Source organism: Crocuta crocuta, unplaced genomic scaffold, assembly GCF_008692635.1.
Source record: "Crocuta crocuta isolate KB4526 unplaced genomic scaffold, BGI_CrCroc_1.0 scaffold562, whole genome shotgun sequence".
NCBI classification, from domain to species: domain Eukaryota; kingdom Metazoa; phylum Chordata; class Mammalia; order Carnivora; family Hyaenidae; genus Crocuta; species Crocuta crocuta.
This window is the reverse complement of record NW_027531012.1, coordinates 1,151,186-1,266,631: the sequence shown is the minus strand read 5'-3', so window position 1 is coordinate 1,266,631 and position 115,446 is coordinate 1,151,186. Positions and strand designations below refer to the sequence as shown.

At 38.8% G+C, this 115,446-nt stretch overlaps 4 protein-coding genes across 8 annotated transcripts; 3 read left to right on the top strand and 1 right to left on the bottom strand.

Moving 5' to 3' along the window:
- Positions 1–18,718: 18,718 nt before the first annotated feature.
- Positions 18,719–81,387, bottom strand: TRAPPC3L (trafficking protein particle complex subunit 3L). 5 transcript variants are annotated; one of them, XM_077770845.1, is made up of 10 exons: positions 81,280–81,387; positions 76,184–76,656; positions 75,531–75,617; positions 72,740–73,100; positions 71,593–71,729; positions 69,421–69,734; positions 55,536–55,633; positions 52,510–52,609; positions 23,564–23,749; positions 18,719–19,423 (listed from the first exon to the last, which is right to left on the bottom strand). In XM_077770845.1, exons 6-10 carry the CDS (start codon positions 69,448–69,450, stop codon positions 19,304–19,306), a joined length of 534 nt encoding a protein of 177 aa, XP_077626971.1. In that variant the 5' UTR covers positions 69,451–69,734; positions 71,593–71,729; positions 72,740–73,100; positions 75,531–75,617; positions 76,184–76,656; positions 81,280–81,387; the 3' UTR covers positions 18,719–19,303. The 5 variants fall into 5 exon arrangements, with proteins under 5 accessions (XP_077626971.1, XP_077626969.1, XP_077626970.1 ...); XM_077770843.1 differs by lacking the exon at positions 75,531–75,617; XM_077770844.1 differs by lacking the exons at positions 75,531–75,617; positions 76,184–76,656.
- CALHM5 (calcium homeostasis modulator family member 5) lies at positions 26,151–31,219 on the top strand. The gene is made up of 2 exons (XM_077770865.1): positions 26,151–26,690; positions 30,149–31,219. Exons 1-2 carry the CDS (start codon positions 26,151–26,153, stop codon positions 30,536–30,538), a joined length of 930 nt encoding a protein of 309 aa, XP_077626991.1. The 3' UTR covers positions 30,539–31,219.
- Positions 65,788–69,913, top strand: CALHM4 (calcium homeostasis modulator family member 4). The gene is made up of 2 exons (XM_077770842.1): positions 65,788–66,345; positions 69,527–69,913. Exons 1-2 carry the CDS (start codon positions 65,788–65,790, stop codon positions 69,911–69,913), a joined length of 945 nt encoding a protein of 314 aa, XP_077626968.1.
- Positions 81,388–81,610: 223 nt separating the features above from the next.
- RWDD1 (RWD domain containing 1) lies at positions 81,611–108,562 on the top strand. Its single transcript, XM_077770848.1, has 5 exons — positions 81,611–81,905; positions 89,594–89,614; positions 99,018–99,482; positions 100,022–100,084; positions 108,247–108,562. Exons 1-5 carry the CDS (start codon positions 81,833–81,835, stop codon positions 108,366–108,368), a joined length of 744 nt encoding a protein of 247 aa, XP_077626974.1. The 5' UTR covers positions 81,611–81,832; the 3' UTR covers positions 108,369–108,562.
- The last annotated feature ends 6,884 nt before the right edge of the window (positions 108,563–115,446 follow it).

The following is a 115,446-nucleotide window of genomic DNA, read 5'->3' as shown; positions in this document are numbered from 1 at the left end:
GGGGGGGCGGGAAGAAAAAGGAGAACACTCTAAGAGGCATTAGAAATGCAGGAATTCAGAGAGCTGTTGTCCTCACTGAGAAGTAGCCTCAGAGCAGAGACTGGTAGGGGTGAGAAGTTAGCCAGTAGATCATTAAAAGCCTTTGGGCCAGAATAAGGACTTTGGATTTCACTCTAAATGAACTGAATAACCACCGTATACATTCCTTACAAAACCTAAATCAATTGATTACTGAGTTAGACCATTGGATACACTGGGATAATCAATGGAGGGCAAGAACATACTGATTCCAAAAAGAGGAAGTGATACTCTCTTTTAAACTATAGATGGCCTGGAATTAGGGTAATGATCCTAAAACATGATAGAATATGTTACTGTGGAATTAAAGTCAGGTGAAAAGTGTGTGTGTGTGTGTGTACACATGAGTTCTTTTATGGTGTCTTGAGTACATTTTTGATAGTTTTTTTTCTTTTTGCTAGGAGAATATTAATTTAAGAACACTTGGTTTGATAAGATTGTTGATAATGGAGGATAAATGAGCTTGTATATTCAAAAGAAATTGTATAATCACAAATTGCTTTCAAAACTCTGCAGATCACTTTAAAATAATTCTGCTTGTCAAGTTTTGGGCTCCATTAACCAGTGCCCTCATGGTCACCATGAACTTCTTAATATATTCACTTTCAGTCATTCAAGAAACATCCAAATATATATTGAGAATACCTACTGTATGTGGGAGTCATACCATGATTAACAGCTCAGTCACTGGAGATAAAGTACTATAGACTGGGTGGCTTATGAACAATAGAAACATTTCTCACAGTTCTGGAGGCTGGGAAGTCCAAGATTAAGACACCATCAAATTCAGCGTCTCATGGGTGCCCGTTTCCTGTTTCATAGATATGGGTCTTCTCACGTGAGAGAAAGGGCAAGGGAGCCCTCTGGAGTCTCTTTTATAAGGGCACTAATCCCATTAATGAGTGCTTTGCCCTTGTGACCTAATCACCTCCAAAGTCCATCACACTGAGTGGATTATGTTGCTTGAGAGAAGACAGAGCTTGGGGTACCACCATTTTATAGCAAATAGTAATTAAACCTGCTCTCTGTCCAAGAGGGAAATTATTTCATCTCTCAAGGTTGCTGCTGCAAACACACTCTGAGAAATGGCCTGGGTAAAAAGCAATCATAGCCTTGCATTCTTGTCATACTAATGAGACATATAAGAATATGCACATAATTTTCTGTCTTTCAAGCCCCCTTTCTTTTTTTGTTTTTGTTTTTTTTTAATTTATTTATTTTGAGGAGAGAGAGAGAGAGAGAACAGAGTGGGGGCAGAGAGAGAGAGAATCCCAAGCAGGCTCTGCACTGTCAGTCCAGAGCCCAGAGCCTGACATGGGGCTCAAACTCACAAACCATGAGATCATGACCTGAGTTGAAGCCAAGAGTCAGAGGCTTAAACAACTCAGCCACCCAGGGCTCAAACCCTTTCAAATCACACTTTCTATTCAAAGCATTGCCCGATGACATTTGTCCACATACCTTCTTTCCCTGAACTCTTAATGACTTCATCTCTCAAACTCACTGTAACACTTGGTCACATACCTCTTTGTGTCATATGAACTGTGTTTTGTCTCCTCAGCATGATTTTATGATTAATGAAGACTCTAAAAAAAAAAAAAGATCATCTTACAAATGTCACAAAACAGCAACAAAACTGATAAAAACAACTGAGAAAAGATAAAATATTTTTAAAATTTTATTGAGATAAAATATTTTATTTGTTTAATATTTATTTATATATAGAGAGAGAAAGCACAAGCAGGGGAGGGACAGAAAGAGAGTGAGAGAGACAGAATTCCAAGCAGACTCTGCACTGTCAGGGCAGAGCCTGATGCGGGGCTTAATTTCAGGAACCATGAGCTCATAACCTGAGCTGAAATCAAGAGTTGGAAGCTTGACTGACTGAGCTACCCAGGCACTCTAGCACTGCATTTCTTAAAGGCTGTTTTTAGAATAAGAAAAACAATTGTATAAATATATTTAATAATTTACTTACATATAGTAAAGAAACAAAAATTTTTTTTAATGTTTTATTTATTTTTAGGAGAGATAGAGAGAGACAGCGTGAACAGGGGAGGGTCAGAGAGAGAGGGAGACACAGACTCTGAAACAGGCTCCAGGTTCTGAGCTGGCAGTCAGCACAGAGCCCGACGCGGGGCTCGAACCACGAACCGCGAGATCATGACCTAAGCGAAAGTCGGTCGCTCAACCGAGTAAGCCACCCAGGCGCCCCGTAAAGAAACAAAATTTAAAAGACAAAAGGGTTTTTTTTGTTTCCATGGAGTACACATCAACAATTTGGATTTCTGATGTTCCACGGAACACAGTTTGGGAAACATTACCTTGGGTAATGAGAGGCAGATGGAAAATCAACTGTTGTTTGGCTTACTTCATAGTATTCTTAAATCACCTAGTCTATCCAAATATAGCAGCTTGAATAAACTCAAGTCTGAGACATGGTCAAGCTGTGGGACAACTTATTTCAATGGCCAAATAAGTAGATGGATACATTCTGGATTTATTAAATAATACTTTATTTCTCAGAAACCAGATCATCATCTGTCTAGGCATCTTTAAAGGTACTTAGAAACACTTGGAGAGAGGGCAGTGCATAAAATAAAAAACAGATGTTTTTCCTCTCAAAAATCAAAATAATCTTAACCCCTTTCTCAGCTCCCAGCTCTGCTCAAGATTTCTTGATGAGATGATTGTTTCTATTCAATTCATATACAATCTAAGAAGACTAACATTTTTTTAAAATTTTAATGTTTATTTATTTTTGAGAAAGAGAGACAGAGTGTGAGTGGGGGAGGGGCAGAGAGAGAGGGAGACACAGAATCTAAAGCAGGTTTTAGGCTCCGAGCTGTCAGCACAGAGCCCAACGTGGGGCTCAAACTCACAAACTGCAAGATTTTGACCTGAGCTGAAGTAGGATGCTTAACCAACTGAGTCACTCAGGCGCCCCTAAGAAGACTAACTAAATGAGTCCACATTGTTTGACTTTAAATCTATTTGCCACTGTTTATACCAACAGAATCCCACAATTTTCCAGCCTCATAATAAGTACATTTATCCCAGCTAGAAACTGCCTACCTCTCCCTGCAGATAGACAAGGAAGCTCTTCTAGAAAAGTCTTTTATTTTCTTAAAATCTAAACCTTTATTCCAGATCCTCTAGGTTCTCACTCCAACTTGAGATTGAACAATTTACACTTATTAAAAATAACTCTTGGTCAATGTGATTATTGACAGTGAAAGACAACAGAAAGAGGCACTTCTGGTGAAAATTGTTGGTTTGAAAGTACATATCCAACTACAATAAAACAAAAAGACACTTTTTTTTTTTTTTTTTTTTTTACATCAGAAAGCAAATAGAGAACAGGAGTAGGGTCAGTAACATAATGTTTGGAAGTTAGAAAGCAGATGGCAAGTGGTAATTTTCCTAATGGACCTGAAAAATCTAAATCCCAAGCCAGACCTGGAGAAAGATAAGAAATGATATGATTTTTACCATGGAATTTGTCAAAAAAAAAAAAGCTCAGGAATTAGCAGCACCAGTCACCTCTGATAATGGGGCTGGTTGTGGGGGCAAAAACGAGCATTGGTTGAAAGCTTGTTTAAGAATTGGTCCCTCAGATCTCTGTCCCCATTCCAACTGGCTGGACAACTGCTTCTCTGTAACCTAGAAAAAGATGGTGATTTCAATCTCTAGATACAGTTTTTCGAACAGATTTCTTTTTATTTATTTATTAAAATAAATAAATGTTTATTTACCTTTGATAGAGAGAAAGCATGAGTGAGGGAGAGGCAGAGAGAGAGGGAGACAGAGGATCTGTTTTGTTTTCTGTATTGATTTAGAGTATGAAAAACTGTCTTCTAGTTATTGAATAGGTTTTGTGCATTTTAGCCTTTCCTTCTCTTTGCAATGTCACCCAAAAATTTTTGAAGCAGGAGCCAATTCAATTTAATAAAGACTTATCAAGCGTCCATTATTTGATCATAGTCTAGTGAGGGGGGGAACCCCATAATCAAATAACTAGAATGCAATGAAATTTGTGTGAAGATTAATTCATGTTTGAACATTTCAGAGGAATGGTAGAGCGATAATTCACCTGGGAGCGGCCTCAGATATTTATGGAATGAAGCAAGATATAAACTGACTAAAGAGTCGCGAGAGATGATAGAGGAAGGTTTTAGAGAACAAGAGCCCTAAAAGAGGTCTTTGGAAGATGAATTGTTTGCCAGGTGTCAAGCAGGGGAAGAGCACCGCAGGAACAAGGAAGACCATGGGAGAAGGAACAGAGGCACAAAGAGCATTGTGTATTTAGGAACCAGATTACTTTAGCATTGCCCTGAATACAGGCTGGACAGCAAAGCCAACAGCCGGTCACAGACGGCTTCATTTACCATAATAGGGGACTTACACTTAGCTGTGTAGACAATGGAGAGGTAGTAAGGAAACTGGTGATACCATTGGCTATAGATGGATCGTTCTGGTGAAGGATTTTTAAACTAGATATGAAAATTATATAAATTATATAAACACAGAGAAATGTCTTTCTCTGTGGAATGAGTCAGTATAAACATAGATTTCAGAATTGTAAACATTATTTAAAAAGTGTTTATTATGGGAAATTTCAAGAATAAACATAAGTAGAGAAAATAATGTATAAGGAACCCTCTTGGACCTCTAAGTCAGTTTCAACAATTATCAACTTATTAGCAATCTTATCTACTCTCCATCACACTTCCTTCCATTCCTAGATTATTTTGAGTCACATCCCAATGTCATACAATTCCTTCTGTAAATATATAAGTATATATTTTAGAAAAGAATACTTAAAACACTCACAGAATGTACACCACCAAGAGTGAACCATTACGTGAAGTACAGACTCTGGGTGGTTATGATGTGTCAGGATAGCTTTGTGAGTTGTAACAAATATACCACTCTAGTGGAGAATGTTGGTAAGGGGAAAAGCTGTGCATGTGTGGGGCAGGGGGTAAAGGGGAAAGCTCTGTACCTTCCTCCCAATTTTGCTGTGAACCTAAAACTGCTCTAAAAAAAAGTCTTAATTAAAACAATAACCACCCCAACAAGCAAACAAAGTCCACAATATCATTATCACACCTAAAAAACAACAATAATCCCTAATATCATTAAGTATCCAGTCAGTATTTAAGTTCCTACTTGCCTCATAAAGGTGTTACTTGTTTGAACTGGGATTCAGATAAGGTCCATATACTACAAAATTGATGTAGCCATTAAATGTCTTTTTAAAATATAAATTCTCGGGGCACCTGGATGGCTCAGTCAGTTGAGTGTCTGGCTCTTGATTTTGGCTCGGATCATGGTTCATGAGTTCGAGCCCCTAATCAGGCTCTGTGCTGGTGGCATGGAGCCTGCTTGGGATTCTCTCTCCTCTCTTGGTCCTTCCCTCATGTTTTCTCTCCCTTTCTCTCTCTGTCTCTCTCTCTCTCCCTCTCAAAATAAATAAACATTTTTAAAAATCAGTTCTTTATTTTAGTCATTTGATTCATTATTTAGAAAACTTTTAATTGTGGAAAAATATATGCAACATAAAATTTACCATCTTAACCATTACTAAGTGTACAGGTCAGTAGTACTAAGTATTTCTCATTGTTGTGTAACCATCACCACCATCCATCTCCAGAACTTTCTGCATCTTACAAAACTGAAACTCCATACTCATTAAACAATGACTCCCCAAACTCCCATTTCCCCAGCCCCTGGCAATCACAATTGTATTTTCCATTTCTATGCATTTGGCTACTCTAGGTACCTCATGTAATGTTCATTCATATTGTAGCTTCTGTCAGAATTTCCTTCCTTTTTAAGGCTGAATAATATTCCATTATAAGTATATATCACAGTTTGTTTATTCACTTATCCTTTGATGAACATTTGGGCTGTTTCTACTCTTTGGTTATTATGAATAATGCTGCTATGAACATGGGTGTACAGATATATCTTTTTGAGACCCTGCGTTTGATTATTTGGGGGTATAAACCCAGAAATGGAATTCCTGAATTATATCTTTAGTTCAATTTTTAACTTTTTGAAGAATCACCACTGTTTTCCATGGGGTTGCACCATTTCATAGCTGCACTAACAGCACACAAGGATTCCAATTTCTTGATATCCTCAACATACTTATTTTCTGTTTTTTGTTTTTGTTTGTTTGGTAATAACTATACTAATGAGTGTGAGGTGGTTATCTCATTGTGGTTTTAGTCCGCATTCCCCTAATGGTTTGATGTTGAGCATCTTTTCATGTGGCCATTTGTATATCTTTTATGGAAAAATGTTCAAGTTATTTGCCCATTTTTTTCATTGAATTGTTTCTTTTTTGTGGTTGAACTGTAGGAGTTCTTCGTATATTCTGGATGTTAACCCCTTATCAGATATATTATTTGAAAATATTTTGTACCATTCCATAGGGTGCNTTAGGCTCTTTCCATGTTTTACCTATTGTGGAGAGTGCTGCTATGAACATTGGGGTACATGTGCTCCTATGCGTCAGCAACTTTTAAAATATATTTTTAAAGGTTTATTTTCAGAGAGAGTGGGGAGGAACAGAGAGAGAAGGAGAGAGAGAATCCCAGGAAGGCTCCACACTGTTAGCACAGAGCCTGACTTGGGGCTTGAACTTGTGAACTGTGAGATCATGGCTTGAGCCGAAATCAAGAATCAAATGCTTAACCAACTGAGTCCCCTAGGCAACCCTGTTAATTGGGTCCTTCAGTGCACATAATTTTTAATTTTTTTAAATTTTTTTAAGTTTTATTTTATTTTGAGAGAGTGGAGGAGAGGCAAAGAGAAANCCAACTGAGCCACCCAGGTGGCCCCATAATTTTTAATTTTTATGTACTACAATTTATTTTTTGTTGCCTGTGTTTTTGGTATCATATATGGATTTTTTTTAAGATAAAAATATATTGATAGTTTCCTTTTCAAATTCAAATTCTGGACTATAAGACTTTTAAAATATTAAATTTAACTCTATCAAACTGAGCTTTTGTCTCTTTTTCCTCATTTCCAAAATGCCAGGTCCTAATAGCCACATGATTGCTACATTCCTCTCCTCTCCTCTCCTCTTCTCTTTTTTTCTCCTCTCATCTCTCCTTGTCTCCTCCCCTCTCCTCCCCTCCCCTTCCCTTTCATCCCCTCCCCTCCTCTCTTATCCTCTCCTCCCCTGTCCTCTTCTCTCCCCTCTCCTTCTTTCTTTTTTGAGAGAGAGCAGGCACGAGTGGAGAAGGGGCAGAGAGGGGGAGAGAGAGAATCCTAAGCAGGTTCTGCACTGTCAGCTCAGAGCCTGATGTGGGGCTTGAACTCATGAACCGTGAGATCATGACCTGAGCCAAAATCAAGAGTTGGATGCTTAACCAACTGAGCCACCCAGGTGCCACTCCATTTCTTTATACCACAATATATATCCAAAAGAGTCAAAATAATGGTGCCAACATTGCTATAGACAATTTGATTTCTAAGAGAAGTTTAGGATTTTTATTTTTATTGTTTTTCTGCTCCTTTTTGTCCTTAAGGTATATACTTTAAAGTTGTACAATCAAATTACTGTGTTTAAAATTGCCTGAATTAGTTCTCTGTATGCAACTAATTCAATATGTAGTTAGGTTCATTTATTGAATCTTGCTTTTTTGTTAAGAACTGCTTTTAATTTAAAGAGTTTCATTATTATTAAAATGATTACACGTTGACAAAACTAAATCGCCCAAAAAGATATATTTGGAGAAATCTAGCTTTTATCCTTATTGCTTTCATACTCCTCTCTCTGTGGTATTCTTTAAAAAATGCTTTTGATTTAGCCTTCCATTAAAATATATACATATGTGTGTGTGTGTATATATATATATATATACACATACACTTTTTTCTACTTTCCTTATCACTTGACAATATATTCTAGAAGTCATCATGCCATACAATAAATAAGATATTACTCATTTCTTTTTTATAGCAGTATAGTACTCCATTATGTGGAAAATAGTTTATTCAATCAGCCCTCTACAGGTAGGCATATGATAGTTTTTATTTTTTAGTTAATACAAATGAATAGCCTTGTGCAGACACCTGCAATTAGTATTTTGCCATGTTGATTAATATTTTTGTGAATTAAAGAAAAATACAAATATGTTGTCTTTCTCCAAAATTTTTAAACATTTATCTATCAAGAGATGATAATATCCTAAATAACTACAATACTACTCTCCCACATAACATAATGAAAATAGTGGTTGGTTTCCAGGGATAGCAGGACAAGAAAATCATCACTGTGGTGATAAGGATGAAAACAAAGGCAGTGGCTGTGTGTAGGGCAGTGAACTTCATTCAAGAGATATTTAGAAAAGGGGAGGAGGTATTATTTACCAAGACTTGGTAATACAATGAGCACTTTTACTGTGGTTCGTTTAAGATTATTTCAATTTACCTATGAGGGTGAATAAAATCTCTTTTGATAATGTGTGCACATTTATTCTATTATAGCCCCTATGGTTTTTAATTTTAGAGCATATGCTTTGAAGACAATGAAGCCTTGAGGGAGCTAAAGGACAAGTAGAATAAACAACATTTACTCTTTTGTCATGGAGACTCTGACCACACCAGAAAATTAAGGGCAGAGCAAACGTGCAGTGAAGTTACAGTCTCCAGCCTAATCTCCACCTTCTTGAGCAAAGCGAAGTCCATAGTTCCTAGCTTGATGAGTCAAGGCACCCCAGGTATCCTCATGGCCAAAGGAGTCTGTAACACAGACACATTTCATGTGTTTTATACTGATATTTCAGAGAATTTTCCCCAAAAGCTTGACATTAGCAATAGAAGGTCACATGAAGAAGATAAAATGGAGAACAATCTTCTAAAATGGGCCAATAAGACCTATAAATTACCATCTCATTCATTCATTCATTCACTCTGTATATTTGCCACTCAAAAAATATTAGAAAGTATTGATTGTCAGGAACTGTGCCAGGTGTGGGAATATAAACATAAATAAAATGTGCTCTTTTGCCAAAGAAGAACTCATAGGCTAATTGGGAAGAAAGACATGTAGGAAAATATTCAGCATATAGCGTAGAGACATGTAAAAGGTACTAAAGTGACCAGAAATTAGTGGGCAACTCATTCAGTCCAGAGTTGGGGTGGGGAGATAGATAGTCTTCACCAAGTAGAGGAGATTGAACTGGACTTCACTGATGGATAAGGAATATAGTATGTTCTAGAAGCTATATCTTGTAGACAGGAAAACTGAGAAGTTTGCAGTGTGGATGTAATTGTATATTATAGAGATCACTTGATTCCAGAGTGCAGAGTGAAATAGACATGAAAAATCACATCAGGAAGCAACTTAAAGAGAACAGATGAGGTCCTGAACTAAGTTGAAAAGAAAGATCGAAACGAGTTTAGGGTGTACCATTAAAAGAATTTGGTAACAGATTAGATGGAAGACCTAAAAGGGAGGGAGGAGTCAGAAATTAACATGAGGCTTTTAGTTTTAACAATGGGACCATTAACTAGGACTTAGAATGTTCGAGGAAAAAGAAATTTTACAGGGGGTGAGAGGAAATAATGAGCTGGCCTTTTGAATGCACAGAATACATGCTTCCGGGACATGTAGGTGGAGTAGGGAATAGGGGCAGATGGGTGAGAAGGGTGGAGAGGTGACGTTTTCTATGTCAGGTTGTTCTACACAGGGGGAACGTCTGCCTCAAGAGAAGTGCGAATGGAGCCTGCATATATCACAATTTGGGGAAGGAAGAGGAACTGGAGAGGAATGAAAGAGACTTATGATCAATAACCAGCTAAAACACAAGCGAAGAGTCAGAATAGAGAGATGTAAGGTAAGCACTCGGAAGCATTTCAACACAGAATTATACACTTGCAAAGCTGGCTCTCCTTCTTAGGCAATTCGGGCTGCTGGAACAAAAGTCCATAGACTTGGTGGCTTAAACAACAACAAACATTTCTTTCTCACCCTTTTGGAGGCTGGATTTTCAAGATCAAGATACTAGCAAATCCCATGTCGGGCGAGGACCCTCTCTTTGGTTTGTTGACGGCTGCCCTGTTGTATCTTCCCGTGGAGGGGTAGAGGGGGAGGAAAGAGATCTTGAGTCTCTTTCTCCTTTTCTAAGAGCACTAATCCCACCATGAGCGCCTCACCCTCAAGACCTAATCTAACCCCAGTCACATCCCAAAGGTCCCACCTCCAAATCACATCACCCTGGAGATTAGGTCTTCAACATATGAAATTTAGGGGGCGGCAAACATTCAGGCCATAAAACATTTTCCCACTACATCATGCTTTCTTAAAGTTTGCTGGTAGAAGGGAGCAGTGTTAAGAGAATGTTTTTCCTAGGATGGGAGAGTCTTGAATATATTCTTAGACTTATGAGGAGCCACATGGAGGGTGAAGGTGGATAAGTGATGAGAGTAAGGTCCTTGATGAGGCAGTAGGAACTAGAACATGCCTGTGTCTGTATCAGGATAAGCAATTCCATATGCTAGTATTTATGTATTAATTTGCTCTTCCCTAGGGTCTTTTTCATGACATCATTATCAACCTTTCAGGTCTCAGGAAACTTTTTCATGTGAAAAAGTAGTATACTTTAGATATCTCCAAGACCATGTTTGATCCTAAACTTTTAACTTTATAGCTTTTTCTATAAAGTCCATTATCCCAGAACTGAAAATAACTTTCTGAGTTATTGCATGGACTTACCTCCCTGCCTCCAAGCCATATCTGCTGCAAATACTTCTGCCTCTAGAAGGAGCCACAAGACATATCATCGAGACCTAATTCAACTGTGTTCAACTATATTTAACTTTAGATTATGGAGTACAAATCCTTGCCAAGAGACAGCTGGCCCAGTCCATGCACAGAAACATCTTCTTAATCAACTACTGGGCTTGGAGCACTTGAATTCTTGGCAAAGAATAACCCCTTAATCTCTCTAAACTCAAGTAACTAGTTTCGTGGCTCCCGCCTCCATTCATTCATTTAGATTTGAGATACTCTAGAGGGACTCAAACCAGCAGGTGTTCCGAAAGCTTAAAAGGTCTGTGTTTCAACTCAAAAGGGGGTTGAAAAGTCTATTGTTTGGACCTGGAGCTTTTCCTGACCATCTGAAATGCCTTAGGCAGCCATAGGACAGTCACAGGTTACAAATTTTCAGGAACTGCTGATGGTAGGGGAAGGCATTTTCTTCTTCTTGTCAGTTTTAAGTGTCTTTGCAGCAGTAAAAATTACGTCTGTGGACACTTTTCCTTATTAGGCCCAATTTTTGTACTTCTTTCCATGGGCTGTTTTTTCCCCACCAGTGGCATTTGTTAGCTTTTCACAAGATTCTCTATGAACCCTTGGAAAGTCTTCCCCAAAGGGAAACAGTGTCATTTCTTTTACATCTTTGGGAAAATCACCTTTCAAGTCTTGGTTGTTTGGTTTTGGAGCTTTTTGTGGCTTTCCTGGAGGGCCATTTCTGTGTGTCCCATCCGCAGTTGCAGAATGCTGGAGTAGCTGAGGCAACTTTTTAGACACACATCTACTGGCTGCATGGAAGAGCTCTCTAAGAGGGCCTGCAACCAAATGTCTCTCTTTCCTTCCGAAGACCTAGGAAATCTTGTTTATGATCCAGGTGGAGGCTAAGGTAAGTGCGGTCAGGATGTTCTCCCCCTTGTGTGGGTGGGAGGGTAGAGATTCATTCACTAGAGCACAGAAGCCAAGGCTCTCTGTGTTTTCTCCCCTGGCATGTATACGATCATTCAACCTGAAGGTTGGGCTATTTTCTGTTTCTGGGTGTGAATGGGAGAGGATGGTGGCAGAAGATATTCTCATCTGGCTTCCCTCCACCTCCACCTTCACCTCCACCAAGACCCTGAATCTTGCTTCACAGGGAAGATTGAGGCCCCAGCTCATGAGCTTTGTCAAGGCCTTCACTTAACGTGTCCAGTCCCATCCCCAAACATGAGCTCTCTCACTTTCATTGCTCTCTTCTCAGAGGATGGGGTAGTTTTTGTGTAGTTCAGAGGCAAACTGTTTTGATCTGGACCCCAACCGCTTCTGCCTCTTCAGAGCCTTGCTTCCTCAGTCATCCCCTCTCTCCTATAACTTCAAATGCCTGCATTCTTAAAAAAAATAAAAATAGAAGAGCAAACAGCCACCCGCCTTTACACCAAGTATCTTCCATCTCTTTCCATTTACAGTCAAATTCCAAGAATCATCTTGGAATAATCACATAGTGACTCACCTCCTGCTGACTTCTCAATCCACTACAATGAATCTGCTGCCTCCATCTTGCCCTGAAATTGCTCTGAGGCAGACATGTTCTCCTAATCAAACCCAATGTCCCTTGTCTGGCCTTTCTTGGCTTTTCTGTGGCATCTAATGTCTCTGACCACTCTGCTCTCCTTGAGACTCTTAGTTTTTATGTAACTGGTTTCTCCCATCTCTGTCTGTGATGGAAAGTTCAGCCTTACCCGTGCACTTCTTTCCCTGCTGCCTCTTGAATGGTGGTATTTCTACAGATTCTTCATTGCTTATATTTCCTGAAGTCCATGCTCTCCTCAGATGTTGCCATCCACATCCACTGCCTTTTCTATTATCCATGTACTGAAGGCTCCAAAGCCCATTTTCGATTCAGGCCTCTCTTCTGAACATCTGATGTTGTTTGGATGCTTCACAGTCACCTCAGACTCAAAATATTCAAAGCTTATTAGCTTCTCTTCTAAGCTGCCTCCTCTTCTTGTGGTCCCTCAGGCTCCCAAGCGAGACAGGAGACACTGGGGAGCCATTGCCACTCCTACGACTCACAGCCTCTTTGATGCACGTACAGCACCAGCAGATTGAGCTCCTTTGTAGTTTCCAACTTTGTCTTTGCTATCAACCTAATGAATTGCAGGTTGTTATGAAAATTAAGTGACACAGCATATAATTGATGTGCCCAGCACCTGATAAAAATCTTAATTGAATCCAAACCCAAGAAAGTAGCATTTCCAGGTGCCTCTATTGTTTAGTATATACAGGCCACAGGGAATTAGCATTTCCTCTTTTAAGCCATTAAACTCTATGTGTCTCACACACTGCACAGAAACAGCCAAGTCACTAAGTGGTCTGCTGGCTCGAAATATTTAGGCCACTGAGAGTCTCCAGAAATCAGGCTTGTTCCGACTTTGGAATCCCCAGGCGACTCCTGATATGATTTAAGTTTCCAGGAAAAATAGGTGTAGTGGCTGAAATGTATGAGTTTTGTTCGTTTGTTTTTAGGCTACTACTGATTGAAAATGTCTTCTCCCTGGGGGAATCTCCCCTTTCTGGGACTTGTGTGCCGGCTGGATGCACACTATCATGCTGGTCTCTATTCTCTCTCTCCTGCAACCCTTTCCTTTCAGTGAGGTGGAGAGCTAGTGTAAATCCAAATTTATGTCACTGAGCATTCAACCATGTGAAAAATGTAATAATAAAGATTATTCTCTTTGGTATTCTCCAATATGATGCAAATTATCTGACATATTTATCATGCAGTGAAACATAACACTATGTGCTTAAGGAACACAGTACATTTATTACCTCATGTAACAGGGTAAGAAGACTTTTCTTCTTTCAATCCATTCATCCTGGACCTCTGCCCAATGTCAGCAGCAATCATTGTGGGCTGGGGAACGCCATGTCCTGACTGGCTTAGATTCGACTGGCACAGCAGTGATTTTAACTGGGAAAGAGCCACTGTGCACAGGTTATACCAGTGGAGCAAGGGCTAGCGATGACTTTTCTGAAGGATGGGTTGCCTAAAATGGTGGACACCTGAACAGGAAAACGTCATTCTATTAGTGTAGATACATGCAGCTAACAAATACCCATTACATGAAGCATAATGAAGGCAAAGGAAATGGAAGGGCAATAAAGGATGAAATAAAAGAGTTCTGGAAGATTCTTTGGGAAAAAGAAAGAAGCATATGTAGTGGCAACAGAGCTCTTAGAAGAAAAAAAATGGAAGACAAAAGAAACTGAAGGAAGAAAAGCAAAAAAAATTTAATTGAGAAAGAGTTTGAGTTTGAGAGGGAACAAGGAATTATCCTAGGACATTTATTTCTTATCTGTTTTTAGTGAAGGATTTCCAACTTTTGATGTGTTTTGTTTAGCTCCTCGCCTCTTAATGAAACACTTAAAAAATAAAGTTTTGCTAGTGTTTGCTATGGTCAGGCTTTATTCTCAATTTTAGGGTGACTATTGTTAATAGAATCAGTACTGGGTATCTCCTCAGATTATAGACTGGCACATTATACTGCCACATCCCCTTTCCTTCTGTCTGTTGACTGTTTGCCATAGCTAATGTTGGTTAACCACTGGTCCTGTCCAGCTAAAGTTCTGGAAGGCTTACCAGAATGAAGAAATACAGAAACTGGACAGTTTTTTTTTTTTTGTTTTTTTTTTTTTTAATATGCAGCCAAGCAGAATAGAGTTTGGTTCTCTTTTTAAAGAAGGAAATGTCTGTCATACCAAGTTTCTTGGGCTGGGAGGCTACTGCCTTCATCATGGACTTCAGTGTTACTGAGGAGAAATTAATTAGCCCCCCTAACTGGTGGATGAGACAGTGAAATATAACCACTACTCAGAGTCTACAGTCCCAGCTGACAGACCCTTACCAACGAATACTACAATCTCTTCCAGCATATACTGTGTTTCTTAACATTTAGCAGATCTTGATTAAAGTGGCCTCTTTGGTTGCAGAAGTTTTAATGACATTCTCTCACTTCATGCATCTGGTTTTCCATATTTGATCCTTCATAAACAGGGAGAAGAGGGAACTTTACGCTTATTCATAATAGTCCATTCCAACTGCTAAAGAGATCCAGGCTTTTAATAACTAACGGATGAACTTAAGGGATTTGAGAAGACAATAAACAAGTGTGCAGGCTGCTGAGGCAAGTCTTTCTGATTCCCGGCAACTAGAGCAGGTCTCCCCAGTAAATACCTCAGGCAGCAATCTGGTGATGTCTTTTGGATAGCAATAAACTCTCTGCCCCCAACCTTTCTTCCTTTTTGGCTTCCGAGATGATAAAAATCTCTGAACTGATCAGGGTTCGGGGTTCAGAGTGAAGGCCTTTGTGAAATAAATATATTCTGTAACTCTGTGGTTACACCATGCAACTTCCACAAGGTCTTTATTAGAAACACTCAACTTGAGGGACACCTGAGTGGCTCAGTCATGAAGCATCTTGACTTCGGATCAGGTCATGATCTCTCAATTCGTGAGCTTGAGTTTGAGTTTCACGTTGGCTGAGCTCATGCCCCACGGGTGAGCTCTGCTTCTCTCTCTCTCTCTCTCTCTCTCTCTCTCTCTCTCTCTCTCTCTCTCTCCTCTCTCTCTCTGTCTCTGCCCCTTATGGGCTTCTCTCTCTCTGCCACTCACTTGCACCTTCTCTTTCAAACAAGTAGAAAGAAAGAAAGAAAGAGAAAGAAAGAGGGAGGGAGGAGACTCAATTTCACACAAAGAGGGTGAAAATATGCTTGGAACTGAGAGAATGGTGTGCAGCTTTTCCTTAGTATGAAATCTTTACATAGAAGCCTTTCTGTTTTTATGGATCACCACTTAGCATTTCATTGATCTCTGATGGTCTCTAAAAAAGACCTTTTCCTTTCTGTCTCCTTTCTCCCTCTCTATGAACCTGGATCCTCCCCATTAATACTTTGTGTCCAAGATCAAGGAGACCCTACAGATCTGTGACTGGGAATTGTAGACATGTGCTGTACATTAGAGTAGCCACTAGCCACATATGGCTACTGAACACTTAAAATGTAACTAGTGTGGCTGAGGAAATGAATTTTTAAATTTAGCTTAATTTTAATTTATTTAAATTCAAAATTGTAGCTATTAAACAACACTAAACACAATTCTAGTTTTGGTAAGACTACATTTCACTGTAAGCTTTGAAAATTTACCATTGAATCGAGATGTGCTAAAAGTGTAAAATATAGAGTTCAAAGACACTTTTTAAAAGGATCTAAGTGGTCTCAATAATTTTCATATTAACTAAATGTTGAAATAATAATATCCTGGATAATTAGTCTAACTAAAGCATATTATTAAAATTAATGTTTTCCTGCTCCTTTTTACTTTTTGAATGTGGCTATTAGAAAATGTATATATGTGGCTCTAATTCTCATGAACAGCAATTTTTAGATTCTCACATTCTTCAGGATAGAATTCCTACTGAATACAGTAGTCTCTCCTCGCCTGTGGTTTGCTTTCCACAATCAACCTCAGTCTGGAAGCAGATGATTCTCCTTTTGACTTCTGGTCAGAGACCCATAGTAGCCTAATACCAGGTCACAATGCCTACATCTCGTCACATAGGCATTTTATCATCTCACAGCATCACAGGAGAAAAGGTGAGTACAATACACTAAGATATTTTGAGAAAGAGAAAGCCCACATTTACATAATTTTTATTACAGTGTATTGTTATAATTGTTTTTATCATTATTGTTATAAATCTCTTACTGTACCTAATTTATATATTAAACTTTATCACAGGTATGTATATATAGGAAAAATACAGTATATAGAGGGCTCAGTACTATCCATGGCTTCAGGCATTCATTTGGGGTGTTGCAACATATCCCCTGTGGGTGAGGTGGAGGGGACTGCTGCACAACCTTCTCTCTTGGTTATAGAGGTCACCATTCATACCATAAATTCAATCCAAAAGACTGGTCTCCCTCTCTAAGGTGAGGGAAAACAAAGAATGGGGAACAAACCTCACCCTGAAGTCATCACCAGTTCTAACACTCAGCATCAGAGTATCAGAATCAGCTGTTTTCAGGTGGGTGGGTAATGAAGACAGCGGCCCAAGGGAGTTTGGATGGCTGGGTTGGGAGAGAAAGGAGAGGAAGGTGTAGACAAGTAAGAGAATACTGCAGAGCATGGAACATCTTCAGGAAGGGTGCTTGAGTCTGATTTAAGAGGGAGTTCCGTAGACATGAGTATTTTGGATTCCTGGAGAGTTGAGTGTCCTATAAAGGAGAAAGAGGAAACTGAACAGAAGATGGAAGCAACCCCAAAAGCAGCTTTGGGATGGATTGCAGGCCAGCAGTCTTCTGGAGACATCAGTTTAAAATGCATGGCACTGTGATATCCCTTCTGATGTCAGGTAATAAATACTTTTCCAGATTCTCTTCCTGGTTGACCATGGAACTGGTTTGGCGTTCCTTCCATGGTTGCTACAGCTGTGCAATGACTCTATTCGATCCTAATACCCACTTCAATGTCCTTTTGAAGAGACAGCTGGGTAGGCAGGAACAAAGAAATTTCTCATCATCTTCTAATGTCCAAAAATGTGGAATTTTAGTGGTTCATTTTTTAAAAATATTTCTTTAAGTTTATTTTAATTTTTTTATTTATTTTGAGAGAGAGATAGAGAGTGAGGGGGAGAATGGCAGAGAAAGAGGGAGACAGAATCCCAAGCAGGCTCCATGCTGTCAGCTCAAACTCACAAACGGTGAGATCATGACCTGAGCCAAAATCAGGAGTCAGATGCTTAACCAACATACCCACCCAGGAGTCCTACTGTGGTTCTTGATGTCATTTAAGCTCATTTATATAATTTAAGATATTTATCATGTTCAAATGTGCCATTTTATAGATGAGACAGAGCACACCTGAGAGATTATGTGCCTTCCCCAAGGCCAGCCACTAATTAGGATCAGCTGAATCCACGGGAAACAGAATTGGGACTATGTCTTCAGGCTCCTGAGTCCTAGTTGAGGTTTACCACTATCATATCACTTACACCAGTTTTAACTGATGGGCCCACCCTAATTGTAGCTTACTTGTAATTTCAGATCTCTGAAGATCCCACTAGATCCTGGACTACCATATAGGTAGTGTGCTGATGGTCTGGTAAAGATCATTGTGTATTTGATCCAGTACATTTTGAATTTAAATATGTCATGGGCACAAAGTATGCATTGTTTTTAGGGGATAGAAATGACAGCAAAATTTCTAATAAGCTTTGGGGTAAAAAAGTACTCTCAAAAAACATTATTTACCTCTCATTTTAGAGCTTATTTCCTGACCATCAGCAATATTTCATGAGAAAAGGAAGAAATGTGGTTAATAGTATCTAAAAATTAATTAAAATTAGATGCTATTTAAAAATATTTTAAAATTAGCATCCAAATAAACAGCTTGCCTTGGTAATTATAAATCAAGAGAGAGCAATTTTGGGAGGCTAAAGTGATTAACCAAGCCAATATATGAGAAATAGTTTCTCAAAAATATGGAAAGGTATTATAAATGGCACTATTTCTATAGGAAATGCAATATACAGTATCTAAAAATTGTCTCTATGTAGTGAACTCTATATTGTATCATTTCATCTATTTTTCCAATGAGAATGGGTGAATACACCAATTGTGTGGTTGGTTTGTTTTTAATTTTCATTACTAGAAGTAAATGAAATCAATAGACTCTGTTAGGATGAACTCTATGATACATGGAATTCATGTATTCTCTCTTATAAGAAGTTATTTGTATATGAAATCTTATGTACATATGATTAAAAATATGCAATTTACAAGCAAAGAAAAAACAGCTTAAAATTTTTTTTAACATTTATTCATTTTTGAGAGACAGAGAGAGACAGAGCGCGAGCAGGGGAGGGGCAGAGAGAGAGGGAGACACAGAATCCGAAGCAGGCTCCAGGCTTTGTCAGCACAGAGCCCAACGTGGGGCTCAAACCCACAGACCATGAGATCATGACCTGAGCTGAAGTTGGACACTAAGCTGACTGAGCCATCCAAGTGCCCTGAAAAAAAAACGGCTTTAAATCTTAGTGGCCTGCACTTCAAATATCTGGCTGATACAGAAGCTTTTTTCTTTTTTAAATATTTGTTATGTTTATTTTTGAGAGAGAGAGAGCGCATGCGCGTGCAGGAGAGTGGGAGAGGGGCAGAGAGAGAAGGAGACACAGAATCTGAAGCAGGCTCCAGGCTCTGAGCTGTCAGCACAGATCCCAACACAGAGCTCGAACTCACAAACTGCGAGATCATAACCTGAGCTGAAGCCAGATGCTCAACCAACTGAGCCACACAGGTGACCCCTGATATACAGAAGCCTTTTAAAGCTAATTCAAAATTTCTATGGCTATATATGTTTAGATAATATTAACTCCTCAGCTGACCACCCTGTGGCATTTTGCATGCAATTCTTCATTTTTTCCGTCTATATTTTTTCTCATCTAGCTTTTTCAGAAATGTTATTCCTATTTCTGTCACACGGTCGCCTTTCAGTCTGTCTTGCAAGAATGTTACATCAGCAGCCAAATGAACCTAGGAAAGAAAAAAAAACAAGCCTGCGTCATTTAGGTTTAAAAAATAAAAACCTCTCTATTTTTCCAGCTTTATATATATAACCAATAAGGGGCCCCTTTTCTTAATGGAATGGTAAAAAAGGAGTTTGCTCTGTAGATGAAGGGTCCTTTACTGTGTGTCCTCCAGATGTGATCTGGCTGTGTGTCAGCTCGGTGGTGGGAGTCTGCAAAGAGAGGGGTGGTCCAGGCCAGGCCCACTTTGGGAGACTCAGGGGCAAGCCCAGAAATATGGGCCCACTTTTGCTCACAGTGCAAAGCTCAACTATGGGGCCATCTCAAGAAGAACACAGATTCCCAGCTTAAAGATAGCCTTGACCCAATGTGCCATGTCAAGCAGAATTTCCAAGGATAAATGGGTTCTTAAACGATTTCTTTCCAGTGGACTTGCGATCAGTCATTCTGTCATCAGCCAAATAGCATCACTTGTCCTAACAACATGTAGCAATCACTTACGACTTTGAGAGGTTTGGAAAAGTATCAACTAAATAAATTATAAAAATAAAATTAAAGATTGAAATTACAGACATGAATATTTGATGTCCGGCCCTTCTCTTCCACCGTAAAGAATCTCCCACTTTCCATATGTTGAAGTAATCCCACAGGGCTTACTTGTCTATTCATTAAAATGTATTCACATAAAAGCAGCTTATTGCTGACCAACTACCCTCGACAGAGTATCTGTTCAGCTATTTTAAGTCACTGGCATAAATAAGATAACTAAGCAAAAGTACTTGGTAAAAGCAAATAATAAGTGAAAAAGCCTGGGTCTAGTAGGCAATTGAAATATAGAAGCTATGTTCACCCTCATTTTCCCCCCATAAGATCTTTTGTGTCTTTGTCAAAATTTAACAGAAGGTCAACTAAAATGAACAAGGAGGCTACATTGAAGCTGTTTGGATATTTGAGGTCACATGAGGTCTAATAGCTATTTGTCATATAGCATATAGAATCAGATACTGTCCATGAAAGCTGGAGAATTATTTATATTTTTGCCTTTGTTTTATGGTTCCTCCCTTTGCCTGTAAGCTCCCAGAACATCTCTCTTCTTCTTTCTTGATTTCTTGATTATAGGGTAAGCCTAAAAATTGGTAGGATAGAGCACAGAAGATCTGTGTGAATAATACATTATGTCTATTTTATTCTTCTGGATTACCTGTTATTATATCTTTCCTCTAATTATAACAGGTAATTGAAAATTATATGCATGCCTCATTATTGGGTAAGTCTATACATGTCCAGTCTTTCGCTACTCTTCTGGTCCCACCACTCTTAAAAGCTCAGCTTCTGGAAAAATGAGACTTTGTGGACTGTTACCGCTTTCTAAGTTGCCCTTGAGTCAACAGTCTTCAACAGGTTGTCTTCTTCCTTCAGGTTCCATACACACTTTTACTAAGGTCCTTCCTGACCTTTTGGTCCCTACATACTGTGAATATTTTTTCAGGTCTTGTTTCACTTAGCTTCTCTGCTGTCCTTGATCTTGGAAATCACTCCCTCTTCTTCTTCTAAATTTATATTCAGGTTAGTTAGCATACAGTGTAGTTTTGGCTTCAGGAGTAGAACGCAGTGATTCATCACTTACACATGACACCCAGAGCTCATCCTGAAAAGTGCCTGTCACCGTTTAACCCCCCACACTCCCCAGCAACCCTCAGTTTGTTCTTTGTATTTAAGAGTCTCTTATGGTTTGCCTCCCTCTTTGTTTTTATCTTATTTTTCCTTCCCTTCCCCTATGTTCATCTGTTGAGTTTCTCACATTCCACATATGAATGATACATATGATATTTGTCTTTCTCTGACTGACTTATCCACTTAGCATAATAAACTCTAGTTCCATCCACATTGTTGCAAATGGCAAGATTTCATTCTTTCTCATTACTGAGTAGTATTCCATTCTATCTATCTATCTATCTATCTATCTATCTATCTATACCGCATCTTCTTTATCCATTCATCAGTGGATGGACATTTGGGCTCTTTCCATACTTTGGCTATTGTCAATTGTGCTACTATAAACATTGGGGTACATGTGCCCCTTTGAATCAGCATTTTTGTATCCTTTGGATAAATTCCTAGGAGTGCAATTTCTGGGTGGTAGGTAGTTCTATTTTTAATTTTTTGGGGAACCTCTTGAAATACTCTCCTCCTTTGTTTCTGACTTCAGTCTTTCCTGGTATTTTCCCACCTCTGATTACTCCTTCTTGGTGTCCTTTGCAGTCTTTGTATTCTCTTCAACTGACTCATGTTTTATTGCTTCCTATGGTTCCACCTGTGACTTCTTTTCCTTCCTACTCTGCACATTCCCTAGGCATCCTTTGACAGTTCCAATGACTCTTACGCCCACATCTGTGGCTTGCAGACATGTATAAAAACTGCTTATTGGATATCATTGCCTGTTTGTGTGTTAGGCACTTCAATTCTAGACTCTTCCACGCTGAACTCCTCCCTTCATCTCTCCCAACCCGCAACATACCCCTCCTTGTTCTGCTTTCTCGGTTAACAATACAATCGTCCTTACAGGTTGCTCAGAACCCTAAAAAATTCCTGAATCTTTTTCCCAATCTTGTTTCTTTAAGTCAACTAATAGCCTAGTCTTACATTTAATTAATTACTAATCTGCCTTATTAATGTTGTTCACATCCATCTCCTCCCCACTCCTATTGTCAGGGCTTTATTCTGGGTTTTTTTGAGGTTACCATCATCAACTTCCTAACTGCCCTCTTCTTCCCTCCAGCACTGTAACCTCCTGTACGCTTTCACTTTGTTGACAAAAGGATTACATTCCTAAAACAAATTTCAAAATATCATTCCCTTCTTTATAAACCTATAATGGGTCTCTGCTACTTTCTGATAACAATCTTCAGATTGTTCCCAAGCTTGTCTTATGAATGTGCCCCACCACTTCTTAAAAATCCAGCCTCTGTAAAGAATTGAAACCTCCTTTCTCAAGACAATATCTCAATCTACATGTCACCCGTACGGAACTAATTCAAGTTCCTCATTCTTTGAATGAAAGATTCTTTTTGTGCTTTTGGATATGCTATTCCTTTTACCTGGAACATTACTTTCCCCTGCTCCCCTTACCCCACGGCCTTCACCTAGCTCCTATTTATCCTACTTTCTCTAGAAAATTATCTCTGCCCTCCCAGGCACCCCAAGCCAGGTCCTCCTCCAGCCATTTATCCACACGTTTTTATACAACTATTGGATTTCTCCACTGGACAGAAACTCTTGAAGGGTAGCAACTCTGTCTTACTCATCTTATATGCTCAGTGTCTTTTTTTTTTTTAAATAATTATCTGTTCTTAGATTTATTTGGAAGCACAATTATTTACTTACTTTTCCACACAAATTAAATTCACTAGAAAATTGCTGTCAGTGCTACTTTTTTTTGATAATGTAATTCCTATATTTCAAACTATTGTAAGGCCTTTTTAAATCTTTTTTTCCTCTGCATTAATTTTGATTTATTTTTAAAATATCTTTTTTTTTAATAATTTATTGTCAAATCGGCTAATATACAGGGTGTACAGCGTGCTCTTGGTTTCGTATGTAAGTGATGAGTCAAGGGAATCTACCCTCCCAAACCAAGAGCTTAGTGCCTTTTAACTAGTCACTGTCTTTGTTCAGTCAATGAATAATTCAGGTGTGGAAGCCTGACTCCAAAATAGACTGCAGTGATCTTCACCTCCTGTTATTCACACCCTCAGGTAGTGCCCTCCCACACTGTACCAGGGTAAGCAGCACCTGTTGTGACTGGATCTACCAGGGGGCCTCTGTGGCAAGGACTTTCATGAAGCCTCTCGCCTACTGCTAGCCAGCCAGTGAGGCCACGTGAGTGAGCATGGAGGTGGATCGTCTAGCCTCAGTAAAGTGTTCCGGGACGGCAGCCCTGAAGGGACCAACAGCTGGACTGTGTGTGGATTAGGCTCTGAAAGGCTCTTAGACACAACCACCTAGCAAAACTCTTCCTGGATTTCTGATTCTTACAAACTGTGGGAGATAATAAATATTAGTTGTTTTAAACAGTTGCATCTGGGGAAAATCTATTACACAGCACTAGATAAGGAATATACCCGCCAAAATGGAATATGTGCTTTACCATTTCCAGGGCACCTCTGATAATCCCACAGAGTAAATTGCAGTAGCACAGAGAGGATCGCCCGGCAGGGAGCTCTTCCACAAACTCTGCCAGGGGATTCTTGTCTAGGATCAGGGAAAATTCAGTCCTGCTTGGATTGTTACAGGTCACACTTGGTGTAATTCCCAGGTACATCTTAAAGGCAACCTAATAAAAAGGGGGAAAAATTCCAGTAAAAACTTGGTCTAGAACAAATATCTATTATTAGCAGAGCACCCAAATATTCTGTTCCAGGCAGTGCAGCACAATGGTTAGGCATGTGGAATTTGTAGTCAGCCAGTCTGGGTTCACACTCAGCTTTGGAATGTTCTCACCCTATGACCTGTACAAGTCTTGAAGAGTTTTATTTTTATGGAATATCCTAAGGAATATGCCTTATGAAACAGAGTTAAGCATTCTTTTGTAAAAGATCTTTCAAAAATAAATATCCTTCTAATAAACTATTTGTAAAAAAAAAATAAAAATAAATAAATAAATAAATAAATATCCTTCAAGAGGGCAAGAAATGAAAATATTAGTCATCAACATCCTAGTATGAGGAGTCGCATGAGCCTGGTAAGGGATAAGATCCTGAATAAGAAGGGACTCAAGACATACCTGCCACAATGGTAAGGTGGTAGAGTACGGGATGCTGTTGGACAATCAGACCAAGGGTGTGCTTCGGAAAGTGGAGGAAGTATATCACAAAGGATGACAAGTCTCTAACAAGGAGCAAGGGATAGTGGTGGTATGATTCACATAAATGAGTCATAAAGTAACTTCTCAAAAAAGTCTGCTGTATTTAAGGGCTTCCAGAATTTCAGTGTTGAGATGGAAAAAATCTTGGAGACTATTTCTTTTATACCTCCAGTTTCATAAATGAGTAGGTTGGGATTCAGAAAAGTAAAATGACATGGCCAAGGCTATGCTGTTGATCAGTTCCTTGACTCCTTTCTTCTCACAAAATGCACTGGAATTTGAAGTTTATTATCAGGAACTTATTAACTCGTCTTTCAAGTGTCTTAATTAATTTAATTTTTAAAAAGATTTATTTATTTATTTATTATTTATTTAATTTGAGAGAGAGAGAGAGACAGAGCATTAGTGGAAGAGGGGCAGAGAGAGAGAGAGAAGACAGAGATAATCCCAAGCAGGCTCTGTGCCATTAGCATAGAGCCCAACATGGGGCTTGATCCCACCAACCATGAGATGATCACCTGAGCTGAGATCAAGAGTCAAGACACTTAACCAAATGAGCCACCCAGGCACCCCAATTAATTTCATTTTTAAAATTAAAAGCAGTGTAGGACAGAAATGGAAACAATTTTCTTAAATTAACTATAATTAGAAGTCCTGAAAGGTTCATCATTCATTCAATAGGTACTTACTGAACACTGCCATTTCTAGCACGCTGTGGGAGTTCAATAACTATTTGAAAAACAAATTATTAAATGAGTATGCATTCTGTGTTTGATACCATGTTTAGGCCCAGAATACAAAGGTTAATTAAATATAGTTCCTGTTTTATAAGAGCTCATAATCAGAAAAGAGCTATGAGATATTAAACAAAAATACCTGCAATGGTGTTAAGTCCTACAAGTACAGTGTTCTATATTAGGAAGCAATCCAGCAAATACCAACAGAGAAGGAAACTGCTATTCTGTTCATGAATATTGAGTGAGAATTTACCAGGTAGACAGGGTGGGAGTGGGTGGTATTCTAGGTAGAGGGAACATGTCATGGGCAGGAAATACCATGATCAAGTTTAGGGCAGATTGGCATCTGTCAATTGTGGGTAGCACCAAGCCCTGAAGGTGTGAGTAAGCTAGGACAGAACTGAATTTCCATTTGAAGGATCTCCTTTGTGTGAGCCTGGAGGATGGATTTAGGAGGATGGAGGGTAGGGTTAGGCATGAGGTCAAAGTCAGAGAAATGATGAGGACCTTCTCATTTTGTCTTTCACTGCAAACTCAAATGCTCCCTGAACCTTTCCATAGAAATTTTAAGTAGCCCAAATCTTAAAATTTGGCTCAAATCGCTGACACTAGACAGTTTAAGAGGATACAAAATGAAACTTTCAGATCTTAAGGCAAAATAGCAAAAGCAGCAGTCTTAAGTAGCAAGGGAAAAATCATCATGAGACTCTGGCCTGGAGACTAGATTTGGCTCTCAGTGAATTGCTGAAACCCTATTGCTGTGAATGTTGATTCCTCTGGCTGGAAAATTCCTAGACTATTATTTACAGGATTGAGAATCAGAAAAAAATTCTGATTCTCAATCCAAGCCATGTGAAAATACCATAAAATGGAAGCTGTGCACTCTGAATTTACATGGATGCTGTGTTTGGGCCCTGGTTCATGGCTCAAAATTCACCAGTAGGAGGCATTATCTGAGCACGGTTGGGAAACACTCATTCCTGGGGAATGACATTGTTTCCTTATCTGGCTGAATTTGGTCTGAGAAGGAGGACTGTTGTTTCTAATGAAGAAAGAGCTCCACCCTCGGCCACAGACACGGCTGCTCTGCCAATAAATAAGGGCAAAGGATTTTCCCTTTGTGTGTCTTCAACATGGATGCTTTTCAGGGGATTTTAAAATTCTTCCTCAACCAGAAAACTGTTATTGGCTACAGCTTCATGGCTCTGCTGACCGTGGGGAGTGAGCGTCTCTTTTCGCTGGTGGCTTTTAAGTGTCCCTGCAGCACTGAGAATGTGGTCTATGGGCTGGTTTTCCTGTTTGCTCCTGCTTGGGTGTTACTGATCCTGGGCTTCTTCCTGAACAGCAAGGCATGGAGGCTTTTCACAGGCTGCTGTGTGAATCCCAGGAAAATCTTCCCCAAGGGTCACAGCTGCCGCTTTTTCTATGTCCTCGGCCAGATCACTCTGAGTTCATTGGTGGCTCCAATGATGTGGCTCTCTGTGGCTCTGCTCAATGGCACTTTTTATGAATGTGCCATGAGCGGGACCAAAAGTTCAAGACTCCTGGAACTGATTTGCAAGGGCAAGCCCCAGGAGTGCTGGGATGAACTTTACAAAGTGTCTTGTGGCAAAACCAGCATGGCCCCCACGGACAACGAAGAACTAAAACTGTCCCTGCAAGCCCAGTCTCAGGTAAGAAAGGACAAACTTGCCTTTTTCTCCCCACGCGTAGTATTCTCTCTGTACTCATTTCCGGCAGAGCTGAGTCTGAATCCTACTAGAACATTTTGAAACCAAATAGAAATTGGAACATGATGCAGCATTAAGACAATCTCAGGAAAAGCTTTTTGGGGGTTGGTGGCTCCGCAAAATTGCTGATTGGATTGTCTTTTCCACTTCTGAAAAGAAAATATCCTCTGGGTCATGCATATGTAAATACTTAAGTGCTTTAAAACAGTCTCTCCAGGTTGACTTTGTAAATAATGCATGACGCTAACTCATAATTGAGCGTTAATGACAGAGCTGTAATTAGAAATTACTGCCTTCTATCAATTATTTATTTTCAAACTGGTTTCTCAGAAAAACACACACACAGCATTCATCTATTAAAATATGGCTGAACCAAATGAGCTCTTATTTCTCAAAGCTGCACATAATATAATTAGTGTAGAGATTCCCTCAAGTGATTTCTGGCAACTGTTATCTCTACATATAAATATTGTCAAGACTGAGAAAGATTTCCTGTCCAAAATGGGAGTTGGCAGTCCTTAAATAGCCTTCAGTGAAAAGTGAACGTATTCTCTAGGGAGGTTACGTCCTCTGGTCTTTGCGCTCTACAGCTGAAGTTCTTACATTCCTTTAGAAGCTCAACATTTGGGACACTGTTTTATTTAACAGAAGGAAATTGTAGCTTTACCTAATTGACACAGGGAAGTAGCTTGTCATCCGTCCAGGTACATGAGCACAAATCCAGATGTGGAGCCTTGCCCTGGCCTCAGGAAAAGACTGAATTCCTACTTGAGAGTAGTAGGATTATGTTCCTACTACCAAAACAACCAGTAAGAGCACATAAACAGATCCACAATTTGTCAGGAATGCTATTTGTTTCAGAATAAATGCACTGAAAATAGCATATTTTTAGTTTTTCAGCAAGGACTTGCCTTTTCAACAACACATCAAGGCAGTCTGGTTTTAAAATCATGCTTTCCAAAGCTGGTTGGCAGTAGAGTCAGACAGTACTTTTTCCATAGGCTGATAAGCTTCAAAATGTCCCACAACAAAATCTTTTGTTGAATGCATAAAGCACATCTTAGATTAAAACATGCCGGGATCCCAAATGTCTTCCTTCTTTTGTTGAAGGAAGGTATTAATTACATATGTTATGATACAATGAGTGATTTATGTTTTATGTCCTCAGACACCAGACGGGGTTCTATTCAGTCCTTGCCAGATCCAAACACTTATCACTGTGTGAGCTTTTCTTCTCTAAACACAGGCATAAGGAATCACGCATATCCTGTCATAGCGTAGCCTGGGCACACTACCTGTTTACTTCTCAGCAGAATGAGAAAGACCTGGGGCTCATTTCTAGAGGAGGAGGCATGCAGGATGTAGACAAGGGGAGCTGTATCAGTGACAGCCGCTGACCCCAGTGGTTCAGCCAGGCAGGAGCGACAAGGAATCCGGACCAATAGTTGGATATATGGGTGGCGGTGGAACAAGTACCCTATCCATGGGTGGGGCAAAGAAAGAAGAGACCCAGCTGGATTTCTAGCTTCTATTCTTAAGGATGTTAGAGTGGACAAGTGGCAAGAGCTTGGTCTTAGAGTTGGCTAGCCTGGGTTTAAATCCTGACTCCACCACTTACCAGCTCTGTGACCCAGACTAATGGTTTGACCCCTCTGAGCCCCAGTTTGCTCATAGCTGGGAGTAGTAACACCTACCTTGGAGAGGTGTAGAAATGATGGGCACAAATGAGCCTAAAGCTGTTGACTCACAGTAAGTGTTCTAAATTAATGAGAAAACTGCCAGGGTTTGAGAGAGGAGACTCATGCAGAATGGAACATATTGAGGGCTGGTGTGGGAGCCCCCACCATGTCGGATTGGATTCTGGGTACTATGAATTGGGGAAGAAGAAGAGGGCTCAGTGCTCAGTACTCAGGTGACAGCAAGGTAACACCAAAGTCACGCAATGTGGAAGGAGGAGTCTGTAGTTGATCAAATAGTATAGTTCAGGCAGAACTGGCTCAAGACACTGAGGTGAGATAGTCTACTGGCCTACAGGAGGTCCGGCTGCATGGAAAGAGGAAGGTAGAAGAGGAAGAGAAGAGGTAGCCAACCACAAGGGATTCAAGGTAGATATGAAGACTTTCATATAATGGAAGCTGTGTCTCACAAATCATGAAAGAAAGATACCATGAGTTCAGTACTGCTTTTACATAAATATATAACATCTGAAAAATAGCAGCATGTGATAATAGCTAACACAATACTGAATGCGTATGTATGTCTACACTGTCTCATTTTAATCCCCCAAATTCCCCTCTGAGGTGGGTAGCCCCCCTTTTACAACTGAGGAAATGAGGCACCCATAGGAAATGAGAACACCTGTAGGAAAGGGAAAGTTGAGATTTAAATCCAGCTAGTGCCACTCCAGAGTTGGCATTCACCGGGAGTCTGAGACCTTCACAATGACTCCACAGTCTGAGCGCAGTATGGGAACCATTGGTTTAAAGCACTGGAACGTTATTTGTAGTTCTGTTACAGTCTGAATGGGTTCAGATTATTGCTTCTATTTTCAAACAGGCCATTTGCTGAGAAATACGAAGGGTCATTTAAAATGTCAAGAGAAACTGTGAAAGGGCTCTGTTAGTTGTCCAAATATGAGATTAATTCCAATTGTGACAAATGTAATAAGAGCAACAAAAAAGTTTAGAAGGGAAGTTGAGCTATTTAGAGTTCTGCTTTTAAAATTCAGGGAAAATGCCACCTGAACCAGTTTGTACTTAGGAATTTTTTCTCCCCAATTACTGAAATTCAGAACCAGTAATCCTGAAGGTTTAGAATGACTCTGAGGGGTTTTTTCTTGTTTTTTGTTTTTTTTTAATGCAGCTTTTCAATTCTTCTGGCTTCATTTTCCTTATTGTATTATGTCTGTCTCTCTTGATCATGGGTAATGAGTAACGCTGTTTCTCTTAGAGAGGGTTTGTTGTTCTCTGCAAACAACGTAATGTGGAAAAATTAATCACTAGACATGAATGTGTATTTATCAATGCTTGAAAACTCCTGGCTGAGAAACTGTTCATTTTCGCAAATGACCACACTTCCACATGCACAGGACTCTTTCCTTTAATAGCTATTTGAGGGCTTGGTTTAGCTGATTCTTGGATAATTGACATTTTTGCATTTTTCCATTTGCCTGCCTTCTGGTTATTCTTTTGTATACCAGCAATGTTAGGTAGGATGGATAATAGAGATTAGGTAAACTCTAACTTTATTCTGACTGTTAAAAAATTAACATGAAGTATTTCAACTGAGGGATAGTAATGACTGTGGTGTTGACTCAGCTACATACTTACCAGTAACAGCACCTCGGCTCCCTGGGAAGTGGCTTTGCTTCTCCATGTCCTCACTGTTTCTTTCTTTCTAAGATTCTAGGTTGGTGCCTGATTTGTTCAGCATCTTTCTTCTCTCTGCTCACCACCTGTTATGCTCGCTGCCGATCTAAAGTCAGCTACCTTCAGCTGAGTTTTTGGAAGACGTATGCACAAAAGGAGAAGGAGCACTTGGAGAATACATTCCTGGAGTATGCCAACAAGCTGAGTGAGAGAAACCTGAAGTGCTTTTTTGAAAACAAGAGGCCAGATGTCTTTCCCATGCCCACCTTTGCAGCCTGGGAGGCTGCCTCAGAGCTGCACTCTTTCCACCAAAGTCGGCAACACTACAGCACCCTGCATAAGGTGGTGGAGGATGGTCTGGAACTTAGCCCTGAGGACGATGAGACCACAATGGTACTTGTGGGTGCTGCCCAGAGCGTGTAGTTCATCTTCCACATGGACTCATAGTGTTCAGGGCTCATTCTGACATCTTTGGCTGCATCGACAACAACCTGTGTATCTCTGTGTTTTCTCACAGTTAGTGTTTCCTTGAGGACAGTAGCCCAAAGGGAAACAGCGTTGCAGCTCCCGAGAGCAGGCCGTGTCAGGATGCGCTCAAACCGATGCTGAGCCACTAGTCAAGGATGGTGAGAAAGGTGCTTTTCCATTGGTTGGGGGTTGGGGCTCAGTGGCTTCAAGTTCTACAATTTTATGGTTTGACAACAAGACTCATGCAAGAAGGTCTGCTACTCTGTGTAAATATTAGTCATGGCATCTGGGTGCAGAAGTGGTTACTTGTGAGTAAGCAAGATCCTCTCAACAGACTGCTGTGGACAGTGGAGTCTGTGGTGTAGTCAGCGGAAATCCTTGTCCTGCAAATCTATGCTACTGTCTTTCAAGGATGTATGAAATTCACCCGAGTGGAATTCATTTCCTGGGAATCTGAAGACAGCAGTTCTCAAGAATAACACATTGAAAGGATATGATGCTTTAAATTTAGAGCTTTTCACATGTTTCCACTGTGCACTGAAAACATATTGCTGTAGGCAGGGTGGTATTATGACTTTTGTGGGCCCTAGGCACTTCCATCTCCATAGACCTCTTTCTACATTAAACACACACACACACACACACACACACACATGCATACACATTTATGACTGTATTAATATAAACATAAATATATTAATATTATATATTAAAACACTTTTTCAACCCCAAAGTTCATTTTCTTCTAATTTTAAAAGAATTTAGAAACACTTTTGTGAACCCCTACAAGTATCATTGGCTCTAGGCATAATGCCTACTGTGCTGAATGGATAAGTCGGCCCTGACTGGAAGTCTGAGGAAACTGTCAAAGCAGTGCTAGTGTAAAACTGTTTTGAGGTTTTATGTTTATCAGAAATAATGCAAATTTTGCATTCTACTATGTTATATACCCACATTAGTTTAAATATATATACATATATATATGTGTGTATATAATATATATGACATTCACACAGTCACACATATATATATGTATATGTGTATATATATATATGTATATGTATATATATATATACATTTTCCTAAGTCTCTGAGTGGAAATGATATCTAAAGAGGCACTACATTTTACACTGTGACACTTTGTATCACTAGAAATCCTGGCCCCCTTGCTGGAGATTCCTGGGAATGAACCCTTTATTACCATGGAACACTATCCCATATTGAAGAAAAGACCCCATAGGTGTTAAGACCTGGAACATATCCTTGGGAAGTTAGAGGCACAGGGTCAGATGTGTGTGCTTAGGTGGGACAGTGGAAGCTGGAGGCTGTAACATTGCAATATATTTGATACATTATTTGGATTTTAAACATGGTGTGTGATTAATATTTAACAAATGGCTCTTAAAAAACACCCGGATCTGAAGTGTTTGCCAATTTCTATGACGCAGATTCAAGTTTCCAAGGTGAGGTCACTGAAGGCAGAGTGGGGAAAAGATGCTAACCACAGGCTCTCTTGAGCCTGTATGAGTTCTCAAAGAAGGTCTTAAAGCTAGCTTTTTTTTTTTTTAATTTGCGTTGATTTTAACCAAACCAACTTCACAAGAATCTTTGCTGCATCTGGGTTTCACTTTAATAAAAACTAATCATGGTAAATGAAGTATGGCTCAATGGCTCTAACTGGGAGATGGAGTCTTATCCTTTTCCCCTTGAATCTGGCCTTGATGAGCCAATAGACTATAGCAGAAGTGAAGCCAGGTTGGGGAAATATTGTGGCTTATGCCTTGTCTCTGGTAATGCTCAGCCTCGCAGAAGCCAGTCACCATGTAAGGAGTCCAATTACCCTGAGAGCTCCAAGCTCTGAAGAAGGCCAAGCCAGCCAAGTGGAGAGGGAGAGAGAGAAGGAGAGAGGGAGAGAGGCCTGGTCAGCTCCAACTGTTGCAGTCATTTTAGCTTAGGTGCCAGACACACGAGTGAAGAAGCCATTCTGGATAGCCTCAGTAGACAGAACATGGAGAAGGACCAAGGAACCCAGCCCACAGCCAGAATAAAGACCCCAGGTCTATGGTCCTAGTGAATCCATTACAGCCATTCAGAACTTTGAGCCACCCCTTCTGAGGCTGCAGACATTGTAGGGCACTCCCTACTATGTCCTGCCTAAATCTCTGACCCAGAAAATCATGAGCTTAAATAAATGTTTGTTGTTTTCAGCAACCAAATTTGGGGGCACTGTGAAGCAATAGAAAGACTAAATCCAATACACGAAAATAAGAATTTCTTAAGGGAGATAAATTAGAGGCAAACTGGATTTGCACAAACTGGATTATACTTGGATTTATATAAAGATCCTCTTTATGCATAAGCTTTTCCTTAGTAAATTTCTCCTCTAGATTCCATAGATTCCCCGATGGCACGATTTGATGGATGCTGAATAGGTTTCTCTCCAAAATTGCTTCACTAATGCCTGAGATTAATTTGTAATTACTTCTGGTTAAATGTGTTTTGAGAGGAACATACTTCTGTGGGTTAAATTCTGTTTAAGATAAACATATTACTGAGAGGAGTGACATATGATTTGTCATTAATACCTAGACAAAATGGGAGCAGAGGGCACAGGGTATGTTGGCCTTGAGTAAACGAGAAACAGATTGTTTGGCTAGTCTTGGCCTTCTAAGTGTTGTCTTCAGACCATTACCATCAGCCGCGCTAGGGAGTCTGTTAGCAATGCAGAATCAGACCCCATCGCAGACCCGTTGAATCAAGTCTTCCGTTTAGCAGCATCTTAGGTGATTCCTATGCAACTTAAATTTTCGAAGCACTAGAGATAGCAGTTCTCAAACTTCCAGCTCATGTGAAAACCATCCGAAGGGCTTGTTAACACGGAGACTGCTGACACCAGAGTGTCCCATTTGGTAGGTCTGGGGTGAGGCAAGAGAATTTGCATTTGTAACCAAGTTCTCAGGTGATGCTCATGTTGTAGGCCCAGAGATCACATCTTGAGAACTGCCTTAAAGCATGAAGCAGGCCATGCTGGGGAAGGCAGGCGAAAAGAGATTCAGAATCTTGGGCTCCACTCTGAAGCCACTGAATTAGACACCTTTGTTGTGTTGTTGTCAACCTGTCTGGGAGCATGGGGTGCCTTTCCACTTATTTTCCATTTATTCAAGGCCACCTTTTGTCCTTTGGAAATATTTTAAAGATTTCCTCACACATTTTGTAAGCTTCCTGTATTTGTAGACTTTCTTCTTTTCCACTATAGTCAATGGTTTCTTTTTCCCATGATATCTTCTAAGTCATATTCCAGTACATGAAAAAAGTATTTCTTTAAGCACATCGATTTTATATCACTCTACTTTTATTATTTTATTCTTTGTAGAGCTTTTCAGAATTAGAAAATAATCATTTTTCAACCCCTAATGATGTAATGGATCTATACAATAAATAATGAATTCTAAACTACTAGGTGAAAGCATAGTGGGAAGGGGACTGTGCCCCATGAGGGGCCACTTATCTCCCTTAGCATCCTGAAAAATGGCACTGCCAGATAGTCTGTGCCCCCTTATGCTGTGCAGTGCAAGAGTAAGTACACAGTGTCACTGGTCAAATATTGTTTTCTAGGAAGTGAAGTCTGAATCTAATCAAATATTTAGACTCAATTATCACTTTATAGGGGATACAGGCAAAAAAATCTGCAAGTTAATTAGCACCATGAGGAAGCAACAAAGTAAATCTATAATATAGGACATTCTATCTGACACATGACCCAGTTTTCCACAGACCAATGGCATAAAAAAGGAGAAAAAATGAGACACAAGAGACATAACAACCAGAAGCAACATATGGGCCTTAAGTGTAACCTATTTCATATAGCCAACTACAACAGGGTGTCTTTGTGCTATTTAGGGAAATATAAATGGGTATTTAATGGATATTAGATGATTTCAGGGAATTATATATAATAATATTATAAGTTATAGGCCTGTATATAAAATATATGCCATGTTATGTATAATAATAGCATGGTAGTTTAAATATGTATTTTAAAGTCCTTACCAGTTAGAGGTGGATATTGAAATGTTTCTGTGTGGATTAGCATAATGTTTAGAATTTTCTTTAAAATATTTTGGCACAAAAAAGGGGAGGTCGCTGAAAAATGAAACAAGATTGGCAAAAGATTGACACTTATTGAAGCTGGATAGCAAGTACATGGGATTTATAATACATTGTCTTTACCTCTGTGCATGCTTGAAAAATTTCATAATAGTTATGCAATGAGATGAGTTATATGCTCACTTCAATTCTTCTGCTGAAGGGTTGTCAATCAACTCCCGCTTGCCTGGATTTTACCCTCTGGTATCATTCTCAGAAAAGGTTCTCAGGAACACTATTCCCTGAATTCTTAGATGTTCAAATGCTGGCCTGCTCTCTACTTGAAGAACAGCTTAGCTGGTTCACACTTTCTCTACTTGAGTAAATTTTAAATGTTAGTCCATTTTCTTTTGTCACTGGATGTTGCTAAGGAAAAATCCAATGCCATCCTGACTTATTTCTAACACGATGCTTTGGCCTATATTTTCACATCTTTAAAGTCCTTAAAGATACTAACTATGCCTTCAGATGGATCTTTTGGATCAGTTTTCCCCACTCTAACGTATACTCCTGCATTATGGAGAAACATTCTTTTGTTTCAAGAACACAGAGTTTGTGAATTTCCTTTTATTCTCCACGTTGAGCTACATGATTTCCAAGAAACCTTGTGGTTTTGAATTCAGAACGAAGCCATTGCTATCTTCCTATTGGAATTTCAGTAATTTAATAATAATTTGAAAAAACTAAGTTAATCTTGTGGTCTTGATTCTTGTTTTATCTATTCCTACCCTCCCTTTCCCCTCAGTCTGCCCATGCAACTAGAATAGAGTCCATCCTTGACTTTTTAGCATTGGGAGCCCCTGACCTATGAGGTGAAGAGCAAGCAGCTGTGTATCTGTACACGTGCCTCTTACGCACGTGATGCAAGGATGATTTCTCTGTGTGGTTGCTGCCTTGATTGGTATCATATATTCAACCCAATCCCAACATTTCCCAAAATGCCCATGGGAGCCAGCACTGCTCCAAGGAGCTGACATAAGAAAGGATCTGGCTCCAGTTCTCATCATTTATACCACCAGCTTCAAAATGTGTCCTAAGACATAATGAGACTTTAAGAGAGAGAAAAGGGCAAGCTGAGCTACCGAGGTGCGAGCCTGAGTATGGAGGGAAGCAATCTTCATTAAAGGCAGGCAAGGCAAGGGCTCTTACACCCACAAAATACTTATTACAAGTATTGCAAAATACTTATTACAAGTACAAAATGTCATATTTGAGTTTGGAGGATATCTGCTTTTAGGCAGCTTCACATAATATTTCCAGTGTTCAGTTGGTTAAAATTGAACTATGCAGGAAGAACATTTGCATTCCTGTAAGAGAGATAATATTCTAAAATTTGCATTTCCGCTAAGGAGGAAAGGCAGAATTAATGTTTACTGAAATCCTATTATGTGCTGGATACTTTACATATGATTAAAATTAAAATTTCCGAGCACACTGGGGAGGATATATTATTGTTTCTATTTTTATGAATAACACTAAAGTTCAAAAAAATCAAGGTTAAGCCACGGGTAAGAGAATAGAGACTAAATTTGGACCTGGATTTGTCTGATCTCTTAACTTCCACCACATAAATGTTGTCTCATGTTGGTGTAGTATCAAGTTTTTATTTAACCTTAAAAGCATGTTTTCTCATTTGTAAAATTAGAGTGTTGGATTATTACATCTCTGAGTTTCTTTCAACTCTTCTGTCCTAAATCTTATAGCCAGTAGCACATGATGTCCATCAATAGGCTTCTTGCTGTACTCCTGGCAATTGATGTCCAGCTCCAATGTTCCTCTCCCCTTTCCCATTCTTTTCTACTTTGGGTTTCCAGATCATTTGGGATAGCTGTGCTCAAACTATGCTTCTGGTTCACTATATCAATAGGGTCAACTTCCTAATATTTCCTTAGATAAAAATAGTAATTGGGGCACCTAGGTGGCTCAGTTGGTTAAGCATCAGACCTCAACTCAGGTCATGTTCTCATAGTTCGTGAATTTGAGCCCTGCGTTGGGCACTGTGCTGACAGCTCAGAGCCTGGAGCCTGCTTCAGATTCTGTGTCTCCCTCTCTCTGCCCCTCCTTCAAAAATACACATTAAAATTTTTTAAAATGATAATTGATAAAGAAGGATCTTCAGCAATGTAAAGATCATAAAAGATTTAGAATAGTCTATAAGGTCTAATTTTTATATCTTTAGAGCCTGTCTGTCGGTCCGTATGACTAGCCATCTTTTTACAAATTTCCTGACCATACAGCTGCACTGATGCTAGAGAAAAATCTTTTAAAGTTTTAAATTATAATTAAACTAAAATGAAAATGGAGAAAATGAATTAGTTATTTCATCTAATCACATTCTCCAAATCATTTCCATGAATACGACAAGGTAAGATAAGTATGAACTCAGATGATATGAGTAATTCTGCTTAAGAATAATACCTCAAAGTATATGCACCTTTGGGCAGCGTACATAACACATAAAATGGTTTCTAGTCGCACTGTAACAACATTTTGTTCCTAGATTTTCATATGAATGGATGTGCGTCTGTATTAATAATGATTGCTGATGGTATCAACAGAACAAGTTTATTTCTCCCTGTTTGTTTGTTTGTTTGTTTGTTTTCCGGAGGAAACATGAGGGGTGACAATTGGTGTTTTTAAAAAGTTCACTTCCTTAAACCCCTGGCTAACTATGAATGAGTCTCACTGACCCTGTATAGGAAATAAATAGTTTAAAAAATACACAGTCACAGCAGTGTTTGATCAGTTTCCATCTTCTTTGGAGTGAATGTCCTAGAAGATGGGGCTTCCCTCCCCACCTCCTTCCCAAGAGATAAGCTAGTCATCCCAGCCCCTGATGGGGTGGGCTTTGTTTCAACCAAGACTACCTCCTTTGTTTCCAATGACATTTTCTTTTATTGGAAACACTCAAAAGAGATAAAATGAGAGGCAATTCTGGAAGAATTTGGACTGAGGGTCTGGAGGAATCGCAGCCCTCACATACCTCCCTGCCTTTATAGCAATCACCCAGAGCACAAACCAAGGAACACAGTTTGTAAACTCTTGCTTTAAATCAGCAGATGCACATGAAGATCACTTGAGGAGCATTTTCAAAGTTTTGGTGCTTGAGTCTTGTTTCCAGAGACCACCACTCAATTGGTCAAAAGTAGGGCCTGGGTTGTTTTTGTTTTTGTTTTTGAAAAGCTGTAGGTGTTTGTATAGGGCAATAAAGATTGACAGCCAGTACCCTGGAGTATCCCTGAGAGGTCAGGGTAGGTTGGGACAGAATCTTCCTTCTGACATGAAGGCACTAAGCAGGGAGGCCCCAGAGTGTGAATGTCTTCCCCAGTGTCTCTGAATCCATAGGCCCAGATGCACCTTGCTTTAGCGTTTGAGATTTGGTTCCCCACAGTATTTCCTCAGCAGTTTTCATCTCCTGGTAAGAAATTTCATTGTCAATAGCTACATTAACAAAATATGCCTAACACTACTGCTATTTTCAATGCACACACTTTGGTTTGTTTCATAAGCGAGGTTCTCATGAATCTCATCCAAATGAGCTAAGAAAAAGAAAACCGAGACTCTCCAATGGAAAGTTAGGACAGCTTAGATTTTCATGTGCTGAGATACCTGGAACACTGAAAACTTTCCCCTGGAGCATCTCCGGTAATAGTGCCAGGGAGGAAAGACACCTAGATACAGCCAGATTTCCTGTAAGACCTGATCATAAACAGAACTGGACGATGCACATTCACAGGTAAGGGGGCATAACCAGCAGAATTTACTAACAACTGAGCCTTAAGAGACACTTCTTTGTGACTAAAGGAAAAATAATACAACACAAATGTAGTCATAATAAAAGCTTATGGGTTATTTCCCTGCAGGTGCCCTGCTTTCATATTGGAACTCTGCCATGAGTATGTGATCTGCTGGGTTAGGCCTGATCAGTCTGCAGAATCCACAGACCTTGTGGCTATGTACACACATGCTTTTCCACAAAAGAAGACTTCCTACGCTTTTCTTCTCTCACCCCTCCCAGAGGTACAAAGGGGAATAGATCTAGTGTGTGGGTGTTTATGTAAGGCAGTTCTTGTCTACCCAGAAGAGAGAATTAAGCCTACATGGTTATATTTCTTTAAACAAGTTTGTTAGTTTTAATAATCTCTCTGCTATATTCCTGGCTCAAATGGGAAGATTTCTCAAAATACTTGATGAGTTCATTCTGCTATTAATATTCATTGTTTTTTTTTAAATATGGAGAATTTTATGACTAGAAAGTGTTTTTCTTCCATTTAATTTTTTTTCTACTCCCCTCTTTCCCGCTCACAAATGTTACTCAGTAGGAAAATGGCCTGACATTCAGCTGGCTGTGAGGCTAGCCTTCTCTGGAATGTTGTGTGGTGCTGTGCTGTGACTTCCATGGAATTCAGCCCCTGTTTATCAAGGGCTCCCACTTATTTTCATATTATATGTTGGAAAAAGTGGAAAAAGTAAAGCCTTCCATAGGTTCCTAACACTAACTTGTAAATTAGCCTTTGAAAAATAGTACTTAATAGCAAAGATTGACAGATTCTGTATCTACAATGTGACAGAATGGGAGAAGATATTTGCAAATGACATATCAGATAAAGGGCTGGTATCCAAAGTCTATAAAGAACTTATCAAACTCAACACACAAAAACCAAATAATTCAATGAAAATGTGAGAAGGCATGAATAGACACTTTTACAAAGAAGACATCCAGATGGCTAACAGACACATGAGAAGATGCTCAACATCACTCATCAACAGGGAAACCATAAATCAAAACTACAATGAGATACCACCTCACACTCATCAGAATGGCTAACATTAACAACTCAGGCAATGACCAATGTTGGCAAGGATGCAGAGAAAGAGGAATCCTTTTGCACTGCTGGTGGGAATGCAAACTGGTACAGCCACTCTGGAAAAACAGTATGGAAGTTCCTCAAAAAATTAAAAACAGAACTGCCCTTTGAACCAGGAATTGTACTACTAGGTATTCATTCAAAGGATACAGGAATGCTGTTTGGAAGGAGCACATGCACCGTAATGTTTATAGCAGCACAACTGACAATAGCCAAAGTATGGAAAGAGCTGAAATGTCCATGTCCATCAACTGATGAATGGATAAAGAAGATGTGAGATATATACACAATGGAATATTACTCGGTGATGAAAAAGAATGAAATCTTGCAACAACATGGATGGAACTAGAGTGTATTATGCTAAGTGAAATAAGTCAGTCAGAGAAAGACAAATATATGATTTCATTCATATGTGGAATTTAAGAAACAAAACCAATGAACATAGGGGAAGGGAAGAAAAATAAGATAAAAACAGAGAGGGAGATACACCATAAGAGACTCTTAAATACAGAGAATAAATTGAGGGTTGCTGGTGGGGTGTTGGGTGGGGAGATGGGTTAGATGGATGAGGGACATTAAAAAGGACACTTGTTGTGATGATCACTGGGTGTTATATGTATGTGCTGAATCACTAAATTCTATTCCTGAAATTATTATTATACTATATGTTAACTCATTTGGACCTAAATTTAAAAAAAAAAAGAAAGATGTTCTATTTAGGCTTAATCTGATTAGCTTCCATTGTTCGGTTGAGGGATGAAAAGAAATGGTAATCCTAGAAAGGTGTTGAGGCTGAAGCCACCTACAGTGCTTTACACTAGGGATCCAGAACCAGCTCCTGCCTTCCTCCTCCCCCCCCACCCCCCACTGTACTGGAAACTACCCTCTGTGACCCAGTCTCCAGTCACATCCTGTCGCCTATGAACACTCACTCTCTAGTTCTGTCCAGACCCTTTGGATTAATCCCTGAGCTCTTCACTCATTTTCTCCCCACTCCCTCAGCTCCCCACACAGGTCACATGGTGAAGAATGCCTGGGTCCCAAATCCAACCTAGACTCTGAGGACTCTGCCATTCCAGTATCTCAGTTTCCCACTTCAGTCTTCTGGGTGGAGGTGAGAAGCACATACAATCATGGCCACCATCTCAAACATCTATTTACAGATTATTCTAGTATAAAACAGTGGCAAGACACCTAAATATTTTAGGATGGGGTGGGGAGAATCTCTGAACTGACAGCCAAAACTATCGGCTGTCTGATGTAGGTGAAATCGGTGGAAGTAACCTCCCTCCACCTCTCCCAGTTTCTCACCCCGGATTATCCAGGTTGCCTAGAGATTTTTTTGCCTACAGCATTGAGTTGCCTGAGGCAGAGCAGATCTGAGTTGAATGGAAGTTTCCCTCCATGAGCATCTGTGTGGGGGGTCACAGAGCCTCCATTTCATGTCCTGGAAGGCAGAAGGCTGAGGCAGGGCATATGATGCTGACAGCGAGGCAGGGGCAGTGAGGTGCTCCCAGCCCCGATGAGATGAGTCACCTTTTGAGAAGATCATGAGCAAAACCCAGACGTACACATCAATGAGAGATTTTAACAAAGGGCAGGGGGTGCCTAATAATAATAAGGTTCCAGGTTTTCCCTTTATTCTATGCCATTCAGGCTGTATTTCTTAGTCTATCCCTTCAAGTAAGTTGTGCATAAGGAGGAGGAGAGTGTGTCAGGGGGTGTGGGGAATGGGGGAAATAGGGGAGGTGGGGGTGGGAACGGAGGCAACTTTAAACCTGAGATTTAAATTTTCATCCTGGTTTTTTAAAAAGGACATTCAAGGGACTGAGAAAAAGTCTCCTGATTTTGTGCATAGAATCACGATGTCGATACAATTCAAGTGTTGTACATTGTACTGGGTGCATTACACTCAGGCTTACATCCAGAATTGTGAAATAGGGCTTTTAGGGAAAGTAGTCCTTTTATTTTTTTTATTTATTTTTTTTGAAAGTAGTCCTTTTAAACATGTACCTTGGTTAGAAAATGGAGGAAGCCAAATACAATCAGAAAAAAGAAAGGAGGGACAGGAAAATACAGAATTATTAGGAATAAAACCTGTTTTGTTGTGTTTTTAAGAGAAAGAAAAAAAAAACTCTAAGATCTGCTGACATCTCTGTCTTGCATGGCCTGGCTCAAGTTCATTTCACCTGGGCAGTTTTCCTACTCACATAAAAAATCAGGTCATCTCTGGTAACATTTCTGAAAGGACACAGAATACCAAGAGGAGGGACTGAAAAAGATTTAGAAAAAGAAACAAAAGCAAAAGCCCCATGGGATTAGAGGACAAGAACAAATTCTTACGATTGGTTCCTCTATAATAAATTCAAAAGAAAACTTAACACTGTCTGTTGTAGCGCAACATCATTTTCTTAGGAGAATCTGGCCGACTCCCTTTCACTGAAGCTTCCATCTAAATTTATTGTTCTGAGAAACATACCACAGCCCCTCACATTCATTCTTGCTAATGGTCTAAATATTTATTTTCAACAAATAATGTGGTTTGGCTCAGATTGCTTCCCAGAGGCAGCATTTTTGTTTAAAGTTTGCTTACTAGATTATTATCTGCAAAATACATAACAAAGACAATTCTCTCTATTTCAATCATTAGCATTCTAAATGGAGCCTTCTATACTCTTCTATACAGGAATTCTAGCCTCTGGAATAAAGGAAAACAAACACCAGCATCAGTAAGACAAATAACACAAGTCCAGAGTTCATAGGTAAAGTAAGACTCATAAATAAATGGTGTTAGTTTCCTAGACAGGAAGAACATGGTTTGCCAATTGCTTTGCACCGTTTTTGGGAAATCTCAGAATGTTTTTCGTACCCAAACCCCTTTCTTGATGGCCAGATTCTGTGTCTCGTTACACTGCCATTCTGGTCACAGATAATTGACTAGGATGGGCATTTGGGAGCCTGGGCAGTCAGTCCACAGCTTGGCTACAGGCCAGAAGATGTGTGGCACAGAAGATCTGTACTCACAGAGGACAGGTCAGCGGCTCTTTTTTGGGACTTTGAATATGAGACACAGAGACTCACAGAAGACAAAGACACCCAGAGAGAAGAGACTAAAGGAGAGTAAGCAGAAGTCCTGAGGCAGCAGAGTCACTGAGGTGGAGAGAAGATAAAGAATAGAAAGATGTTAGCAGGTGGCTGTAAGAGCAAAACCAGCAGAGAATTGTTGAGTCACCAAGATGACGAGGACTGGAGCAAGGAACCACAGGTGCCTGCTGCCGACACGACAGAGTAGACTGAGGGATTTCCCGACTTCTGCTCTTCTCTGGGGCCTAGATGGTGTGTCCCAGAACATCAGCCACTAGGACCTGACATAATGCAAATACTAAACAAAATTTGGCTCCATGATGAATTTTAGGATACATTTCAAATATTTTCTATAATAATGGATATGATTTACTTAAATGGTCAATTCTCTCTCTAATTAGCTTCTCTTAGTAATGAAATCTTATAAATGGTTTTGGAAAGTATGAAATATATTTTTGGGCAACTAAGGAGATGTTTTTAGATCTTAGACTAGAGAAAGGTATAACTGTACTTTCTATTTGCCCTTAAACTGGAAGTGACATATGCCTGTTGAGTAAGTTAAGTGAAATGTACTAATGATTTGATTATCTATTTAATGCTTGCGTTTTGCAATCACAATTGACCTCAAAGAAGCAAGACTGAATCTCTCTCTTCTCCTGAAACTTTCTACAGTCATATACATTGGTGGGGGTGGGGGTGGGGATGAACATTTCAATAAAATTATAAAAATGAGATCACTGTCCATTATTTAATGAGAATATTTTCCTGTCCAGGATCCTATGGCACTTCTAATCTTGTTATTGTAGATTGGCTATTATGAGCCACCAGACGCTCTTGGAGCACTGGAATCTCTCTCTCTCTCTCTCTCTTATTCTTTCTTTCTTTCCAGTTTGTGGCTTAATGTGCCATTTTCTTTTCTTCCTTCTTTCCTTCCTTCTTTCCTTCCTTCTTTCCTCTCTGTCTCTCTCTCTCTCTCTCTCTCTTTCTTACTTTCCTTCTATCTTCCTTATAATTTATTGTCAAGTTACCTAACATGTGTAGCCTTGGCTTCAGGAGCAGATTCCTGTGATCCATCACTCACATACGACATCCTGTGGAGCACTGGATTTTCTATGTGGTAAAAATTGCTTGCCGTAAGAGAGCTTCTGCAGGTGGCAGGAGCCAGGGCTGGACTAAAGGCAGGCTTTAATTTGTAGATGAATGTGGACCACTGCCCTCTCCTGGACAGAACAAGAGGAGCAGCAGTGTGCACACAAAGGAAAAGGTCTACAAATGTTTTCGAAATTCATTTGGACAATTTTTAATGAATGTCTACAATGTACCGCTTTGCGATGGCACCACGGGCCAAACCCCAAGAATGTTTGAAATTATCCCTCCTTTTGAAAAGCTTACAGACAGGATGGAGAAATGAAATTTCCCAGAGATGAAAGATAACTTTACTCAAGTGTCAAATCAAAGTAACCAAGAAAACTCTATTTTGTTTCCATTCTTTGTAAAATACTTTGGCTCCAGTTAGATGGAGAATAGGAATAAATACCAAAAAAAGTTGGTCCATAGCAAATTCTTGGAAGAGTTGGAGGAGCAGCAGGCACAAAACACAGTAAAACTGTGTTTCATAGACTAAAACTTTAAGCTAAAATTCAGACGTATATGGTTCTTTTTTCACAATAAAAATGTTCTAGGTAAGGACACTCATTGATTCCCTTACCTTTCCAAAGTTGTTCTGTCATGTTTGTTTACTTATTATGATTGTGACTCTTGCCTCCCTCCTCTCAGAAAATGGACCTGGTCCATTTAAAGCTTATGAAGCCCTAATATAGCGGGTAAGCCTAAACCTTGGTATACCTTTCACTGGGGGGCAGCTGAAGTGTCAATCTACTATTGTGCCTTGTATCTCACTTCTTTGGACTTCTAGGGAAGAGAGCACAAGCTGTTAGCCAGTTGTATTCTGGAGTTCTTGGCTCAGAATGTCATTTAATGGCACTTCTAACAGCAATAAATGGAGAGAGGACATTATAGGTATGGGAGGGAGAACAGATCTGGCTACAGAGAAATTCGTAAAGAGCCAGTAGGTGTATTTAATAAATTTCAGTGTTTAACGGAGAGTCTTTATTTCAGAAGTTTGCATATTGAAAATGGTGCTCTCCAGTCTGTTTTTCATCTCCATTTGCAAAAAGCTGGCTGATATCACCCTGTTAGGAGAAGAATGTGGCTTCCCTTCTCATCACACCTCCCTTCTACTGGCCAGCTTCTTACCCTTAGAGGTAAGAATAGCTCCTGTGTGGGCAACCGTCTGGTTAGGGTCAAACGGGAGGCCACCAAAGTAAACAACGGCCATGGAGATGTACGTAACAGTCCCACTGATTCAGGCCTTCTGTGCTAGTTGTCAGATTATTGCCTCTCAGCTCCAAACCGACTCATCATCGCTTTGCTTGTGATGCTGGAAGTAGATCTTGCAAACATTCCTCCTTTGCCAGGAGAAGGGTCTCTAGGGATGCAGCAGGAGGACAGACTTCTCTTCTTGGCTCTGGGGCACCTTTTCTTGGTTTCCTCTTACCGGAAATGGTGACTGGCAGTGCCTGGTATACCCATGGCACTCGCTTCTCCGTTCTGGTCATGATTTCAAGGTTTCCTCACTGCCAGCCTCAGTCCCCTTTCCCCCCAGTGAGGGATTTCTGCTTACCAGTTTTGATCCATAATTCCCTACTCCCCCATCTCAGCTTGACAATGCAGAGGCCCTTTTCAGCATCCATGGGCTGCAATCACATGTCGCCAAAGCTGTTTGAACCTCAGCCTTGGGAAGAGAGGCCCTCTGCAAAATGTGTTTTTTCTTTGGGTAGTCTCTCTTAGCACTAGGATATTCTGTAGCATTTTTTCCCTTTCTTAGTAGCTAGTCCCCTGCAAATAGTTAGTAATGTTTCATGTTAAACCTTCCTTATTGAAATGATTGTGTGGTGTCTGTCTCCTGACGGGGCCCTCACTGATCCACCTCTGCAGCCATGGCACACCCCTCTGAAAGTGTCTAATAAAATCATCTGTATGTCCCGTAGAAGCAAAACATCAGTGCTTCTGAGAACAAATCTGTATTGGAGACTGCAACTCTATGGCCATGGAACCCCCACCATTCTCAACTGACTCAGGAGTTTTAGGCTTCATGGCACACCCCTCTGAAAGTGTCTAATAAAATCATCTGTATGTCCCGTAGAAGCAAAACATCAGTGCTTCTGAGAACAAATCTGTATTGGAGACTGCAACTCTATGGCCATGGAACCCCCACCATTCTCAACTGACTCAGGAGTTTTAGGCTTCATGGCACACCCCTCTGAAAGTGTCTAATAAAATCATCTGTATGTCCCGTAGAAGCAAAACATCAGTGCTTCTGAGAACAAATCTGTATTGGAGACTGCAACTCTATGGCCATGGAACCCCCACCATTCTCAACTGACTCAGGAGTTTTAGGCTTCAAAATATTTGAATTACTTGCATAGATTCAGCCCTGGTAGTTTTGTGCATACAGATCAGAAGCAAGATAAAAGAAATAAGGCCAATGTGATTTACCAAAACCCTTCTGGATAGTCTCAACTCTCATCTTAAACGGACCAATTTCTTGAAATAAAACGGCCATCCAGTTTTAAAAAATCCCTCTGCCATTCAAGTTCCCCTCTGGATTATGTTCCTAAATCTTTTGCCTTAGCGTTTCTGCTTACAACATTCACCATTTAGATTTCCCTCCCTGCTTTAGGCATTCTTATGTTGCCTCCTATGAATGCGTCCTTTCAATTATTTCATTGATTTTCTATCACTCACCAAAAAAAAAATCATTGCACACATTATTTAATTAAGGTAAAATATCAATTTATAGTATTAAGAGGAAAAGATCTCGTTTTTATTTTTCAGAATTTCTAAGGACAATATACTGGGGTTCAATTTTTTTACCTAAAGATTGGAATTTCAAGTTTTACAAGCCTTTTTATGTTGTTTATATATTATATATTTTTCTCTAAAAATTTCAACTTACTGTGACAACACCCCTGATGTGATATTTATACTGAAAAATTATAAATTCCCTCTACCTTTTATCATGACATTATGATGACACTGATCTAACAGTAAAAAGCTTTCACAGCTTTGATGGGCAGAGTTTGTGCTAAGCCAAGCAGTTGTAAACACCATCAATGTTCTGAGGGAGGCTTTGGAAGCTACAACCATCACACTCAGCTATTTACGATTATAGTTCCACTTCCAGATTTTGGCGAGGGGAAGCAGAGCCTGAAAATCTGAAAAACTACAGCTGAAAGAGGTCCCACCTGACAGATATGGAAGCTGAGGTTCAGGCTGTCAACGTGACTTGCTCAGGGTCACACATTGGGAATGTGGCCGAGCAGGACGTGGACCCTTATCTTTTAATCTCAATGACATTGGATACGCTTAGACTATCTCTCCGCATCCGATGAGGAGGAGACCTTCTTGAGTCTAAATTACCTTTAAAAGGGAACGTTAGACTATCTCTTGTCAGCCCAGGCTTTATGATCATCCTGAGTTTAAAGGATTAAGTTTAGGGGCATCCGGGTGGCTCAGTCAGTTAAGTGTCTGCTTTGGCTGAGGTGATGATCTCCTGGTTCCTGGGTTTGAGGCTCCCATCGGGCTCTGTGCTGACAGATCAGAACCTGGAGCCTGTTTCAGATTTTGTGTGTCCTTTGATCTCTCTGACCCTCTCCTGCTTGTTCTCTCTCTCTCTCTGTCAGATATAAAGAAATAAACATTTTTTAAAAAGGATTAAGTTAATCTCTAATTCACTTCTCTGAATAGGAAAACATTTGTCAAGAATGTATTTGGAAGCCATGAAATATATTTTTGTGTAACTAAGGAGATGTGTTTTAGACCTTAGACCAGAGTGAGGTACAACTGTATTTTTGACTTGCTTTCATAAAACCTGAGAGATTTATGCCTGTTAGATTACATTTAAACTCTCAACTGTTTCATCACTACAACTAAAATCAGCTATGTTAACTCTACTGAAAATTCCACATTTTTAGTGTTCTCAGGACGGTCATAACAGGAGAAAATCTTCACAGGTACATTTCTAAAAAACAATTAATTTTTGGGAAAAGCGCTAGACTAAGATCTGATAAATTAAATTCTTTTTTATTTTCAAAATTTCATTTAAATTCTAGTTAGTTAACACACCGTGCCATACTGGTTTCAGGAGTAGAATTCAGTGATTCAGAATACAACACCCAGTGCTCATCACAAGTGCCCTTCTTCATCCCCATCACTCATCTAACCCACCTACCCCCACCTCCCTCCATCAACCCTCAGTTTGTTTTCTATCTTTAAGAGTCTCTTATGGTTTGCTTCCCTCTCTTTTTTTTCAGGAAAATTAAATTCTAAACTGGCTTTTATGACTATGTTACTGTGGTGACATCATCCTAAGTCTGAATTACATCATCAGTCAAATGTGGCTAATGATAGATACTGTTTGTACTTCACAAGACTCTTGTAAGAGAAAGAAACAAAAAGTGACAAGTACTTTAAACTTTTCTAAAGAAAGACACTGTGTTATTAAAATTTTTCAATATCATGTTACAATGCTGCTGGCAATTTTTATAAATTATATGTCTTAAAGTTTGAAGTATGCTGGGCCAATCACCACAAAATCATATTTTAAAAATAGATACACTTTGATATTGCAGGAATGTGATTTTAGAATTAGCCTGTCATCTCTTTTTCACATAAAATATAAGGCCTGATTACAGACTTTTTTGAGCAATGATTTGGCCTCTGCCATGGAATTTCTTTAAAGACCACTAGATGGCGCAATTTGGGGCCTACAGCTAATTGTTAAGATGCTGAGTAAGTGAGTGTGAGGATGATGTTCTGTATAAGGGCATGGTCTGAGGGTGCAGCCCAACAAAATTAGGTTTCATTCCTGACCCTGCAATGCTCCATGGGCTTATGACTGTGGTAAATTTCTTCTGCCCTTGCTCCACTCCTCTCTAAAACTGACTCTGTAACATTTTACATCTGCCTCCCCTCAGGATAGTTTACAAGGATTAATGAGATAATGCTGTCGAAGGCCAGACCTTTTAATGAAAGCTGCTAATTATAAGCAAAGCATCAGTGGGCGAGTATGTAACCAAGTTCTGCCCCTTCCTCTGTGTTAAAATGCTTCTGAATTGGGTGACATCATTCCCACATGTAAAAAAACGTTTTGCTGTAGAAGTTAAAATGGTTAAGAGGGAGAAAATTGGGCCCTTGAAAGAAACTGCAAAGGCCAGGGGTCAACTCCTCTGCACAAGACAAGGGTAAGGGTGATAAAATAATCTCTTCATTGATAAGGACTCTTGCATAGGAGGCGGAAGTGGATTTTTTCCCAGTTTGTTGAAGACAAAAGAACAGATAGAAATTGACAAGACATCAGAAACAAAAAGTTTAGAGGAAACATTTGGAAAGTGAATGTTGTACATGTTAGTTTTATATCAAACAAAGCTGTTTCTTTTAAGCTTTTTAAAAATTGGAATAAGAACACTTAGCATGAGATCTACCCTCTTAATACATTTATAAGTGTACAATATATTATTGTTGACTACAGATAAAATGTTGTTCCACAGACCTCTAGAGCTCGTTCATCTTGCTTGACTGACATTTTATGCGCATTGGTTAGTAACTTCCCACTTCCTCCTCCTCCAGCCCCTGGCACCACCGTGCCCCTCTTTGATTCTATGAATTTGAATATTTTCGATACTTCACCTAAGTGGAATCATGCAGTATTTGTCCTTCTGTGTCTGGCTTCAACCATGTTGTTCCACATTGCAAAATTTAACCCCCTCCCTGCCTTTTTTTTTTTAAGACAGTGTATTATTCCCTTCTATGTATATAACTACATTTTTTTTAATCTAGTCATCTGTCAATGGCCTTTTAGGCGTTTTCCACATCTTGGCTATTGTGAACAGTGATGCAATGAATATAAGGATGCTAAAATCTCTTCAAGATCCTGGTTTGGGGGACAAATACCCAGAAGCAGGGCTGGCAGGCCTTAAGGCAATTCTATATTTAATTTTTGAGTAACTTTCAAACTTCTCCACAGGGGCTACACCATTTTGAATTCCCATCAATGGTGTGGAGGGTTCCAATCTCTTCACATTTTCACCAGAACTTGTAAAAAAAAAATGTGTATATATATATACATATACACACACACACACACACACACACATATATGAGAGATGTGAGGTGATAGGGTGGTTTTGATTTGCATTTCCCTGACGGTAAGTGACTTTGAGCATTTTACACATATCTGCTGGCCACTTGAATGTCTTTTTTTGAAGAAATGTCTAGTCAAGTTCCTGGCTTATTTCCTAACTCAGTTATTAGTTTTTAAACTAGAGTTAGAGGAGTTCTTTATCTATTTTGGACCTTAACTCCTTATTAGATATTTGATTTGCAGATATTTTCTTTTATTCCATAGGTTGCCTTTTCACTCTGTTGATCATTTACTGTGCAGAAGCTTTTCAGTTTGATGGGGTAAATTTCTTTTGATCTTGCTCCACTCCTCTCTAAAACTGAGTCTGTAACATTTTACATCTGCCTCCCCTCAGGAGAGTTTACAAGGATTAATGAGATAATGCTGTCGAAGGCCAGACCTTTTAATGAAAGCTGCTAATTATAAGCAAAGCATCAGTGGGCAAGTATGTAACTAAGTTCCGCCCCTTCTCTGTGTTAAAATTCCTTATTCTGTTTTTGGTGCCTGTGCTTTCTGATGCCATATCCATAAAATCACGCCAAGACCAATGTCATGAAGCTTTCCCCCTGTTTTATTCTAGGAGTTTTACGGTTTGGGGTTTTAGGTTTACATTTTAATCCATTTGAGTTCATTTTTATGTATGATGTAAACATCTAAGTCCATTCTTTTGCATGTGGATAGCCAGTTTTTCCAGCACCATTTATTGAAAAGACAATTCTTTCCCCATTACCATACTCAATGGTAGAAAATGGGAAGCTTTTCCTCTAAGATCTCACCATTTCTACTCAACTTAGTGTTGAAGTCCTAGCCAGAGTAGTTAGGCTAGAGAAAGAAATAAAAGGCATACAAATTGGAAGGAAAAACATAAAATTATCTCTTTTCATAGATGATACCATCCTAAATGTGAGAAACCCCTAAATATTCTACCAAAAAAGCTGTTAGAACTAAGAAATGATTTCAGCAAAGTTGCAGGATACAAAACCAACATAAAAATTACTTGTGTTTCTATATACTAACAATGAACTATCCAGAAAAGAAATTAAGACAACAATCCCATTTACCACTGCAGCAAAAAAGGATAAAATTCCAGGAATAAATTTAAGAAGATGAAAGATTTGCATAGTGAAAACTACAAAACATTGATGAAAGAAATCAAACAAAACACAAACAAATGGAATGACTTCCCATGTTTATAGATTGGAAGGTTTAATATTGTTAAAATGTCCATACTATCCAAAGCAATCTATTCATTCAATGCAATCCTCATCAAAATTCCAATGGCATTTTTATAGAAATAGAACCCAGCCATCTACATTTATAGAGTACAAATATTTTCATTTAAACACCTATGATTTTTGTAATATTGCCCATAAATTTGGCCTAATGAAAAGTTATTTTATTTTTCAAATGACTGTTTTATTACTTTAGTTATATTCTGCAAACATGGGAAGAGAATTTTTAAACCTGTTTTGTTGTGTGGTAAACTCACCACACTGAGACTGGAAGATCTGGGTTTCAATTTCAATCACATTATCATTAGCCATGAAATAATGAGAGTAATTATAATAAGAAGTGTGAAAAATCTTTCATTTGGATTGTATTTTTGAATCCAATGTATTTTTGCATATTTTTTAAATATATAATAATATTCAATTCTTGTCATATTCCTTCTGGAACTCGGCTTTCTTATCTGGAAAATGGGAACAACTCCTACTCTGTTTACTTCACAGGGATAATGTAAGGGTGAAAGACAAAAAAATATGTAAAACTGCATTTACAATCACAAAACACTATATAAAACTATTATTGCCACTCATGTGAAGAGTCAGTATGACAATGTATAATAATGTCAAGGATCGGGAGAGAAAAGAACGAGGCTGACCTCACAAGTCTGTTATGAGAACCCGGAGGTGGTATACCTACATCCTACAAATATCTCATACCCATGTATACTTTCCAGGTCTCTCACAAATGAACAACCCTAAGTTAATAACCATAGGCTCCCAGGCTAAAGGTATTCTGTCTAAGGATGCATTTCCCAATATCATCTTATATCTAAGAGATTTGAGCTAGTCTTGGATGATTCCAAGTTGTCTCTCATGTATCAGGGCTGTGAAGGTTCTTAGAACACATACGTTTACAGGAAATTTTGTTTTTCTCTTGGGAAAACATTGCTTTGGAAATAAAATGGCTAAAACAATATTCTATGAGACAGCAAAAGACTATTTCCTCCATGCGCTAAAATGATTATACAAAGGAATTGGTTTGGGGCATGCATATTATGAGGTTGCCCTATTACATTCCCTTTCTGTTTACCTCTCAAAACACTTTTCCCAGTGTGGGACATACACTTTGCACACACCACGTGTTCAGAAAAATCTATAGACGCTTAAATGCCTAAAAGCATTTATCTCTGTTCACAATAGCTTTATCCCCATGCCAAAATAAAATTCTTTTCGATCAGAATCTCTTAGCACCTAATGATGAAAACAGATAGAACCTATCTAATCAGGGAAGAAAACCACAGAACTGAGGACAAGTCAAAGCTTTTAAAAACATGTTGAAAGAGCTAAAAATGTGCTTACCTGGGCAATTATGTCTGTAATTTCTGAATAACTGTGGCATCTTCTTACACAAGATCGAGCCAAAAAATCTTCCACTAGCCGTGTTCCAATGCTGTATCCCCTGTGGTCAAGAAAAGAGTGTGGTCTGAAAATAATATTGGAGTAGGAAACTCTATCAATGTTTAAGAATGGAGTCATCGGTTTAGCACTTGCATCAATGGATAACAAAGTAAAGCAAACTTGACAAGTCTAATGGCTATTTAGCAGTAGGCTCCTTATTTGTCTTACAGACCACAGAAGCACAAAGCAATTATCTGGGAAATTTTAACTAGTTTCCTATAAGCAGAGAAGCCTGAGGAGGTATACTGGCCCAGATTTGACAGCATAGATTAAAGTTAAGGGAAGTTGGTGTTTGTAGCCTAATTTTTCTTACTGGCAACTAACTTTCTCATCATTAGCTGTTGATGGAAACAACGATGATCTAGCTAACTTGTTGTCTGCTCTAGGTGTGGTACCTAGATGCTCATTCTTCTCATAGCATAGTTATCATGGTAAGAGGACAGGCATATCCATGATGGGCTCTGGAAGGAGAGGAAGAAGGGAAAAGTAAAATCAATTCTTGGTTTCTGTGGTTAGAACCCTGAAGTTTAGCAAAAAGAAAAAAAATGATGTTCAGAAAATTCATTTTTCATTCTAGGGAAACTGGATCTATGGGACTTGGGAGAAAGTATTTATATTATCTGATAGCTCTATCCTACAGTGAATAGATTGGGTAGTACAAGTACAGTTTCAAAAGCATTTTATTGAGAGATCATGATATAGCTGAATATGTGGCTAAGGTGGCCAAGCAGACACCTTCAACAAGATAGACCTTAGAACTTTCTATGTAGCTGAGGAAATATGACCTTACTGGTGGAAATAAGAAGGAAGAGTCTGCTTTCACTAACCAACTGGCCCAAAATTGGTCTTTTAAATTCACAACCACATGTACATAGACAAGTGAAATGATTTGAACGCAGCAATAATAGAAAGGCCACCAAGATAAAGGCAGCATGGTGTATAAAGGGAATGTCTGTTCCATAGGGTCTAAAAGTGGGGGCGGTATTTAGTAACTGGGTGGTTGGGGGGGGATACAGATTTAATGTCAGAGTGCTCATTAATTCCCAAAATCTATGAGATACTCTATATTACTCAGTAGATAGAAATATTCAATTTGGCTTACTTGCCTTCTGAGAAAACTGTTTTGTGATTCTAGTTAGAAAGTTCACACTAAAAAGCTTTTGAAGAACAGAACATGAACTTTACGGGAGTGGTTGTACTGAATTTTAAAAAATGTTTCCAGTGTTTTCTAATTTTTATGCATATCCACAGCCTTGGACAGTGAGAAGTGATAGAAAGTCAAAATGTTACAGTCAGTGTAGTATATGTATATACACACACAGACACACATATGTATACACACACATACACACATATGTATTTATATATATACTACACACAGATATATACAGACTACACATATGCACATATATACTCACCACACACATATATACACACTCTACACATACACACATATAACGCCCACATATCCATACACACGACACATACACACACACACACACACACACACACACACACACACATCCTGCTTTGATCAAGGGTATGTTTCCATAAAGTAGATAGTTTATATATCAAATTAAAAATGTAAGATGTTTTCAGCAGAAGCTATTAAAGAAATCCAAATGTGAATTATTGCTTTTCTTACAGCAATGCCTTTCTGTAGCTTCTCAGAATTTATTCTTTAATATTTCATTCATCTTTGTTAAACTGTGCACCCAAGTAGCTAATCAAGATACTATTTTTTAGTCAGATAATTGAGTTTCTTCATTTTCTACATCTGTTCCACAAAACAATGTAAATTTAACATAAGCTACATAAAATGAAGTATACTCTGGAAATACTGTATCACATATTGAAGTATGACTTCAGTGTAAAATAGGTTAAGCAACTCCCACTCTTCCAGACACTTTATCTCCCGACTAATTAAAAGGAAATGAAAAATAACTTACATGAACCAAAATAAACACAAGATAATGAAAAAGAGCTTTCCAATAGAAAAAGAATAAGCATGAAAAGGGAGGAAACTAGGGTTAAAAAGAAAAAAACCTTTCAAGCTTTCCTTTTTTTTCTGTTTTCCACCTCAAAACACAACGAACCCTTTTCAGAAGCCCTAAAATGCTCAATGAGGCTAGATTTCCCCTTCGACCTTTCTAACTAAATCTTCTAATTAGTACAGGTTTTCCAGTCACTGCCCAGTTAGAGTCCTTTTCAGTATCCATAATTAAGAGGTTCCAAAAACGTTGACAGATATTATTGAGCAATAACCTGATGTCATATAATTATTCTGAGAAAATTAAAGGCTAAATTTGTGATGACGGAATCTCCATTAATGAAGACAAGGAGAATGGACTTTATTTTAAAAGAGAGGAGTGTGTTTCTCCGTTTAATATATTTTTAAGTAAAGCATAACAATGGTAAAAGCATTCAAACAATGAAAACACTACCTAGGGAAAAGTAAGTCTCTCTTCTACCCATAATCCCCATCTCCAGGTTCTCTCAGGCAATTATTAATTTTTTGTACATGGTCTATACTTATGTAAGCATATATTTCTATGTTAGGAGGAGTCTTATTAGAACAAAAGACTTCTGAAAATAATCAAATTTGATGATCCATCACATTGTTGAAAGAACAATCTCGGTTTTATCATACCTTTGCTTATAAGTGATTAGCAACGAAATGATTTCTAACTAAAAAGAAAATGTTCCAGGCTTGATTTTCATTGAGAAAAGTTTCCTTCCTGTTACTTTATACTTTATGACAACCCAAATGGCAGTTGTCAGAAATTATGTGCAGCTTTAAAATGTGATTTATTGAAATAAAAGAAGACCTGGGAAAGTGGAGCAAGCAAAGTCGTTAGAGGTGGACAAAATGCAGAGGATGCTAAGAAACAACGTACATTCGATGAGAATATGAGATTTCTACTTACATTTTATCTAAATATTTATTCACATCTTCATCTTTTTCATAATCTTTACACAGTTGGGCAACCAGAGCTCCATAGGTGAGGACAAAGAGATCTTTGTTCTAGAGAAAAAAGGATTAGTTTTACTTTATATTCAAAGCTATGGATGACAAGCTACTCTTGTTTTTTAACAAAATTTTCCAGTGGAAGCAGGCTTTGAGATCAGCTGTTCATTTTTTCTAACTTCCTACTAATTATTACAATAATTTTGACTTTTGAGAGCAAGTTGTATCCATATTTGGATACATTGCTGATGAGAAAAAGCTATAAAATAAAATAAATTTCTTAACAGGAAAAATCTTTCTATGCATCTATTTACATTTTATAACTTGCAATGTGTTTTCATGGAGGAAGTTTTTAAAAAAAAATAATTGCTAATATAAATTTCTGTTGTTCTAGAATTGGCTTTGGTATCGGCCAACCATGTTTCAGTTGGAAGGAATAACTAATTTGGTGAGACTTCTCATGAGTATGTACAATCCTTAATGGGCTCCAGGTCTGCCAAGGAGACCATCAGGATAAACCCAACCAGAGCAGCAAATTTGTGAGATGTTGTTTTCTTTATATTTAGTGAAAAAAGGAGAATGTGTAGTTTCCTTATAGATCTCCAAAATATGTCCTATTTTCAGTGAACTAAATATGAGAACAACTAAGAATAATTTAGGTTTGGTTCAGTGTAGATAGGTAGAAAATAGGGTAAACAGAATACACAAGACTCAATCAATCCATTTTAAAAAGTCTCTCAGTTTTGCTTCTGGTCTTGAATACTAAGTAAGGAATGGAGTTATCAGAGAGAATTTATTCCAATGCTCTCAGTCCTACAGAGGAGGGAATGAGGCCCTATGAGGAATGGGTGACTTGCTCAACTAGCCATTGGCTGGCTGAGCCGGGGAGGAGCCGGAGACTGCAGGCTCCACTCTGACATAGCAATTATTTTGGAGGCACATAAAAGACCTATTTGAAGTAGAGGTGGGTGAGAGAGGGAGGGAGGGAGGAGAGACACTGTTGAAAATAATCTTATTTTGTGCATACTCTTGTATTTTCATGAAAAGCTAAATGTGAATTTCAGGTTAGAAGAGGTGTCTTTACCTCTAGACCTAGGTATCTTGGGTAGTATAACATGGAGGGTAAAATTAGATCTGGTAAGATATATTCTTTTTTTTTTTTAAGGCACAGGAAGAAATGGCTCAACAAATCAATAGAATTGTTTATTCAACAAAATAGCTTCTATTAAATATGATGTAATTTGATCCAAATACTTCCAAAATTTGCCCAGTACCACCAGAGTCCATTTCCTTATACATAGCTTTATATCATAAGAAATGTTTATTTAATCAGACAGAATATTTGTTATAACTAAATAAATTTTAAATATATAGAATCTAAATAGTTATAGTGAAAAGTTGTGTTCATATGTGCACATGAATTATATAAAATGTCCTAAGTGTCTGTAGAATATACATTAGATACATTAATTGACATTACATCAAGAACTAACACATATGAGTCAGGTATAAGACAATAATAAGTGCATTAATATTTCTAGTAGAAAACAAGATATGCAAAGCAGGTGATTTTAACAAAAAATATTGTTAAACAAAATCACTGAAGGGTCACAATGTATTCAATTTTTATTCTGTTCTTATTTAATCTAAAAACCTAATCATCCACTACAAGAAATGTCTGCAAATTATACATGAAATATCTTCCTACCATAAAGAGCCACCACAGAAGATAAATTACTGCTATGTGGTAATACCATAGCATGAAAATGAGCATCAGTGAAGGAAAGAGAGGCAGAAAGACTGACAATGTATTTGTTACCACAAGCAATAAAACAAAAGAATGTGAAGAAGAGATACAAGGAAATAAAATTATACCCTATTGTCATGTCAGAGCCTCAGCATTGTACTCATTTATAATTATGACCATCCTGAAATCATGGCATTTTCTTCTTTCTCTTTCTCTCTTATTCTGATGGGTGAATACTAACTATACTGTACTTGCAGCTGGGTTTCAAGTTCAATACCCATGAGGGCCAGTTTTTTCCATTCTGCTTCCTAGTAAAAGGCTGAACCTTGAACTACATGTTTAGAGGGTCTCAAATCTATACTACTGATCACAGAAAAGGCCAACATAAAATTTATCTTCACAGTTTATAAAACAATAAAGACAGTCATTTTCACATATGAAGAACAGAACACCATTAGTTATTTAAGGTTTTGGGAGATATCAGGATAAAAGTGTGTTTTAGCCGATATATAAATGAAGTGATTTAGGTGCAGTATGAAATCTACAATATCTTTTAGTATTTCAGGGCCCCACAGAAAAATCAGTCAGGGTCCCAGAATGCCAGAGGGGGCACCTGCAGGCATTCCCTACTAGGGTGTGCCAGTTATCATTCAATTCCACGTACCCATAACTGAGATTCCTTAATTTTATTCAATGCTCATCAGTTTCCTGAAATAATTAAAAGGGCTTTAAGTGTAATGATAAATTTTCATTTCTGTAACTTCTAAATGTCTAATGAGAGGATTAAAGAAGAATATTTCTCCAAATGTAATCTCTAAATAAATAAGCTTTGAAAATAACTCTGAGCTTGGAATACACAGAAAGGATAGTAGCACATACAAAATTATAATAATAGATACTTACAATTAAGGCAAGGAAATATATTTTCAAAAGCAATAATCTTTTAATACTGAGTTTTTTTGCTGACCTATTCCTGCTAATTTAACACGTAATCAACTACTTTATATAGATTTCACTTGCTAGTTCACGAAGTATGAAATACAAAGACTATAAGTATGAAATATGAAGAATTGCTTAATCTTTTCATATTTTCTGTGAGAGACAAAAGATACATATTGCACTTTATAGATCTAATTAGTCAGAGGATATGCATATCCTAAACTATGCGTAAAGAATCGATTCTGTTATAGAGTGTTCTCTAATCACTGTACTATTCCCAGAGGTATCATTTATGATCCAATCCACCAAACACTGCTCCCACTGAAAAATGTCTATAGTGTCACTTTTTAAAATAAACCAGAAATCCCTCAAGAATATATTTTCTTCGAAGTAGAAGAGAAGCTTCTTTGAGAATATGTTTACAAAAAAGATCTTACTATTTTACGGTATTCTGGTCTTCTGTGTGCAGGGCGAGACATGGTGCTTGAGAGATAAAGAATGTGATCTTCGATTCCTTTTCGTTGGCTTTTACCTTACAGGTGTATGAATCTCCGCCCTTTTGTCTTTGCAAGTTCCTTCTTGCTTGGAGAAAAGAGTGCTACTTCTGCACTCCACGGCTCTTGCTCTTTGCTGAGCTGAAGAGGAAAGCAATCACGAGCAGGACTGTCTTGAAGGCACGTCCCTTGCCACCGATCAAATACTGCTTCACTTGTGAGGACAAGTTGTAATCGAGAGGTATAAAAGCTGATAGTGGGAAGTCAGACCAGAAGCACCAGCTACTGAAAATTCTTTAGCCCAAGGGAGTATAAAAGTGGTGTTTTGCTCTCATGCCAAGGCATTGTTCTAAAATCACAAACAGAAACCTTCACAATCCAAGATAACTCTAAATGTTAGCATTATTCAGCCTTTGTATTGATTGTTGTGTGAATTCGAGACAGGATCAGCAATCTGTACATACTACCTCTTGGGCTCAAATGTAATCAATGACCATATCACAGACCCCATTGTCTGTGATTACAAAATTCAAATATATCTAGTACTTTTGTTTCCATAAGCAGCAGTTTTAAGGAGTGATAGATTTGGGGTATTGGAACTTTTTCATAAAACTGTTGCTTATAATGAGTGTTCTACAGTTTAATAATGTATAATGATTCTGGCAGAGAAAGCAAGCCCTTAGCTTTCTTTGGATAGTCCCTGAGATGTTAGCTATTGAAGGCTCTCTTTATTTATGCAGGAGTATAGACATTTAAAGTTAAAACAAGAAACTCCCTCATCTCGACAACTTCAAGGTGTGGAGGATCAAAACTGTTCCAGAAATAGAAGCATTAAACTCAATTTAAGAAAGTAGTTTCCTACTTCTCCCATTTTACCATCTGAGTCAATTGGCCCTAAGTGTTCTCGAAAATTCTTGTTATACAGTGACAGACTACTCACTACTTTGAAAGAGTGTGGTGTAGTTGAAAGAGCCTAGGAGAACTTGGACGGCTCAGGCTAAGCTGAAGTGCTAACCTTTACTGGCTGTGTGACCTCGGACAAGTCATTTTATTGCTCGATGGCTCAGTTTCCACATTTGCAAAATGTCAATAATAATGACCACCTCACAGAACAATTGTGAGAACCAAAGAGATAATGTTTGCTATAAAACACATTATAATACACCATATAAACATGAATTACTATAGATTTTTCTTTCAGGTGAACGTTTTGAATGGAATTTTATAATATTTAAGGTATTTCCATTACTGCCTATGTTCCATGACTCTGTTCTCAGGAAAAGTCAGTTTTGCTGGGTGGTGGTGGTATATGGGGGGGGGGGTGCTTTTCAGTGGCAGATTCATGACACCTTATATTTATATAAAGTTTACGATTTACAACACGGTTTTCATTTGATCTCATTTTAATTCAATTACCATCTGTGAAGTAGTCAGTACTGTAATCATTAACATTTTATGGGATAAGAATCTAAAAGTCATGTTGAGAAATTTGTTCAAAGTTGCCTGGGTGGTAGGCAACAAAGAGGGATTTGGGCTAAATTTGCTGACTCCAAATCAAAAATTGTTTTCTATTGCACACACTCTCATTATGTTAGAGCAAAATGTTTTAGAGGCAGGTCACAAAAGCTACTAAGGTGTGATGACAGAATGTTGAGAAGCCTACTGTGGGGGTAGTTCTGGGTTCTGAGAAAAGCTGAGAAAAGCCCTGAGTACTTGGTGGGTGGGGAGTAGTGGTACTGGAATCAATTTCACCAAACTCTAATGGCTGTGGTATGGTGACATCAGGGCCACCATGAGAATTCAGGACATCATGGGTGCATTAGGAAAAGCCAGCTCTTCCTCCAGACTGATAGACCTCCCCCTCTCTCCTGTGCCTTTGGCCAGGACTCGAGGGCATAAGGAGGCCTTCTCAGCCTGGTGTTCTCACACGAGGGCACAGTCTGCACAAATACAGCTGCAGCCAGGCGCTGGGCCACCAGTTTGCCAGTTTTCAGACTGTGAAATCCACTAGCTTTCAGCAGCTCTGATGACCCAAGGAAGCTTGGTGTGCCTCAGGCTCTTTTCTTTCCTTCCCTGTCCTCACTTAAATAGAAAGAAGTATAGAGGTTATATTTTTCTTTTTTTAATTTTTAAATTTGTTTTTGAGAGAGAGGAAGAAAGCAAGAGAGCAAGTGTGAGTGGGGGAGGGGCAGAGAGAGGGAGACACAGAATTTGAAGCAGGCTCCAGGCTCTGAGCTGTCAGGGCAGAGCCCAATGCAGGGCTTGAACCCTTGGACCATGAGATCATGACCTAAGCTGAAGTTGGACAGTCAACCAACTGGGCCACTCTGGTGCCCTGTAGGCTATATTTCAAACAGGTAGATGACATATACTATTTATCCTGACCACAACCTGGGAAAAAACTCATTTCAAAGTAGTGCAGAGGAGTTTTTCCTCTTTTCCTTTTGGTAGCATAGGACAGAATTTGGAGACAGGGTTGGGAGAATGATGCGATCTTCAGTCTCATATTGCACGGCAAGCCAATAACCCAAGGAAATGGTGAACTGGGCTATTCCCCCTTGGGAGGTACCTTGGGAGGTAACTGGGCAGCTGAGTGGGGACTGGGGAGATGCTAACAGAGGAGGCACCTACTGACCTGTCAACTGTGTTATCATCTGCCATTGTCCACAAACTATCAGACAAGGCCATCACATCTGCTTCAGGAGCTTGTTATCTTTTATCTTCTCACAACTTCTTTTTCTATTTAAGGCTGATTTCCATGTTTATTTTAAACAAATTTCTTTACATAAAATTAGCATTAATATGCCCAGCACCCCAATCCTTTAGAGATGCTCTAGCTGTTAGATCATGTGCCAGCATACACTCAGTGAATGAGTTGGTGGGTTTCTGCTGAGAAGGAGACATTTTATTTTATTTATTTTGTTATTTTTTTTAAATATTTGTTTATTTTTGAGAGAGAGACAGAGCGTGAGTGGGGGAGGGACAAAGAGACAGGGACACACAGAATCCAAAGCAGGCTCCAGGCTCTGAGCCATCAGCACAGAGCACGCGTAACTGACTGAGCCACCCAGGTGCCCCAAAGAGTAGACATTTTATATGTTGGATAGACAGGTGATGGCAAGCTATCTTTTAAAAAAAGACCATTTGGGGGGCGCCTGGGTGGCTTAGTCGGTTAAGCGTCCGACTTTCGCTTAGGTCATGATCTCGCGGTTCGTGGGTTCGAGCCCCGCGTCGGGCTCTGTGCTGACTGCCAGCTCAGAGCCTGGAGCCTGTTTCAGTCTGTGACTCCCTCTCTCTGACCCTCCCCTGCTCACACTGTCTCTCTCTCTCCTAGAAATAAATAAAAAACATTAAAAAATATTTTAAAAACATTAAAAAAATATATTTAAAAAAAGACCATTTGGTTAGAAAGCCCAGAAGAAAAATGATTACTTGTAGATGTTATCATTCACAATCATTGACAAGTTACACACAAGTACTGTTGATGAAGTCATTAGCTCTTTCAACTGTAAACAATAAAAACTTAAGAGTGTCATCAACAAACTCCATCACAGTAAGACTTTGATACCTCAACAGTGACTTCTTATCAATCCATGCTTCATTCATCTTTTCTTACATGGTTACCTGAAAGACTGGTCTACAATTTCCTTTCCTACTTCCTCACTTCCCACATCCTCTATTAAATGGACTTTTAAAATATGAAATTATAAGCATAAGGAAGATGCAGTTCTTACTACCAAGCTCTACTGAACAAGTGTCTCTTTATACTTAAGGCTGTATTTTCAGCAATAAAGCAGTACTGATACAGTTGGAGTATCCAGTACCTCCCTTAATTCTATTCTGTCCTTCTCAGTTCTGCTATCCAGAACTTGGTATTTGTCATTCTTATACATGTTTTTAAAATCCACATATGTTAGTAACCACAAGGACTATGTGATATCATTTTGTTTTAAACTTCACAAAAGTTCTCATGTTGCACACATTCTATAGCTTGCATTTTCCCTTTCAATTATTTGTTAGGATTTATCCAGATCCATAACTGTCACTCTAGTTAATTTATTTTCATAGCTTCTAAAGCTGAGGTCAGCAACTTCTTCTATAAAGGGCCAGGGAGTGGATATTTTAGGCTTTACAGACATATGGACTCTGTCACAACCACTCAACTCTGCTATTGTGGTGGGAAAGCAGTCACAGACAACTCAGGAAAAGGTGGGCCTATGTACGAATAAAGCTTTATTTTTAAACACAGAGATTTGAATTTCATGAATTTCACATGTCACAAAATACTAAACAATTTTTTCTCAACCAAGTTAAGATGTAGAAACCATTCTTAGCTTGCAAACCACAGAAAACAAGCAGTGAGGGGCGCCTGGGTGGCTCAGTCGGTTAAGCCTCCGACTTTGGCTCAGGTCATGATCTCACAGTTTGTGGGTTCGAGCCCTGCATCGGGCTCTGTGCTGACAGTTCAGAGCCTAGAGCCTTCTTAGGATTCTTTGTCTCCATCTCTTTCTGACCCTCCCCTGATCACATTGTTTGTCTCTCTCTCAGAAATAAATAAAACATTAAAGAAAAATTTAAAAAAGAAAAAGAAAACAGGCAGTGGATCAGTTTAGTCTATGAGCCATACACAGTCAACTCCTAGTCTAGAGCATTCTATGTCTGTGGCTTATTAATATGTTTCTTTGTTATTGGACATTAACAATGAAACGGAATGAAAATACTGTGGTGGAATACTACAGATATCTCAGATAAAGCTGGCTAGTTCTTCATATCTTTTATGATGTTTAATCATTTATGATAAAACTATGTTTAAAATGTCTATAAAAATTCTCCTTCAGACTCTGTGCTGACAGCTCAGAGCCTGGAGCCTGCTTCAGATGCTATGTCTCCCTCTGTCTCTCTGCCCCTCTACCACTTGCTCTCTCTCTCTCAAAAAAAAAAAAATTAAAAATTAAAAAAAAAGTATTCTCCTTATAAATTGATCAGTTCTTGTTTTATGTTTTCCAACGTTATGCATTCAAGACATACAAATTGGCAATTGTTATATCTTCATAATGGATTGTTTCTTTTATTATGATGGGGTGTTCAAAATTAGCCCTTTGGACACTTTTTGCCTATAGTTTAGTTGTGCCTTATTTTAATCTTATTATTCCCAGCTATGTATATTCCAATACCTTTAGTTTTCAAGCTTTGTGTGTGGTCTAGTTTTAGGTGTGTCACTTGCAAATAGTGTGACTCTATTCTGTAATCACTCTGCAGGTGAGCTTACTCCAGCTGTGGTGTGGCGGTTAAGAGCATGCGCCAGACCACCGGGGTCCTAATCCTGGTTCTTCCATCATCTCTGTGTGACCCTGTGCAATTTCTTTCATCTCTTCACACCTCAGTCTTCTCATCTGTAAACAAGTTGAGGATAATATTAGCACCTCATCATCATTCTTAAAACAGTGGTTGGCATGTAGTAAGCACACAGTAATTGTTAGCTCTTAAAATTTTTTGTGTGTGAGGGGTCCTGGGTGGCTCAGCTGGTAAAGTGTCCATCTAATTGATTTCAGCTCAGGTCATGATCTCACAGTTGGTGGGATCGAGCTCCACGTAGGGCTCTGTGCTAACAGTGCAGAGCCTGCTTGGGATTCTCTCTTTCTCTCTGCCCCTCCCCCACTTGTTCCCTCTCTGTCTCTCTCTCTCTGTATCTCTATATGCTTTCTGGTGTCTACCATTGTCAGTGGGAAATCTCTTGCCTGTCTACTGTCATTCTTTTGTAGCTTACGTATCCCATTTTTCTGGTAGTTTTTAATAATATCTCTTCATTTTTCACAGCCTGAAGTTTTATATGATGTATTTATATGTGGATTTGTCTTTATTTACACTGCTCAGAACATCTAACACTCTTCTGATGTGACAACTTACTTTTGTTGATTTTGCAAAATTCTCGGTCACTTCTCTTCAAATATTATTTCTCTGCCTATCCCTTCATTTTTTCCTTCTGGAACTCCTATTATGGAGTTGCTTAATCTGTCTTCTATTTCCTTCTCCTTGAATTGGATTTTAAAATATATTATTTCTTTATCTTTTTATATTGTATATTGGGTGAACTACTCAGCATTATATTCTAATATGTAATTAACCATATCCAGTTGAGAGTTTGAAAAAGGAAACTTATATCTTATTCGCTTTTTATTAGCCCAACCAAGCCTAGTCCAATGCCTTTTATATAGAAGTTATACAATAAATATTTGCTGATTAAATATAGAAAACACCTTACGTATTTCAGTATTTAATTTTTATATACATATAATTTTATTAACACCCAATTATCACATTTTCATATAAGGAAAAGATACCTTATAAACAAATTTGCAACTTAACTTATAAAGCAACACATTATTATATTAGGTTCTGTCAACACAAACACATTTTTTATGCAAAGTTAGAAAGTTAGTTTTGTTGTGATTTGACTTTAGGGCTCCCCAAGTCTTGTTCTTCTTTTGCGGAACGCTTTTGGGATGCTCTGGCAGAACTCTTAGCTTACAGGATGTTCCAGACAGCCCTAAATTTTTAGTCACTCTATTATTTGGTCATTTCTGTTGTGCCTTTTGTCATAATTTTATGGTAACTATATCCTGGTCTAGTACAGGGTAAGAATGTTCTCCATTTTGCTCCCAATGTCTTATTTGCTAGTGCTGAGTAATTTGTGTCATTCAAAGCAGCCCATGGAAAGATGACAGCAGTGTGCTGTGCAAGCAGGCCATTCTCTTTTTAGTGGGAAGGTACCCTCAAGTAGTTTTCCCTGTCACTCATACCAGATGAATCTCTCCTCTAATTTCTTCTGGCTATAATCTGAAGTACATTTATTAGCTCAGGATTCACAGAGTACATAAGGAAAGATGCTAGAATCCTTTAAACATGTTTGAGGATATTGGGTTGCTTGACACAGCCAGTTAAACCAGTAAGGTCCCATAAAATGGTTATAGCTGGTGCAGTCTAACGATCAGAAAGGGCCAGAAGCTAATTCGTGTAAGAGCTTCCCAACGATGAGCCCAACTCTCAGCAATACTGTATCTTCCCTGCAGAGAAGTGGAACATTTATCAATTCTTTAATTGCTGCTTTGACTGTTGGTGGGCAACAGCTGTTCTCTTCTTTCACATTCAGATGTCCTTGTCAGGTTGGGAAAAATTTCTACTACGGTTCTGCTTTTCTTCTCATTCCAGCCTTGATCCTTCTGGTTGCTGGCTATGCTCTGAGAAGCCAGATGTGGACAATTAGCAGTGAATACTGCTGCAGCTGTGCCCCGCCACACCGGAGAATAGGCCTCTTGGAGCGCAAGCTGGCTTGCCTCAGGTTCTTCAGCATCACTGGGAGGGCCCTTGTTGCTCCATTAACATGGCTGGCGGCAACCCTGCTGACAGGCACCTACTTTGAATGTGCAGCGAGTGAATTCGCGTCTGTGGACCATTATGCAGTATTTGACAATGTCAGTGCCAGCAAACGGGACCAGATCCTCGCTGGGTTTCCATGTTGCAAAGCAACTCCAGCTGACATGATCCGAGTAAGAGATGAAATAACTCTTCTGCACAGATACCAGTCACAAGTAAGTTCTTGATTTTTTTTCCTGTTTGTTTTGTTTTGTTTTTGCTATGCTATCCCTTCTTAACTAGTCACTGGAAACATTTCACATTCCTACTACTTTTCATATTGTCTGAATATAAAACGCAAACTAGATGCTATTCACCAAAGTGATTTCTACTGAGTGCCTATTTTATATAGTTAGGATGTTGGGCTTTGGAGTTGGCAGATCTGTATTTGAGTCTTGCTTTGCCATTTGTTAACCTGCAGAACCTTAAGCAAGTTACCTATCTGACCCATGCTTCACTTTCCTCAGCTGTAAAATGGGGATATTGATAGGATCTACCACATAAGGTTGGATTGGGTAATAAATGAGCGAATACATCTAAAGTGCTCAGTATGGTATCCAGAATCTCTATTAAATACAATAAATTTTAGACATTGTTATTAAAATTATTACTATACACTGTATTACTTAATTCCATCTTTCTGCATATACATGTTCTTAGATATTCATTCTATATATTAACATTTTGCCTAAAATTATAGAAAGCTTAATTATGACTAAAATAAATTCCAATGATAGCTCTAAATTTAATATCCTTAGACAAATTTATGTGAAGGGGAGGGATGAGGTAGGGAAAAGGCCTGAATCCACAGCACTTAGAGGTTAAATTTAAGAAGTGTAAGAGCGTATTTTGTCAATACAGAAAAAGTAATTGGAATACATTACTCTCTGCAAGAGATTTTGGGGGAAAAACACATTTTAAAACCACTGAAATAAAATTGAAATAAATTATTTTAAACTACTTATTGCAAAAGCATACACATTTTTTGACCCATCACTTTTTAGTTATTGAAATTTAGGAAGTAATAATGCTATTTTGTTGAAAAAAATTGCTATCGACATACAGAATACTCAAGCATTGCATATGTCCTGATTTAATCAAAGTTAGATATCCCATTAAGGTGTCTCTGTCTCAACCCTAGCCCTAACGCTCAGGCAGAGGAACTGTGTGAAGATAGATGAGATGTCAAATAATCAATGGGGCAATTTTAACTTTAAAAAATGTTCTTTCTCAAGAAAAACTAAGATGTAATATACACTGGTAAGATCTTCTTAAAGCGACAATATCTTATTTAATGCATGCAAAGACTTCTGTGAAAAGACAATTTTATAGTTCTGAATGCCATCAGCCAGTGGATTTTTTGGATCCACAGCAACAAAACTAATACTTATTGAGATGTTTCTCATATACTGTATAAATATTTCCTATTTAATTATAATCTTTATAATCTTAAGAGAGAGGTTTAATCAACCCCATTTTACAGACAAGGAAACCAAAGCTCAAAGAGTTCATGTAACTTTCATAAGTTCACAGAGCTAATAAATGATTGATTGAGATAGTCAAATGTCATACTGTTTCCATTTCACCAGGCTATACTTCATAACTACCTTGAACTTCAGTCTCATTTGAGGAATATACACTATGTTTAAATTTCATTATTCTGACTTGATCAACATGATCATATTAACTTTAAACCCCCTTCTCTGCCCAGACTTCATTCTAAAATAGCTTCCTGACATTTGTTTTTACCAAATTCCAATTGATCTTCTACAACCATGTCAAAATTATCTTTCTAAATGCAAACAGAATGATGAGCCCCACACTATCCCCCATATAAAGTTCTTCAATGATTTTCGACAAGCCCAATCACAAATCCAAATTCTTGTCATGAATACAAGGTCTTTCAATGTCTGGCTCCTGACCACTTTTCCACATGACTCCTATGACCCTGTGAGGACAAACTTCCTGTGGTTCTCCCGACTCTTCATGCTCTTATTTTTCTTCCTCTCTTCTTAGAGCTCTCCTCAACTTCTTACATCTGGTGAGCTCTTCTTTAATATTTAAGTCTGAGCATCATCTCCTCTGGGAAGTATTTCCTGGCACTCCTCTTAAGTGAATTCATTTCTGTCCCAGTATGCTTACTGATATCAAAAATGATCACATTTTACCCTATTTCTTGGCTTGCTATTTTGTCTCCCTCTTTAGGCTTAAAGACGTGGAAAGGATGAATGTAGCTTATTCACATTTGAGTCTCCATAACCAAGCACCATGTACAGAACATGGTGGGAGGTCAACCTGGGACTCAATAAACGATAGCTGATGAATTAATGGGCATCTCAGATGACCTTCCCTCCAGCACGCTGGCCTCTATTAAATTAAATTGCCCTAAGTGTCACTCTGTAGGTTTTACCCTCCACTAAGTACAGCTACCCTGCTGTGCTCACACTGGTAATTCCAGGCTTGCTGGTGAATCACAAGCTGTGGGGGAGACCTTCACCTCCCAGACTGTGGCTGGGAAGCTGCCTACTGCTGGCTTCTCTACATGGAACTTGCCTCTCTCACTTTATATAATAATCACTAACTATTATTGAAAAAAGGATAATTTTTAAAAAGGGTTCTAAGACTTGAAAACAGCCATTTATTTCAGTCTTTAAAAGAGGACACTAAATAATTGCAAATGAAATATAGTTAATTTTCCTTTCAAAGTATATTTCAAAAATGAATCATAAAACTGGTCAGCAAATAACTATTTAAAGGAGGAGGGAAATGAAAATAATAATGTGCTTTACATTTAGGGACATGAGTCTTCTTTGGTCACAAAAAGTAAAAGAAAAGAGCAACTCAGGAAGAAATATCAATGAACACCTGTTAGCACATTATTAAGAAGGCACTTAGGAAGCTACCATTATCTATCATATCATCATTTTCATCACCATTATTATCAAATAGTTATTAAGCACCCAAAGATGCTTGAGCCTATTCCTAATGGTTGTGGGGAAGAGGGGGAGAAAGTTGAGCTAAGACCAAACCATGTAGTTTATGTACCTTACACAAGAGTAATTGGTGGGTTATAGCATCTGCCACTTCAAGGACAGTACTTACAATCCATTCCAAGTTAACTGGTCAATATCCTTTGTGATCCAAAAACAAAATTGTAATAGTTGGGCTTACTCTCTCCATCACATCTGTATCCATACCAAGTGATCAGCACCCTGTTCCTATTTCAAAGACTAGAAAAACCAACCTCTTACCTCCAGTTTACTTCTCAGTTTTGTAGACATCCCCCTTGCTATGGCTGTTCCTCAAATATTCGTTATATTGATGTTTTCTGTTTTTCTTTTAAATAATTACGTGAAGATGCTGGGCTGGATTCTGATCACGTTGGCAACAGTGGCTGTCCTAGTGTCCTGCTGTTTGGCACAGTGCTGTTCCCCTCTCACCTCTCTGCAGCAGTGGTACTGGACCAACCATCTCCACAACGAGAGGGAGCTCTTTGAACAAGCTGCAGAGCAACATTCACGGCTCCTCATCATGCAGCGCATACAGAAGCTCTTTGGTTTCATTCCTGGAAAGGAAGATATCAAACACATCCGTATTCCTTCATGTCAGGACTGGAAGGATATTTCAGCACCCAGTCTTGTCTGCATGGGTGATGACTTGCAAGGTCACTATAGCTTCCTTAGAGACAGGGTGGAGGAAGATAATGAGGAAAGCAAACCTGAAGGTATTGAATTAAGACCTTGATTCTAGCACCTCTCACAGTTCAGGTAGTGTCTTATTTTTAGGATGATGGAGTTTCAATGTAATCTCTTCATCTTTTTCTGTCTCTTGATATTTGTTTAAATAAGTCCATTCAAGATGCTAGTTCCAAAGTCACTTTATCTGATCATTGTGCCAATCTGTCTTTTTGAGATTTCCCTGGTGGAAATGGTAATGGTATAATATAGTTCTGGTAACACCTACATTGATTTAAGTAAAACAATATGGAATTTGAAGTCATATAAAAATTAGAATGTCGATTCTATTACTCAGTATCTCTATGGAAACTAAATTTTTGAGCTCCATCTTGTTATTTGTGCATAGTGGCTACTTCATAGAGCTGTTGTGAAGATTAAATGTGATAATATAAGCACAGTACTCAGCACAGTGCCATTCCTAAAATTAGTGCCAATAAATGTTATTTTCCCCCTTTCTCCTTGCATTCCATGTCTTTGATCACTATTTCTCTGTCTCTAATTTCTAGTTTTCTTTATTTCTACCTCTATATAATATACAGAACCTTTTCACTTACTTCTACCCCTTCCTTTGATTTTAAATATCTGAACTTTTACGAATCAGGATAAAAGCCCTTTCTAAGCTGGTAACATGTAAGAGAGAAGCCCATGCAGGAAGGTCTTGAGTTATTCTGCTACAACCAGGGGAAGATGACGCATGAATCTATCATCATTAGTATCATAAATGTTATTTATAGCACCTCCATACCAGGAGCATTTTTATAGCCACAACATATAAAGTTTGTTCTAGAAAGCTTCCCTTCTGTACTCTACTGCAGAGATACATCTGTGCCTTTTCATTATCAATTTTTACCCTTGCTCAAAATCCATTTGGAGAAGTAAGACTGCCATACATAATTGTATATCCTCTATCTACAACTCCAACAGGGAAGACCTGCCTGACTCTTCTCTGTGACTTTACACCCTGAATATTTGACAGTTTTCTAATTTATCCTAGTTATTTCTGATATATATAGTGTCTTATGCCTCATGATTCACCCAAGCAACTGGTTCATTGGCCAAAATAAGCAAAATGAGGGCTTTTGTGTATTTTTAAAGCCAAAACAATGGCTGCTTACTGGGTAAAATGGACCAATTCACAATAGTCAAGCTGACTTTTGAGATTCACTTTCAAGGAGACCAGTTACTTGAGTAACTAAAATGCAATCGGTTACTATTCTGCTGTTACACAATCACAGAAGAGTCTATTCTGTGTGCAGTTATGGGTTCCACAAACTTAATGGAAAGAAATAGAAAAAGAATTTTAAGAAGACCATTAAACATTTTTTAAACATATATTCATTTTTGAAAGACCAGAGTGTGAGTGGGGCAAGGAGAGAAGGGGACACAGAATCCAAAACAGGCTCCAGGCTCTGAGCTGTCAGCACAAAGCCTAGCACGGAGCCTGACGCAGGGCTTGAACTCACAAACCGTGAGATCGTGACCTGAGCTGAGGTTGGACACTTAACCAACTGAGCTACCCAGGTGCCCCAAAGACCATTTTTTAAAAAATCTGTAAGAGATGCACAGTGTAGCACTTTGCTAAGACAGGAGACCTGTCCCTCCCTCGCCATTACTTATCGGGCAAGTCAGTTAGTCTCTCTGGGACTCAACTGTTTCATCCATAGAATATAGATAATGTTTCCTTACCTGTTGTAGGGTAAGGAACTGAAGCAAATGTATTCTTGAGGTTCCTTTTAAATCTGATAAGACTTTTATCTTTATGCTCATATGTATACAGGTCCAAATGTACACAATCTTCTGGAATAGTAGTAGGCCCAGGTTGTCTTCATTAGAAGGAAAATATTACTGAGTTCAATTCTTCCTCCAAAGACATTTGCCGGCATTCCACTCTCAAAAGAATGTTAACGTACTGCTATTTTTCAAATGGCCAAGGAAAGCCATTCCGCTTTGTCACCTAAATCTGTATACACAACTCATATGACATTACAAGAGGGATCTTTAATAAAACAGAGGTTGTGGAAGGCAACTAGAGTCTTCCTTTGGCTCTGATATAAATGAGCTGTGTAAATATGGAGGGTCACGTCCACTTTGTTCCCCACAGTCTCCTCCAGCACTAAAATTCTGTCACTCTATCTGGTAATTTTTGAAATTCCTCCATTTGGGATATAATACTTAAATCCACACTTTACACCATGCTCAGAATTATTTTATTAGTGTTTGGGGAATATGCCACAGTAAATACTCTTTAATGAGATTTTCAGGTAACAGAAAAATCAGAGTATATAAAGTATTATTTCATCAGAAAGAAGATAAGAGTTGTTTACACACATTAAACACCAGGAAACTTTCTTTTCACTAGACTCTGGAAACCCTTTCTACATCAAACTCCTGTATATATGACATACAGAGTTAATATTCTAAATCACGTAATTGTGATCTTCCACTATAGCCTTCTAGCAAAGGATTTTAAACATTCGTTTGGCTCCTCCACATGGCTTCAAAGGGCTTTGTAGCATCTGTGAACTTTTGAAGGGTAGTACACATCCATGACATTTCATTGTATGCTATCCATTTCCAATTAAATAAATCAAATTCCCATTTCTGTGTGTGTGTGCATGCACATGCTTATGTTTATCTGGAATATTCTTTTGTTCCACAGCCAGTTAGACAAGACTTTTCCATTAGGAACACTGTACTTCCTCCCCTTTATGCCTAATGGATTTATGTAATTTTAAGACATATAATTAAAGTCAATTATGTGCTAATACTACCTTATATTTTGTTACCAAGTGCTTTTGGCTACTACATCAAATGCCGTGGCATATATACGTACTTGCCAATTTCTTAGCTTCAACTTTGTCAGCTCACCATTCTCCCACCACAATCTAAGTTGCTTCCTTTCTAGGAGACAAATACAATCTTAGATGTGTTTTACTCGAGTTTCCTTGTTTTCCAAAGCCAAATTGTGGAATTGTACTTATATTCATCTTCATTGTCTTCAATCTTCAACTTAAAAAAGTCAGGTTCAGGGTCACCTGGGCAACTCAGTTGGTGGAGTGTCTGACTCTTGGTTTTGGCTCACATCATGATCCCAGGGTCATGGGACTGAGCCCTGCGTCAGGCTCCACACTGACTGAACGTGGAGCCTGCTTAAGATTCTCTCTCCTTCTGTACCGCTTGCATGCTTGCTCTCTCTTTAAAAAAAAAAAAAAAAAAAAAATCAAATGTAGCATTGTAATAAGAAACAACAATGTGAATTTCCAAAGTACTTTTTTGCATTTTGCTTAGCACAAAGGAAAACCACATTAACTTTAAAACTTTGAAAGATCACAGCAAACCAGAGGCCTTCCAAATGCAAGACTAAGAAGTTATTTGCTACCTCAAAATATAAAGTGTAGAGATACAATGTTAGCTTCTACATAAATCTATTAAAATGTAGCCCCAGTCACTAAAGAACAGATATTGGCAGGTATCTGGCAGGCTACACAGCTACAGAACTAGCTCTTTGGGTTGCAGGACACACATCTATAAATGTGACCTGTGGTCTAAAGAGCAGTGAGTGGTATTTCTAGACAGGTAAATTACATCATTCCTGAATGGAATTATTTTTTTCTGTACTAACCATTGAGGACGATTAAACTTCTCTAATCTCAGTACACCAGAACCTTACAAAGAAATGGATTTCGACTGCTGTTTCCTCTGCTGCTCCCCAGCGGCCCAGAGAAGTATCTGCACCCATCTATAGTTTGTGATAGTGTAGTGAACAAAATGCAGGGCTTATTATATGCCAGCTACTTCAAAAGCATTATCCCATGTACTCCTTATAACAAACTGGTAAACAGAATTACATATTCTGATATGACTTGCTGAAACAGAGTTAAGCAACATAGAGAGTGTGAAGAAATTTTGTGTAAAGTTCTATACAGATGAAATGTTCTCGGTATTTTATGAGATAACTGGGGAACCATGGGTCATAATGGGAACGCAATAAAATAAGTTCCGCCACTTTATGACTGAGGTAACTGAGGTAAAGAGAAGTCAAGCAAACTTGCCAAAAGACCCATGCTTACAGTGATAGAGCCAGAATCTAGCCTTGGTAGTCTCACTTGTGATATTATACTCCATAGCACTGTGCTGGAATACAACAATAGGAGACAGCTCACCAACCTTCCAAGGCTTTGTAGGTATCAGTATTCTCCTCCTACATCTGACAATAAATAATGAAAACACTCTGAGCTCCAAAAATATGGTGCTATATAACATTTGAGTCCCTCTCTTTCCACTTCCACTCTACCTACATGTACAAGGGCTTAGCTTCAAGGCATTGTGCTTCCTTTTTTTTTTTTTTTTTTTTTTTTTTAGTTTAGTTTTATTATTTTGTGTGTGTGTGAGAGAGAGAGAGAGAGAGAGTGAGTATGGGAGGGTCATAGAGAGGGAGAGAGAGAAAGAATCCCAAGCAGGCTCTGCACTGCCAGCATGGAGCCTGACGTGGGGCTCAAACTCATGGATGGTGAGATCATGACCTGAGTGGAAATCAAGAGTCAGACGCCCAACTGACTGAGCCACCCAGGTGTCCCAAGGCACTATGCTTCTTAACAAAGTGATTTGTGGACTTTCACTGGCACATAACTTTGGATCTGAGGTACTCAACAGCCAGTGGCAGTAAATCTGTTAGTCACAGACTACCTGCAAGCTTGCTCAAGAGCTTTGGGTTTTCAATGTATGCAGAGAATGGGCAGGACATCACTACAATTTGCCAATTTATTTTTAGCAGCCATAGTTATAAAAAAGTCTGTCAAAAACAGGGGTCAGGAAAACCTCTCATCATCATAGCGTTTTTGTATAAGTCGATCTCTCTGGGACTTTAATGTTCCCTTACATGAGATAGGGGAAGGTGAGAAAATTATGGGAGTGATTAAAGTATTTTAAGTCACAGATCTCTTTGAAATGCCATTTTGGGGAAAGCTATTTTGAAGAAATAGCCAGAAAAACTGTGCATACTCACATACCTCAGAGTTTACATACCATGGTAGACTAAATAACTGCCTCTCCAAAGAAGTTCGTGTTATAATCCCTGGGATTTGTGAATGTTCCTTTATACTTTATATGGCAAAACAGGCATTGCAGATGTGATCAAGGAAGGAATTTTGAAATGGGACAGAGGACATTAACCAGGATTATTCTGGTGGGCCTAATGCAATCACAAGTTTCCTTATAAGAGGGGCATAGGAGGATTTAAAGTCAGAGAGAAAGCTAAGTGGCAACCCTAAAGGAGTGTCAAGGAGTATCAGAGTGACGCCTGAGAAATTAGTCATTGCTGGCTTTGGAAATGGAAGGGATCATGAACCAAGGAATGCAGACAGCCTCTAGAAGCTGCAAAAGGCAAGTAAATGCATTTCTCCCCTAGAGCCTCCAGAAGGAAAAGAGCCCTGATAACACTTTGACTTTAGCCCACTGAGACCTGTGTCTAATGTGTGTCAGGGCAGAAATATACACAGTTTTTATATTTAACAGAACTATAATAAAAATGCACTGAGTGAAGCCACAAAATTGGTGGTAATTGTTTCAGGGACAGTAGGAAACTAATACATATACCAACATATTTCAGGAATTTATAAACTCACAAGCTGGACATGGCCTGGGTTAGGGCCTCTTCAAGGTGATTTCTACATATGCTCTGAGGTTCTGCCCTAGCAAGCCAAAACTTGCTCCTGGAAAATAAATACATCTATAATATGACATTTTATAAATATGTATAATACAATGTGTTCTAACACTTAAAAGTGTTCTAATGTGCAGAAAGAACTGCATATCCATTTTACATGTATTGATAGATGTTTTAGCCTACAAATAAAAAATATTTAAATATATTTTTCTTCTCTAGTTGCCTGTTAGTGACATCAACAGAACTAAATACTGTGAACTCATTCATTCATAACATGGACATATTCCAGCATCTGAAATATGAGGGGAAAAAATGCCAAAGGAAAGAAAAACTAATCTGGATCTAGGTGGTGTTTTNCACTTATATAAATTTTATAAATCAAGTATTATCTAGTTTATGCTTTCCATTCTTTCACTTTGAGATAGCTTGAATTTGAGAAAGCTATTTTCAAAATATAAATCTTTACCCCAATAATGATTTTATAGATCCTATGAGGTTCTATCAGACCAGAGAAAGGTCTATATTTTGTGGGGGAAGAGAAAGACAAAAGCAAAACCATCCAAGTGCAGTGCTAGAATACTAAAATTCAGTATGCAATTCAGTAATACCTACCACCGGGGCACCAGGCGCTTTGAACTCCTTCTTGGAAATTTTCTGGAACCCACTCGCGTGGGGCCCTCAGAGCCGGACCTCATCACGTGGACCCACGTCTTGCCTTCCCCAAGCGTGGCGAGCCCGGGTATTTCCCCTTACATTTGGGCACATGAAGAGTGGGGTGGTGGCGGTTACTTTGCTCAACGCGCCACATCAACAGCACCTAGCGTGGGCACCCGCTCAAGCTGCACGCAGCGGATCAGGCAGTCGGCTGGAGGGGCTTGTCAAGTCCTCCCTGGCTTATGATAGACCGGACCCTCAAATCGCTTTACTCCCTGGCCCCTGATCACGTGGCGACTTTGGGCTCTCCCGCCCTAGTTGAGAGCACCCTCGCCCAGGAATACGACCTCCGGACTGGATCCGCCCGCCTGGAAGGTAGGGTGCAGCTGACATTGATAGAGATACCATTCTAGGGATGCAGTGATCATGACCTAAATAAATCAGGAAAAGACATAGCTGGAAGTTGTGTAGTGGGTTTAGCATGCCTAGAAAACAAATGATCATTCACGTTTCTCTGCATTTGCGGACATCATGAAGAAAGTACGATCTTTGAGAAAATCACTGGAAGCCAGCATGGAGGAGCAACGTGATGGATGATGGAACTTACTGAGCAATGATGTCACGAAAATGGTACTGGGATGCTGTAGAGACAAGAAGAACTATATTGTTTCTGTAGAAGTTACAAAGAGTCATGTCATTGTGAGTAGTAACAGCACCGCCACTTTGTTTTTCATGGTGGGAAATAGGAGTTAGGAATAATACATTTGATGATAAAGAACATGAAGAGATAGTGCATGGACACTAGAGAGAATCTTCATGCTCAATGATCAAACAATAAACAAAGGCTTAAGTGCCTCCATTATTCTAAATCTTTGTTGGTAATTCACCATGTCTTATTGGGCCCCTGAAGTTTAAAATACATTTTTAATAAAATTGCTTTTATAGGCAGACACTCCACAAAACGTTTTTCCGGAACCCTTCACTATATTTTCTCACATGAAGCCAAAAAATAATTTGAATTAAATGTTAATTTTTTGTTTTAACAAACAAGTTCCTTTTCCTTCTACTTTTTAAGTGATTTATATCATGTCTCACGAATCCTATCTTCTTCCATACTTTTTGCTCCTTCATTTTCTCTCCTCCTTCTCCATCCAGTCCCTTTCAAATCCAAAGCAAAGGTGTTTTGTGTGTGTGTGTGTGTGTGTGAGTGAGAGAGAGAGAGAGAGAGAGAGAGAGGGAGAAGAACACAGAGAAAGAGAAGGAGGGAGGAGGAAGAAGAGAAGGAAAAGTCAAAAGGAAGATGGAAATGATCAAAATGGTTCTTGCTGGGTGGGAGAAAAGAAACATGTACAAATGCTATTTCTTGTTTGCCCATCTCATACTTCATCCTTACATGTAAGATAATGTTGAAAGGGTAGACCGCTTAAAACTAGAGTGTTGTCCCTGCTTTGCTGTTGCCCAGAACAAAGGCCCCCATCTGTTATGTGGTTCAATGACATTAGCCTCTAAGCTGTTAGAGTAAACAAACTCCACCTACAGACACAACTGTTTCGGCCACGACACCTTGGGTCAGAGATGTTAACTGCTAACTTTGAAATCTGGTTCCACATAAGCAGCTCCAATATATGCATGATCTTGAGGAATCATGGACTCTTATAGCTGGGAAGTATCCTGGAGATAATTTTCAACTCATTAATTTTACAGATGGGAAGCTGAGACCAAGAGAGGATGTGGCTTTTCCAAAGACATACGGTTAATCAATTGTAAAGAAGGGTTATAAACTAGTCTTATAATCCAAGTCCAGTGCTTTTACAACCAAACCATGTAACCATTCCATTGAATTCATTCACATTCACTCACTCACTCATTCATTCATTCATAGAATATATGTTTTCTGAGCATATATTCAGTGTCAGGCACTGACCTATGTGCTAAAATAAAGATACCTGTCCTTATGGAACTCATGTGCACATGAGTGTGTAAGTGTGTGTGTGTGTGTGTGTGTGTGTGTAGAGAATAATATTAATAAATAATTCTAGTGCAATTTTAACATGACCTGAGTAAAATAGGTAAAGAGAATAGGGCATACTGAGAGGAGTACTTAATTTTAAATAGGGTACTCAGGGAAGCCTGAGAAAGTTACATTTGAGGAAAGACTTGATGGGAGGTGAGGGAGTGAGCCTCATAAGTACAGGGGGGAAAGCATACTGGACAGAGGGAAAGCAAGGGCAAAGACTTTAGGAAGGGAGCCTATATTGCATGTTTGAGGAACAATAAGGAGGCTAGTGTGGCCAGAGCATCAAGTACATGTCAGAGCAGTAGGAGATAAGGTCAGAGAAGTAACAAGGTGTGCAGCTAAGGGCTGGGGAGCCAAATGGGCCTTTAACTTCAGAGGGGTGTTGTCAGTTATGAGTAGTGACATGACCTGATTTATACTATAGCAGGATCACTCTAACTGTTGTGTGGAGTCAGAGTAGATTGTAGGAAATGGGGGTTGGAGCAGAGCAGTCAGGTAAGAAGTGATGCTGAGATGCACTACCCTTCAAGGGAATTCTTCGGAGTATTCAAAATTAGAATTTCATATGGCTATTTGTATTTGTGACTGGTGATGAGTTTTGAGACACCTGGCTAAATGAAACAGTAGCCACATGAACTAAGAGAATTAAGAGTAACATTTAAATAGGGAATTCTCAACTCTGTGTATCTGAGAGTAGTGAGATTGCGTAGAAAAGTCATAGGCTCAGGTAAGTTAAAAATAAACCCCCAAACAATTTTTAAAGGCTGGTAACATTAGGGAATAGCAAGTAGGATTTTGCATTACTTGCAAAGAAACTTAGATGAGTACAAACAAGTAAGACAAGTATTGTAGGGACATTTTTCTTTAGCAATGAAGATGAATGGAGAATGGCAACCAAGAACAGAAGTGCTTCAAAAAACATCATATACACTTAAAATTATATATAACACAAATATCCTATTTTTGGATTTGCAATGTGCTTTTTATATACATTGTTTCATATTCTCTGAATCATCTTATAAGCTTATTTAGCTTATAAATAGCGATCACTGGGCTTCTCACTTCTGGCTCCAGATCCTGCAATGTCCTCACTATACCATCTGCCTACCTGCCCTGTCCTTTAACATATTCATAAAAAAACAAAACACTAAAAGAAAGCCAATTTGCCTCAACAATTCTCCCTTCTCAGGGAGTTAACGGCCTTCCTGTGTCTGCAAAGGGTCTTTGTCATTGTCAAAATGAAATTAGAGATCAACCAAAAAATTCTTAACGATGTCCATGTAGGTGTGACAAAGATTTAGGGATGTTCTCTTGATTACATTAGCACTGGAACTCTCATAGGGAGTTATCTCCAGAAACAAAACCATACATGAGCATTCTGAAATATAAAGGCTTTATAGTGAATATATAACAGGTTTGAAAACGATATTTTACCAAAAATTCTGTTAATAAAATAGTGAAGTAAATAGAGCAGCACTTCGTTTATTAAAACTTGCAACCAACATTAATCTTTCTTTAATATAAACCTCAAATTGTTTTTTTTTTCCTGTATCTCAGCTATCTTGATAGGTTGTTTTTACTATCAGTTAGGAAAAGTTTTAAAGTTTTACTTGACATTTTTGCTTTGATCCATTACTTAAAGGTGTTATCAGCTTCTGTGCCAAATTCATTCTGTCTTCACTACCTGTCATTTTGGTTACTAGAACTTCATCTTTCTTGTTGTTCTAGCCAAAAACCATTTTTGATTTCTTTTTCTTACAACCCATATCAAATCCTGATCGTAGATGATCTGCAAATTTCTTCTCATCCCTCCAGGTCACTGTGCATCAGCCACATTGGCTTCCAAAATGCCAAGTGGGCTCTCATTTAGAACCTTTGCACTGACTGTTCTTTCTGTCCAGCTCTTTCCCCAACAACAAATCATTGCTTTCTGTGAACTCAGGATATCCAGAAAAATAAGTATTTTAGATTTGCAAAGTTACTTCATGTATTTTGATTCTCACCATCATCAGTAGAGCTTCCAATTTTTTTGCTCAAAATTTAAGAGTGCTCCAAACAGACCTTCAAAAAAAAAGTTTNGGAGGTGGAGGGGGGGGAGAGAGGGGGGAGGGGAAGAGAGGGAGACGGAGACAGAGAGAGAGAGAGAGAGAGAAGAGTGCAAGCCGAAATCAAGCCGAAATCAAGAATCAGATGCTTAACTCACTGAGCTACTCAGGTGCCCCTACCCCAAACTAACCCTTAAGAAGCAGAATCAGTACTAAAGTGTACCTGAATAGGTTTAAGTGTTCCTCTGCTGTAAGTACTACAGAATAGAATAGAAATTCAAGATGTTTTCTGGTCCATAGTACATTATCATTTTAACAAGAGAAAAACTTCAGAGGCTTTATCATTGGGGAACTTACTTAAAAACTGTTTCCCCAGCTACACAGGTGAAATCAGCATTAATAAAGAAAACAGAGGAAAATAGAAGAGTGAAAAATCTTTTACCATGTTGGAGTATTTTCTTACATTCCCCCCAGTTCCTTTTTGATTTGACATATCTATGTTCCTTTATTATAAACAGAAATATAAGTAGTTCATTAATATTCTTCTCCTAAAATTACCATGTTCAATTTAGCCATTTTCTTAGCTTCTACTATTATGGTATTCTAAAAAATTTTCCCTAACTACTGTGATTAAACCTTAAGATGACAGATGCACATATTTCAACTATGACCGCCTCAGTTTTATTCCCCCAAATAAAAGGTTCTGTACATTTTCCGGAGTATTGATATTTTTACATTGCTTATCAAAACTGTTAATATAATCTACACTCCGTTCCTCAATTCGCAGATATAAATCACGGACATTTAGAACTATGTCTAGCCGCGTTCAGTTTACAAATTCAAAAGTGAAGCTCAGGGATTNGCAGAGGGGCTGACCCTTCCAGACCCTCTGCCCAACTGCAGTCTACCCTGGTCTCGGGCTCTCGCCCAACTGCCGTGGGATGCCATGGGACTGGGAGGTTCGAAGATCGCAGAAATCACCCGGCCCTCACCATTAGCTAATAGGGGGTCATCCGTCTGCCCCGCCGGGGGCCATAGGGTCTCAAACCGGAAACCGGAAACGGCGAAGTCCGTAGACGCGCCCTGCCAGCGGCCACCTCGTCCCACCTGCAGCGACTTCGTCCCGCCCCGGCACGCATGGCCAGCTCTCAGTCTAGACTCATCGAACGAGGACGTCGCGCTGAGTGGCTTCTGAGGCTCAAGCCCTGAAAAGCCGAGGAACGGGGCCCTAGGTGTCCGTAGCGAATGCCAGACCGGGTGCCTTCACCATCCCGGCAAATCCCAAGCGGCCGTGGGGCAGGCGGCTGCTCAGCGCTCCGCTGGCCAGGCCTAACGAGTCGAGCGCGGAACTAGAGAGCAGGCGGAGGCCCGTTCCGGGCTGTTGCTCAGCAGGCCGGGCCTGGCTTTGGGCCCCGGGCCTCCCAGCCTGGGACTCTGCGCCTGCGCCCGTGCGGCCGCGGCCTGCTCTCCCCGCGCGGCCGCGGTCCCTGCTGCAGCGCGCCGCCTGGGTGGCTGGGCGGTCCATGGGCAGCGGCGAGGGCCACGATGACAGATTACGGCGAGGAGCAGCGCAACGAGCTGGAGGCTCTGGAGTCCATCTACCCCGACTCCTTCACAGGTGACTTCCGCGGCTGCGGGCCCGGAGCGGCCCGGGGGTGGAGTGGGATGGGCCAGAGCCTCTCGGCCTCGCGGGCCAGGATGGGGCAGGAGACAGCGAGGCCGCGCGGCCACTTCGCCCGCCACCCTCTTCATCTTCTTCTCCCGACGTGTTCAAGCACTTAGGGGTAACTCCACAGTGTTTCCCTTTCTCCGCCTACCCCCTGAAATCTGAAAGCCCACAAGAAGCTGGCGAGGTCCCTGGAAAGTGTCAGGCCTGGAATCGAGTCGAGTGCACTTTGGTTTCTGTGTAACTTACAGCAACCCGAGGTTCAGTGAAAAACACGAAAGCAGATATTACTAAGTGGACGTAGTTTTTCCAGAGCCACGGAGGTGTCAGTTTTAACGTTTTCACTATTACTTGGGTAGAAGCTCTTTTTCATACGATGGTGTTTTGAAGTTTAGGGGATTCAGAGTGCTCTTCTCAGAGTTACCCAGAATCAGTTTTGAGAGTAGCATTGTCCCCGGAGTTTCTTGTTTCTTTATATTCTGGTATTCTGCAAATGCGCAGTGAATGATGTGGCACAAATTTTAGTTCCGCTGCAAATTGACAGATTGTTAGGAAGCAACATTAGACATCTACCCTAGATGCCTCTTGCTACAAGCGAGACATCTAGGAGGCGCAGGAAAAGTCAGTGGCTTGCTTTGGGTCTGGCTAACAAGTTAGCGGCAGAGCTGGTACCAAGAGGTCTGGACCCCCTTTTCTGTTCCTTCACCTTGCAGACATGTGGAACTTGGGATCTAGCTCCAGCTGAGATAAGGGGGAGCAGAAAATTACTTGATAGGTTGGGCTAATGTAAAATACTGAGAGGCTCTTTAGGTGTATTTTACAGGAAGATAATTTTTCTCTATTAAGCCTTCAGTTGATTCTGAAAGTGCAGCGAGACGACCATAGCAATACGGCTTTTCTCCCTTTATACTTAGTGTTTGAGAAGTGATCAGATAAAATCAGTATGTGTGAGTAGAACCTGGGTTTGCAGGTTTTACATTCCGCATCCCTTCCTTTGACTGTTGCCCATCACTGATGGTCAGAATTCAGAATGTAAGGGATGTTTAACTCCAATCCCTCTCCCTTTCTTGCTTAGCTTAGTTTTCTTAGCTCCACCTGTTGACTACTGCTTGCAATGGTAGCAAATTTTGTTCTGCTTTGCCAACAGGCAGATGTCTCTCAGCTGCCCCTGTATAGCTCCAGTCCTGTTCATGTTCTCTCTCACCAGCAGCACAGCTGTGCTGTGAGGATGTTAAGGGGATGAGTGAAGAGGGGTTTGAGAGTGTCATTAACTGGGTGAGTGTGTATGGAGTCTGGCTCCCTTCTCTATCCTTGCTTTTATGTCAATGTCTAAATAAAATAGAATGTAGGGTCAGTTGTCAGATATATTCTTCGTTGTGACGTTTGGTCATTTCTAGTATCACATTTGGAAACATGATAGGCACTGTGTAGGCAGAGTTAAGAAAGCCTAAGATGTGCTATTCTTCTATGGACATAAGGTATCCCTTATTAAATGCTGTGTGTAGAAGCATTTTAAAAAGTGATCCACTTTTAATCCTAAATGAATCTTATGGTTCTTTCAAATTGTACTAAACTCTGATGTAGTTCAGTGTGTGACATTGTTGTCGGACACAAAAGTGTTTGAGGATTCTGAGTCAAGGTAATAAAAGACAGTTTATGCATCTCTGATGCATTTAAATATTCTGCAGTATCAGCTGAGCCCATCTGTCTCTTAATTCCTACCAGCATTCCTATAAACTTTGCAATAAATAAATTAAAATAAGATGTTTTGGGGGCATCTGGGTGGCTCAGTCAGTTAAGTGTCCGACTTCGGCTTAGGTCATGATCTCCCTGCTCGTGGGTTCGAGCTCCGCATCTGAGCTGTCAGCACAGAGCCTGGAGCCTGCACAGCACAGATTCTGCGTCTCCCTCTTTCTCTGCCACTCCCCCACTCACACTCTGTCTCTCTCAAAAATGAATAAATTTTAAATAAAATGATGTTTTGATTTACAGTTCTTCAGGAACTTTGCCTTATTCATGATTGTGTTGTTTATGAAACCTCTCAGGGAAAAGGCAGAGGAGGTTGGAATAAAATGCTTCCATGTTTGATCTTTTGAAATCATGATGATTTGCAAGGTTTACTGTTTTATAACCTTTTGTGTTGATGAGTTCATATTTTCCTACCTGGCTTAAGAAAGAGCTGGCTTGTCTCAGTTTGCCAAGGAACACTCATTGGCAGTTTTCTAATACTAGATTTGGTAAATACTCAATGCTGTTGATGAAGGAAGTTGATATGCTTTTTCTTTTCTTTTCTTTTTTTTTTTTTACTATATAGCTCAGTGCTTGCCGAGAAGACCTTGTTAAGCATGTCATGCCCTCCTTGTGGATGCTTAAGAGGCACAGTCTCAGCCAGCCCATAAATCTAGCCACATAGACCTAGCCTAACCTCAGAATTGATTGCTTGACTATTTGCAAAGAACTTTTGGTCCAGTGTTGCATTTGTTGTGAATTATAACAAATCATAATACAGTTTCTTCTTTTTGCCTGTTCTGTAGCTTGATTGCACATTGATCCAATCCTCCTAACAACTAGTCTTCCAAAATATAAATGGACTCTTCTGATTCCACATTCTCCTTCAGTAGTGCTTCACTTGACAAGGCCCTGCTAAGGTAGTAGAATTTGGTTATTTCCATTTCTGTATCAAAGTCTGAGTATGGGGAATTTTGTTGAATAAAATTGGTTGGCTTCAGGCGAACCAAAAGTCAAGGTCCCTTGAATCTGTTTGGTCTTACAAAGAGGGGTACATAATTCTGTATTTACTTGTGTCAGTACCTCTAAGTAGTATCCATGAGCATGTAACAGTTATAATTGCATCTTAGAGATGGGGTAGTGATCTCTAAAAGTCGTCTTCTAAGAGTAGGTTTTCTAAGACAGACACTCCCTAAGGACCAAAGGAACTTATTTAAATATGGGCTGCCTGGTTCTTTGTGAAAACCTTGATGTCATTTGTGTGTCCCTTTAGTGTACCTTTCAGCCACTATCTCCACTATTTCCGTCCTTAATTCTGTGCCTCGACTATCACTTAACATTTCTTCCATTCCTCTACTGTGTGCAAAATCTTACTCTCTTTCTCGAAAATATTTTGATCTACTTACAGTGGTGGAAATTGGTATTTTTAGTGAAGGCTAATTTATATCCCAGCTCACAGTAATGCACTGAAGTGGGTTATTCCTTCATCAGACCCTAGGTGCTGATGAGTCATTCATCTTTGCAGTCCAGCTAAGGAACTTTTCCATCCCTTTGTTACTCTCCAAACTTTGGAATCTCCGTCCATCTGTCCATCCTTCCTTCCTCCCTCTCTCCCTCTCTCTTTTTCTTCCCTCTCTCCCTCTTTACCTCCTTCTTTACTTCCATCCTTTCAATTAGGTTCAGCTGTGACAGAGACCCTCAAATAACAGTGGGTTTTTGTTTTTGTTTTTTTTTTAAGGTGAAGGCTTATTGCTCTTGCACATAAAAGATAGTTGTGTAGCTCTAGTCCAAGAATTCCTCAGGTACCCAGGCTGCTTCTTAATTCCCTGTCATTCCTAAGACGTAGTCTCGACCTCATGGTGAAGATGCCCACATTCCTTTTCAGGCAGTAGGTTGGGTAAAGGAATGAAGAAGAAAAAGAAAAAACCTAGCAGTTTCTTAAGGAAATTTCCTGGAAACTGTTAAAGAACTTATTTGCTTCCATCTCATTAGCTGAAACTTAGTCATTGTCACTTGCTGAGACCTAACTGAAAGGGAGCCTGGGAAATGCAGTCTTTATTCTGGGTGGTTAATATGCTCAGTTAAAAATGGTGTAACTAGAAGATGAGGTGAGTAGATATTGGGGGAATATTAGTAGCGTTCTCCAGTATGTTTTTGTTGTTGTTCCTTGGTCACATTTTTTTCGTGTAATAGCAGCTTGGTGTCATGGATATTAACTCTGTCTTTGGAAAAATCATATAACCACTCCAAGCTTTGGTTTCTTATGTGTTTAATGAGGAGTAATGTAATCGCAAGTATTTTATAACTGTTAAATATGAGATGCTCTTTACTAGAAATTTACCGTTTTAGTTGCTGATTCTTCTAATACTATGGCTTCATAATTCCTTGTCTTTAACAATGAACAGTTTTGATTTCCATTTATTCAACTGCAGGGAGGCATATACATACCATCTTTAGATTGGCCTCTGAAATTCCTCTTTCTGTCCATAAACTTTGTAGCCCTGCAGTTCTTCGTTCTAGTTCCTTTACTGAACATGCCTCTCATCATGATTTCTTGTGGATTAAGAATTTTTCAACTTATTGTCTGTCTTGCCACCCTATTCTGTATTTGACCCAAGGTCAGGCAGTTCAGTGATGTTCTTGCTAGCATCCCGAAGTCCTCATTTAACCAAATATTTATTATATACATTATTAGAATCTCGGTCTAATGGGAAAAGACCTCAGATAAGTAATTTACAACCTAGTGTGATGATTCCTTCATGGGGGAATATATGGGATGCAGCCAGAGCATATGAAAGGGGGAGATTCTTGATTGTTTCAGAGAACTGATGGGTGATGAGGAGCCAACCAGTCAATGGGACTGGGAGTAGGGGCACAGCTTATGCAGACGCAGGACTCTGTGAAAGCAAAATGCATTCAAAGCAAGAGCGGCTTGGTATTACTAGAACATAAATGAAAAGAGAGAGTCATGGAAAATAAGGGCTGTCAGGTAAGCAGGGGCCAGATTATAGACAGCCTTGTTAGGGATTTAGATCTGATCTTGTAGGGCCAGTGGGGTCCATCGCCCATTTCCTTCTGACAGAGCTACACAGACACATAGAGTATACATTGTAGACACTGGCATGCTGGACCTGAATCTCAGAAGTCGGGTGGCTTCACAAATAAAATAGGCTTCCCTTGAGTTTGTTTTGACCTCTTATGGCTGCTGCTTTTCTTTTTCTCTCTGACACTTTTTCCTCTTACTGTCATTTCCCAAATTTAGGACTCCTTACAAAGCTGGTGTTGGCCCTATTTCTCTGTTTTCTCTCTGGTGATCTTGTTTAGTCTAATGACTTTAGCTATCACCTCTGTGTGTATGACCTCAAATTAAATTCAAGCCCAACTCTCTTTAGCTCCATTTACCAGTTTCTGATTGCATATTGCATACTCACTGTCTCCAATTGAAAGTTCCCTGTGTCATTTAAATATATCATCTCTGGGGGGTTTTGGGTTTTTGTGTTTTTTGGGTTTTTTTTTTTTGTATTTTTTGTTTTTATTAGTGGTGCTGCCATCCTCTGACTGCAAATTCAGAATGTCATTCATCACCATCTTAAAGTCCTTCCTGTTTCCTGCTATTCCCATGGCTGCTGACCTAGTTCAGAACCTCATTAACCTTGCTGGGATGATTTTAATAGCTCTCTACTTTCATCCTGCCTCTAGCCTTGTTTCTGTCCTTCCAATTTATGCTCTGTTGCTAGACTTGCCTTCTTACATTTAGAGGTACAATTCTGACCATACTGCTGCTGTAAAAAAATTGCCGTTGTCCACAGTGAAACTCTCAACTGTATTTTCAACTAGTTTTCACCACATATATTTCCACCAAATGGAGTAATTTCTTGTTCCATATATATTCCTTAAGTTCTCCCTCATTATGCCCTTGCTGCCGTGTTACTGTTGCCTACATATCTTTTCTCCATCTTTACTTAGCGGTATGCCTTGATTCACAGTCTAGCTCAAATGACTTCTTTGGAATTTCTCAGCAGCAAAAAATATTTTCTTTTTACATGACACTCACTACAGTCAATTCAGTTCTTCCAGTTACTAGCTGAATAACCTTGGGCAGATTATTTAAAAACTGTTTTTAATCTCAGTTTCCACATCTAAAAAATTGGGATGATACTATACTTAATTGACTGTAAGACATTTTTATGTTTTAACATCTCTGAAATATAAATGTTGTCTTATAATCAATTACATATTATAGTTTAATTGGCAGATCCTTTTTTCTTTTCTTTCTTAGTACATAGAGTGCATCTCATACTTGGTATCATCTTAAATTTGGTGAAATACAGTAACTTTATAAAATCACGATCTTAGTGTAAGAATTAAAGGATCTTTGTGTAAATGCGTAGTATAACACAGGCATAAAGTAGTGCTCAATAAATGTTAGCTGTTATTAGGAGACCCTTAAATTATAGTCTACTAGAGTCGTAAAAATGGTAATAAGTTGGGATATCATTGGGTTGAACCCTTATTTCTGTAGTTGTTATCTTTACATTTTATGACATATAAATGCTAAAGTTTGTCATGGAAAGAAATAGGAATGAAATACATCTAATTTCACACACATTTACACACATTTGTACAAAAAAAAAGGGTCAATCCTATTATAAAAGCTTTATTATAATTATCTTTCAGAGGCTTTTTAGCATGGGTTGGGCTATCTGAGACCTATTAAAATATGAGTCCAGAGAGGCTTATCTTCTTGACAGATGCTTTGATAGTAATCTTAGATGTTCATCAGTGCTTCAAGTACAGTACTTTTAAACTTTGATTAAAGTGAAGGCATATGTCTTGAAAATTTTATTGATCATGAATAGTTATGAAGGCCTCAGAAGTTCTTGAGCAGGAAAACTTGAGTAGTTTCCTTGGTGACTTCTTCAGAGCTCTCCTTGGCCTTTCATTTCAGAAAGAGTTTGCTGAGCTGCTACAAACCCTGACAGGGGCCAGTGCTTCCCAGGGCTCCAGTGAGTCACAGGCTTTCATGGGCTCAGCAGCAATCACGGGTGGCCTGGATTTTTGTTTACTTTTCCAATGGTTCTGAATATCAATTTAATTTGTTTTCCCTTTTCTACTTTCATTCCATTGTTTTAGCACTGTCATTTAGCTGGGATTTATTGAATTTCTGGATCCTGCCAGGCACTGATCTAGAAGCTCTCATAGTACAGTATTCTAGTGGGGGAAGAGATACTGTATATAGTATCACATAGGCATCAGGCTGTAAAATGGTATATAACACTTTCTTCTTTATGTAAATGTTGATGTGCATGTCTTGACTTGCTTAACAAATTGTAAACAATTTGATGTTGGATTCATGGCTAGTTTGGTAATTCCGTGAAAGATGGTAGAGACTCAAGAATAAAGTTTGGTTCTAAGGATGATGTGGGAGAAAGAGATGTAGAAGATACAAACTTTAACAAATTAATATTTACTGTTTGTCACGGAGTTTCTGAATTATATCTTAGAGTATATAAGTTTAAAACTTAGTGATAATACTGAATATCTGGGTAGTTTCTGATGAAAACATCAAACTTTTTGTCATTCCATTTTGGAATTTTTTAGAATATAATTCTCTATGTATAGATGGAAATTTTGAATTAAAAGGTAAATTAATTATTTTAATTGATTTGACAAAACTCCAAGAGTGTATCTACTATAGGTATGTTTTTCCAAATTAAAGATAACCCTAAATTTAAATAGAAAATAGATGGCTGTTTTATCATTTGAATGTTCTGTTTAGTCTGTATTTGTGGAGGTGGAAATACGGACTAGGGATGTTTGTAGAACTGAGTAGTGATATTTTGCGGATAAGTAAAAGCATTTGCCTTAGGAAGCATCTTAATAACTTAATCTCTGTGTATATTTTCTTTCAGTATTATCAGAAAATCCACCCAGTTTCACCATTACTGTGACGTCTGAAGCTGGAGAAAATGATGAAAGTAAGTCCAATCAGAATACTTGTGGTTGTCCTAAGTCACTCTCAGGAATGTTACTCATTCTGCCTCCGTTTCGCTGGGCATTGAAGGTGTGGCGATGCTAACGTGCCGTTAGGAATCTAGCATGAGTGCTGTGTGTCTCTAGTTAGCATTTGCTATGTAAACATGACTTATAGATAATTAGAGAGGAAGTCAATGAGATATATTCTGACATAACGAGCTTCGTTGTAAAAAAGTGAAACAGAAATATTAACAATACAACAGATGGAGAAAAGGTAGAAGATTGTAGTCCTAAACAAGACTTTGAATGCACACATATTTCAATGATTGTGTGGTATTCCACAGAGTGACTTATTTTTCCATGATTGTTTTTCCTCTTTGGGCATTTAGATTGCTTATTGAACATTTGCTGTTATAAATTAGGCTGGATAAATATCTCCATGTTTTTCTCTCTCTCTTTAGGGTGGATGTTGTACTGTTGTTTAAATGTATAGTATATACATAAAACCAGATAAAAGCCAACTGTAGAAGTAAGGCAGATATACAAATGGAAATAAAGCAGCTACAAAACCAATAAATTAAAATTAAATAGATTGATTTAAATGTGGCCGATATTGGGGGAGCATCTGAAGTTCCTTTCCACCTTTAGTCCAGTTCAGTTAATATTGGAATTTGATAAAAACGTTATGTAAGTTGGTGTTAACCCCAAGGATTTTAACATTAAGTTAGTCAATTAAAACTCTGCCAATCCCGTGAACAGTCAGTGATTTTAGTGGTATCATTTGATAACTCTAAATCTGTCTTGTACAATTGAAAATGAGATTAGCCATGAGCTATTACTAAAATCTGAATTATAAGAATGTTGGATGCATTTACTTATATATGTGTTTATATACATAGGTTTTATATACAGGATCTCAAATACAACATGAGTATTATTTAATATTTTAATTGAAATGTAAATAAATACATAGAAGATACTTTAAGCTATCCTTTTAAAAATGTTTTTTTTTTTTAATATTATTTCTAGGAGAGAGAGAGAGAGAGAGACAGCGTGAGCAGGGGAGGGTCAGAGAGAGAGGGAGTCACAGACTCTGAAACAGGCTCCAGGCTCTGAGCTGCCAGTCAGCACAGAGCCCGACGCGGGGCTCGAACCCACGAACCGCGAGATCATGACCTAAGCGAAAGTCGGACGCTTAACCGACTAAGCCACTCAGGCGCCCCTTAAAAATGTTTCTAAGATGGGGTGCCTGGGTGGCTCAGTCGGTTGGGTGTCTGACTCTTGATTTGGGCTCAGGGCATGATCTTGTGGACAAGGAATCAAGCCCCATGTTGGGCTCTGTACTGGGAATGGAGCCTGCTTGGGATTCTCTCTATCTCTCTCTCTCTCTCTCTCTGTCTCCCTGTCTCTCTGTCTCTGTCTCTCTTTCTCTGTCTCTCTCTCTGTCTCTTACCTCCCCCCCAAATAGTTAAATAAACATTTAAAAAATGCTTCTATGATGCTTTAAATATCCCCAAATGGTGATAATGATCTCTTCCTGATGGTGAGATTGTTATTGATTTTATTTTCACCTGAATGTATTTCTAAATTTTCTGTGATGAATGACTATTACATCATATAGTAAAATGAATAAATGTTTTAAAAAGTTCTTATTCTAATAATAAAATTTGAAATGTGTTAATTAAAAACAAAGAAAATGCCAAAAGACACTGTATCCTTACGGACCTGGTAACAGTCTTTCTCATGTCCATCAACTCATAAAATTCCTTATTGACATCATACACAAAAATTAAAACAAAATCTCAAACCTGCATATTTTAAGGTTTTTCTTTTTCCCTCTCATGGAGAGGAATCTGGATTTGAGTTAAAATTATCAAAATCAGAAGGTTTTAATAATTAAAATGTGAGTTACAAGAAAGGCCAAGTCTAGACAAAGGATCATTGTGATTAATAAGTTTTAACAGAAAATGTTAAGCACTGCTGCTTAGTTGCACGTTGGTGGAATTGAGAATTCACCAGGCTAGGCTGTAGAAAGATACATTACACTGATGTGCCTCTGAGAATCTCACTCCTATACAAGTGTCAGATGTATGCGTGATATAGGCCCAAAGAGTGCGTGAAAATGTATAGATGAGTCAGGTTAAAAGTTTCTCAGACAACCTCTCAAACCATCCAGTCCAAAGCCATGTCGTCTAGCAAACCCTTAGCAATGCCCTGCTAGCATGGTACAGCTAGAAATAGAGACTCCAGGGCTAATACCAGATCTTCTGCACTGGAAACTGGCTCTGGTAGGACCTGACAATAAGCCCAAGGTAGTACGTTTTCTTTTTTTCTGCTTGTTTCTTTTTGTTTTGTTTTAGATTCAAGTAGGTTAACATACAGTGTAGTGTTGGTTTCAGGAGTAGAATTTAGTGATTCATCACTTACATACAACACCCAGTGCTCATCCCAGCAAGTGTCCTTAGTGGCCATTGCCCATTAATCCTCAGTTTGTTCTCTGTATTTTAGAGTCTCTGATGGTTTGCCTCCCTCTCTATTTTTATCTAATTTTTCTTTCCTTCCACTATGTTCATCTGTTTGTTTCCTAAATTCCACATATGAGTGAAATCATGAGATTCATCTTTCTCTTATTTTGCTTAGCATAATATGTTCTAGTTCCATCCACGTTGTTAGGTAGCACTTTTTCTTTCTTTTCTTTTTTTTTTTAAATAGTTTATTGTCAAGTTGGTTTCCATATAATACCCAGTGCTCATCCCAGCAAGTGTCCTTAGTGGCCATTGCCCATTAATCCTCAGTTTGTTCTTAACGTTCAAGAGTCTCTCATGGTTTGCCTCCCTCCCTCTCCCCGCCAATTTCCTCCCTTCGCCCCCATGGTCCTCCGTTAAGTTTCCNGCCCCTATGCATCAGCATTCCTGTATCCCTTGGGTAAATTCCTAGCAGTGCTACTACTGGGTCATAGGGGAGTTCTCTTGTTCATTTTTTGAGGAACGTCCACACTGTTTTCCAGAAGGGGCTGCACCAGTTTACATTCCCACCAACAGTATAGGAGGGTGCCAGTTTCTCCACATCCTCGCCTGCATCTAGAGTCCTCTGACTTGCTCATTTTAGCCACTCTGACTGGCGTGAGGTGGTATCTCAGTGTGGTTTTGATTTGTATTTCCCTGATGAGGAGGGATGCTGAGCATCATTTCATGTGTCTGTTGGCCATCTGGATGTCCTCTTTGGAGAGGTGTCTGTTCATGTCTTCTGTCCATTTCTTCACTGGATTGTAGGTAGCACTTTTCCTATGTGTTATATTCTGTGCCTTTTGTTTGTCTTAAGAAGGGTTTTATTTATTTATATGTTTATTTAATGTTTATTTTTGAGAGAGAGAGAGAGACAGAGACAGAGGGCAAGTGGGGGTGGGGCAGAGAGAGAGGGAGACAGAATCTGAAGCAGGCTCCATGCTCTGAGCTGTCAGAACGTAGCTCAACGCGAAGCTTGAACTCGTGATCCATAAGATTATGACCTGAGCCGAAGCTGGATGCTTAACTGACTGAGCCACCCAGACACCCCAAAGAGGGTGTTAAAGAGTGGCTTTTATCCATCCTCTTTTTTAGACATGCAATATAGTAAAATACTCCTAAGTAATAAATGTATTTCATGTGTTAGAGGTGATTTTTTTGTATTCTCATGATTTATTTTCACTTATCCTTGTGGTGTGTGTTATTTATCCTAGTGATTATCTGTCTGATTTCATAGTAACCTTGTTTTTATTTGCAGGAAAATCTGTTGTGCTACTTTTCATTGACACATTGTAAATTAATGATTGATTTAACAAAGATGTTGACCTCTCTATACTTTACACCGTAACATACTCATTTTCAAACTCTTATGTCTTTAGCTGTCCAGACTACCCTCAAGTTTACATATAGTGAAAAATACCCAGATGAAGCCCCTCTTTATGAAATATTCTCCCAGGAAAATCTAGAAGATAATGATGTCTCAGATATTTTAAAACTATTAGCATTACAGGTAAGAAAATAAGTTTTGTAATAACATTTTTTTAAATAGGCTTTAAATAGTATACATTAATTTTAAGAGCCAGAAAATGCTGTTAAATATGTATAACCGGTACAGTGAACAAGGAGAATTCATAATGTATCTGTTTCTTTCTAGATGTAGCTATAGATATTCACAAAACATTTTTATTTTTTGTTTCTCATTGAACATTTAAAATTTGAGTAAGAGAAGTTTGTCTGTTTGAAACCCAGTTGCCTCATGACTTTTAAAGCATATTTTCAAATGTTTGAATGTTTTTGGAACAGAGAGGGAGCAAGTGCATGAGAGGGGGAGGGGCAGAGAGATGGTAGGGACAGAGGATCTGAAACTGGCTCTGCGCTGACAAGAGCAAGCCCAATGCCGGCTTCAACTCACGAACTGAGAGATCATGACCTGAGCCGAAGTCGGATCTTTAACTGAGCCACCCAGGTGCCCCCTCATGGTTTTTAGTTATTAAAATATTTAATAGGCACTTTAAGTTTAAACACAATGTTGATCTGCTTCTCAGATTGTCCAGTCCCATGTGTGGTTAAAAATTCTGACTTTAAAAAAAATTAAAACTCCCAACACCTCTGCCCTGTTGCAGGCTATATGCTTGCAATCTGGGATGAGGACTGGTGATTGTTTTGTTTTGTTTCCTATCTTTGCTTCTCCCCAAACTTACAAGTGGCAGCAAGGGTTTATGATCCCTCTGAGGATGTTGTATGGAAGAAAAAATGGGTATTGGAAAGTTCTTGGCTAGTTTTGTAGTGGGATAGGCCACTTGCAGTCTGGTCTTAGCTGGTATTTAAAACTCTCTCTTGCTTGGGTAGAGTTTTCATGGGTTCTTCAGAGTAGGGAGTAGGGAGGACAAGTAAAATCTTAACTCCACCATGTTATAAACAGAAGTCCTAGTGTTGTTTGTTTCTTCTAACAAGAATTGACAGAAGCCCTGTCTACACCTTAAATGTGACTGGTATATTTCAAGGACTTCGCCCTCTGATTGCTGATATTTTAAAAATACCTGGAGTTATTAGAGAATGAAGAGTAAAAGAAGATAATATTAAACATGAATTTATGCTTATCCTGGGCCCTGTTCACTCTGTCACTCAGTAAGAAATTATACTAAATCTAATATTTGACTTAAAATACTTCAGTTTAAGACATTGCAGAGAACCTGGGACATATGCTTGCTATATTTAGTCATTTATTAGTATGTTATTTGATCTGAGTAATTGCTTTGTATATGTTTTATATTTTATTTGTACTCCAGTTTCTTCCTTTCAGAAAAGTTTTAATCTTTCTCATATTTACCTGAGATCAGATGTTTTGAAGGAATAGTTGTATTTTTTCTCCCATAATACTGATTTTTAATTATCAAAATAATAAATATTACCAAAAACCCAGAAAATACAGAAACTCATGAAGAAGAATATTAAAATTACTCTTAATCTCACCAGCCAGGTATAACTATCCATTAACATTTTGGTGTAATACAGTTCCAGACTTTTTTTTTCTTATACTTATATTCATAGTACACCTATTCTATCCAAATTTAGATCATTCTATACATAGTGTTTTATAATATCCTTTTTTCCACATAACAATATATGTGGGTATCTTACCATTTTAGTAAACACCTGTATGAATCATCATTTTTGATAACTACATAGAATTTCACTATCTGTATGTGTAATTACACATACCCTTTTTGAAACAACTTCATTACTTCTCATTTTTGCTTGATTTAATATTCTTTGAACATCCATACACATCACTGTTTTTATAAATTTTTTTTTTAATGTTTTTTTATTTATTTCTAGGGGAGAGAGAGAGAGAGACAGCGTGAGCAGGGGAGGGTCAGAGAGAGAGGGAATCACAGACTCTGAAACAGGCTCCAGGCTCTGAGCTGGCAGTCAGCACAGAGCCCAACACGGGGCTCGAACCCACGAACCGAGAGATCATGACCCAAGCGAAAGTCGGACGCTTAACCGACTAAGCCACCCAGACGCCCCCACATCACTGTTTTTAAATCCTTAGAGCAGAGTCTCCATTGAATCCCTAGTGCCCGGAACATAGTAGACGCTCAGATATTGTTTGAATAGATAAAAAGAGTATATTATTGATGAGTATACTAGCCCAGTGTTTTCTATAAGTAATATTACTGGATTAAAGGTTATGCCTACTTAATTTTGTACATACTGCCAAACTGACCTTCAAAATGATTGTGTCAAGTTACAATCTCACTCTATCCATTGGAGTGTCTGCCTGCGTCTGCTAACATTCGATTTTTTCATTTGGAAAGAAAAAATGATGACAAGGTGGAAGATAGTATACACTCATAATTTGAAATTCTTTAATTAGTAGTGATATAGAAATCTCTTGTGTGACTTCTAGTTGTCTAGTTCCATATTCTTTTTTTGCTTTTCTTTTCTTTTTTTAAATGTTTGTTTATTTTGAGAGAGTGAGTGCGCGTGCGCGCACATGAATGGGGGAGGTGGAGGATNACTTCTAGTTGTCTAGTTCCATATTCTTTTTTTGCTTTTCTTTTCTTTTTTTAAATGTTTGTTTATTTTGTGAGTGCGTGTGCGCGCACATGAATGGGGGAGGTGGAGGGGGGTACAGAAGATCTGAAGTAGGCTCTGCACTGACAGCTGCGAGCCCCACGTGAGGTTTGAACTCAGGAACCTTGAGGTCATGACCTGAGCCAAAGTCAGATGCTCAGTCAACTGAGCCACCCACGTGCCCCTTGTTTTTGCTTTTCTATTGGAATACTTCGGTTGTTAAAAAAGAGGTTGTACTGGGATTTGTTTTTGAAATGTATTAAGTTTAGGTCAAGTGACTTGAGACAGACAGAATCCTCCCTTTATAATACATTTTATGTTCTGGTGAGGAATGTGGACTAACATTGAAAATTGTTATTCTGTGTGAAAAATGCTGTGACAGGTGAAGTACAAGATTGTATGTGTGGATATGGGCTTCAGGCACTGGAGAAGCTTTTAAGAGGAAGAGTTTGCCAGGCAATAAAGAGAAGAGTTTTAAGGCAGAGAAGCAAGCTTGTTAAGGGTCATGTAAGTGAGAGAAAAGGGATCATTTTTCTTTCTAGAACTTCCAGTCATACTAAATTGCTTGAGCTTAGAATTTGAAGTTATTGATATTATATGATGGAACTAAAGCGATTAATTCCCAAAGGGTCTTTGGAACTATTTTAAAACTATGGTCTTGTTCCTTGGGGGTTTGGGAAGCTATTGCGGGGTATTATGGAAGAGACTGACAAGATCAGTTTGGAATGTGTACCAAGTGGCCAGAGAAGTTATGTCAGAGGTAACAAGACCACAGGTTTTAAGAAAACCTGTTAGGAGTTTCTTGTAATATTCCAAGTTGAAGATGAGATGTCCTGGGTTAAGGTAATAACAGTGTTGATAGAGAACAGTAGGCAGATTTAAATGATATTTAAGAATAGATTAGAGGTGGCGATAGAGCTTATGATGGGATGTGAGTGTTCGTGCCCGCTGGATGGTGGTTTGGTTCTCTGAGTTAGAGAACACAAATTGGTTTTAAGGAGAAGATGATGGTTTCAGTGTTGACATGACTTTGGGCCATTGTATTGCTGTCCACTGGGTAGTTTTAATATGGATTTGGCAGTTGGGAGAGAGGTTTGTTTAGTGTCAGATTAGGATAGTTAGCATGGACACACCACAGAAAAGCCCCAGGGAAGAGAAGCTACTCAAATGCTGCTGAGTCCATTCCTGTCAAAGGAATGTTTGGAAATCTCTCTTCTGCTTCTAGGATAAAGGTTCTGGCTTGTATATTTTGGATTTCTTTTTTTCTTTCCTTTTCTTTCTTTTCTCTTTCTCTCTCTGTCTCTCTCTCTCTCTCTCATCTTGTTTCTATGGATAAGCAAGGTATCTTGTTTTATTTTATTCTGCTTTCAAATGACCACCTTCCAGATAGCTTTTGAATTACAGTTGACCCTTGACAACACAGAGGGTTAGGGACACTGAGCTTCCACATAGTAGAAAGTTTGCCTGTAACTTAGGACTCCCCCAAAACTACTATTAACAGACAGAAAGCTAATAACATACATAGTCAATTAATGCATATTCTGTATGACATATGTACTACATACATACTACATTCTTACAGTAAGCTAGAGAAAATTTTATTAAAGTTACAAGGAAGACAAAATATATTTACAGTAGTATACTATATTTATTGAAAAAATATTGCATGTAAATGGACCCATGCATTCAAACATGTATTGTTCAGGGGTCATCTGTATATCCCTTTCATGATTTGGAGAGCTTTTATATTTGATTTTAAGCCCTGTCAAATTGAAGAAAAGCAAGGTAGGTAAAGATAAATCACAAAAGTACTTACATTCTTTATTATAGTGTATTCGAAAATCACTTTGGCTTCAAAGTTAAATTTATTCTCATAGCTCTTAAAGTAACCCAAAAGATCTAAAATCATGAAAATATGCTAGAAAACTCATTACTAGCTGCTGTAGGAAAATGTTTTCTGAATTCTACCTACATTTATGATTGTTTAACAGAATTTAGTAAAATGTCCGTTTTAGGTTAATTTTAGCAAATTACTATCGTTTTAATATGTAATTATTCAGATACATGTATATCTGTGCTCACATTTTAAATGATCATTTATCCAAGTATCTGAACTTATGGTGCAACTGAATTAGTAATTATATTATAAATGTATGGAATTTAGTGATAACAATGAAACACTTTTTCATTGTTTAATTTTTTAAATTTTTCTGAAAAGTGGTGTGTTCTCACTACAACCTTTGTTTTGTTTCTTTTGGTTACATAGGCAGAAGAAAATCTTGGTATGGTGATGATCTTTACTTTAGTGACAGCTGTGCAAGAAAAATTAAATGAAATAGTAGATCAAATAAAAACAAGAAGAGAAGAAGAAAAGAAACAAAAAGAAAAAGAAGCAGAAGAAGCTGAAAAGGTATATTATAAAGCCAGGTTTTCTTTCATTGTTCTTTAAATCTGTTGTTTTGTTTATTGGGTTTTTTTGTTTGTTTTTTGGCTAGTTGGTGGGTTTTGTTTTTGTTTTTGGAAATTTCAGTACATGTTTTTAGCAATCACAAAATAAGTAAAAGTAAATTTTACTTAGGCCTTACTAAGTAAAATATTAGAGGTCCCTCACTGCATTGGTCACATAGCATGAGTAATAATTAACAATTTGTTAATACAGGTTAGTAGAGCTCATGCAGGTATGATTGAGAAATATACATTATTTGTTTATAAATTACATTTCTTATAAACTATAAATGTCTCATCTGGCCACATGTCTTTTTTATTTTCTNATCAGAAAATGCACCCAGTTTCACCATTACTGTGACGTCTGAAGCTGGAGAAAATGATGAAACTGTCCAGACTACCCTCAAGTTTACATATAGTGAAAAATACCCAGATGAAGCCCCTCTTTATGAAATATTCTCCCAGGAAAATCTAGAAGATAATGATGTCTCAGATATTTTAAAACTATTAGCATTACAGGCAGAAGAAAATCTTGGTATGGTGATGATCTTTACTTTAGTGACAGCTGTGCAAGAAAAATTAAATGAAATAGTAGATCAAATAAAAACAAGAAGAGAAGAAGAAAAGAAACAAAAAGAAAAAGAAGCAGAAGATGCTGAAAAGCAATTATTTCATGGCACTCCAGTTACAATTGAGAATTTCTTAAGTTGGAAAGCCAAGTTTGATGCAGAACTCTTGGAAATTAAAAAGAAACGAATGAAAGAAGAAGAGCAAGCAGGAAAAAATAAATTAAGTGGTATGAGCCTCCCCTCCCCCAAGACCATTTCTACCCAGTTATCTAATATTTGCACAACAAGATGATCACACGGACAAATTTCTTTAAGAAAATAAGGTACTTAGGCACCGAGGACAAAAAGAGAAAACATTCTGTCTACATGATGATATTTCTTTGTTTATAATTATTATTTATTTTTATGGCTTATCTCTGACCTAAATATTACAGTGGGTAGATCATGAGATATAGCTGCTATGACCTTCAGAATCTGACAAGCTTTAGAAGTGGTAGAGTCCAATGAATTTGTTTTTCTAGGACTCTAAAGCAGACTGGGGTTTCCCTTCTTCCATTGTAATGCAAATACATATCATATGCTTCTTAGCTACTTACTGAGTTGATAAGTTAATTAGAGTTTACAAAAATAAGTTTTCAGACTTGTTTTCTTGGATTACTATACTTTTTAAAGTGTTGTAGAGAAGATGGAAGAAAACTGGAAACATGGGAAACTATGGAATATATAGGAAAGATGTGTTCAAATTAAACATATTTATTTCTTTTAGGGAAACAGCTATTTGAAACAGACCATAATCTTGACACATCTGATATCCAGTTTTTGGAGGATGGTAAGATAATACTAAAATTCCATATGTACATAATCTACTGTTTTTAATATTAAACCATGAAAATCAAAGTTATAACTTAGTATAAAATTTTCCTCCCAAGACTATAATCAAATACATTTTGAAGAATAAATTGTAATGTTTTATCAATTTATATAGTAACCTATAGCAATGTATTTTTTAAAGTTTTCTGGTGACTTAAGCAACATCAAAAATATCAGTAAATAGCTATGGTCACATTAGCCTCTAATAACTAGTAAACCAGGCCTCTATAACTCACATGACCTGTTTTACTAAAATTTCTAGTATCACAAATCTGTAGAAACTGTACTTCATGGTCATAGAACTTCATAAAAACCTCAAATCTGGAACTTCCCATGCCCTCTAACCAAAAATCTTAAATTTCATATAATTCTTACTATTTGGAACATTTAGTTCCTTGTGCTTTCCTTCTCCTTTTTACCTTAGGCTTTACCCTTTTTCAATTTTCTGTCCATCCATTATTCATCCATCTGCATATATTTATTGCACCCCTAGTATAAGCTAAGCATTGTCCTGGCTGCTGAGAATATAGCAATATAGACAAATTCCCCTGCCCTCCAAGAGCTTACAGCCTACGTGTGTTTCTTAAACTGGGCTCAATACACAGTCACACTTCTGGTAGCACCCCAGAGTTCTGCACTTCAGTAGCCTTCTTCCTGCCCGTCTTGCCAGTTGGGAGTCCTGCAGCTTCTGGCCTTTCCACCTTGTTCCTGGACTATCCCCTGGAAAAGGTTAAGAAGCAATGTTGAGGTACACCTGGGGTGGCTCAGTCAGGTAAAGCATCTGACTTCGGCTCAGGTCATGATCTCATGATTTGTGAGTTCGAGCCTCACATCAGGATCTTTGCTGACAATGTGGAGCCTGCTTGGGATTCTATCTCTGTCCCTCCCCCATTCATACTTTCTCTCTCTCTCAAAAAATAGACTTTAAAAAAAATTAAAAAACAAAGGAATGTTGATGTAGCTTCCCTGCTAAATCATGTTTCTTTTTTTTTTTTTAACTTAAATCCAAGTTAGTTAACATACAGTATATTAATAATTTCAGGAATAGAATTTAGTGGTTCATCACTTATGTATGTGCTCATACCAACAAGTATTCTCCTTAATGCCCATCATCCATTTAGCCCATCCTCACACCCAACATCCCGCCAGCAACCCTCAGTTTGTTCTCTGTGTTTAAGAGTCTCATATGGTTTGTCTCCCTCTGTTTTTATTTTATTTTTGCTTCCCTTCCCCTATGTTCATCTGTTTTATTTCTTAAATTCCACATGAGTGAAATCATATAATATTTGTCTTTCTCTAACTTATTTTCTAAGCATAATGCACTCTATCTAGTTTGATCCACATTGTTGCAAATGACAAGATTTCATTCTTTTTGATTGCCAAATAGTAATCCATTTTGTGTGTGTGTGTGTGTGTCCCCCACATCTTTATCCATTCATCAGTTGGGTTCTTTCCATACTTTGGTTATTGTTGATTGTGCTGCTGTAAACATGTGCCCCTTTGAATCACCACTTCTCTATCCTTTGGATAAATACCTAGTACTGCAATTCCTGAGTCATAGAGTAGTTCTATTTTTAATTTTTTGAGGACCCTCTATATTGTTTTCCAGAGAAGCTGCACCAGTTTGCATTCCTACCAGCCGTGCATCCTCTCCAAGATCTGTTGCCTGAGTTGTTAATTTTAGCCATTCTAACAGCTGTGAGGTGGCATCTCATTGTGGTTTGATTTGTATATCCCTGCTTATGAGAGATGTTGAGCATTTTTCATGTGTTTGTTAGCCATCTGGATGTCTTCTTTAGAGAAGTGTCTATTCATGTCTTTTGCCCATTTCTTCACTGGATTATTTGTTTTTTGGGTGTTGAGTTTGATAAGTTCTTTATAGATTTTGGATATTAGTCCTTTATCTGATATGTCATTTGCAAATATCTTCTCCCATTCTGTCAGTTGCCTTTTAGTTTTGCTGATTGTTTCCTTCACTGTACAGCAGCTTTTTATCTTGATGAGGTCCCAATAATTCATTTTTGCTTTTGTTTCCCTTGCCTCTGGAGACATGTTGAGTAAGAAGTTGCTGTGGCCAAGGTCAGAGAGGTTGTTGCCTGCTTTCTCCTCGAGGATTTTGATGATTTCCTGTCTTACGTTTAGGTCTTTCATCCACTTTGAGTTTATTTTTGTGTATGGTGTAAGAAAGTGGTCCAGGTTCATTCTTCTGCATGTCATCCCAATTTTCCCAACACCATTTGCTGAAGAGACTGTCTTTTTTAATTGGTTATTCTTTCTTGCTTTGTCAAAAATTAGTTGGCCATATGTTTGTGGGTCCATTTCTGGGTTCTCTATTCAGTTCCATTGATCTATGTGTCTGTTTTTGTGCCAGTACCATACTGTCTTGATGATTACAGTTTTATAATACAGTTTGAAGTCTGGAATTGTGATGCTTCCAACTTTGATTTTCTTTTTTAACATTACTTTGGGGTCTTTTTCTGGTTCCATTCGAATTTTAGTTTTGTTTGTCCTAGCTCTGTGAAGAATGCTGGTGTTATTTTGTTATGGATTGTATTGAATATGTGGATTGTTTTGAGTTAGTATCCACATTTTAACAATATTCTTCCAATCCATGAGCATGGAATGTTTTTTCCATTTCTTTGTGTTTTCTTCAACTTCTTTCTTAAGCTTTCTATAGTTTTCAGTGTATAGATTTTTCACCTCTTTGGCTAGGCTTATTCCTAGGTATTTTGTGGGTTTTGGTGCAATTGTAAATGTGATTAATTCCTTAATGTGATTTCTCTTTCTGCTGCTTCATTATTGGTGTATAGAAATGCAACCGATTTCTGTACATTGATTTTATATCCTGTGACTTTGCTGAATTCATGTATCAGTTCTGGCTTTTTTTTTTGTGGAGTCTTTTGGGTTTTCCACATAGAGTATCATGTCGTCTATGAAGAGTGAAAGTTTGACTTCCTCCTTGCCAATTTGGATGCCTTATTTTCTTTGTGTGTCCAATTGCTGAGGGTAGGACTTCCAGCACTGTTGAATGACAGTGGTGAGAGTGGACATCGCTGTCTTGTTCCTGACCTTAGCGAGAAAACTCACGGTTTTTCTTCATTGAGGATGATACTAGTGGTGAGTCTTTTCTATATGGCTTTTATGATCTTGATGTATGATCCTTCTATCCCTACTTTATTGAGGGTTTTTGTCAAGAAAGGATGCTATATTTTGTCAGATTCTTTTTTCAGCATCTATAGAGAGGATCATGTGGTTTTAGACTTTCGTTTATTGATGTGAGGTATCATATTGATTGATTTACAGATACTGATATTCTTGCATCCCAGGAATACATCTCACTTGGTCACGGTGAATAATTCAATTATTGTATTGTTGGGTCCAGTTGGCTAGTATCTTGTTGAGAATTTTTATATCCATGTTCATCAGTGTCATTGGTCTGTGGTTCTCCTTTGTAGTGGGGTTTTTGTCTGGTTTTGGAATCAAGGTAATGCTGGCCTTGTAGAGTGAGTTTCGAAGTTTTCCTTCAATTTCTTTTTTTAGAATAGCTTCAAAAGGATAGGTATTAACTCTTCTTTAAATGTTCACTAAAATTCCCCTGGACAGCCATCTTGGCCCTAGACTCTTGTTTGTTGGGAGATTTTTGATTACTAATTCTATTTCTTTACTGGCTATGGGTCTGTTCAAATTTTCTATTTCTCCCTGTTTCAGTTTTGGTAGTTATGTGTTTCTAGGAAATTGTCCATTTCTTCCAGATTGCCCAATTAGTTGGAATATAATTGCTTAGGATAGTCTCTTATTATTGTTTGTATTTCTGCAGTGTTGGTTATGATTGCTTCTCTTTCACTCATGGTTTTATTTATTTGGGTCCTTTCATTTTTCTTTTTGATCAGCCTGGATAGGGGTATATTAATTTTGTTAATTCTTTCAGAGAACCAGCTCTGGGTTTCATTGGTCTGTTATACTGTTTGTTTGTTTTTTATTTCAATATTATTGATTTTTGCTTTAATATATATGTAAGTCCCTGGCTGCTATTTCTTCCTCTTCTTTCTTTTGGAATGAATTCCTTTGTTTTGTCATTTGGGAGGAAGAAAAAAATTTAATAAAATTAAAAATTAAAAATAAAAGCAAAACAAAAAATCAAATAAAGGAAGCTACATCCTAGGTGTGTTTTGGTTTGCTTGTTGAAGGAAGCTTGAGAGAATAGGGACAAAAGGGAAAGAAAAAAAGATAAGAAGAAATTTAAAAATTAAAAATAATTTGTATGATAAAATAGAATAAAATAAGATAAATAAAATGAAATAGAATAAAACATTTAAAAAATAAAAAAGAAAGTAAAAAAATAAATTTTTCTCATTTTGCATCTAAGAGGGGAAGAAAAGAAAGAAAAAGAAAACAATTTAAGTAAAAATAGAAGCAAAGAAAATGAACAAATAAATGAACCAGCAAACAGAATGAAACCTGAGTGAAGTTACATGCAGTTTCCCCTTTTTCCCTAGAACTCAAACTATGAAGCATGCTATAGTCCGTACACTAAGCACATGGAGAAACTTGTGTTAGTTTTCTAGGGGATGTGCTTGGAGGGCACAGTTGGGCAGAGCTTGGTCTTATGGCTCTGTTCTCTAGTAGGTGGTGCTGCTTAGCTTACTGGGGTGGATCTGTGTGGTGCAAGGGGAAGTGGAAATGGCTTCACCCAGCTTACCAGTCTGTGGCACAGGAACTTTGCACTCTCACCAACCTGCCATCAAAGACCCCTCCTTTATGTCAGGCCTCTACCCTGTCTGTGTCCAAGCAGTTCATCTGCCAGGTGGCACCTTCCTTCAGAGTTTTATCTCAGATTGGGCTGTGTTTCAGAACCTCATGCTTGAGAGACCCCTGTGGCTTGGACCTGCACCGACTCTCTGGAGGAGGGTCTCGCTGAGCAATGCCTGGGTGCCTGCTTACCCCAGAAGATGTTTGCATGATCGCATAGCAGCAGAGGTTCAGAGGTTCTGGCAAATTACAACACATAGCCGGGGCCAGGTTTCACCACACTCTGGTGTCTTTGTTCCAATACCAGCAAATGTGACTGCTCTCCAGGGTCTGCGGGGATCTTTTGCTTGTGGGGAGGACATATGGCCACTACCAAATGCTCTCCAAGCAGGGGAAATACTTTTCCCTGTGTGGCACACGGGCCCCTCAGACTGCACTGCCTTCTCCTGGGGATTTACCCTGCTTCCTTACCAGAACACTGCCAGGCACAGAGCTCTGGAACTTTAGATTCTACACTGCACTGTTTGTAGAATCCTGGTGGTATTTACACCCTCTCCTTTCTCCCCACTAGTGGCTTAGGCGAACAGATTTCTTATTCAGTCCCCTGGGAGTATTTTCACTCTTCCTCTCTCTTTCTCTCCAGCTACTTTTAGGGGAGTGCTTTTCTTGCACAATCCTGATGCACTACACTCTCCCCCTTTGTTTTTCTCTGTCCTCTCTCTGCAAAAATAGCTCACTACCCACTGTGACTTTTCTTTCCCCCAATTCATCTCTCCTGTACCATGTACCTGCCAAGTTCTGTGGCTCACTTTCTGCAGATTGTTGCATTAATCCTCAGATCAATTTCCTAGGTGTTTCAAAATGGTTTCATGCTGATCTATCTGTGATTCAGGGACGAGACAAGCTCAGGTCTCCATTCTGCTCCATCATCTTAACTCCTCCCCTCCTAAATCATGCTTCTTAACCTTAGCTGGACCCTTGTGGACACTCACCATTTTGTTTTGTGTATTTTATTGCATTCTGATTCCAAGATATTTCTTAGTCTTAAACAAACAACCCCCTCCACCCCCCCCCCAAACAAACAGACCCAGCAAAGATGTCCTCATCTGTCCCTCTCATATGTTACTAGCTTGTTTTTCTCTTATGTTACTGAGAAATTCTGGAACCAAAAAGCTGTGTCTCATTCTCTCTTGCACTTTAGAAGTTTTACTGTCTTCACTCATTCTTGACTCCTTACTGTGTCTACTAGATCAATTCTCTCTTCATCGCCAATCACCTACCAAAAGCTGTCTGTTGATTCTACTTCTAAAGTGTCTTTACTAGGCATTTTCAGCTCTTTCCTCCTGATGTGAAGGTTTTATCATTTTTACTTGGGTGTTTGTTGTGGTTTTTTACTTTGTCTCACTGCTTCAGTGTCTTTCTCTTTTATTGCCTTTAGTCTCTGCCCCTGAGCTGATGTTTCTAAAACTCATGTGTAATCATGACATTTCTCCTTAAAATCCTTTGATGATTCTGTGTTCCTTAGAGGAAAAGGTTGACCTACACAATCCTTCTATTTGGCCTTCATCTATGATATCTCTAGATATGTTTCCTCAAGAATCTTTTGTTCTGGTTAGAAGTATTCAAAGTCTTATTTTTCTTTCTGTCTTTGCATATAATTCTGACTACAGTTGCTTTATCTGGCCCCTTTTCTTCTTGGTGGATTCATATTTATTGTCAAAATATTTCAGATATCATCTGTTCTGGGAAGCCTTCCCTGCCTCTCTCAGAGAGCGTAAGTTATTTTTTGGCCTGGACGTAACAAAAGTATATTTTATATAAAAAAAATTTTTTTAAACATTTATTCATTTTTTAGAGATAGAGACAGAGTGTGAATGGGGGAGGGGCAGAGAGAGAGAGAGAGACAGAAACACAGAATCCAAAACAAGCTCCAGGCTCTGAGCTGTTAGCACAGAGCCCAACGCAGGGCTCAAACCCATGGACTGAGAGATCATGACCTGAGCTTAAGTCAGACACCTAACAGACTGAGCCACCCAGGTACCACTACAAAAGTGTATTTTATTACTCATTTGCTCATAGGCATGAAGCAAGACTCCCTGTCAGTGGACTGGCGTCTGACAGGAAGGGAAGATGAACAATTTTTGGTAATTTAAGTACTGCAATAACTGACCTTTATGTACTTCAAACTGAAAAGTAAAGATGTTTAATTCAAGGCTTAGGTATTGCTTCCTGTAGAGCTTAGACATCTGGAATTTGAGAAAGGCATACTATTAGTTATAATGGGAACTGAGTGAGATTAAGTCATACCTATCAATTAAATAGCAAGTATAGTTGAGTTTTGGTGATGTACATATCTGGCCACTACTGGAAGAGATAAACTGGTATGGGCCCCATTGTCAGTGATAATTACTTTGTATATCCAGGACATATCATCTTCAACTTATAAAATGCCACATCATAAATAACTCATTCTAGGAAGGTTTTTTTTTTATAATGTGGTTTTTTAGAATGTGAACTGGAAGCATGAAATTGCTTTTAAAATGTGTCTCTGCTGGGGCACTCGAGTGGCTCAGTTNTTTGGTGATGTACATATCTGGCCACTACTGGAAGAGATAAACTGGTATGGGCCCCATTGTCAGTGATAATTACTTTGTATATCCAGGACATATCATCTTCAACTTATAAAATGCCACATCATAAATAACTCATTCTAGGAAGGTTTTTTTTTATAATGTGGTTTTTTAGAATGTGAACTGGAAGCATGAAATTGCTTTTAAAACGTGTCTGCTGGGGCACTCGAGTGGCTCAGTCAGTTGTGTCCACCTCTTGATTTTGGCTCAGGTCATGATCTCATGGATTGTGAATTTGAGCCCCACGTCATGCTCTTCCCTGACCATGTGGAACCTGCTTGGGGTTCTTTTTCTTCCTTTCTCTCTGCTCCTCCCCCACTCATGCACACGCTTTTGCTGTCTTTCTCTAAATAAATAAACATTTAAAGAAGGGGTGCCTGAATGGCTCAGTCTGTTAAGAGTTCGGCTTCAGATCAGGTCATTATCTCGTGGTCTATGAATTTGAGCCCCACCTCAAGCTGACAGCTCAGAGCCTGGAGCCTGCTTTGGATTCTGTGTCTCCCTCTCTCTCTCTGCCCCTTCCCGGCTCACACTCTCTCGAAAATAAATAAACATTAAAAAAATTTTTTAATGTGTCTCTGCTGCCTAGTCAGATCATCGTTACTGTGATTTGCAGCCTTAATTTCAGATTTCATCACTGGCATCTCACTTGCACATTCAGAAGTTTGTTTGGTATTGCCAGTGTGTTACATCTTTTATTCCTGAGTATAAGACTGAAGGTAAAATCTTTTGTCTTTTACAGCTGGGAACAATGTGGAGGTAGATGAGTCTCTGTTCCAGGAAATGGATGACTTGGAGCTAGAGGATGATGAGGATGATCCGGACTATAATCCTGCTGACCCAGAGAGTGATTTGACTGACTAACGGACTATCCCCATCTGCAGAGCGGCGTGACTGCCACAGCATCTGTGGCTGTGCTGAGGTGTTGATTTTTCTTTCTTTTTTCTAAGAAAAAATAATTTTCAGGAGAATATTCTTCTGATAGCTTTCATCATTGAACTTAATAAACTGACCTTAAAATTTCAAATATAAAATGTTCAGTTCCTCTTCTTGTTAGGAATAAGGTTATATTTGAAATCATTTAGTGTTAGAGAGAGATCCAGCCTATAACAGTAAGACTAGAGACAGACTGCTTCTGTGTGCAGGTGTGGGGTCATACACAAGGGCTTGTAACAACTTGGAATTTTTATGCGGAAGACAGTGATGGCTTTTGGATTCTACGTGTTGTCATTAATATAAGATATGAGTGGACAGAGGTGAAGAGAACATTAAGCCTTCTGAATTCTAGCCTTTGGACATGATATATTGAAGTCTTTACAAAACCAGAAACCTAAATATAGTCAGAATTAAAATGGATTTTAGTCTTATGGTAGTATTTGAATCAGAATCCTTTGTGGTTAGTCAAAGGCGTAGGCCCTCTCCAGTTGAAGTTATTAAACACTAACCTTAATCTGTATTTTAAATGAGTGAAATCTCATGCCAGTGACACAAGTGATAGATACTGTTGCACATTCCTTATTAAGAACCTTTGTCCTATAGTTGTGAAATAGATACATTGTGATGTTCTTCCACTTTTCTAATTTAACATCACAATTCTAATTTAACTTGTCTGGAAAGGTCTGAAGTTTAGGGGTTGTACAGTGTCTGCAGGATAACACACATCCACATACATACGCATACGAGACCTTCTTCGTCATAGCTTGGAATGATTGACTGGGGGACTCCCGGAAGGAGAGCCAGTCTTCATGCAAGTTATGCAGGCACTGCAGTTTTGGAGAACTGAGTCTTAATCCTAATAGGAAATTACTTGTGCTATTACAAATAGCTGCTTCCTTTGAAAAATACAGGTGTCACATATCCACAGATAAGCAATATTAATCCCATGTTTATTTTTGGATGTAGATTTATGGCTAAAATCAAATTATTTAAGACAAAATTGAGGAATGTAATACTGTCACTGAGGAATGTTAATACTTTTTCACCAGCTTTGGTTCTGACCGATAAAAGGAAATTCCAGTAGTGTTCATCATTTCTCTACAGAGAGAAGTCCAAAGGTTTGTGTTGTGTGAGAATTTACTTTTTCTAAGGAGAAATCTTTTCTGAAGCAGATGTATTAAGAACTTGAGAGCAGTTTAATTAAGGGTAAGAAAAGCAATGACGAGGAATTTAGTGCTGAGGTCAGTGAAGACTTGACCTTAAAGTGTCAAGAATGATTCCACTTCCCTCTCACACATGATTTCTTTAAAGTATAAGGTCTTTTTTTTTTTTTTAAGTTTATTTATTTATTTAGAGAAAGGGTGGGGAGGGGCAGGGAGAAAGAATCCCAGCAGGCTGCACACTCAGTGCAGAGCCTAACATGGGGCTCATACTCAAATCCCATGAGATCATGACATGAGCCAAAATCAAAGGTTGGATGCTTAACCAATTGAACCACCCTGGTGCCCCTAAAGAATAAGTTTTATACATTTTCTTTAAGTATTGAAGTGGATTCCATCTTTGTCATTTCAGAATGTAGGCAGAGCCTGATGATATGGAAATGAAGACTCAGAGTTTGTTCTAATGATACTCCCAAGTATTTTCCTCCAGAGTAAATATTAACTTTAATATTGCCTTTGTTTTGTGGGAATTAACCAAAGACTCTACTTCTCAAACTGGAACACATATAATCCCAGGATGTGCAAAAGCATGACTGGTGGTATTTGAAACAATAATTGGCCATCTTGGATTATCAGTTTTGCTCTTGGATTTGGGATAATTTTTGCTTTTATTTTTCTACTTATGATAAATTGTATGAAGTATCATAAGATTAAAAACAAGTACTAATATGTGTATTCATTGCTGTATGCCTGTGACAATGTCTGGCACTGAATAGGCATCTATTATTTGTCAAAATGATTGTATTGTACAAAATTCTCCTGCATTTTAAACGTAAACCATGACAGTTAAGGGAGTGTTTTGTTTGCCATAGGCAGCTTTGAGTAATGCCTCCAGATTCGGCACTATTTCATATTCGTCTACCAGGAGAGGTGCCTTAGGAAAAAAGTGCATAAATACTGATCTAAGGCACACACCTCTAAAAGGTTATATGAACATTTTCTAGTTGAGGTGAAACCAGAAAGAGTGATTAGTAACATTTCTTATGGGTGAAAAGGATGAGTTCATTGATTGTACTGTTACAAACTCCAAAGGTATATGTGTCAAGCAGCAAAGAGATGCATTCCTGGATTCTGGAAGAAAGAAGAGTGTGAGTTTTCAATATTTACATGCTAGCTCATTGTTTGTGTTATGGAGGTGCAAACAGAAAGCAGGTAAACTATCTCAGGTATCTCCTAGTGTTTTGTGTGTCTTTCAGAGAACATACATGTCCAGCAGCAAAGGTAAACATATGATTATAAAATAAGTCACACACTTCCAGAATTGTAGGAAATAATTTAAGAGACCATTGAGTTCTAAAATGATAGGGAAAGTTTTTCCACCAATGACACCTGGAGTAGGAGTCGACATAAATACACATATGGGAATAACATTAGCTTGTTTGCTGCTTTAGGACCTGTGTCAGAGTAACAGAGATACAGAATATTGCTGTAAGGTGTATCATGAAGTTTATAGCTTTGAGTTTAATTTCATCTTTGTTGGACAAAGAACTCGGAAAGAAAGGGGGTGAGATGGGGTAATAATGCATGATTTAGTGCACCTTCCATTAATAAAAACTGGGAACACATTGGGAAATGTTTATAACTATGGTAAAGGAATACCAAATCAAAATTTTAAACAACGGTGCTATGCAGAGCCATTTTGGCAACACCTGAAATAAAAAGAAAAATCAGTAGTTACTTAATATTTGGATATTTTATTTATTTTGGATTTTACATTAATCTTTAGTTTTAAAACTACTGCATTAAAATACTGATCTTAATAACTGATTTTTGGTGCTTTTTAAAATTTTGCACCCAAGACCAGTGCCTCACTCACCTTACCGTAGTCCTTGGTAGGTCCAGAAGGTTTTCAGGGTTCCCTGGCCTCCATCCTAAGAATATTAGGGAGAAAGGCCTGGAGGTGGCACCTTGTGAAGATGTAGGTCAGAGGGGGCTTCTTTGTAAATGAAGATGCTCGGAAGACAAACAGAATGAGCCATACTATTACTGACTTCAAGCAGATAGTTAAACTAAAGTAATTAAGGGCCAGGAAATTACTAGATTATGGGCTACTGCACATGCTTGGGATATCATCTGGTAGGTTATAAGTCCAAGCATACCTAGATGTGATATAATCATTAAAGAAAAATGAATTACACTCCAAATTTGTTGGTATCTTGAATAAATTGGTTCTTGTAGAACTCAGACTGTCTAGAAAGTATGGATCTAGAATATTTTCCACCTATACTTTTGGGATGTGTTTTTAAAGAACTTCCTGATATTAATTTGGATGTTTCTTCTGACTTTTAAATTTTGTTTTTAAGGTCAGACCACTCCTATTATTAGGAAAGGCCCTTAGACTTGAGGATCTATTACTAAGGATGTTTTTTTAAAAGATAAATATTGATACTAAGGCCCTTGAAAATGACATTAAAGGAGAGTGTTAGATACATTCTCAAAGGTATGCATTTAGTATCCTTTTTTTTTTTTTGCAATCATCAACTAAGTTTTAAAATATTTTTTAATTTTTTTAAAAATTTATTTCTGAAAGAGAGAGAGCATGAGCAGGGGAGGATCAGAGAGAGAGGGAGACACAGAATCTGAAACAGACTCCAGGCTCTGAGCTAACTGTCAGCACAGAGCCTGATGTGGGGCTCGAACCCACGATCCATGAGATCATGACCTGAGCCGAAGTCAGATGCTTAACCGACTGAGCCACCGAGGCACCCCAAACATCAACTTATTTTTTAAAAAGTATTTATTTATTTTGAATGTAAGCAGGGAAGGAGCAGAGAGAGAGAATCCCAAACAGGCTTTGTGCTGAGAGCACAGATAAGCGTAGAGCCTGATGAGGGGCTCAAATTCATAAACTGAGATCAGGATCTGAGCTGAATTTAAGAGTTGCATGCTTAGCTGAATGAGCCACCTAGTGCCCCTATTATCAACTAATTTTATTGGATTCTATCTGAGATAGGAAGTTCTCTATGTTCATGAATTTTATGGAAGGAAGTCAGCTCTGTCTCTCTCTCTCTGACATAGATGCACAATTGAAAATGAGCCAGCTCCAGAGAGTTTGAACACAAGGGGAAAGGTGAATATTTGATATTTAATACTTCATATTTAAGTTCACCACTGAAGGTTAATGCTTGTCTAGTAAGAAAATAAAAGATGTTTCTGGTGGAAAGGGTGAGAACTGGAATAATAGGCTCTCTTACTAACTGGGAGCTTCTGATCATTCACTTAATCTCTGGTTCCTGATTTGTAAGGTGGGGATCACAGTACTTCCTGAACATGACAATTTTATTCAAAAAGGACAATTAATAAACATGGTCAAGTATTGGTGAATTTTTTAATGGACTTTGTCTACAGATTTCCTCACGTTTCCCCCTCCCTCACACAATGAAACTATAAGGAATAAGTGTACTGCCTTGGGCTGAATGTTTGTGTCCTCCAGAAATTCACACTGTGAAATCCCAGCCCCTAAGGTGATGATGCTAGGAGGTGAGCTTTGGGGAGGTGATGATTGGGATTAGTGCCCTTGTAACAGCAGACTTGAGCTCCCTTGCTGCTTCTGCCCTGTGAGGTCACAGTGAGAAGACCACGAAGGAAGGGGATTCTCTCTGGTTATGAATCTGCTAGTGTCATTATCCTGGACTTCCCAGCCTCAGAAGTGTGAGAAATAAGTGTCTGTTCCTAAGCCACCCAGTCTATGCTGTCTTGTGATAGCAGCCTGATTGGACTGAGACAAATACTCCTCCATTCTTCTGCCTTTATTTCATTAAAATATTGAATCTGGGAGAAAACCAAACAGTTAGCAGGGCAGATGGCACTGCCTTCAGCTGCAGTTCCACAAATGTGGCCTGCATTCACCTCTGTAGCAGTCAAAATGCCTCAAGTTAAAACAGTTTGAAGGGCAGCCCAGCTCCTTAGCTCCCTGTGTGATCACGTCTGGGTTTTGTAGCTGTTGCATTGCAGTTCAACTTCTCCCTCTGCCCAGAGCACCTGCCTTGACTCCTTCACAGGTGTTCTTCCTCAGGGCAGTTCCCAGTCTGAATGCAAATCTGTTTGCTGAGAGAACCCAAAGTAAAACATCTTATGGAATGATTTCAGTGACAGCATCCTGGTGACACGGTGGCACAACAGCACTGGAGCAGAACCGGCTGAGGGCAGAGTTTGGTGGGATGACTGTTGACTAGGGCCTCTGGCTGTCCCCATACCCCAAGTGGTGCTAGGGAGGTGGTTCTGGGTGGGGTTTGGAAATCTATGGGAGCATTTTTCTTTGTCACAGTATATCAGGGTGGGAAGAAGCCAGAGATCCTAGACAGTTTCTGCTGTGAGGACAGTCCCACAAGAGGAAAAACTATTGCAGAAAGAAAAGGCTCAAGAAAGAAAAAGGAAACCTTATTTCCTCTACGGGCTGCTTGTTCACATTATGTCTCCCATGCACTCTTTGGTGGTTGTGGGGTGTTTTGTACTTGTCCAGAATTTATAGATGTGTTAAAGATGGGCTGAAGGGGGTTTATGCTATCATAACAGAACTAGAGTGATAATGTTGATTCTAGGATATTAAATGGAGTTTAGACAACTATGATGTGTTTTAAGCACGCCTATAATAGACTTACTCCAGATCAAGTCAGAGCCTTCCCAGTAGTGTGCTCACTGTTCCAGGATGAATAATATTTTTGTAGAGATAAAACAAACACCTACAATTGTTCCTTGGACCCTTGACTTTTCTTAGGTTCTTTGCCTAATCTTCCCTGCATGCCAGCTTTTTCCATGTAACAATTGTACTGCATTTAAACCTTATCTTAGTCCGCATTTAGGTAAAATTCCATACAAGAGATTCCTTATTTAACATCTGTCATTCAGCCCTACTTAAAAGGAGTAATAGGTGACATGAGTATCTTGGCAGTGTAAGCTGTTCATTTTTCTCTCTCCTCCATGACCATGTAATTGGACATCCATGACTGAATAAAAGTGCCTCTACAGAGCATACAAGGGCATTAGAGATCATCCATCTGTATCCAAAGTGTGTAGACTGAGAACAGGAGAGGCTCTGGGGCCAAGGGCGGTGCAGCAGCCGCAGCGGCAGGGCTGGCACTGGCAGAGGAGCAGAGGAGGTGGAAAGAAGGTGGTAAGTCAAGTCGTCCAGGCTGCTCAGGTGCAGCTGGAGGGACCGCTTGCTCTTCAGCAGCACCTGGATTTCCCAAGAGAGAACTCTGTGGCTGGGCCCGAGGAAGGAAAGGGAAGAAGGGCAGATAAAGAGAATTGAAAGAAGACATCTCCTGCTGTCTGCCTTGGGACTTCAGGAAGAAGTCTGGGACTTCTGAGACCCCTCCCACGGAGGCCACTCACCTCGGGCATACCCAAAGACCCAAGTGCTAAGCCCACAACTTTCCTGCCACTTTTTAAAAAACGCAGGGTCCTTTAGATGTGCTAATTTTAGTGGTGAGTCAGCTCCAGCAAGAGAAAATAAAATGTGCTATGTCATGAACTGGGAAGCAAAGGTAAGTTACTGATTGCCAATCTGTTTAACTGTTAGAGTCAAGGTAAACAAAGCCTTTCCTACATAAGAAAGGTATTCCAGTCTTCAAGTAAGATGACAAAGGCAGATTTCATCCACTATGAAAAATCATAGTAATACAGTATCACAGAAAAAAGGGCAATTCTTCAGCCAAAATCAAAGACAAAAATATTGTAATCTAATATATAATCCAAGATAGCTTTTATGAATAAGTTGAATAAGCTACAAGAAAATTTAGAAGGCCGTTCCATGAACTAAAGCATAAAACTCATGAAAGGAAGGA

Coding starts and splice junctions, on each gene's coding strand:
- RWDD1 (XM_077770848.1), top strand. CDS start 81,833: ATGACAGATTACGGCGAGGAGCAGCGCAACGAGCTGGAGGCTCTGGAG. Junction 99,483..100,021: donor AGGAAAAAATAAATTAAGTG/GTATGAGCCTCC, acceptor TATTTCTTTTAG/GGAAACAGCTATTTGAAACA. Junction 100,085..108,246: donor TATCCAGTTTTTGGAGGATG/GTAAGATAATAC, acceptor TGTCTTTTACAG/CTGGGAACAATGTGGAGGTA.
- TRAPPC3L (XM_077770845.1), bottom strand. CDS start 69,450: ATGTCTACAAAACTGAGAAGTAAACTGGAG. Junction 23,750..52,509: donor TTACAGACATAATTGCCCAG/GTAAGCACATTT, acceptor CCTTTTTATTAG/GTTGCCTTTAAGATGTACCT. Junction 19,424..23,563: donor TCAGAGGTGCCCTGGAAATG/GTAAAGCACATA, acceptor TTTCTTTCCTAG/GTTCATTTGGCTGCTGATGT.
- CALHM4 (XM_077770842.1), top strand. CDS start 65,788: ATGAGCCCAACTCTCAGCAATACTGTATCTTCCCTGCAGAGAAGTGGA. Junction 66,346..69,526: donor TGCACAGATACCAGTCACAA/GTAAGTTCTTGA, acceptor AATTACGTGAAG/ATGCTGGGCTGGATTCTGAT.
- CALHM5 (XM_077770865.1), top strand. CDS start 26,151: ATGGATGCTTTTCAGGGGATTTTAAAATTCTTCCTCAACCAGAAAACT. Junction 26,691..30,148: donor CCCTGCAAGCCCAGTCTCAG/GTAAGAAAGGAC, acceptor TTTCTTTCTAAG/ATTCTAGGTTGGTGCCTGAT.